The sequence below is a fragment of the Anser cygnoides genome, chromosome 1, assembly GCF_040182565.1.
Source record: "Anser cygnoides isolate HZ-2024a breed goose chromosome 1, Taihu_goose_T2T_genome, whole genome shotgun sequence".
In the NCBI taxonomy this organism is placed as follows: domain Eukaryota; kingdom Metazoa; phylum Chordata; class Aves; order Anseriformes; family Anatidae; genus Anser; species Anser cygnoides.
Genome location: NC_089873.1, coordinates 119,301,121 through 119,414,388, shown reverse-complemented (window position 1 = coordinate 119,414,388; position 113,268 = coordinate 119,301,121). Strand labels below are relative to the sequence as shown.

Genomic DNA, 113,268 nt, shown 5'->3' with positions numbered 1-113,268 from the left:
CAAGCTATAAGCCTGAAGGAGACAGCTGCATCCAGTAGATTAAAGTAGAAGAAACTGTCCAACTTCTGGGCAAAAGCAAGCTCATAACAATCCTCAGTATTGTAAGTCCCTCAACACATACAACTAGTTTTGGTTAACTGGGTCCTTGACACTCTTTTGGTTTATGCCAACAGAGGGTTCAACCCAGAAAGTGCAGGTTATTGTAAAAAGCATGGGAAGTTCTTAAAACTAGCTGTGGATAGGTTGCTTTTCTTGGACATTTCTGAGAAGGACTAAGACCCAACTCTCCTGCAACCTCTGAAAGCTACAGGACAGCTGCACCCTGCAGGCAAGCAGACTGATTTGCACATCACAGCATGGAGCTCTGAGAAAACTCCCCCAATGCTTTTTGCACAGGAGGTGTTTGACAGTGCTCGGGGCAGGTCATTGTGGGCAATGCTGAATGAAATTGTCTGCCATTGTTTCCTGTGGAAAAGGCAGGCGAGGGGACACAAAGTGCCTCAGTTTCCAGGCTGGAGCAGCAGCTACAGTTCACTACTGCCCAGACAACTTACTCATGCAAAAATAACGAGACTGTCACCTTCTGAATATTTATAAACTCCGCGTGTCATGATCCAGATGAGAGCTAAGTGTGGAGCCCTGCAAATATGCAGCTTAACAAGTGTGCAAAAGCATTTGTCGGCCCCATTACCGACCTAGCAATTTTGACAGCAGCCCAAGAAACGGTGCTTCAGGGTAAATTATTAAAAAACCTGGTCCTGAACTTTTCAGTAGCACCTGCAGCTGGGCATTTTCAAAAGGAGTTGCAGGTGCAAATAAGAAAGTTTGAAATTCTCATTATCTGCCTTGCGTGAAATTCAGTTATGGGGCAGCCCTGAGAGACAGCGGTGGCAGTCGTAGAGGATGAGCAGCCCTCAGCACAGGAGCCGAGACTTTGCTCCTGTTCCCTTCTGCCCCGTCAACCAGACCATCTTAATTTCTGGATGCTGCATGTCAAGATCAGCACAGAGGAGGGGATGAAACTCTTTCTCAGGAAAAAGTTTGCTTAATGAGCCGTAAGTAGAAGATTTGTACCTGCTAGGACTGCAAGGAAAAAAAAGAAAAAAAAAAAGGAAAAAAAAAGGAAAGAAACAGAAAAAAAAAGTGGATCTTGCAAGCTGTCACTGTACAAGCAATGAGTCACAGAGCTGTGAGAAACCTTTTCTGAGCAGTCCCAGCCGGGCTGGGCATTGCCAGGCCAGGCACACTCGCTGCTCTGCAACCGACAAGCTCGGAAAAGAAAGGATCCCAGTTTGTGACAGAGGAGCTGTGGGCAGGGCGCCAGCCCCCTGGTTCCTGGATGCTGAGATGGGTAAAGGTTGCTCCCTGGGGAAAGGCTGGGCCTGGAGAGTGAATCCAGGGTGGACAGGGATGAGGTTTAACCCCTCCAGGGTTGCTCCTGCAGGGAGCTGGGGGGACACAGAGTGCACCCAGGGAAAGAGCAAAGCTCACCCAGCTGACAAAGCCTGGCATGCAGGAGTTGATGAAGCTCACTTTTATGAGCCTATGCCAACCCAAGTCTTCATGCAGTAACTTCATAGCAGGCAGGCACCAATTTAATAATTTGCAGAGTGGTGCCAAATGAAAGACATGAGAGAAACTACACTATTCCCAGGCATTTAAACAAAGGCACCTACCAAAGCTCATATGGCAGCATTGCGGCCTCCATAACTCTTACACAACAGTATGGTCAACACTGTCCAACATTACTTATGCCAAAAGCAATGCATCGTGTCGAAAAAAATTCAAGAGCCAGCCTGTGTAGTGCTGCCAGTTTGTTTTTCCTCTGCAATCAAATGCAAGTGGTGCTGAAATTTAGATGTTAATTTTTAAGTCTGTTTTCCCCTGCTAGTTTGTTTTTTTCTGGGATGTGTATAGGCATGCTTTGATCTGCTTATTTCTTTAATCCATTCACAGACCACCCGTCTGCTGCCTTACAGACCACCACAATGTGTGTACCATGGCCTGAAAAACCCTCTCCTTTCCCTTCCAGAGCCTTACCTTTACAAAATGCCAGGCATTAAACTAATGCTTTATGTCAAGAAAGATTAACTGTCAAATACTAAGAAACTACCTAGCAGGATACCTCTAACTGGTGCAATGATGAAAACATAAAGGAAACGGTGGAAAACTGAGGGGCAGAAAATGTTGCTTACTTCAGAGAAAATGCAAAAGAAACATTTTGTCAAATTGTGCATGTTTTGTAGCAACTTTATACAAGCAGGAGGGGACTAGTGCAGTCTCAGAAGATTGTAGTTTATTAAGAGTATGGAAAGAAGTGCACAAGAAACAAAGGAACATTCTCAATGGTCAGATGGTTGGGTCCTGATAAGGAGCATGAGCCTCACGCAGTCACTGCAGCTATTAAGAAGTAACATGGATAAGAGTTGATGCCTGATCCCTTGTCACATCCTACAATTTATCTAGCCCCCTCAGGCTTGCCCAGGTTCCTGACCTTCATCTCTGCTGGTCCCTGATGTACTCACACCATCTTTCCACACTGCAAAAAGTCTGCTCAAGGGTAGTCCATCCATTATGGATGATATATTCCTTCCTGCGCTGTGCCTAAGAGCCTCAGCGTTCACTGCTCAGGAAAGCTCAGTACATGACCCTGTGCCCTTCTGTGACTACCCATTAAAGCACTTATCCTTCAAATGAAATTATAAAGTTATGTGGCTCCAAAAATAGGCAGCATGATCTAGCTTCGAGCTGTGAAGCTTAAAGCATCATCTGAGCGAGCAGCAAGCAGCTTGCTCTTCTCTATCAGTATGAAAAAGTAATGCCCAGGGTGGAAGCATATGCAGAGCAACTTGGCCCAGAGGTGCCCGTGCTGCACTTCTCTTTGAAAAGTAGATGATTCTGTTTTGAGTGTTGCTAACACAGCAAATTTGAAAAGAAGGAAGTAACAACATGTTGTTTCATCCCTTTTTTTATGTCACTGATAGAACAAATTTTCAAATTACTATAGCAACTGGCTTAAACAATGCTCTGGAACTTGAGGGTATTTATCCCATAATGTAATAGCACTGTGTTGACTATGCTACTCAGCAAGGTGAAGACATTAAGTCAGGACTTTATTCCTTTAACATATGGTCCCCAGAAAAGAGATTTTCTCTTGTGCTTTGTACTATGCTCTACAGTGAAGTGCGCCACCAGTAAGATTCATAAAGAAAGGCATTAGTTACCTGTGAGTAAACCCCAAAGCCTAGGTATGGATTTAAAGTTTATGGAAATAAAATCATAGACATAAAAACGAGGTTGCATAGATCCAGATGAGTGTTAACGAGTGTGAAGGCCTGCAAGAGTAATGTGCTATTTTACTATTATTATAACATATGTTTATCTTTAAAGAAGGCGGCTGTAAAAGGTATCTCACAGGGTTTTAAGTCAGGTGGGTAGGTGCAAGTAGCACTGGATTAGGTGTCTGGGGGACCAGGCAAAGATCAAGGAAATTACGTCATTCCCAAATTCTGAAAACTCAGCAGTGAATCTCAAGGGGGCTTGGGAGAATTCCACCAGAAGACATTTTAGGAGAGGTGAAGAGGAGGAGGCTGCATGGTGTGGTTTTCATATTTTGGAGGAGCTAGCTCCCTGTGACAAGTCTCACAAATATGGCAAGAGACAGCAGTCCTTCTGGCCAGGACAGGCATCGTTCCCTTCTGAATCAGTGTCCGGAGATCCTCCTGCTGGTGGACAAATTCAGCTCCCGTAATTTAACAGCAGATTTTGGTTTATTTGCAGCAGCCTTTCTTCCCGTGACACTATGCTTACTGTGTGCTGGAGTTCAAATAAAATTGATTAAATAAAAAACTGACCTGAAATCAAGAGGATGAGGCTCAGTGAGAGGCACGTTGAGGACAACGTTTGGGAAGGAGAACACTGATGCACGTCAGACGGACAAGCCAGCAAGACAGACAGCACTGCTGTGCAAAGCGATCCGGGGCTTGGAGCAAACCAGGGAGCGAGTATGAATCAACAATGTGATACTGTTGTAAAAAAGGCAAATGTCATTCTGGGACATATCAGCCGGCCCTGTAAACAATCACTCCGCTCTGCTCAGCATCGACGGGGCCGAAGCAGCCGCGCTGCGCCCAGGGCTTGGCACCATGCCTCGCAGGGGAGCGCGCACCGAGGAGGGGCGAGAGGAGCCGCGAGGGACTGACGCACATGATTTATGAGGAAAAGCTGAAGGAATAATTTGTTTAGGCTAGAAAAAGAGTTCCGCCATAAATGCTCGGCAGAACAATATTAAATGCTGAAATTCACGAGCTTGCTGGCACAGGGCGGCTATGCTGAGGAGCTCTGAGATGTTTCGAGCACTGAAATGAGGAGCTGGTCCAACACGCCTGGGAGCCAGCAGGCTGCCAGGGGTGACCCAGATACACTCGGGCTTACTTCAGAGCCTGGAATAACCCTGATGGCCTTCCGGGCTGCCCCCAGTGTTTAAGGCCCTGCAGTCCCACCCTCTCCTTGACTGAGATCCAAACGCATCAGAGCCACCAGCTTCCACCAAACCGCTGCTCTGAGCTCATGTCACCAGTGGAAGGAGCAAAAGGAACCACGCACTGTGCTTCCTTCCATGCGTGACACTTGCTGGCAGCACTAAGGGTGCTGTCAGAGTGGGCTTTGGTCATGCAGGGTGGGAAGGAGAGAGACCCAGCTGTCTGTCTGTCTGCTGTCCAGTACTCCGGGGGGCCAAGCAGGCGTGGAACATACTGTACCATAAAACAAAAACAAAACCCAAACGAGCAAAACAACAACAGCAACAAAGACAACAGAAAATCACTTCTGGCTGTGGGGAAGACTGCGGATGGGTTAGCACTACAAAAAGAGTGAATCCACTCAGTTGAGAAGGGTTGGGGCCAGGAGTGGGGGTGGTTGCTGCTGATGTTCAGAGCTTTCTACATACAGATGGAAACCAGTTGGCAGCAGGTGGAGAGGGGGGTTATTAACTTCCCCCACCCCAGCACTGGCTGCTTTCCATAGTGGCTGGGGTTGCCTCTGCTGAGTCCCACTTGTTTCAGGGGTTAGGAGGAGGAGGTGCCATAGCAGTTGCCAAAATCATGCTTGCTTGTCTTTGGAAAACCAAAATCCCACTTACTTTCCCTGTGCTTCACATGGTGTGCCTCTCTGCCTGGGTCTTCTTTTTTTTTCTTTCTTTCTTTTTTTTTTTTTTCCAAATAGCAAAGTGACTGTGAATTCCGTTTATTTTGTTGCTGCTAATAAAACGTGCATGGTATAGTAGCATAGCTGGGTGCTGTGCTGTACAGGCTGAAATGTCCAGTGATTTCTTACTTGCACACCGCACCTTGGCTGGTTTCATACTGTCCTTCATGCTTTCCTCACCCATACACTTCTTCGCCTTATTCTTATGGAAGAAGTATTTTGCTAAAGCACTTCAAGACTTCAGACACACTGAGAGGTGAGAGGCCATAGTCCCCAGAGATATCCAGCATACACATTACCGTGCCACAGGTCCTGCTGACAGGCACAGGGCTTCATTCTGCACAATGGTACCCACAAAATCAAAAAACAATCTTTGCACAACATGCTGTCAGCCATGGTCTCCCTCAGCCATGGTGAAGACAACATGCCAAAGCTGTGCCTTGAGCAATTTTATACCACGGTATTTTACTGCAAAACTGCAAAAGCTTACCCTAATAGAAACTGCCTCTCTGCATCTGTTTTCTGTATCCTCTGCTCGACTGCTGGCCTGGTCACAGCCACTAGTTCTACCACTAATGTGCCAACCATGTTGCCTCACTGCCCTCTGACACCAGTCCAGTCCAAGGCAGGTGTGTACCTTCCCCACCTCCGTAAAGCCACTCATACCAGAATACTCAGGCCTTTCCACGAGCCCCCCTGGACCAAGCAGTAAATCTGAAAAACCTAAGAGATTATTTTACCCAGGACAGAAATGTGCTGTCCATCAATGGTCATGATTTAATGCATGTGCCTGCTGCGTGTCTTCAGTTGTGCAAGGCAGCATATTTTACCAATAACACATCCCTCTGGGACTATGCATCCCTTCAGATCTCCTTAGAGTGTTCCCATTCCTACATGGAGAAGAAAGACGAGAGAAATAATTTCCTGAGTGTGTTCAAAGACCTTCCCCTGCCCTCTCCGCCATGACCGCTTCCTTGCAGAGAACAGGCAGTGCACGCTACCAGGGTTTCTGAGAATGGAAAAGGAGCATGTGATAGTACTTTCAATGTCTGCTGCTTTTCCATGCCCTCCTCTGTGTTTGTTTCCTGGGGCTGTACACAAGCCAAGCCAAGAAAAGACTTTGAGCAACCCTCTGAAAATCCTCCTCCGCTGTGTCCAGGGAGCTGGTCCTGCGGGACAATATGGAGAAACAAAAAGCACTATGGGCCTCCTAGTCAAAGGAATACTCTAAGCTTGAACGCACGTATCCATGGATGATAGAGATGAAAAGAAAAGGCAGACAAGCATCTCAGTTATTCTAATTAGCACAAATGCTGACATTCACAAAGACCTTATCTCCATTGATTGAGGTGCAACCTCAAACTCTGGGGGGGGGGAGAGGGAGGGGATCCTGCACAGCTCTTTTGACAGCCCTGGCACTACCATCGTGTTCGTATTCTGAGTTATGAAACATTGTCGTTGCTCCAGGCTTAGTGGGTTTGCTTTATTGTTGCATTACAACTATTGGACTTCACAGTATGCCATGCAGAGGAAACACACAGGGCCCAATCTTCAGCGAGGTGGCAATTGAGGATCTCACCCTGTGAACTGTATTAATATGCCAGAAAGAAATGTGAAGCTGACAGATACATTCATTCCCCATTATATGAGTCTTCAGTTCCTGTACTGGCTCCCAAATGCCAGACTGTCATAGATAGGAAAGCACTGTCTCTTCAACAATCATATACACTGCAAATTAAAATAATAAAAAAAGGGAATGTTACTAATGTCGACTTACATTTTTGCATATGTCTTTGCAAAGCAAATACCTTAGAATATATGCTGCACTTAAAACATTATTATGTAAAATAATATTTTATGCATTTTCAATATCTTTCTGCATAACTTCAGGATTGGATAGTGAAAGTCTGTTGAATGACATATTTCAGATAAGAGCTCATTCAGAGATGGAAGTTTTCCAACCATTAAAAACACTAGCTGATTACAGCATTCAATAACTTGTTACTTGAGCTTTACAGGCTTTTTGGTGTTGTGAAGCTGTAGTAGATCCCACAATTCACATAGGTGCATGGGAGATGAAGATGACACTTCAGAGAAAAACCTTTCTGTGCCTGCAATGCCCCAAGGAGTTAGCAGAGCCCAACATCTTTCTTAATTTAGTGCAAGATTACCCTGAAAGAATGAAAAACAAAGTTTGCTGCAAGACTGAGAGTTCTTGGTAATTTCATAACAGTTGCATGTCATTGGTGAATCTCATTTATCACACAAATTAGAAGCGGGTAGCACATTATGCCTTCTGGCCCGGCAGAAAAATGTCATTTATGGCTATAGTCCTTTTCCCAGAAAATGAGTATTGACAAAAATAAGTGCTAAATTAGTTTCTACATTGCCTGGTTGGACTGGTCAGAAAAAAACAAAAGACTTTAAAATCCCTGACAAAGTGAGAAGAGAGAAGAAAAAAAAAATCAAACAATCAATCAATCAAACAAACAAACAAAAAACACAAAAAAACCAACAGCATTTAAATGTTCATATTTTTAAGATAAAATGCCATGATTTTTTGAATGAAAGCAAGGTTCCAGCATTCATTTAAATATTCAAAACACTTGTTTTCAGACACAATAAGCCATTTTATTCAGCTACAAACGATTTTTTTTTCACTCTTCTGTTCATCCAAAACACTTCGAATATTCTCATTTGGGGACAACCTGAAACAAAGTGTGTTGTGGTTCTTTCAGGACTGCCAATGAACTGAAAAAAACCCCTTACTAGCCAAGCTCTATTTGCAGGTCCCGTGCCCTGTTTTAATCCTTCAAAGCCTCTCTGTGTTTTCTAGCAATTGTGGGTGCTTCAGGCAGAGCATACGTGTATGTCCATCTATAAAATTAATTCTGGCATGAAGTCTTAGTATGATGGGAAAAGCTTTATGATTTATGACACTGAAAAACTTAGTTTTGCTTCTTCATTACCTGAAGACTAACTTAAGAGGAATTAAGAAGGATATTTTATTTTAATCTAGGATTATTGTCTCTTTAGCTAATGGCATATAAGATCAATGTTTAAAGATGCCTTTTCTGCTTCCATTTAAAGTACAAAAACCAACCAAATAATAAAAAAAAACTCTTCTTGTTGTCCTAGAAGTGTTACTGATGTCGTGGACTTTTTTTTATTTGTCATTTCTTACACCTTCCTTTGTAGGGTCAGATGGTTTGAGTCCTTGGTAGTTACTTTTTTGTAACTTTAAGTAGTCATTGAGATATAGGGGAGATGATGGAAACCAAAACCAAAATTCTGTCACCTTAGTGGAATACACTTTTAGTTAATACTGGGATACCTCTTCATCTGGTGAGAAATTGTGGCCCAGAGAAGCACAAACCATCTGGCTAAGCATATCCTTCCTTCCCACATGTCCCTTAGTCACTCCCTGCCTTTTGTAATACCACCACTTTCCCAGCTGTCCCCACACTGTAACATCTTCCAGGAAAGTAGGACATAAGCAAATTTTTTTCTTCTTCAACCCTGGTGCTGTCAAACCACAGCTCTGTGCTGCAGCTCTTCTTGGTCTCCTACATTTGAGCTGATGCTCCAAAGAGCAGAGAAGAAACAGAAAAATGTTGGTTCAGGGCACTGTAAAACTTGGCCGCAGAGAAAAACACAATGTGTAAACCAAATCAGGGATGATGTTAAAAGAAGAGCCTTGGAGGATGGCTTCTGTAAATAGGGAATGTTAAAAGAGAAATTAGGTATGGCTATGCCTCACCTAACTCTTGACCCATCCAGGCCATGGACTTTCTGCAGGATATTTTGTATGCAGTGAAAGAAGGACCCAAAAATAGAAGGTAGAAAATAAATTTTTAAGTTTTAAGTAAAGTTTAAAGTTTTTTAAAGTTTTAAGTTTTAAATAAAGTTTTAAGGCACCGGTGCCCTGCAGCATCTGCGAGGACGTTGTCTGTATGGGACATGCATCCCACCCAGGCAGCTCTGCTGGGAGCATAGATTAATTCACTCATCTCTTTCACTAACACATAAAAAAAGAGTGCTGAAAAACGTAGTGATATTTCCTAAATGGTTATCCTGACATGGAAAATATCTGGTGTGTCTATCAGTTGTTCTCAAACACACCTCACGTTCTCTGAAATCGCCAGCTGAAGAAAAGGAGTAGATTAAAATGTGATTAAAAACCACATATATGTATGTTTTGTTCAGCCATCATATTTTAATGTGATGTGTATATACACATATAGGTGTATATATATGTTTTATGCATGTATGCATATATATATATATAAACATCTTTTTTCCTTATCTTTTTACAAAGATACTTTCATAGAATTTATTTGCACTAATTCCCTGCAGACTAATGCTCTGCGTATTCGTGCTGTGGATTAACATTTTCCTTTCTCTCCATCACGACTTCAACGATTGTAAGGGAAGCAAAAATGTATTTTCTTTTAATCCAGTTCTTCCTCCAGTTTGACTCTGAGGTTTACAGAACTAAATCTCCTGTATCTGTCTTCCAAGTACTTCTGCCTTGGCAACATCAGCTGCTGCATAAGAGCACAGGCTCTCCAGTGAAACATGGTTGTGGCTCTGAATTTACTGTCTTTCAGATCCAAGAACCCATTTCAACTACTACTGAAGTCAATGGAAAATGTATGGGACCTATTGGGTGAAAAAAATTGCTTAATTTGTGTTTAAGTTTTGTGAGTTTAATCCTGGTTTCACAAAAGTCAGCAGGAAAGCTCTTGCTGTCTTCTGAGGGGCCAAGCTTTCCTTCGCTGTGGTTTTTCTGATGAGCAGATTGGCAGCATCGCTCAAACCTTTCTGCCCTCGCTAACTCCTCCCCTAGGAAAAGTCGTCTGAGTGCCCTCAGAGTGCTACGCAGCCGGCCAAAGACAGGGAGCTTATTTGCCATTTCTTTTGATGAGGCACAAACTCAGCTATAACTCATTTCACTGCCTCCCAGTTGTGCTGGCTGCTGGGAGGTGGCTGAAGAAAGAGCCGCGTGGTCACCCAGCTCAGCAGGCATGGCTCTGAACCGACATAACCAGCACGGGGTGACTGCTGGGAGCAGAGCTGCACATTACCCTCCAGCCGGACGAGCACACAAGGCAGAAAAGTTGTTCTTGATTAAAAACAAATATCAAGCATGGCAAGAAAATGAGTAAGGATAAACAGATTAAGTGTGATATGTCTGAAGGCTTCCCACAGTATAAAAGCCATATGTGGGAGGCATGAGCCTAAAATTAAACTCCTAGCAGTGTGAGTTAAGGTTTTTAAAAGAGGCACCTGACATCAGAGGGGGAAAGTCTGAGTAATTGGCTCCTCTAGGGAGGCTCTCGCTAGCTTTTCCCATGATCTGCACCTTCTTTCTGCTGCTGTGCTCATCCAAACAGAAAAACACCAGTGGAAGTGGGACCAGACAAGCTGACCTACGGGGCCATCCCGCCCCGTTCAGCCCAGGGCGTCCCCACATGAGGTAGCAAGGCCAACACAGGCGGCCCAGGCCGAGTCATGGCCCCTCCAGCACCCTCCCAGGCCCACACAGGCTGGAGCCCGCATGAAGGCAAACCCACTAGCAGCCTCCATCTCCCATGCTCCAGGGCCCTGCGCCACAAGCTCAAGTATGAGAAAAAGGGCCTTTTTTTAGAAACGGGCAACAGATTTTTTTTTTACCAATCAATGAACCACAGACTAACTGCAGCAAACAGTAACGTGGGACCTCCCTCACATACAATGAGTGACTGGTGGCAGTAATCACGGGCCATAACCTCAACATCCGCACAAGCAGAAGCGCCAAGTGGCACATTTCTGAGGAACATAAATCTTGTACAATTTCATTCTGCTCACCAAATGGTTTTCATTTGAGGTTGCCACTTCGTGTTCACTTGGCCATGTTGCAGGCTTGGCTTCCATGGGGTGGCTGGCACCCTTGGTGTCCTCGTCACCCACCACCCTTCACCACGTAGCTGCCTGCTCTCCCGGCAAGATTTGCATGCCACTCCCACGCAGATGAGGTTGGCCAAACTTTCCATCCCTAGGTCCCCTGGTCTCCCACAGGCCTCTCCACAGGCTCTCCACTCATCTGTGGGCATGAGTGAGCCTGCAGCTAGCAGAAAGCCAGCATCTCCCAAGGCTTTACGACAAAGTGCTTGCACTGCCAGTGAAGCCACTCAAACCACAGGTTTTCCAGTAACTGTGCAATCAGGCAATCATTCCACCAGACCAGGCTCAATAGCTCTCTGTTGCTTTAGATTGCAAGCTGCTCAGCTCTGATGGTTTCCTCCTGGTTTGTCTTCTTAACAGACCATATCAACTATGTCTTCTCTTATCTTCACTGAGGAAAACATAAACCAGATCCAGTCAAGGTGTGTTTGTGACTAGAAAAAACTGAAGCAGTAGTTTGCACACACTCCACTGAGAGAAAAACAGTGGTGAGACCTCTCCCAAGGGGCAACTACAGCTCCCAGAATATGAACAGCACTTGCCAGCCTTCTGTCACCAAACCCTTTTCCAGTTGTATAACATTTTCATATTTTTGAGAGACTCTATTTACACAGGTTGCACTGTACTCAGCCCATATGCCTCTCTGCCGTTTCGGTAGTCCCAAGGACCAAGCTCTGCCCCTCTCCGGGTGCTCAGAGGCCACGGGAAATGCACACAGCACCTCAGCCCCTGCTCTGTGGCGAGTTCTTCAATCAGCTCCCACCAGCAAATGAAGAAAATTAATTTGCTATTTAAAGCTATCAGCCACTCCATGTCAGGCACAAGATTAATAAATGATTGGGAAGGGAAGCTTTTCGTCTTCTCCCTCTGTGGAGGAGCTGTTTTCATCCAACTCTGCACTGCTCCAAGAAAAAGTAATTTTGGCTCTCTGTTTCAGCTATTTGATAAAACAAACTCAAATTTCTTAGTCACCCAAACGCAAAACTATCTTTAGCTCTTTGCTGGTGTTATGGCTTCATTTTCACTGCAATCTCTGCTCTGGATGCAAGCATGTGAATCAACAAGACACAGAAGCTGCTTTTTATTAGTCAAGTTTTTTCTAAATGAGAATCCATCTAGTATGAAATGACCTGGAGCAGTGAGAAATAACCAGCTCTGAGACATTTTAGAAGTGCAAGAGGTGAAATTTGACCATTATCAGCATCATTTCTGTGCAGTGCTCACACAACTGTTCACAGAAGGATGTAATTTTTATAAAGGATAACCAAAAAAGCCTGATGAAAAGAGTGCCAGGTTTTTCATTGTTGCTCACAGGCTTCACTATAAACACCATGGGCCTGAAATAACCATGTGTACCCATGTTTCCTCCCAGGAATTACACAAGATTCAAACCTGAGGGTGCACCTGAAGGTTAGTAACACAGCCAGGAGACAGTCTTCCCAAGAGTGCCCCAAGAGTCACTCTGCAGGGTAATGTGTTTTCAAAGCACTTGTAAATACTAAAAATTGAACTCTTGGTGGCATGTTGTTCACCTCTTCAGATTTATTTATTTATTTTAAATTTCCATTGCAGGGCAAAACTTGCCTCCAGAATAAATTGTTAATCATAAGATAGAGTAGGTGGGTACTTCTGACTGGACTAAATGTTAGGGGGAAAAATCACTAGCTGAAAGCTATACCTGTGTAAAATGGCTATGCTCTGCACTGCTTGGAGCTGGAAACCAGTGGCTCATTACAAGGGATTCCTTTTAGTTTATTTATTTATTCTGAGCACAATCAAATGTTAGGGATATGCAGACAAGTCATCGTGGAGGCAAGAGTATTATTACACACACCTCCCTTAACTGTATCTGCTTATAGACAATGGCCACAGCAAGGAGACCAAGGGAAAATGTTTTCCAAGATTTATCTTTTACTAGAAACAGAGAACACCATCATGCTCCCAGAGCCAAAGGGGGCATGTTTTTCACCATCTATGTTGCACATAAAATGTTCTTATACAGGTGAATGTAACTTCCTCTATGCCACATCATAGATATAGCTGGGAAATAGATATAGTTACTAGAAACCTCATTCTTTAGGTTGCACTTCCCTAGGCACAGATAGCTGAAGCATGCTAACCAAAGCATCATAAATATCTGTTACTCACTATGACCTGCTCCAGGCCAAGAGATTAAGGAGTATTTTTCAAAAGTTATCCAGAAAGTATTGTTGATTAATGAACACGTTCAAAACAATGAGCTCTCTTGGAAACACATTAAAAAAGAAAAATAGAGATGAAATTAATCAGATTGATTTTTGCTGATGGGTTATTAGCCCAGCTTTGTCAAGTAGCAGTCTAACCAAAAAGGATTGTATCATCTGCTTTCCTTTAATTTCCAGTTATTGTCTCTTTGTTTCCCAACTATATAGCGAACCTTTTCTCTCCATGCAAACTTCCAAGACACCTTTTCCATCAAAAAAAAAAAAAAAAGGTGTGAGTTGGCTAGTGTGAGGATGACTAATTTCCATCTAACTCACTTTTCTTGATCACAGTGGTCAGCCAAAATTTGAGCTCCAAAAGACTGTGTTAAATTAAGAAGATAATAATCCCAGTCAACTCATTGATGGTATCCTGTTTATTTATCAAATTAAGGGGAAAAAAGGAAAAAAAAACAACCAAACAAAAAAACAAACAAAAAAAACATGTAAAGACCTGTTCTTTTGGAGTCAGGAATAGTCAACATCAGGAAAGGAACTCCTTGTAGGTACCCCCTCACAATCTTTCTGGCCAGCAGCTGTTCCTAAAGCTCTTGGTAAGAGCTGCACTACCTTTCCATTCTCATGACCTCCTTCCAAGATGGTCTCCTGGTAGCCTCTCTCATAAACTTCAGTTCTCCCAGAAAAGCCAAAAAAATCACATTCTAGCTAGCTGTGGTTCCACTGTGTGTTGTAACTGATATATCCATTGGATCCTAAAGAATTTATACCATACAAAACATGTCTTGCTATTTCACCAAAAAGTTGGCAGGATTGGCTTTATGGAGATCTACAAAGTCACTTATCTAAGATATCAAGAAAGACAGTGGTGTAGTTAGATGCAGGTCAGGCAAACTGAATTTGCTTAGATTTATTTTACCCATATGAATGTGCACTAAACTGTGTGTGTATACACACATGCACACCCACACCCACAAATGCACAGAACCAATATATACACATACTTAAATGAAAACATATATCGTGTTTTCCTACAGATACACCCATATACACCAAACAGATGAGTTCATCACTTTCTTCTTTACTATATTACCACCAGTTAGAAGTTTGTTGAAATCTGTTAAACCCAGACAAGAAAAAAAAATGATGGATGCTGAGCAGATGCCTATAGTCGGCAAAGAAGATGAAGGTTTGTGAGGATGCTGCTGCCACTCAGTCTGTTTGGCAGAACAGAGAGGGTGGGAGATCATACATAGATGTGACCCATCACAGGAACATCATCTGAAAGAGAAAATTATTCTTCCAACTGAACAAGATAACCACCCACCAATAATCTTTTAACCAAAACTGTCTTCTGGGGAAAGTTCTTCAATTTCCCAGTCCGAGATCTCCTGTTATGAGACAGCTACAGGGTTTTATGACCAGCAAATATAGTCCAGGATGGTAAATGCCCATGTTCCTCACTTTCCCACCATTTCATTTCTCTGTCCTAAGGAATCAGAGCATGGACAAATCCCATTGACGTAAATGCTGTGGGGTAGAAAGAATGTTTGCCACCAGGCCATGCTCTGGAATGGCAAGTATGCAAGAATTAGCATCTATAACTCTCCATAAACATTGGGGTTAATCTCTAGGGTTTACAAGACTCTTTAAATGTGTTTTAATAGGACAATATGCTTTACACAGGACCCATCCAACACTTCACATATCAGCAAAGTTTACAAGAAAGTAAACTGAGCTGGGGTAATAGTTCAGATTTGCAGCCAGGGCTCTAATGAGAATGCCAAAGTCAAAGTAATAAATGGATTTGCAAGTATAATATCTTCCCAAATGGCCGAAGAGCATTCCAGTCTGGCAGAACAGTCAGAAGGGAAGAGCTGCGAGAATTGCATTGTTCTCTCTCAAACTCTGAAGTCTAAATAAATGGATCAAATTACTGCACATTCAGTGCAAAACGACGGGCCTGCATTCTGCCAGCCTCGCTCAGCGTGGGTAGGACATCGCTCCTGGGGCAGTCTGGCTGAGGCAACCAGTGCTGCCCACAGAGCTGGATGCTGATGAGAATGAGTAAATGCTGTTAATCAAAACTGAAGATTGCAAAGAACCAAAGGAGCTCAGTGGGGTTTATGCAGTGTTTCCTTCAATTGGCTACCAGGCAGCATCTTCCAGAATTTGTTGTCAGTCTTCTTCTGGTGGCGGTATTAAGACTGTGAGAAAAATACCTCCCGACCCCATTTGCCATTCCAGGCTCTGATCTCACAGGTGCAGGTCAGGACAAATTCTATGGAGTTGCTGGAGCTCCAGTGCAGAACTGTCCACCCAGTGCCTCCTCCAGAGAGCCTTTTCTCCAACGGGGACTGGGGTTTCCACACCAGCCACCGCCCAAAACCCTTTCTGGAGCCTGTTTTATTCTCCTGGCCTTCTGTTGATCTGCTTACCAATATCCTCTTGTTTACATGAGCCCTTCATTAAGCTGATCGTGGCTAAAGATTTCTTCATGGATATGGGGATTATGTGCAAATTGTTATCCCAAATGAGAATTCAGGTACTATTTAAAAATAATAATAATAATGATAATGGTGGATACACTTTTAAGGAGATAGAGTAGCATCCTGGCCATCAGCAAGACAATCATGGATTGTCACATCGTGGGTAAACTGAATGGACACAGCCTGTTCTACTACCCTGGTACTGGAGAGGAAAACACAGACTGGCATTCATTTCATCCAGCCTCTGTGAGACGTCTCTGTCTGAGCTGGTCATCTCAACTTCCCTTATAGTCAAGAAAAGAAAGACGATGCTGGCAAGGCACAGCCCATCTGAATTATTTGGACACCTAATTATGGAAGAGAAGTCTGAGGTCTGACAAACCTGCTCTTCTCCACTGATGACAAAAGCAGCCTGCATACATCACCAGCTTGCACGTGGGTGCCTTCTAGCTACCTAAAGCCAGGTGAGATGAATACTGTCCTGGGTTTATGAGAGCCTTGAGTGACCACTTGATACAGACTCTACCTCTGGGGTCAGAGAAAGCCATCAGCCCCAAGGACAACTTGTTTTTGTTTTGGAGAATGATGTTTAAGATGGCTGGCCTCAGCCTCACAATTATCCAACACACTCATACAAAAGGCCACATCAGACTCTGTTAGCAGTTGACCAGTTTCTTTCTAGCTAACTTATTCTTTCTGTGATTTTTCACCCAAAACCAAATATCAAAGAAAATGAAGATGGAAAGCTTAAGAAGTGACACATTTCCATTAAATCAATATGAAAACCAGCCAGACTGTCCTAATAAATGTAATGAATGAATTAGGCATTCAAAGAAGAATGACCTCATTTTTCACTTCTTTATCCTCATCCTAATAATCAGGGAATATTTGCCCAACTCTATTTCCATGCCTCCATAAAGAACTGAAGGGACTTTCTAGAGGGAGTCAGCCAATATCTTAGCTTCATTTGCTATTGTCTGTGTTTATCACTTGGTGCAAGCTCATCAGAGTATGGGTAGATTGGCAGTAAAAGGATGATTGCCTCATTATAATAATTCAATCTGCGCTGAGACAGGCTGTCTCCTTTGCTACATGAGAAACAGCTAGAAACTTTATTTCATAAGCAAAATTACCACTGGCCATTTGAAATGCCAAGAGCAGCTATCATTAGATTGTGGTTCGGCTGGCTCTGCTCTCTGGTGCAGGCTGGAGAGCTTCCATCTCAGGAAGGAATCAACCTTCCTGACATGCTGGAGCAAAGGGGTGACACGCAAGAGAATATCTGGCCATTTCTTTAGCACAAAATCAGGAAGTTCAGGAAAACATGTCTATACACCAGGAGAAGAAATTCTGTAATTGCCTGTATAATGAATTTGAAACATTTTTTCACCTTTAGAAATATAAGCTTGACCTTGATCACTGAAATCTGGTGGAAAGATTCCCATATCTGGAATGTTTAAATTAATCATCATCAATAAATTGTGTATTTCAGGAGAATCAGCTGTGCAAAAACTAAGGAGGACTTGCACTGTTTGTGAAAAAGGCTTTGTCCTTCTTGCAAGTTATTAGTAACTCCAGAACGAATGTTCTTGTATTGTTAGAAATAGGGTCTGAGATGGGTACAAGCAACATCAACTCTAAAGCCAACTGGAAGACTGAATTTCATTCACTGAATTATGATATGTAGGGACAAAAAAATGCATTTCATGGATGCTGCAGCCTCTGCAGGACAAGTGAGAGACCTCCCATTGCACCTACCAATCCATCTATGGAATATCCAGACACACAAAAGACACAACATAGCTTCAATAAATGTGATGTATAACATGCAGTGTGTAAAATCTGGTGTGTAATACAATATCTACTAGTTTTTTTCTTTACAGGTTACCAGCTGGTCAGACATTTTAAAGTAGTGACTGTGTAGATAATAGCCATCATGGCTGGATAACATTTATTGGGACCATCACCATATACCCCAGCCAGCACTGGGTGTTTTGAAGAGCCTAGTTTCAGAGAGCTGAATATGTCAGAATGAAGAATTTAAAAACAGAAATGTGAAGAATTGAACACAGCTTAATGGCAGAAGATCAGTAATCAGTAGGATTAATGAACCCTTCTTTGTGAGAACTCTTTTCCACCACCAACTGACTCTTTGTGTCAAATAAGGCTTGAGTTTAGCCAGAACTTTGCTCATTGCCAGCTACTCATGTGGGCTTTTTCTGGAATGGATCCTCTGTTGTCTAGTAAGTAGCAAATCCGTACTAAAGACTTTCATCCAGAGAAGTCACTAATTGAAAAAGGGTAAATTGATAGTAATGAATAAGAATTACAGGCTGTAAATTGTAGTCGTATGGTAAGGGAAGGACACAAGTAGAAATCTATCATCAGCAGGAGCGTTAAAGATATGTTAGCTACAAATAAGATCATCACAAAGGTACCGCATTGCTACTAAATGGACATGATAATAATAAACCCAATAATAAACCAATAATAAACCCAAAGGAAGTAAAAATGTCAAGTAAATGTTTCCCACCTATGTTTAGGAAAAAAAGCCAGATAATGTATTGCAACTTATGGAAGAAAAACAACCATTTCTTTTGTAACAATAATTTCTAAAGTTAGAAATTTTTAATTGGCGGTTCCTGGATAACTTGTATCCAAGAGGCAAAGATGTTCACTGGACCCCTGCTGCTGATTTTAAATAAGTCTTGGAACACTAGAGGAGTTAGAGATGTGAAGGAAAGATAACATTGTGCCAGTACTTAAAGAGAGTAACTAGGATGACATGAATAAATATAGGCCTGTCAGTCTGACATCAATCTGAACAAAATAATAGAATTGTTATTTGGGGACTCTATTAAGAACTAGTGAAAAAAAATGAAATTATCGTGAACTTTTTAAAAATAGATCCTATCAAAAAAAAATTTATAATGTTGGAGCATGTACAAGTTCAGTTGGTAAAGGTAATAGCACTGGTCTAAACACTACTGTTGATCTAAAGTCCATGACTTTGAGTCATCCCAAATCCATTAAAAAAAAAAAAATTATTCAGACTTAAAATGGTCTATTTTACCAACAAAAATGTCCTTAAATAAGACTGTCTTTGGGGTGTCAGCCAGTCTCATGAGTTGTGTTCTTGGCCCTTCACTCTGTATCAACCATTCCCTGCAGATGGAATAACACAAATAACACAAATACTCAGGGAGGTCTGGTGAACGGTGAAGACATAACAGCTAATCTGGGAGACCATTCTCATTTGCTCCGTAACTGTGACACAACATAAGTAAGGGAGAGCAAAGGAGGCAAGATGTACCCACTGAGGAGATCAGTGATTTTGAAGAGACTTCCAAGTCCTGGTAGAAAGTCAGCCAAACATGAGCTCCTCATGCATCTCAATGGCTAAAGAGACCAAGGGTCTTTGGCTGTGCAAAGTAGGGTCCAATAAAGGGTGAGGTACCCTCTGTGTTTCACAATGGTGTGGTGCCTCCTACAGTTGTTTTGGTGTTCAGAAGAAGGATCTTAAAAAAAAATTGGACAGGATTCAGGAAAAAATACATGAACTTGATTAAAGGACAGGAAAGCATGCCATGTTCTGAGAGACTCAGAAGTTCAATTTATGTGGCATGTCCAAAGGAGGATTTGAGGATGATTTGATACTAATGCATTACAGCCAGAGAGCAGGGGAGAATGATTAGCTGCCAGAGTTACTAACCAAAAGGCTCCTTGTTATTGATCAGTTTCTCATAAAGATTGGAGGTTTCCAGAAAGAGAGAAAGAAAGAAAGATTGAAAGATAGAAAGAGAGAGAGAGAAAGAGAGAAAGAGAAGAGAGAAGAAAGAGAAAGCAAGAGAGAAAGAAAGAGAAAGAGAAAGAGAGAAAGAGAGAAAGAGAGAGAGAAAGAGAAAAAGAGAGAGAAAGAGAGGGAGAGAAAGAAAGAAAGAGAAAGAAAGAGAAAGAAAGAAAGAAAGAAAGAAAGAAAGAAAGAAAGAAAGAAAGAAAGAAAGAAAGAAAGAAAGAAAGAAGGAAAGAAGGAAAGAAGGAAAGAAGGAAAGAAGGAAAGAAGGAAAGAAAGGAAGAAAGAAAGGAAGAAAGAAAGGAAGAAAGAAAGGAAGAAAGAAAGGAAGAAAGAAAGGAAGAAAGAAAGGAAGAAAGAAAGGAAGAAAGAAAGGAAGAAAGAAAGGAAGAAAGGAAGAAAGGAAGAAAGGAAGAAAGGAAGAAAGGAAGAAAGGAAGAAAGAAAGAAAGAAAGAAAGAAAGAAAGAAAGAAAGAAAGAAAGAAAGAAAGAAAGAAAGAAAGAAAGAAAGAAAGAAAAATTTAGTTCTATAAAACATTGAAAGATGGAAATTTCAAGCAGGAGAAACCCAGGTAGTCCCATGGGCTGTGTAACCATGAAGAACTGTTTAGAAGACCCTCAGGGCTATTCTAAGCTTAAAAATATGAGAAAAGAAATTGTCAGTGATATCATATACGTTTGGTGAGCATCGTAGCACTGAGCCACCCAGGAAGACCTCCCTTTACACAATAGAGCATTCAAACATTCCCAGAGTTACTGTTTATTTTTACCAACTAGATGTTCTTACAGATATACAAAAAAAGACATTCACCAATTTTAGTCACTGTCAAGCTTTCCCGCAGTAGTTCTTTTAACAAAATCTTGAGAGTGTAGCAATTTCTCCATCCTAAAAGGACTTTCAGATCTGCAAATTACTGAACATTTAATAGCAAGAAAACTAGAGATTCAAAACCATTTATCTCTTTTCTTCATACTCCTCCATTCCTTTTGTGGCACTGTAGAACTTCTTGCAGACTGATTTTACAAAGAAGCTGAACACATCTCTTGCTGTTTCTCAGCTGAAGAGCTGATACAATGGGAAGTACCTCTCTCTGCAGTCTTGGTATATTCAGTGGGAAAGTTTTCATTTGCAGGACTTGTTCCTTTAGTCCAGCAGCCCATCAGTTTGACCACTTCCAAAGTTTTAAATTAAAACTTGAGCAAAATCACCATGGTTTTCCCCCTTTTCCCATTAAAAATTTGTGAAACTACCAAGTTTTCCATGTCTTTTGCCAAAAACCACAACCTGCTGCAAATTCATTCAAAAGCAATTCCAAACTTAACCCAGATTAATAACACTTCCAATTAATATGGCCAAGTTTTTAAGTTCAACAGATTAAAAATTGTCTAGTTTCGTGTCTTTTTGTGAACATTTTGTTCCACTCAAATCATGATCCCACAACAAATTATTACTGCCAAGTTAAAGCCATTAAAAAAATCTACCTTTGCATTTTGAAAACTCTAAATTTTGTTGGAGTTCAGATCTGCAGTTTAATTTTGTCCTGTTGTATAAAGATGGGAGGAACCTGCTTCTAGATCCAGAACAGTTTCCAAGTCATAGCCCTACCCAGATCGGGATAGTTGGACCCATACGCTTTTGTTTGGATTGATCACTATTTTTTGCTTAAAATGGAGGCTGTGCTCAGATCATCTGCAACTGTTTCAAGCTAGCATGTTTTCAAACATCACCTCCCTTTAACTGAAAATCATCGCCCCTTGACTGAAGTGCAACAAGTAACCATAGCTCCCCATCAATGTACAGTGCAACAGGTTTGCTGGCCCACCTTCATGAGGAAGGAGATGAGAAGGGTGAACACCTACAAAGATGCTAACTCAATTGTTTGTAATCACGTTAACTACCCTCTACGTCTTCCAGAGGTTGGTTTCTTCCCCTGGTTTCTGCGTTCTTTTCCATAGGTACGATATCTGGAGACAGAAACATGGGCTGATGATGACTGAAACCACACTCCCTTGAACAGGATGGCCCTTGCACTTTCTAGAGCAAAGCACTCTCCGGGACTATGCTGAAAAAAAGATTTATAGTTTTTAATCTCCTCATGAAGTATGACTGTTAAGTATGCTATAATATATAGCACAGGAATTAATCCTGAATTTATTTAGATTTTTTTCTTATTTCATCTGTCAGAGGATTGCCATTTCAATTATTTATTAAGAAAATTATGTTTTTCAAGGTAAATGCATTACTTTTGTTATCTGCTTTCAATTAGCTGGGAATTCACTATGTTCAGCCAAATGTCCATTCATCAACAAATTCCAGATTCCTGGCAGTCTGAACAAATTCCCAATTTTCTTCTTTTATGGTTAAAATAAGTGAAGATATTCATGCCTCATGCTAAATTATAGCCGGGCTTAGATTTGCCTGGAGGGAGGAGAAAACAAGTATGGAAGGTCTCAAAATATATTACTAGATGTTTTGATAGGAGTAGAGCTAAAATATTTCATGATCTTTTTTTCTCCAGGTGCTTTGATACACTATCTAGGTGCTCTCCTCCATGGGCCACTTACTGAACTGAGCCAGTCATCCTCCAAAATGCATGCAACAGGTTGATGAGGCCATGTCCAGCTGCAGGGCTCTGTCTTCCACATAGAAATGTGGGAATAAAAGGAAAGTAAAATGCAACTTGTGCCACTGAAACCCCTCATGTCATGTCCAACCCTTCCGCTTAGTGAATTCACTTGTTCAGTGTAGTACTGTGCAAAGGAGATCTAGTGGTGTCATGGGCAGCACCGGGGCCATAGCATGCCCTGGAGCATCGAGGGAGCAGTGACTACAGAGAAGTACAGTGGCCAGCCATGTGCCACGGCAGAATAGGGTCCAGGCTTCTTCCTTGGAAATACTTCAGTGCTGGTCCTCCTTTCTCCTCCTGCAAAGCAAGGCTGCCTAGCCTGCGGCCAGCCCATTGCTGACATGGCTACATGGCTTGCGAGACCCCAGCTGGTTTCTCAGCCCAGCACCATGCCATGCTGTGTAGCTGCATCCATCGCAGCTGGTTCCCTCTCCAGCCAGCCACCTGCTGGAAGGTGAAAGAGCTGGGCTTCTTGCAGAGAGGCTCTTTATCACCAAAAGGGAGTATAGGTACTTGTTAAAATGCACGATGTCAAAGGCACTTCTGCTTGCAATTGACACTTTAGATGGTGCTGGACCAAAGGCCTTTACTAGGAATCTCCTGGGCAAAGCAGAGAGAAAGGCTTGACCTCTGCTAGATGTGGGGATTGAGGGCAACCAGAAACGCTGCCCCAGCCTGTCTGGGCGCTCACTACAGCTCTGAGCTCGGTTACTCTAGGTATGGCTTTGCGTACTTCTGTGCATGGTGTGACTGGCCCCAAGCCCTGCAGACAGCAGAGGAGCCAGGATGAAGCGATCCCACTGTCCCGTATGGCTTTATCAGCCTCCTTCATCTCTGCAGGGCATCAGGCTGCACGCCCAAGGTCTGCTTCACGTCCCGGGCTCACCACGGCTCCCTGCTGGCCCCCATGGCCACGTTTCCTTCCCAGTGGGCAAGGAGACAGGGAGGAGGGTAAGTTCCCAACAGGGAGTTAGGGCCTAGCAGAGATGTTCAGTTGGTCCCAGGAAATTTAGTTTGAGACAGGCATAGGCTTTAAATACAAGCAGTATCTAAAGCTCAACTTTTTCCTTCCAAAGTAGTAGAGATTTTCAGTAATTTTAGTCATCCGTGTTATCTCCTCCTCCCTTTGTTATGAAACTGCTGTCTCCCTTGGCTGTCTCAGTTGATGTTCTCAAAATTCCTCTGTCCTGATCATCTCCTCTGGGTCATACTAAGTTATCTGGGTCTTGTGCTGCCCTTCCATTTCCCAGATTAGTCATCACTGGCTCTGATTATGTTTGCTTGGTCACCTCTTCCTTCCTCCTTTGCACTCACACTGGGTACTTGTTTGTTTTCTCTTTCCCATGATTTTTGGCCAGTAATGCTTTCATTGCACTGTGAAGCAGGACTCTTCATCCTTTTTTCATCATATTCAGGTGTTCATAGGTCTCTCCCTCTCCGTGCATGCTCTGAGATGGAGTTTTCTTGTGCACCATAGTTTTTATCATGTCAGTAAAGACACAGAGTCATCACTGTCTCTCATTCCCCAGGCTGTGCAGAAAGCTAACAACCCTTACACGTGCTGGTGCTTTCTCAACCAGACAGCAGAGGCAGGAGGATGAGATTTTTTCCTTACATCATTTGTGTGCATCTCAGCCATATACCACTCAGCATGGCAAGGTGATTAGGCTGAGGTTTTGGGGTATATCCAGTGTCACCTTCACTTCTTGGTGACATGGAGCCCTGAGAGCCACCCTGCCATCCAGCCGGTCAGCGGTGTGTGCTCGTAGTGAGGGCTCTCCCAGCAGATGAAATCATCGCGATCTCTTCAGCATCTGTCTAACGTCCTATAGTGCAGGCAACTGTGAACTCATGTGTTTATTTTTCTAGTAGAATACACCTGCAACTTAAATATTGTATGATAAGCAGATGTTCGCTCCTATAAATTGAGCAGCGCGCAAAGATTTATAGACCCCAGAGATTCGTATTTAGCGAGTGAGAGCCAAGGTCACAACTGGACCTTCAGATCCAATAAATCTTGACATTACTGGGGCACTGGGGGAGGGGAGGAAGGCGTCATCATAGATGTATCACAATTTTTGAAGGAAGCCAGTGATGATCTGCGAAGCAGATGTAAGTCAAGCTGATTTTGATACGTTACACTGACCCCGCCAGGCAAGAGATGAAATAACTCAGGGTTTGATTTGGAGTCACATACGGAACATAGGAGTGGAAATGATGATAATAAGTCCTTGTTCACATGAGAAGCGGGGTGGAAAAAGCTCCATTAAAAGAGTAAATGCTCTTTTTTTTTTTTTTTTTCTCAAGATATAATTAAGCTGTCATTTATACCATCAGTGGCAGATTTATTCTAAGGTATTTTAAATGACATATATGTGCTATATACTTTTCTTTCAGTAATGAAAACCAGTGGTTTAGCAACAGGGGAACCAAAGTCCTGTGTGAGCAGAGTAGGTACCAGTGACACCCCAGTGGTACCTGCAGCTCTGCCGGTTGGATTTGGACCGCTGGAGAAGAGAACAGGTTATTGAAAGTAATTTGGTCTCTAATGCCCCTTTAGACCTTGATCTCTTTGCTCGAAGTTTAAACACAGGCTGGCAGCAAGGATGGAGGGGAAAAGAGGTGAGGACAACTTGTATGGACAGTCAGTGCCAACGTCACCACAGAAGAAATAGAGGCTGGAAATTGAGAGGGTTGGGTAAGAGGAAAGGAGGAATGTTTTCAATGGGCACCAAAATATCCCCAAGGGCTGTGTTTAAAGGCCTTCATATGCGCAACTGAGTTGCCGTTTCCTCGTGATAGCTGCTACGAAATAGCAGAAGTGGATAAAGCCCGAAACACCAGAGGCAGCCTGGACGTGCCTCTGTCCACCCACAGCTCAGCCTGGGCTGTGAAGCCCTCCAGAGAGGTATCAGAAACCTGTGCACTCCCAACCCCACGCCATACGCACTGGCTCCAATGTTTCCAAGCTCAATGCTGCCTTCCTCCCATCCTCGCATGGCCACAACCAGGGCTCGGTGGTTTCAAGCCTGCACCAGGTGGGTGAACGTGGCCGCCCCATCCCTGCAGGCACCAGGCCCCTTCCACACCTGCAGTTTTGCAACCCTCCGCGCCGTTTTTAAACAAACAGCTCAAATGGCCCATTGAGCAATTCACGGTTGCAACAACTAAAAAAAAAAAAAAAAAAAAAAAAAAACGAAGGTTGCGAAGGTTTCCAGCGAGCAATTATAAATTACACTGGTGTTTCTGCCTTTCTGTTTAGACTAGCTCATAGCGGTTTAAGAGAATCATCTAACCAGCAATTTTTAGGGACTTCCAAAACATGTAGTTCAGCCAAGAGCAAAACAGAAGAAAAAAAACACCACCAGTAAGGAATTCCCCGGTTACTGAATTATAACAAATATATACAAATACCTGTTAGAGCAGAAAATGGAGGCAGATGAAAACACAAGAAAGCAAGCGTGAAAATTTGTGCTGATTTTTTTCTCATTGAGGTAAATACCCATGTGAATACCTCCCTCAAACTCATGTATCTGAAAGCAGAGCTGACTGCAACAGAAACAGCCAGGAAGACGGCTTCTGTGGCAACTGAAATGAAAATTTGGAGCCAAAGTGAAGTTATTACTAGCTGTCAGATGCAATCTATGCAAATGACTGTGCTCCCAAATAAGACTGTGGGTTATATTCTGGCTGCCAGCGGTGATACAGATAAATAGTCAAAAAAATCATTCAGAAAGCACAGCAGACTGAAGCACTAGTTCAAGATTTCAAAAGCGCTTGTACAAGGATGTTCTAGATGTCAATGCATAGGTACCTGCACCAGTGGCTCAGCCCTCCTGCAAGGAAATACAACGGGAAGAGCTGGAGGCAGGCAGGGGCAAGCAAGACCCAGGGCACTGTCCTCACTTGCTCTCATTCTGGCTCCAGTTTTTCACCTCTGGGGACATTTTAACTCTCACACTCATGTATGGAGGATACGGGTATGTTTTGCTTCAGAGGATGTAGTGAAGATCACCCTGCTTGGAAAAAGGTGTTGTAAATATCCAATCTGCAGCAGAATTTTTTCCTGCCAACTGGTCTTTCAGGATGTTCTGCTCCAGCTGAGTTGCCCCAGCCAGGAGTCCGCTGCCGTGACCCCGCTCACCACATCCCCACGCTTGGAGAATTTCCACTCTGGCCACAGGCTCCGGGATCATTACAAAAGGGTATTTCTCAGTGCTTTCTCCACTGCTTTATGTACAGCAAAAATCCTACACCATCAGGGCAATCAAGAGGTGTTTGCATTACCCGGCCTTTATTCCAGTATCTGTAAACACTGTCTCAAAATCATTCCTATTTCCATACCAGACAGGCACACTGTAGCTTCTTTACTGGTAAGGCACAGATCGTGAATTTTCCTGCCTTGGAAGTTGGGAAATACAGCTCTGGTATTAGCAACATCTTTTAAGGGAGCTGCTGGCGTCATTAGTGAAAAAAAAAATCATTTAAGGGAAATCAATTTTCTGCCTCCCTGTCATCCTGTGTCAGATCGGGCTACAGGTGAAAGTCAGTTTAGTGCTTACTATTTATTCCCAGCCGACTACTAATCCCATTTCCCACTGCTGAAATAAGGCGTTAAAATCAGTGTACTCTTTCGTTGAAAGGAAGACATTCCAAACAGCTGTATCCTTCAAAAGCTTCGGCCTTTTCTTTCCCCTTACCGTCTCCCTAGGTAGCCCTCCGAGACACACTGTTATGTGGGATGCCAACTGCTCACTATTCATCACAGCCCTATTCTCCAAGGACCCATTGATTCTGAATGATTTATCATCCGATGTTTTGTGCGTTGCTGCAGAAATAAATCAGAACTGGGACTGCCAGGTGCTCCTGGGTCCCATCGTACTGCGTTAATTTATTAAAGAGGGGTTTTCTCGGCACAGCCGTGGGGTGCAGGAATCTCCTCCGCAAGGAGCACCAAGGATCGGGGTTTTGCCCTGAGCTAACCGTGAAGAGCACCGAGAGAGAGAGACAGAGAAAGACTTCAGTGTGGAAGCACACGAACCTGGAAACCCTTGCAGGGTGAGCAGGCGGTCGGCTTTCCAAGTAGAGCTAGTGGTGACAGCGCTCCAAGAAAAATAGATTTAGTCCTTAAGCGTGTAGCTTTTGTTCTGGGCTCACAGTCTCTTTTTGTTTCTTGGACTAGGTCTCGCACCCGGATATGGCAAGTAAATATCAAGCCATAAATCACAGATGTGATGCTTGCTTTTCTTTCTTCAAGGTTGTATAATATAATGAAAAAGATCAAGCAAACGCAAAGCTGTTTTACACTGCACATGCACAGAGTGCAAAAGGCCTTGGGCCACTTCCAATGACCGCGCAAGAATGATAGGCCTCCTGCTAACACGAAGATCTATTTTTCTGAGGCATGGTACAAATCCTCTCATGGATTGAAGGGTTTCTCCTGTTCTTGTTTTCTTTAATGGTCTTGCAATGCAGTTAATTGAACATATAATGACCCTTCATTCAAACCTTCTGCACATGTATATTGTGGTAGTTTCATCAAATGTGCCTCTGGCAGAACAGAAAACTCAAATTTCCTATGTTCCTTCCCAGAGTCCTGAATGCATGTCAGCAGCTTTTTGGTACTTACCACCCTTAGCTGTTTCTCATCCCCATGTCAGAGCCTCTGAACCACGGCTGCTCAGACACAATTTTACCTCTGATGTTACTGCTGGAGCACCAGGCTGACCCCACCTGGAGGACAGGAAGCTTCTGGAACTTCTCCTTGAACTTCTGGGGCCTTTTCCTTGAAGTCCAGCCATGCCACGGTCGTGCACTCAGTTCCAACACTTCCTAATTCACCCGTGCCTGAAGTCGTACTGCTGGTGCTCTTCTAAAATCAGTTTCTCATCACCTGCAAGGGGAAGAAAACACCTAGATGGCATCGTTCTTCCCACCTCCCCAAACACTCTTCAGGGTAATTCCTCCTCTATGTCTGTGCCCCCTGTGCAGGAAATACATCACAGGACAGCAGGATTTCCAGCACTGCTGACACATTAGCAGCCCCTCTGCTAATCTCCCAGCATGTAAAAATGGGACTTCAGAGCATCGTGTGTCTTAGCTAACTGACAGCCCGTGGTGACAGCAATAAAATGCACTTTCCTGACACCCGTTCCTCTGCCAGGCTGCAGAGCTTTGCCACACCTCCAAGGGGATTTAGCAACCTTCAACAGAGCGAGTTGGCAGGTGGGTTCAAGTCCCCATTTCTGTCTCCACTCTCTTCTCCTGTTCATAAGTTTCCATTTGTTTTGACATTTTCCCAAATTTGTAAGCTAGGGAAAGATATCCTATGTGCATAATTCTAGCCCAAACAGCTAATGTTTGCCAATGCTATGAGAAAGCATAAGCAACAGCTTATAATGGGAAGTGTTGGGCAATCCCATCTTTGCTGAAGGCAAAATTCCCCACTGTGCTGCCACCAAGATTAGTTCCAGATTTCCCCAGGTCCTGTGACATGCAGAGAGCCCATGTGAGGGGCTGCTAAGTGCGGTCAGGTCTAATGCCCTCTTACAAATATCTCAAGAACAGATTTTATCCTAAAATCTTCAGAAGACCACTATGGGAAACCCTGATTAGTCAGTAAGACTGTTGTTTATCCTTCTGGTGGAACACAGCTTCCACTAAACCAGAGCCATTCTCTCCTTAAAGATAAGCAAATGCTAGCAAAATTACTGTAAATCATGGGATTACTGGGTAAGGTTGCAGCAAAACATAATTTGCATCTTAACCCTGTTTTCTCTCATTTACAGCCATCTTCAAATGTCTTCTTTGGCACTGATAACATTTGTCTCAACCTAAAAGTGAACTTTGGAGGAGTGGGAGTCTGAATAAAACCTCTACAGCTGTTTTTGAATTAGCCAGGAGGAAAAAAATGCACGTTTCCCAGCATAAACATTATCTTGGTTTTATTTTTGTTTCTTTTCTGTTGTTTTCTTTTTTTTTTTCTCTTTTTTTTTCTTTAGTTCAAGGAGAACATTTGGTTTATTTAGAGTTAGATTATTTTATGTTATTTAGATGTCAGCACAGCACATCTGTAGTTCTCAGTGAGACAGAGGAACATCAGAGCAGCTCTACCAGGTCAGACCAAAGGTTCATCCAACCCCGTATCCTGCCTCCAGCAGCGGCCAGTAGCAGATGCTCAGAGCAAGGAGCAGAGAGAACAGGACCAGTGCCAGGAGCCCTCCCTGCTGTGCCTCCTGTGGTCCCCAAGATCCATGGTTCGAGGACTTCCTGAGCTGAGAGCTGCAGCTGGAACAAGGCGTTTGACGGTCACCAATGGCCCTATCCTCTCTGAATTTGTCTAATCCCCTTTTCAGCCCCTCTATCCCTTTGGCCTTCACAGCTCCCTGTGGTAAGGACTTCCACGAGGCAGCTATGCTGTGCGTGAAATCAATACTTCCTTGCCCTCATTTTAAACCTGGTAATGTCCTTGGAAGGCTCATAGTTCTTGTGTTATGAGAAACACTGAATAGACTTGTCCCAGATCACTTTTGGTGTTCCTGCCTTTTCACACAGGCTATTTCATCACTCCTTTTGTACAAGCTTGCTCATAGCCCTCATCGTTCTTATTTTTCTTGTCTGTACCTCTGCCTCTCCTGGATCCATTTTAGGAGGGTTAGAGCATGGCATATCTTGGTCTTGGTATTTATGATGACTTCCTTTCCAGGTAGGATCTAGTACTTCATCTACCTTTTTTATTTATTTTTTCCTCCATTGCTGAGTACCAGGACAATGTCTTAAGAGAATTTTCCATCATTATTCCAAACCTCTTTCTAAAAGGCAATAGTTTACCAAGAGCCAACTGTTGGGTAAACACTGGTAGCTCTGTTACTTTCTCTTTGTTTGATTACCTTGCTTCATTACCAGCTCTGAATTTCTCCTGTTTTTTTGTTGTTTTTTTTTTTCTCCCCCAGTCACTCAGTTGTGTGAGATGTTCCTGTGACTGTTTCATATTGGCTCTTCTGAATAATTCTGTATCATCTGCAAACTCGATTAACCCACTGTTTATCGCCCCTTGCCAGATTTTTGATGAATGCATTGGATTATACCACTTACATCTACACTGTTTTCTAGACTAGAGGAGCTCTGAGAAAGGTCTTCGGCCTTTTTCTCTCTGCAGCTTGGCTTTCCAATGAGCTGGGTGTGAAAACCACTTTTGGGAATCTGGATCCACTTTATTGGTGACGCCTTGGTTAGTCACATACCTAATGACTTCTGCAAAGGCTGCCAACAAATTTGCAAAGCATGGCTTTCCCTTACAGAAGCAACATTTCTCCTCTTTTACTACCCCAAGCTTATGGGATCCATCCATATCTATCAGTTCTACCCTGTGAGACAATTTTCAATACTTTGCCTGGTATGGAAGGCCAGCATATTAGTTCGTAGTTCTAGGGTTCATTCTTGAATTATTTCTACCTACAGTTAATATATCTGGAATAAAAGGTTCAAACATGAGGTTTAATTAATAATTAGAAGGACAATAAATATCCCCTATAGGTACATTCAATTATCCCTATTGTTTTTCCTTCTAAAACCATTATTTTCTCCCACAAATTGGTCCAAAGTATGCCCACAACAGGGGATTTTCCAAGTTGCTCCTTTCCTTGAATTAAGTGTTGATACAGTTTTTGCATTACAAAATGCAATGGCAGGTTCTTCCCTCAGAAACTCCATTTTTTTTGCGTCCACAATTTTGCTCCTATAGTCTCATGTGAGTCAGACATAGTACAATAGCGAAGGTACATGTATCAGCAAAGGCACGTGTATGGGAATTGTGCCTTATTTCAAAAACAAACAAACAAACAAACAAACAAAATAAACAAGAACCAAAGAGGTAGAAGTTACCTATAGCAGTGAAAGCAACCCATCAAGTATTTAATCATGAACATAATTACAAGCATGAAAGCACCATCTGTGAAATCAATGCAACCTGTCAGGTGCTTTAGAAATAGGCTCACCTAAATCTTTTGCCCACCTAGAGTTTCAATGGGTATCATTGTGGTACCACCTAGGCACACAAATGCAGAATCGTGGAGGGAGTAGGGGTGCTCTCACCTCTCTCCCTCAAAATCAGCAGCACCACTGCCCCATGCAGTCCCACATGGTAATACAGCGGGGCTGTGCAGCCCTGCCTCCACCCCCGAGTCAGATCAGGGCTGTGTTTGTCTCTGGGTAATGTTAATTTTGGGCCTGCATTTCAGGACTACTCTTCTTCACTTCGCAGCCCTCTCAGCTGCAGTATATCACTCGCAGGCCAATATCCTTAACACACAGGGGGGTATCCCTCGTGGCACACACTAATTTATAAATGAGAATGATATCTGAGTGCGTCACATTTCAGTGAAGAAAAACAAACCTTATGGACTCTTTTAAGGCTGTGATAAATTATAATGTGCACGGTACAAATATTTACCTTGCACCCTTATTACAAGTATTTCCTTTCCACTGGTTAATTTAATTAAGAGGTGTCCCTTTGGACCTAAAACTTTGTAAGATGGATATATTTCTCTCCAAAACATAATTCATTTTGAATGAAGAGGGGAAAACTCATAGCTCCTGAACTTATTAATAATGATCTGAATTAAAATACATTCCTGGCTTCCTTGAACACTTACGTATGTTAAGGGATAGCTGGGAGGGGAGGCAACAGGGATTATTTTTGTTTTCATGAGAAGGCCCTGATCCCAGAAACACTGTCAAACACATATGACGAGGAGTTAGTCACAGTGATTTCTTTGGCAAGGGGGGAAAGAAGCAGAAACAAAAACAACACTAACCCAGCTTTCTGTCAGGGGTGGGGGGCTATCAAGGGAGCCAGTGTGGGATCATTCTTCTTCTCTCCCAATACCCAGCATCCCACCTCATTCAAAAAAAGGCCTCCCTATGCTTGGCAAGCTCTGCCTTTGAAGGAGACCAAGGACACAAGCAGGAGAAGTGGTGAAGCATGGCTGGGGCATCCTACAGCCCAGAGCTGGTCACCCTCCTGTGCAGCCCTGGGATCCACGGGGGCCTTCCTCGCATGACCCAAACCATCACCCAGCGCAGCATGTTGGGCCCCCAGCAAAGGCAAAGCCCACAGAAGACACCATCCCCAATTGAGCTCACAAGTTCTGGGCAAGGGCAGCCACTCTGAAGAAGTTACATGGGCTGTAGACTTAAAAATTAAAAGGAAAAGAGAAAAAGATTGAGCCTGACTGAAAGAACCCCAACCCATCTGGGGATTCGGGAGGGGAGGATTTTGACTCGAGTCTGCTGTGCTAATTTTGGATGTGTCACTTCGCTTCACTTCTTGGGACCCCTTCCCAATTTTTGTCTTATCCACATCAAGGGAGGTATCTCTGGGTCACAACCTGACTCCTGCTGTGTTTCTGCAATGAGACAATGGGGCTTCAGCCTTGCTGAAATGCAGGCATTACAGAGAGATAGCGACAGAACTGCAACTGTTTTTCCAAAATATCTGTTTTGCCTCTGCTCACAGAGTAATTCTTGGAATTGTCCATTAGAAAATCAGTCCTCAGCTCAGTCCCCAGATAGGGTGAGTGATTTTGTGCCCGATTGTTTCTTCAGGGGAGCATTTGGGCATACAGATGCCTGGGAGATACACCTATTCTGAGATGCCTCTTCTTCCACAAAGGTTGGAGTTTACCCCACTCCCATCCTTGCCTCTGTAGCACACTAATAAGAGATGATTTTAATGATGTTCAAGTTTGAAGGATACTGAAATACTTGTAATTTCATTTTCTTTTTAGAGGGTTTTTTTTTTGTCAGTTTTTTAGTTTTGTGTCAATACTCTTATTTTCTTTCATTACAGAGCCTACCAATACACTGCTAGCAGACTCACTAACAAAGCAAGGGACATCACTGCCAGCAGAAAAGGATATTGAATCATTGCTGGAGGCATAACCAAAGAGGTTTCTCGGAAGACTATTCAAATTCGTATCGATGCTGTTTTGATTTTGCAGCACCAGCACCTGCAGAAAACTCTCTGCTGGCCTTAAAAGCCTTGGTAAGATTCAAGCCAGAGCGCTTGGTCAATGCCAGCTCTTACATCAGTGACTGGCACCCCTTCATGGCTCACGCGTCCCACTTATAAAAGAACAATTGCAGCCATGCCGCGAGTTGAATGACAAAACTCAAAGGAAAATGAACCTGAAGATGTTTCCCTAGCAACTGCATGCAACAGAACAGTGCTCCCGTCAGCCCAACAATACAACATCACGCTTTGAATCAAAAGAAATGTGCAACGAAATCCTTACCACTTGAACGGGGAGCGCTGCCTGGCAGAGACACAGCAACCTGTGCCTAGCTAACAATGAGACCACTCACCTTGAGGGGAAAACCACCGCGGCCACTCGAGGTGAGGAACAGCAATGGCCAGGAGCAGAGGCTCAGGGAGAATATCAGCCTCAAGAGATGGCCCTGAAATATGAAGAAGCTTAATTGCACTATTGTTAAAAGAAAATGGGTGTTGACCGCCCTTTTGTCCCCACCTTCCTGACCCTTCTGACTACATCTCTAGTACAATTTTAGCATATGCTGTTTAATGTGTCGCCTTCAGCCATCTGACACACGTTGGCTGTCTTGAAGCAAAAGCCAGGAGCTCCCAGTGGGCAAAGAGAGGTTTATGCACCTAACTGCAATGATCTTTGTCTGGCAAGTCTTTCCCAGTCCTTCCTGCTCATCCTTCCTAAAGTGGCTGGACTCTCAGAAGTGACGTGCCCTGGTGCAGCCTGCCCTTTTTCTCCCCACAGGACTTCGAGGCAGCCTTCCTCTCCATCCACAGGAATAAATAAACAAGCAAATAAGCTATTGTGGCCTGAATATTGTGGCACACAGATGAAAGGCTGCTACAGCATCACAGTGTAAAATCTGTTTGTAATGGTATATTATCTATGAGTTGCACCAATAAATGCAGCACTATACCACATCACTCCAAGAATGATTTCCACTCACCTGTGCTGGAAACTTCCTGCTCTATAAAAGCAGGTTCCACCTTTTGAGCCTGAAAATACTCTGAAGCCATTCCCCACTGATGGCCAACCAACTGCTTTCCTTAGCTGATGTGTGCTTAGCGTCACTAACGTTGATTAAATTAGCTGTATTAAATCCCAGTAATTGTATCTCACACTGTGATTTACGGTTTACCTCCCGCACTATGAGAGGCCTTTGGCACACCGAGGCAGAGATACCTCAAATGCCACTGTTGTGGTTTAACCCGGCTGGCAGCTAAACACCACACAGCCGTTCGCTCACCCTCCCCCCTCCCTCTCTGGGATGGGGGAGAGAAACGGGAAAGTGAAGCCTGTGAGTTGAGATAAAGACAGTTTATTAAGACAGGAATATAATAATAATAATAATAATAATAATAATAATAATAATAGTGATAATGATAATAGTATTAATAATAATGTGTAAGAAAACAAGTGATGCACCATGCAATTGCTCGCCACCCGCTGACCGATGCCCAGCCTATTCCCGAGCAGCCACCCCCCCCACCCCGGCCATCCACCCCTATATATTGTTTAGCATGACGCCAGATGGTATGGAATACCCCTTTGGCCAGTTTGGGTCAGCTGTCCTGGGTCTGTCCCCTCCCAGCTCCTGCTGCACCCCTAGCCTGCCCGCTGGCAGGACAGAGCGAGAAGCTGAAAAGTCCTTGGCTTGGTGTAAGCACTGCTCTGCAACAATTAAAACATCAGCACGTTATCAGTGCTCTTCTCATCCTAATCCAAAACATAGCACCCTACCAGCTACTAGGAGGAAAATTAACTCTGTCCTAACTGGAACCAGGACAGCCACCAACAGGACATTTTTTTACAAAGAACATGAGAGGAGGGAGGCATTCAGCAGCAGCCACGTGTTGGTGGTGCAGCTCTTCCTCGTGCTGGTTGGGTGCTAATACTCACGCCATTCATTCTTTCGATAACCCTGCACTTGCGACCCGTAAGGAAAGCTTGCAAAGGGGCTTTGCAGAGCAGGGCTGAGCAACCTTGGGATACCTGAGAGCCTCTGCTGGCCAAGTAGGAGGAAGGCTGTAGGCTCCTGCCCTGAGCCAGGAGAAAGGGAACACTGCTTCTTACCAAGGGAAAGCTGAAGGTTTGTGCGACTGAGCTGAGCAATCCAGCAAGGAAAACAACTCTCCAAAAGCTGAAACCTCTCCTCAGCGAGGAAGCAGTCCTGCAGTTGCTGGGCCTGCTTAGGGAAACCAGCCTCCCCATTGTCTCCCAAACTACACCTGGGGAGTTGGGCAGCCCACAAGGCTTGCAGTCACCCACAGACTTCAAATAACATTTCTATCCTGAGAGAAGGGCCTGAAACTGTTCCCTCTAAATCCCCAGCGATCTCTCAGGAGGCTTTGGAGCATTTCCTTACTGTATACAATTGGGGTCAAAGCCTGGGAAGTCCAGTTGGCTCCTCTATAATTCAAGTAACAGCCCACCAGCATACTTGGATTAAGGCATACTTTAGGATCATGAGCAGTCACAGATCCTGTTTTTGTGAGTATCTCATACAAAGGTTTCTCTGCTACTCCATCAGTCCCCTCGCGCATCCAGGATGATATAGATGTAATAGATCAGGCAGGCAATATTACGGATACTTCTCCTTGATGCAGGATCTCAGCCCCTGTCCTGTTCATTACCGTACAAGCCATTAGGAACATTACCTCGCACCTAGGAATTGTTCAGCTCCCTCAGCTGTCTTGCTAGCAGCATTTGCAAAACCTCCCTGGAGCCAGCACTAGAACTGGGATCCGTCCTTCCTGCCTGCACGTGGCCTTGATCCAGCCTCTTTCCTTGCTGGGAGCCAGGGCACGGCTGCTCCTGGCGCTCTGTCCCAGCAGGGGCTGGGGGCCAGAAGCCGCTAGCACTGCGGCCCCAGAGGCGGTGCGAGGCCTCCACACACGTACCCGCAGTGTGCGATGTGAGGAGCTGGTCCAGTCTCAGGGCCTGGCTGCTGAAACACACGGACTTACCCTGAGGAGAGCTGAGGATTTTGTGTGCAGGAGTAGGAAAGCAGTAGAGCAATTTCTCTTTCCCCTAAAATAAAACCAAACCCTGCTCCCACAGAAATCAGTGGTAAAACTGCCGTGACTGCAGCAGTGCCGGTTCAGGCACTTTGTGATTCTTGCCTCTTAAAAGTTTTGCTTCATTAAAGTGCCGAGTCTTTCTAACTTGAATATTTCATTTGCCCCTTGTATTGGGTTGTCTTCATAATGTAGTTGCCAACAGGGAAGCAAAAGGGAACCTGCTGGGAGACCACAAAACATTACATGTCGGGAGGCAGCGAATATACAGGCACGTTCCCAGAAGGATGCCTCCTGTGTGGTGCTGTTGTTATTGAAACTCCAAACTTCAGGATGAACCAGGAAGGCTAGTGAAATGCAAATGGCCTGAAGCCCAACAGAGACTGTATTTGCTCCCTACTCTTGCTTCCTGAAGGCCAAGCCCCCTTGTGGGCGTAAAGGTCACGGATCCAACAGCAGAGAGGTGAAAGACATGGATCTCAACAGGCACTTGAGGTGCTTCCTCTGGATACAAGCTCTCACACAGAAGTGGCAGAACGGAAGATGTGATGCAATGGTGAAACAAACGCACACAACGTGCTTCATCCTCAGGATGCGTTACTGAATGCGAGAGGGAGGGTGAGAGCAGCTGCCCTGCTGCACACCTCTGGCTCTTCGTGACCACGGGAACACAGCTGGCTAGCAAGGACAAAAGCTTCAAGCATTGTGGTGCACTCAAAAAATATGATTTTAGCAACACAGGAAGAAACATCCTTCAGCAGAAAAATCAGTGAGCAGAGAGAGGTGGTTTATTGTGCAACTATCTGCTGAACAGAATGGTGCCCCACCACACTGCAAAACAAAGCTTTCAGACAAAGGAAAGGGTCGATTTTTGTTGCAAACAGCTTAATTAATCATTTTCCTCAGCTCCAGAAGGAAAGAGACTTGAGCTACAAAAGCCCTGCTTGCATTTACCTCCAGGCACACAGATGTCCTTTCCCAGAATTCATTTAGCTGTCAAGATGAGGAAAAATAATGCCAGCAGCAGAGAGGTTCAAAAATTGTAAAGTCCAGGCATTTTGACGTTTTTGATGAATTTTGCTTTTCTTTTCCTTAAAATAAAAACAAAATAATAACACTAATAGAAAACTACACTGAAACCTAACTCTAGAGAAGATTGCTCCAGAAGGGAGAGGCGGGGTGAGGATCCCACCAGCACTATTATATGCAATCCTTTCATGTAAATTATTTCAAATGGGAGCTCTTTCTCTTGCCTGCAGACAAAAGCAGAATGCATCACTGTTGCCAGACCACCTGGGACATGGGGAGGATAGGAAATTTCCAGATGGGTTTTAAGACAATTCAGTTATATTTATACAGCCAGAATAAATGTTTTTTTTTTTTTTTTTTTCCTGAGATAGCTTTTCCTTTGCTCTATCTAGACCACCAAGAAATGAGGGAGGCACAGAAATCGCATTGCATTAATAGTCTCGGTGTTTACGGTTTTGGCTTTTATTAACTTGTGGGAGCTGTTTATTGAGTCATAAACTCTACTAATGGGGATATTATCTCTAAATTATATAAGTGCTACAGTATTTTGGTTAGTTAAAAGAAAGGTTTAAAACAGTTACATACTTACAGTTTATCTCAATTACCAACATGATCCCATAATGGGAATTTAATTGCTAATTGCTAGCTTATATTGCAAAAGAACTACAGTAACAACACACAATATATAGCCTGCGTAAACACGTCCAGACAACTCCATATTACCTCCTTTCCCTGCTACCTTCTCATATGGTGGGGGGCGGGAGGTTTATTACCGTGATTTAATTCCTAACTGCCTCAAATTCGGAATCCCTCTTTGTCAGGAAGTATTCCCACCCGTGCTTTGTTTGACTGATTTCGGCAAGCCTCCTGCACGTCCTTGACTGGCTTTACACAAAAGGGGCAGACTTATGCATACACTGAAATATCTCACGAAATTAGATTCTCAGAGAGCTCTAACAAGAGAAATCCCATTTTCATTGAAATCAACCCAAGTTTTCCTGTTTACCTAACTGGAGTGAAATCTGACCGAGGCCCACTGGCCAGAGCCAAGCTCACTGAGGACAGCGGGGTCAGCCTGCGAAGTACGGCCACGAGTCTCTGCTTATCCAGAACACCCCGAGAGGGGGATCACACGCATTTTCAGCATATGGTGTTGAAGACATCTCTTCAGCATGGTCTGCCAACTCAACCTCGACTATCCTCAGCTGCCTGAGCTCAGCCCTCCCTACACGTACCACTCTCGTTGCAGTATGGCCACAGCCCGCAGCGAGGGCAGGGAGCAGCCAAGCCGTCACCACGCCTGATGGCAGCGCTCCTCGAGCAATGCTGATGTACCCCAAGGATGGGGATCACCTCACCCAGCAGCAGCAGCACAGACAGCTGCATTTAGCACTGTCAGCACGCAGGGAGGAAGACTATATGGGGAAAAGGCTTCCTGTAGACATTCATGTAGGCTAATCACTCCCACAAGTGCCTGTTGCCCTTCCACGTGCAAGTAGGGGATGCAGAGAACTAGAGGAGGTGCAGACATCTGCACTGAAGACATCGGAAGAGAAGGTAGGTAAGCCCCCTCAGCCCGCTTAAACCTCATACTAATACAGAAGAGTCTTCATCCCACCTGTTGTAGCAGCTCTGCAAAGGGTCTTCCTTGTGTCTTTCAAGGAAATGACATTCTTCCAGCAGATTTGTCTTTGAAAGTGGGAGTTTTCTGAAGCAGGGTTAAGCGATACAATTAATTTATGCTGTTACAGATCATCCTACCACGTTCCTTGTCTGAGATCTGCATCAGGTTTCAGAGAAGTTCATGAATCAGCTCCTTCACTTCTCTTAATATGAATCTAGTCTGATGGAAGAGGAGAGCAAAGAGGATAGATGGCTAGATTGAAGGGCAGATGAGGATAGCTAGTTTATTTGTGTGTGATACATACCAGAAAAAAAAAAAACTCCAGATGATTCAGAAATGCCCAACTGTGCAGAGAAAAAGTTTATATAATCAATCTATAACATATTATATCTGTATTAACTTAATCTTCTTGGTTATACTCCCTCATTGGTTTTAAACTTTACATTGGAAATGGGCAGGGACATGGACTTGCACCCACAGCCTTGGCTGGCTTGTTTGGCCATTGCCTAAAATCAAAGTACCGCTCCTGTCTGGGTTTTAGTCACCAATTAAACAACATCGAGAAGCTAATGAAGAGAAAAAAGTATTTTCGAAAAGTTTTTTTCAAGATATTCTTTCTCAAATGTTATCTATTCTGACCTCTGAAATCTAACAAAAATGATTTTAAAATCAGTTTGAGCTCAGATCATAGCATTTTCTTCCTTCTGATATTGTCACTTTTTTCTTCCCAAACATGCTACCATTTTGTCTTTCTCATTGTACTTGGGCTTGCTGTACTCTTGGCTGAGCCAGAAGAGGAGGGCAAAGCCACCTCAAGAGCTAGAAACATCCCGTAAGCATGCAGTGGATACATTGCTGAGGGAGCAGGACATTACTACTTAAAGAACTAATATGTCTCTCCACACCACTGAATAACTTATACTGGACTATGAGATATTCAAGCACCAGTAATTTTTTCTTGTCTCAAACCATGGGAACATAGAGAAGGCTCCAGAAATCAGGAGGCTAGTGAATTATTATAAGTGGTACATGGACTGCTGTTCTCTGAATGCTGCCAAGTGATTGAAAATTCCCATTATTTTGGTTATTGTGGAATTAGGATCACTGCAGTTTGCACAAGGAAAATTAGCCCTTTGGGAGGCAGCAGAAGCATTTCCTGGGCTAAGACAGAGAGAGCAGACCTAGTATTCAACAGAGTCTAATTTTTTTTTTGAGGCGGTTGGGGGGAAGAGCTTTCCTGCTGTGAAGGCGGATCAAATCTCATCAACACATGAGATACAAATGCAGAAGTAAGCTTTCAGGATCTTTTCATTCATGTAAATGAAAAAGACCTGATCTGTCTGATGCCGGTACAAATGACTCTGTCTAGGAGAATATACTGGGGGCAGGACACAGAAAAATATTGCTTGCTGAGGAACTTTATTTCTGTCTGCAGTAGGTTAGATTGTCTGTTGGCTGCTTGGATCTATCATGTCTGAGGGGACTCACCTTCTGGTGAGCAGAGCAGGCTCTCTTAACTGGACACGAACAGAAGCTGATGCAAGGCTGCGAGCTAACTACATCACCTGCACACAAGGACAGGTCCTCTTCGCTGTTCACAGCCGGTCATTTGCTTGTTGCAGCAGCTATTCCAGAGAAGTTTAAGCCTTTTATTCTCAAATGCCAAGTTGAGGAAATAAAAATTAACATCAAACACAACCCAGTAGTTAGATAGGGAGCCAGTACCGTAACGTGAATCTCTTCGCTCCTGCCATGGACAGCAAAGATACTTGCGGAAAGAAGATATCTTTGGCTCCCCTACAGAGATCGAGAGCTGAGATTAATGGCAACTGCAAGGGCTGCCTTCCCCTTTATGCGATGCATGCTTTAAAGCTGTGGCCTCCTGCCATCTTGAAACATAATCTTGTGGTATTGTCTTCATTCAGGCCCCTCATCAGCAATGCGAAAAGAGAGAAGAAGCTGGTGGCAGGATTAGAAGAGAGGTTGAAATACTCTGGGCAGCATATGCTGCAAGTCACATTATACAAAGAGTATTATTGGACTGCTCATTGGCTGGGGCGTTTCCTTCTGGAAGCACTGCTGCTTGTAAAAAAGAAACCCTGGTGAAATGTGTTTATAACACATCAAACCACAGCATATGACACATTGTAAGCACAGTGACAAGCACTGAAAAAATTTTTCAGGTCCTGCCTGCTCCGCTTGAGATCCTTTTGTGCTCATCAGGGTTATGAGAGATACATGGGAAAAGAGAAGAGAAGTAGGAAGAAGAATTCAGAAGGGTATGAATAAAACACACTGAGTATCAATAGGAAATACTGAAACAACAGAATCAGATAATTCTCTATTCTTTAAAAAAAATAAAAATCATTTGCCTCATTACATGGGCTCAGACCAGGAGGAATTTTTCGATACCAGATACAGTCCTCACTCTTACAGGCAACACACCCTATAATTAGTCTTATCAGATTATCCATCTCAATGTTAAAACTAACTGGGTACTTTGCTCCTGGAAGATTGTTTGAGACTCTCATTATTTTAAAGGTAGAAACCTTCTTTTGTTGTCCAGTTTAAAATTATTTGTGGCAAACCATAACTAGTTTTTCTTAGGCAATCCAAGCTCGTAACTGAAAGATTATTTTCCTTGCCTGGCATACGTACCCATAACGAATACACAAAGAACAGCCATATTCTTTTTGAGCTTTCATTTCATTTCCCTAAATAATCCATACTCCTTTAGCCTTCTTTCTTATTTCCATTTTAGTGGTCACCTGTCTAGTTCTTCTCTGCACTGGTTCCAGTTTGCAGTTGCCTTTCTTGTCCATGACCAGATCAGACTAGACCATGATTGACAAAACCTGTACATAGGGTTCCAAACAAAATGATATGAAATTATATTTCTTATGCTATTTTTTTTAAATCCAAAAGGGGTCCTCTTCATCCTATGCACATTAAGGAAAACAAAGTAAAGTAAATTTACTGTTTCTAAAAGCTACTTGGGAAGTTCTAAATGTTCAGGGTCATTCTTCCTTGGAAACCATCAGCTGAACAAGTTTTCTACAACTGAAAGATATCCTTCTGAAGTCTGGTGAACATTAAAAATTTTCAAGGGCAACAGCATTCATTTAAAGTGTCAAGCTCAGCTGTGGTGGCATGTTTAAAAAATCTTCAGCTTTCATTGAACTGGCTTCGAACACAAGTTGTTTTTATTTTGGCTCCTGATACTATCTCCACAGTCAGACAATTTTCTTGTCATGTAAGCAACTATTTTCCTCTTTTGGATCAAAAGCAGTACATGGTTGTCTACAAAAGCTTGTCTACAGCTTGGAACATGTTAATAAATTTCACAGTTTTCTTTTTGACCCTCTGGACACAGACCATCACTTATTCATTTCATTACAAACACCTTCCTAAGTAGCAGCAACACACATAATTAGGCCTTGTCTCAAGTCCTTTTTTGCTAACAAAAAAGGTAAGAAGCTGCCAAAAGCTTCATATGTTGCCATATGGCGTGAAAAGAATTTCTTCTCAGGAACTGAAGGGCTAGAGAGAAGACATACAATTAGAAACTTCATTTACACTGCCATACAAAAGTGCAGCAAGATGTTTCTAAAATGGAATCATAAATCTAAAAAGGATTTCAAGTTTCAAAAAAACATACAGACTTACTGAATTAAATTATTATTTGAACTAGTGTCTTGCCCTTGGTTTGGGGATTTAAATACGCTCAATTCTCATCTTCTTAAATCACTTTCTCACCAAATCGCAATTTCAGATTACAGACAGCACAGGGTTTTCAGTCTAGTGAGGATGTGAGCTTCCCAGCAGCAGGTAGAGGTATGCTAGCTCATGTCTCTTCCCCTTCACCTATGGAATCACCATGGATGAATCAGCTGCCTCCTTCACCACAGCTCTTGCATTCTTTAAACTGAGGTAATTACTTCTCTTGCAAGCACATGCAGTAAATTGAGATCTAACCACAGCTTTGAGCTGGCACAAGCTTAAAAAAGATACAAAAATGCTAACAGGAGCTCCTTTTAGTCATCACATTTTTGAGCAAAGAGAAAGCTATTGATATTCAAAGGGCAAGTTCAGTGCTACCAGAGGAAAGATGCTCACTAAAATAATACCACATTACCTTCTTTTCGCACATTTCACCTGAGTAAAATTGGATGGTTGCTAATCTGAGTCACATTTAAGACAAAAAGCGAGAGCTGATAGCTTCTTGCCTGCAAGATATTTACTTCTACATTGGTAGCTTATAATTATCTCTGATAACAGAGCAACTTTATACTGTGCTAAAACTACACAGCTATGTCCACCATAAAATAATAAACTTTGACACAAACAGCACTTAAACATCACCATAGAGATATAGGAAAATAGACTGGTGTAAGCTAAAAAGAGAGGAAATTTGATCAGAATTATATAATTGTGCTAATTTTAGGCTAATTGGCCTAATAATATATGAGGTCAGTCAACAACCTGTTTTCTTTGCAGAACAAAATAGGGTCAGTCATATTTTGCTGTGTTTGACTCATATATTCCTTGGTATTTGCATGTTCTCCATATGACCAGGCACAAAGTTTACAGGATAGTTTTAACCACGCTTCTGTAAGTACAAAAGAGTACTGTTGATTTAGGAGTTAAAAAATACATAAAGATACATATATGTTAGAATAAGAAACAAAATGTAATAAAACCTACAGCCGATCTATTTTTGTTTTACAAGAAATATCTTCAGCATCTAATAAGTTTTGGACCTGAAACACTAATCCAAAAGCTGTAACTTGTGCAGATCAGGTCATTCTTCCTTGCCAAACAGATCATCCAGAAGAGGCAAGTATTTGATTTTTTTAAAAGGAAGGGATGGTGGCTGTCCGTTCCAATCATCTTCATTCTGAAATTAGTGACACAGAGAGTATCTTAAAATATAATATTGAAAACAACAACATATAAAAGCTGGTCAAAATAAGATTGAATGTGCTGCTTACCTTGCAATTACAATCATTCTGTGAACATGTGAACCTTTATATAGTGCATCCTCCTAAAACATTACTACATGCACATTTTTATCAATCTTCCAGAATATTTTATTGAACATATTGAGCACTTTTGCAGATATTTTCAAATTAAAGAACACTGTATTTTCTTCATTAAGACATTTATACTTGAAAACCTTACAAGTCAGCTATGCCTCAACACCAAAACCATACAAAATAATGATAAAGAGAAAGAGGAAAAGTCAGCTAAGCTAGCACAACTCTGCTACTGAAATCTATTGACGAAATACAGATACTATAGCCTCAAAATATCACCATTAATTCAAAGTAAGTTAGAAACAGAATGACAATTGGGTTCTAAAGCTGAAAGATTCAACAAGATTTAAATCCTTTCCTTTCACTGATCTTTTCCATGTCTTAGTATTTCTTCATTAGCATACTCGTGTATTGTACAAAAGATAGTCTAGGTATTGCAGGTAACTAACAGAATAATAAAGTCGATAAAAATGAATAAAAAATACCGAAACCAATTTGGATGCAGTTCATTAAAAACAGCACTATATGTCACTGTGACAGTCAGAGCAAGGCTCTGGAGCCAACGAGGAACTGATTATCCCAGCATGCTGATGAATGATTATAATTCCTCTTGATGCACCTTTTTCCTTTCTGGCCTTATCTGTAACCTTCCTCCCCTAACTCCCATGTACTGCTCTCAACTGGGGCTCTTAAGCATCAGCCACTCCCTGGAAGCCCATCCACTAACTATCTTCCAAGGAAAGATAACACCTGCTTCATACCCAAAGAAAACCATGTCTCTTACACTGATCAGAACATACATTTTACCACAGATGTCCAATCAACCTCCAGCTTGTTTCACAAGCACCTTTTCCTTTGTGCCTTCAACTCGTGAAGACCACTTTTTGTGCCAACATCACTTGCACCCCACCTTCACGGCGTAGAAGCCATCTCCTTCCCTCACCAGCCAGAAAGCAGGTCATGCTCAATGGCTAGATAAGCCATGCAGCTATGAGGAGAAAAATGGCCAAACAGATTAAACAGCAAGCATATCTGTGCAGATATCTGTTTCTTTCAGCCTTGATTTTTTGGTATGGAGCTTAGCACCATCTTCAAGGCAAAAATCCTCAGGGCACAGGCTCTGACCTTTTGCTTGCACGGTACTGAGGCCCATGAGGGTCCTTATCCTGGCAGACTCTCCTGAGAGAAGGCACTGGTGAAATACCAAGTTATAGCTTAAAGATGGAATTACTCTGTAAAAACAAAGAATACCCACTGAACACAACCTACTCCACAAGAACCACAGGACTGCTGTATAAAACACGTGAAAGGGCTTTGATTTGATTTGATTTGTGCAAGGAAGAAAAATTCTTCTCAATCACAAAGTGTAAAAGAAACCACCAGAGAAAGCAGAGCAAAGCAGCAGCATAGGGCTCTGGTTAGACATCCCAGACAGTTTGAGATGCTACAGAAGAAAGAGCTCGTAAGCCAATAAGAGAGAGCAGTCAGGTTAATAGCACAGCACTTGAGGAATATTGATTTAAAATATGTCACTGTTGAACTCGAATTCAAGGGAATGCTATGTTTCTAAGTGGTCTGAACACAATCAAACACATTCTGTACAAGCATAGCAACACACGGACTAGGCCAGAATAGCGAAACTACACGTTGGCAGAAGGGCTTTGTATTTATCTGTTACAAGATTTTTAAAAATCAGCGTAATTGCCTTATGTACCATCTATTTTAAAATGTTCCGTTCAGCACAAGATGGCAAGATCAGATTAATCTCTGCAGTTTGTTGACACCACATTTTTATTTACCCTAAGTAGCAGGCTGGTGGAGATATACAAAGTTGATCCTTCAGTACTGCTCCTGATTTACGCCTACCAGTGATGTGCTGTATTATATACAAGTTTCCACAGAGTTATAAAATATATGTAGCTATTTTCTGTGGTGCCAGTGGAGTTTTAAGAATTTCCTGGCTATCCCAGCAACCAAAAAGATCATTTGACATGTGGCAGAAATATTTGTGGGTGGCGCGGTATTAACACCTATTGTTCAAGGACAAATACACCTGTTTTCCCCTCTTTTTTTTTTTTTTTTTCTTTCAGAAAAATGTCACAGAGATGTGACACCTACTAGGCACAGGTGGGTAGCAGGCCTCCTATTCCCTGTGTGACTTCTCTGGTTCATTCTTAACCTCCCAGAAAAAGATAATTACACGAAGAAAATAGTCACAAATACGCAAAGATGAAAACCGTTATTGGCTTTGTTGGAAGAAGCAGTCATGTTACACTTGGCCAAAACGCATGAGTATCTCATGTGCTTGGCTGTGCTGTTCCTTTGCTCAAATATAGTGGTTTTACCTTGAGAGGAAGCTTTATTGTCTGGAATGCAGGTATTTGATTCTCTCTCCAGTTCAGCCCATCCAGAAATTTTTTATACTCTACTTGCTTATTGTCATCTTCAAACCTAAGCAGAACATCCACAAGATGACTAGTGGTTAAATGAAAATTTTAACACAGTTATATCATGTTATCTCCAACATACTAATACATTACTTTTTGGATAATCATTTTTCATTCCTTTAGAACCAAAGCCTGGTAAGAGTACGGAGAAACACTGCCAAACTGCCAAGCCTTGATATTGTACATTACATTCCATAAACTTACTGCTCAGTAGCGTCTCTCATACTCGTATTCAATTTCTTTAAGGTTTAATTTTTAACCATTGCCCAGCCTTTTCCAGAACTAGGATCCCACAGTTGGTGACAACCATAGAGCTGGGATGGTTGGTGTATAATTCCTTTGTGTAGAAAAGAAACTGGTAGTACAATACAAGAGAGATGTGCTTTAACACAATTGATCTGCTTTATACAGTTTCTACAATCATTTCCTGAAAATAAGCAATCTCTCAAATATGCTGTTTGTACACACCTTGGGATCAACTTACAATTGACAAACATGCAGCTCTCTAACCTATAATTTAATAGCCAGATTTAACAATCTCAATCCTTGTTATTTGGTAGTTGTTTTATGGTATTATTCTTCATTTCCATGGAATAAATATATATATTTGTGTCTGTTACAAAGGTTCCCTAACTGAATGAAGAGATATATCCTGCCAGCTAGGTTCTACAGCTACTATTACACGTGGAACATACTACCTTCCTCCCTCAGATTTCTAAAATCATTACCCTGCGCTAATAAACCCACTGGGAGCAGCTCTGTAAGCCACGCCATCCTTCTGCTATTTTTTTGAATGAAGGAGCTTCAGAAAAAAGTCCTCGGTTCAGCAAAACACTTACTTGATTAAAGCATACAGAAATCTGCTGTTATTTGAGCGGGTCTTGTCAAATGCTTCAAAGATACTTCAATTCTGCAAGCTGAAACACCTTGCAGAATTGACACTACCACGCACATTGTTCTTGAAATGAACATCTTAACTGCTCTGCTATACATACATACTGCATTAGCAGCTTCTGTGAATGACATCTGTCTCACTTAGCACTACCCACATGGAAAAAGGATCTGGTTTAGGCATCTAAGCACACACTGGAAGCATCTGTGCTTCACTGCTGTCCATGGAGAGACATATATGACTAGCTAGATTTAGTAAGTATTTTTTGGTGGCAAACATCATGTTAAATAATTCTACCATGTAACCCGGTGAGACAAATACTATTGTACATGTAGGAGCCAGATCAATTACACACTGTCATCTCTGGAGAAACATGTTTTTTAGAAAATCATTTTATTCTGTTCTTGGAGAAATAGAACTGCACAAAACACAGGCCTCAAATAACTTCAGTTCTCCAAATTACTGGAGAGGGTTCTGGTGAAAATTAAGCATGAAGGTACTTGAAGGAAGACTTTATAACACAAACTGGGAAAACAACACTGGGGAAGAGGAGAAATAAATCTAGTGACAAAAATAAACTGCAATAAACTGCAGCTCATCCTCTCCCGCTCCTCCCCCCACACCTTTCATTTAACAGTCAGCAGGAGAGATAATAATAAAATACACTGAAAGCCATAAACAGAGATGCTAGCGATAAACTGAAATGTTAAGTACAGTGAGTTATGCTGAAGATGAAAGCACAGTCAGAGAAGAATGCTACTGTTACTAGAACTAAAGAGGAGCCTGAAACATTGCCATGAGAAAACCTATTATGGCTTTCTTCTTTTTAATACCTCACGTGCAAGTTAACATTTTCATAAAGCCTCACTTTTGTGGAATATATCCAACATACAAGAAAATTTTCATTCCCACTTCTAGGGCGTTCTTGTTCTTTTTTTCTTTTTTCTTTTTTTTTTTTTTTTCAGGTGACATTTGGGGAAACAGGAGTTTTGCATTGGAAGTAAGAAGACAAAAAAAAGCTCTTAAAAAAACAACTGGTGCACAGATTTTGAATTTCAGTACAATCATGATAATTTATCATTATTATTATATGCACTAGTGTATATGTATTTAGTTTTTGCTGGTTGTGAAAAGTCAAAAGATAAGGTCTACTATCAAGATGCAGAGCTGCATAAGTAGGAGTTTTAAATAAAGAACAAGTGAAGGCATGTAATTACTTTAGCATCAATTTTATGTTGAGGCAATGAAGTTGGGGAAAAACATTGCTTCTGCATTTGACAAGCATTAACAGGGAGAAAAGTCCTTTGAACTGACAGCACTAGCAAACCAAGGCAACAACATGGACATGAAGTTAACTATAACCAAAGATTTTAAGGTGGGCATGGGAAATGGGACTCCTAAATCCCATATTTAAATAGCTACAGAAAGCAGCTTAATGTATTACACCAAAATAATCCAGAGGAGAAAAATCCACTCTTTAGATCTTTTCCCTACTGTGTCTTATTGTGCTAATCTTCTAAATGCACATACTTATAATTCGGTACAGAGTATCCAGATGGAATGAAGAGATGTTATCAAGTTCTGCATTATTAGGACAGAGATGTCATACATTTCAGAGGCTGGAATTAATATGACTGGAACTGACAGTGCTCTTCAGCAAAGGAAATTAGATTTGCCTTATCAAGAAGATGCAACAAAGATCTCTTGAAACTATGTTTCTCTTCAGTTTTGCCCTATGACTTCACCATTGCATGTGATTTTAGACTGTGGAAATCACTCCCTCATTCTTACCATTGTTTGCAGAGCTTCTTTTCCTTTTTGATATTACAGAAATAATCACACGGTTTTGCTTGTAAAAATGTATTCATAATGGAGTATTTACTCCAGACACATGAAAAATCTATTTAATTCACATTAAGATTGTTCCTGAGGATGCTTCGCTGAGTAAAGGTTACGTATAAATATATTTTCTTTCCCATCAAGAACTCTGCAACCCAAACATTCATATAAAAATATAATGTACATATGCAGATTTTGAATTCCTTAGTTTTTAATAGCATTTGCTAAGTAGTTAATCTGATAACAGTAAAGGAGAGGCACTATGCTGCTTTAAGCATAGAGAAAATGCCGGGGTTCTTCAGCTGTTTGACAGTCCCTGTGTAACACTGGTATACACCTAAATTTTCATAAACTGTTCTTATGAAAAGATTTAAAATAGCAAACACAGACCAGTTTATGCGGCTGATCACTATCAGTTAAGTAATGGCTACCATCTTGTGCATACATTTATTCTTGTCTTGAACAACTATAAATTGAACCATCACTTCCTCAAGATACTGAAAAACAGAAATAATTTCTTTTAAGAGATCCGTATATTCATGCTGGAGTCTTTTAATCATAAACGGCAAAGTGAGTCTCAGGCATCAAAGGCAACAAGCAGAATAGAGAGTGTAGAAGAACGATCTCATGACCATTTCCAATTGCTGCTGCTACAAGGGCACTTGCCGGAGCAGGAAAAGAGGGTTACCTTCCTGAAAGAAACAGGTCAACCCTAAAAAAAATGTTACAGGTTGGCAAGTAGGTAAAAAAATACATATATTACAGTGCCACAAATCAAGGAAAAGCTGGGCAGGCAGAAGAGGCTACCTGAGGCACTAGGAATTACCTTTTTTTAATAAATAAATAAATAAATAAAAAATACTTCTTCCCCACTGGCTATGCTTCTACAGCTTAAAAACCATAAGTGCCAGACTCCAAGACTCCACGGTCTAATAGACTGACCCTCCTCCTGTCAAGAGGAGAACTACAGAGCCAGTTTCAATAGAAATGACTTTTTTCAATAGAAAAGACTTTTTTAAAAATAGGGACGTGCTTAACAACTAAACTAATGCAGGATCATCAACATGTAATACTTGTAAACTTGTCATCCATCCCTTCTTCACACCATTTTTTCTTTTGTTATCTGCCAGCTGTTTATATACCCTCTGGGGAAAAACTGTATCTTTTTAAGTTCTTGTTAGCATACATTTAGCATTGTAGTAAATAAAAATATCAGGAAGGGAAATCTAAATTCATTACTTCAGCATTTTCACAACATTTATTTATTAAACAAACCATAATTGTTCATTATGCTTGCACAAATTTAAAGAAATGCTTATAATAAGCTACCCCGGTTTACTGGCAGAAGAAAGTGTATACCATATGTATTGCTTAATACATTGTGATTAAAAATCTGTATTGTCCTGTAATTGAAAAACTAAGTGAAATAATGCTGATGGAGAGAGGAAATATCTTTTAATAAGACAGCTCGATGAATTGCAATAGTGGACACCTTGTTAGGTACCCAAATCCTACTATTTCACCATCCCACAACTGAAAATATAAATTTACTCTAGACAGACAATTGAAAAGGGTTTTGCAAAATCTCACAGTCTTTGTGCTAATTCTCCCTGCTCTTTGTGGAATCTGAATGCTCTTCCGGTACAGTAAACAAAGTCCTGGATCATCTGGAGGTGACCACAAAATTAGACAGTAACTTCTAGTTCCATCCTGTGCTTTTAATAAGTGACAGATCATTGCGGTGTAATTTGCAAATGTAAATAGTAAATATTTTAAGGGCATTACCTTTTAAAATGGAAAAATAGAACCATTAACTCCTACAAAAAGTCTTCGCTACGTAATCTCAGATAGCAAAGCTGAATAAACATATAGGTCCAGTCTTCAACCATTATCTGATCCACATCGTCTACGATCATTTTATAGCTGAATAGGGTCCAGCTAGTGCATTAACTATATATACTGATTCTGTGGGAATCAGTCCAACAACTTTTATTGTACTGCTTTCTTCCATCATAAATTTGGATACATACATTAGGAATGCTACCACTGCTTCCTTCGGAAAGCATCAATGGACACAAAGGGCACAGAATTACAAACTCTGTCATCAAAAAAAAAAAACCACACAAAAAAAAAAGCAGAAAAAGAATACTGTTGTCAAACTTTGCCCACACTGACTTGCATAATCCCCAGGAGCCAGACTATTCTGCATTAACAATAAACCTGCCTGCTTCTTGATTCTTCAGTCTCAATGAGAACCAGAAAAGCAGGATGAAAGGAAAAGTCTAAATCTCATTCAGCCAAATCTATTTTTCCATTTCCAGATTACTGTAAATTAACACTTATAAAATACACTTCACAAAATCCTTGACTCTGCACCCTCGTGCAACAATACTCTTCCAAGGCAGTGCCAACTGCACACATCATTAAGAAAGTAACGTTCTTTCTTATCTGCAGCACAGTGAATCACCACAAAAAACACCATCTTTCAAAGCAGCTGCTATTGTAACTTTGAACCAGCATTATGCATAATGTTCTGTCATACACAGTACTTCTCCCACTGATTTCTGAGGCACAGCTTCACGCCATTTAACTTTCTCATACAGAAATCTGGAATACAAGTTGGCCATGAGCCCTTTTACAGGAAAATGGATGGTAATTCTGAAATCCAGTTCTTTCATGGGTTGAGATGACTGCCTCTCCTTCTCCATCGCCTACAGAAAGAACCTACAGTGGCTGAATCCTGATCTGGCTGTCATGGGTAGCTGCTGGGTGAAATCCAGGCCTTAGCTTCTTCTTTGTCTTCTAAGCTCATATCTAATTCTTTATTGTAGTGTACTGGGCTTTTTCTTTTTAACTGCTCACACTAAGCCCCTTTAAGAGAAGACTTTCATCTCGCAAAAGCTTTCCCTAGGATAAATTCACAAACAATAAACATGTTTCTGGAGCCTACGATTTGTCAGGCCTGTCTGTTTTTCATCAGCATTGAGTTAGTACATACAGGAAAACGTTCAGTCCGTTGTCTGTGCATCTATTCAATTTCAGCCTTCATGAAATGGAAACTATGAGCACTCCTTGTTTAGTCCAGGATGCCAACTGTCCTCCGACACTTTTTGAGTTGGGCAGCTTAGTGGGAGTTCTAAAAATGAGTTTTCGATTAATGCTAAAATTCAGACATGTTTCTGATGACTAACACTTGTAACCCAATTGTCAGAAGTGGTTAATGGCCAACCAATTACCAAAGACATCTATCTGGCTACTACAGGGAACTAATCTGAAAGATTTTGGTTTAGGGGGGCAACAGGGCTTTGTAGAAAATAGCCCTTTAGGCTTCTAAAAGCAGTCTTGTTGATACTGGTTGAAGTAGGAAGCCTTGCTTGTTGTATATAAATGTTTTCATAAAATGGATTCCACCTTTCTGCTTGACAAGAGTCTTTTCATTATTTGATAAATCCAAATGTTTAGTTTGAATTTCCTCCTGAAATCAAGAAGCACATCTACATGAAAACACCTAAGCATGACAAGACCTGCTTCTGCATTTTACACAGTGTGAAGGCACAGACGAAATATTTAATGATTTCCCTCAAGAGAAAGAAAAGACCAATGAGCATGTACTTTACCTGTTACCAGGGAAGCTGGCCATGAAAACCAAACTCATGATGACACGAGCATTCAAAACACCTTGGGTTACTCTGAACTTAAGCCTTTTTTACAAGTGCATTGAATACTAGTTCTTTTTCACTCCTGTTCCCTTGAATACGACTAGCCAAACAATTTGTCTCAAAAAAGTTAAATGTGCTATGGGAAAATACCAAAATCATGCAATACTCCTTCTTCTTTTTAATAATTACAATAGAATAGATGTTGCAGATGAGGTTAATAAGAGTAGGAAACCACTTTTTGTAGAAGAGTACTAATGCTGTCGACTTGATTCAAAGATACTTCATTGTATTCATCTTGGTATTGTATTCATCATGTGCTTCTATGATATTAGTGTTTTTACCTTATATAACTTATATAAACTGGAACAACTAATGCAAATAAAGTGAATCTCATTGATAATGGTAGGTATCATCAGCTGATTACCATGAGTCTAAATCCACTGAATTCCTGCAAACCCCAGATGATCTATCGTGCCAAACAAAAAAGAAGATACGTTGCTAAGATGGATGCACCACGGTTGATTATAAATATTCTATAAATAGGAAAATCTGCACCTGTACATGGACAAAATAAACACAATGTAATGACTGAAATTACAAAGATGACAAATTCTTAAGAAATGTGTCTGCAGTAAATATTTAACACTGATTTTCAGCCATTCATGCAGGTCATACTATCTGCCTTTAACTTACATGGTCAGTACAGCTTCCAGAAGGTCATCAGCCAGTGGCAACTTAAAAGACTTGCAAATAGTCCTGCACATCTGATAGGGCAGCACCCCACATCTACACAAACAGAAAGAGAGAGGGAGAAGTGTACATTAGGTATTAGCCAGGTTTATTTCAAGTTAATGTTAATGTGTACAGGAAAATGTGTCAGAGGCAATGAAAATATATTTTATGAAATTTCACTGTTATACAGCTTAGAAACCTGAAGTGCACGTAGTAGCCTGTCTCCACCATTCTGAGATCCTTAGTGATTCTGTTATTCTGTGACATCACAGAACAAAAAGGGCAAATGATCAACATAAAGGATCAACAATAAATCCTTTTTTTGTTAAATAACTATTTTTAGTCTTTCATTTAATATACTGTTTTGTCTGTGAAGAGACATCTGATTATGTCAGTGAATACTCAGTATGGCAGCTATTAACAAAAAGTACATGAACAAAATGAAAAGGACACAAAAAGACTATCCTTTTCTTGTCCACTGTCAAGTGCTGAGAGAGGCTTAAGATTCGAAAAAGCATTCTTTGACTGCAATATATCATTTGCTCAGCAACAAACAGAAACTAGGTAGGTTTGCAAGTAGAGTTTACCAGAAAGCAGCCTAGGATAAACAGAAGAAACTTACTTTTCACGATCATTGTATGCAAGTACTGCAGACAGTTGTCCAAAATTCTCAAAGCTATTTTTCTTCAGTTGTTCTTGAGCCACTGCAAGGAGGAGGTGGAGGTCTGTTTCATATTCTTCTTTCACACCATAATAGCGCCCAAGAGTCATAATTTCATGTTCTGAAAATGCTCCATCCGTGAAACTGACTATCAAATTTCTGTTTACAAAAACAACAAACTACATTAGTTTAAGTAAAATAGTTAAAAAGTTAATAATTGCTAAATTTCTGTGAAAACAACTATTAAAATGCTGTATTTATTTAAAATCTTTAAAGAAAGTATTCAGTTACATTTGAAATCCAGGTCTGTTCAAGGAGGTTTAACGGGAAGTACCTGAACTCTTAACTTTTGGAAGATGTCCATGTTTCCTCTGTAGCTGACTACACATAACAAAACACATAATCATTATAGAAACCTTTTACCTGGAAATGCTGTACTAGCATGGAACATTAGTAGAGATTAGCTTTGTTCAACAATACAGTGAATTATACAGGCTATTATCCTGTTTTGTTCCTAACTGTATTTTGCATTCTGCAATGTATGATTAATTATCTATAAACACAAAGCACATGCAACAGTTGCATAAAACATCATCGGAAGAGAAGTGGGGCAGAAGATACCAACAGAGAATGGTGGTATTAATCAAGTGTCAAGCCACACTCCACAAATCACTCTGAAAACTGGCCCTGTTGGGCAGCTTTCATGGGAAAGCTGGGGGAAGGGAAACACAAATCAGCCACACAGAAAGGGCAGAAAATTACACCCAACTTGTAATCACAAGCCCTCCTGACAAGAAAGAAACAAAGGACAGCAGCAAGACCAGATGATGCTTGGGTACTGTCAGTAGGGAATCAGATCCCACAGGGAAAAGCCTGAGATGTGCTCTCCCATGGTTGCTTGTGCTGCTCAGAAGAACCAGCCCAACCCAAGGAAGAAGAAATGTTCCTAAGATCCATCTGATGGGCCAATACTGGCCTTGAATGACTAATCATTCCTGTTAATATCAAGGATTTGTTGCTGATAATAGTACTGGAGTAATTTTAGGGTAAGCTCCTGAAGACACTTATTGTATATCAGCAAATGGAAACAAGCACTGAGACTAAATTATAGTTTTGTTATACATAAAACTTTGGTTTGTATTGTTGGGAGAGGGAGGAGAAAGACTGCATTAGAAGATGGTACAAGCTTTGCAGTAGGGATTGTGCCACCTTCAGTGATTATGGAGTTCCTCCTATGTCCTGCGTGTTGACACCACAGGAAGGAAGAAAAACGCCAGTAGCAAGGAAATGTAGGAGGCTTCCAGTTTTCCTGAGAAAACTGAACTGTAGTTTACCTCAATAGCTGCAAGACCTTTTGTCAAACAAACCTGGGTTAGTGTAACTATACCTTGGCATTATGATTCCAAATCTGTCTCAGGTGAATACATAATCAGTAGGATTTTTTAACAGCAAGCATCAATATCGGCCTGTGCGTCTCAGTCAAAATTAGATTACCTATTTATGATGCAACTGGATAAACTGCACTAGGAATAAACATCACCATAATGGCTTCTGCAGCTAGAGCTGTACCTTATGGCACACTTGAGGGTACTGCATCACTGTGATGCAATTTCAAGGATCACCAATCCTTGAAAACAAATGGAAGAAATTGTTAGTGATAGACAAAGATCGGACACGAGACTCAAACAGCTGGCTGAAGAGCAGTTAAATTCCTGAACAATTCTGATAGTGGATCTTTTAACATCCACATCTGAACTGAAAGCACAGAAATTTAGTACCCCTTCAAATCAGAAAATTTTATTAACAAATGTAATTTTTCACTCACTTTGTCTCAGATGCTTGTGTGGTCCTGTTCAAATGACGATACCGCTACAGAGAACAGGATTGCACTCACACAGCTATTCAAAAAGGGATATTAAACACCACATAATGTCTACAATGACTCAACTGCTGTTTTTTTATTTTAATAAAAAAATCAGTAAAATCTCTTATTTGCAAAGACAGGAGATAAATATAAGGAAAAGACAAGCTGATGACAGTACCAAACCTTATTCTGAGTTTATGCAAGCTCAATGACCAAAACACGGTCCATTTAGTAATATTATTATCTTAACACACACTGAATATTATTATTCATGTTGTAGCAGCATTCAGAGACGCAGTCAAAACCGGAGCCTCTTTTTTTGGTATTACTGCATACATGAAGTAGAGGACAACATTGTCTCGTAAGACTGGCACTAAACGCTTGGGTTGGCAAAGCTGAAAGCATGTAGGTAGCTTTACCCATGAGAACATGAAATCCACAGGCTGGATTTCCACACACAGCACAGACTTTTCCATTGTCGGGATTTTTTAAGTCTTATCTTTTCTCAAGCCAGTTGGTGACAATTAAGTCACCAAAACCCCAGAGAAAATTATTGTCTCATTTGGGAATTAAGGATTTTTTTTGTGATTCCTAGGGAATAACAAGTGAGAACCAAGATTCACACAGTGAATACATCTAAACTCTTCCTGACAAAAAGAAACAAGCTGCAACAATTGTTCCCACAAGTTAGTTATCTTTGTTGTTGTTGCTGTTCTAGAAGAATAATACAGATTGCAATCTGAATTTGGTAGAGAAAGAACAAATAATAATTAACTGCTTAAGAGAGCCATTTCTCAAGCTAAATTAAAGATAGGCATCTTTGCTAAACTCACATGGTTCTTTGTTTCTAACAGCAAATGGTCTTGCCAGTAGCTTCTGAGAAAAAGCAGTCTGGATAGGACCATGTGATATACAGACTTCTAAGTTATAGTTATTTTCTCTTCCTCTCTCTTTAACAAAGCTTTCAATAGTTCTAACAATAGCATTGGGGATTGCTTCTGTACGCACCATATATTTACTTCCTGAATGATGTCCCGTTGATGTGGGGTTTGAGAATACTTCAAGTAAATTGTATAATTATAATTCTGCTTCACTACGTCATACTTATAGGTGTATTTTTAAATTTAACTTGTATAAAATTATACAGGTGGAAAGGAAGAAGCCTGAACTGCAAAATTTAGAGCACAGCAAAGCTTTAGCTGTATTTAAGATAAGAGGATTATTACGCTGGTTGAAGCTGTCACACAGATAATTGCCTGTATTAAAAATAATCATTTGTAGTTAGTTTTAGTCATGAAATGCCATGACAGATTTAAAATAAGCAGTGATGTAAACAAGAAAATATAAAATTGAAGGAGAAATACATATTCTTTTCGTAGAAAAATATCTGTGATTTCTCATAGATGCAAAGAAGGGCTCTCTTGCCTTTGTCATTGAAAATATTTCTTTCCTATAATATGTGGATTTTAAAACAAGAAAAGAAAAAAAGAAAAAAAAGAAACCTGTTAAATATGAACAGAAACAAAATCTACTATTCACTATAAAGCATGGAAGTCAAATGTGCCTTAGAGGCAAATCCTTCCTGTGGCAGTGTGTGAATGATTCCTGTTAAAACCCCTTAGGTCCCACCAGAGGAGGGATGTGAACCATTAGTAGTTGCTCAGACTGGCCTATGTGAGCACTGAGGCTAAAAAACATCATTATGTGAATTCCCGTTTTCTCTCTTGCTCACGGAGAGGGCTACTGTATTTTTATTGCTTAAACCAAGTGCCTCCATACATGCCAGAGGAACAGCACCAACCTAAATTAAACAGCTGGGCTGTAATTAAATTTACGTGCAACTGAACCTCTGCTTGATAAAATAAATTAAAAAAAATCCCTGCTGTAAACAGGGAAAGCACAATCAACCCTTCTAAAAGTGTGCTCCACCAATTTTGTCATGCAAATGTTCTGAAGCCTTGATCTGCTCTTAGTACATGTAAGAAGATAGTTTTGCGAATAATTATTTCATAATTTTAATTAAAACCATAATTGTTTGATTTTAAACAGTTACTGGACATGTAAATTAAAACCCTTTTACAAGTGCCATAAAGTTTCTTCACATACACATGAACTTTCAATTTTCTACTCTTCTTACTCTAGAAATAACATTTTCCCTCTTAATGCAGTTAACAATTCAAAATCTTGCTTTTGTTGAGTAAAACATCAAGGTGTCTAGGAATATTTTGACCAAAATCTTCCACAAGCTCTGACTTCTCTTAGTTTGAATTCTACTTTTTAAACACTCTTTTTTGATTTCTGAATACCAGCTTGTTTTCATCTGTCAGTACTTTCACTTTGAATCACTGGAAAAACCTTCTTCAGATCTATATTTTCTCTGAGATATTTCACAAGGATTTTTCTGCATTGGTTAACATTTCTATAGGGATGACATTCCATGCAATATACATCTACTTATATGCTTCAGTTATTATGATAGTTCCTAAATATATAGTTTACTACCACTGTGAAGAACAAAATGTTTCTAGGTAAAATCTCCTCCTCTGTTCCACATCATTAATAAGCATTGCTCTCACTACTGCTTTCCAGTATGTTTTAAAGATGCTTATCACTGTATCCTGTAATTTCAGTACACCTTGGTTCATTTATCAATGATTCATTCATTTACCAATCATTCATTTATCAATGATTCAAAACCCAAATAACACCATTTTCAGAAGGCAACTCAAACCTTCTTTCTCGAATTTCAAAACTACAATTAATTTGTTTCACTCTCTGAGGATGGGCTTTTCTTTATCCTTCAGTGAATATATTACTACTTACTTGCCCTTCTTCATAATACCCTGTGCCAGCTCCATGAAAAGTAGACAGATTTTAGTTGTGCTTTCCAGATTACTTGAAAAGCTCTCTCTCATTTCTGTTTTTCCAGGGCATGGGTTCACCTTCTTTTCCCACAAAGTCTCCAAGTAAATGTAAAGAAACATACACCATTTGTCAGCTAACTTGTGCAAAAGGTGTCAATAGTAATTCATGCCCTATACTTTCTGGGGGAATGTGCCTCCATTAAATATTAAAAACCAAAACCCACTGTCTTACCTGAAAGGCTCATACTCAATCACCTTGGTATGCTCCGGGTCTGTGGCTGCAAACACCTGTCTGATTTCTCGTGAACGAGGTTCAGCTATGTCTTTCAGTTTCTTGAGGATGAAACCAGTATCAGCCACAGAGAACTTAACAGAGGAAAACAAGACACAGAGATAAGAGAGAAAAGCACTATGCAACTTATGTAACAGCAAGAGTTACCAGGATGCAGGGCAAAGCTGAACGGTTAGTTTCTTCATTGTTTCATTTCAAATGCATAAATCTGCAAAGTGTTAAGTCTGGAGGGAAGCTTGCTACTGAAAAAAACTTGCTTTCTACTGAGAATTAAATAACAAAACAAAAATTATCAGATCATGCATTCTCAGAGAGCTTATTGCAGACACATGAAAGGACATTCACTTTTGCTTCAAGCATTGTATTGTTAAAACTGAAGCAGTAACATTTGAAGTATAGATCTAATAACTTTGTCCTCATTTTGTGTTGGTGCATGTCACTGAATTCTCAATTAATAAATTCTACCAGGTTAAAACTAATCTTTTCACCATTGGCTCGGATCAACTGTTCCAACAGACACGCTCATTCATATTATGTAAAACATACTCAGAATTAGCAGATTGGAAATCAGTTAGCAAACAATTTTCCCTGTCATGTAACAAGAATGCTTATTTCTTCCTAAATAGACCATTAAAATAAAATTGAATTCAGATAAATAGAACTGGAGCACTTAGGCTTTCACCCTATATTCAGATTCTTGTGTAAGAGCTCTACCAAAGATTTATTTGCTATGTTCATCTTTACCATAAACATCTATGTATTTAGTCATTAAACTGGAGCTGAGTCCAGATATTAATATCAGATATGCCCTTACATCTATCATGCCCTACCTCCTTTATAAAGCACAATGAATGGTCTGAAAATAGTTTTCTCTCATTTCTTGCAGTAAGAAATGTTCTTTTAACAAACAAGCACTTAAAATTTGGTATGACTGGTATTGAGGACTTCATCACAGAAGGGATGAGGCCTCACTCCCCACCGTGCTGAAGTCTGTCCACAGAATTGTATCTGTTCAAGGAGATCTAGAAAAGTCCTGGAAGTATTGGAAGTCCTTATGACACTGCCAGAGCATTATAAATTGATCCACATTTAATTAATAAATCAGTGGTTGTAGGTAACATGCTCAAATTTAGAGAAGACTGCTGCTGCATATGCAAAAACTGCTCCAAGTACAACACTGGCATGCAATGCCACGCAAGCCAGTGGTGTGGAGCAGCTTGACCAGCAATCAAAAAGACTTAGAGACAGCAACTTTTTCAGTCCTCTTGCCAAGACTTTATTGTCTGGGCCACAAGCACACAGCATTTTACTGAAAAAGAAAGGAACAGAGATTGAGAAAAGGCTGGGCAGAAGGAATCAATCTGCAGTGTATTTAAAGATGGGCAAAGTGTTGTCTACTTAAAAAACTGCCCTTTACATTGTCAAAGCAGTTGCTTTTACACCTTCTTTCTAAACTATATATTGCAAACACCTATGTAAACATCTAGTATCCGAGCAGCCTGGTGACAACTCCTCACTCACTTTCCCAACTTCTGTTGTAGCTGTTGACATTCCAGTAGTCACAATCTAGTTTTGTTTGGTTGTCTTGCTTATGCCTGAGTCAGACTTTATTATGTTGGATTCAATGCAAGTAAAATCAACCTTCGTGCCTGTGCTGCAGAAGACTACAAAGTTTAAGCAATTGAAACTGCTTCAGAGTTGATGAATCCATTTCCAAGGAGGCAGAGCAATGCCTGGTTTGAAAGAATCCTCTTCAAACCTTGATAATACCATTAGAGCTGTGCACAATGCAAATGTTCTGTTCAGAAGCAAATTCGCGGTTTCCAAATACATCTTTTTTCATCAAACTGGAAAAGATACTAAGTGTTGAAATGTTTTGAAAATTAGATTCTTCAAGTTACTTTCATTACAGGCTGTGATCAAAACAAAAAGATTCATTGATTTCTTTTCGCCCCTTAATTTAAGTGCAATACAATAAATACATCTTTGAAACAGAAAATTTATCTCATTTTCCAAAAGCAAAATATTCCATCTAGATTTCTTTCACCAGTGTTCAGAAAAGGTACTGATGTGTTGTGCCAAATGGAAACCTCTGTCGATTCAGAAGGAAAAAGATTTCTAATTTTAGAAATAACTGAAAAATAATATTTTTTTCCCTTCTTCTAACCATCTTCTGTCTCTGCTCTTCTCTGATAATTGCTGAAGTTCTTGTGGTTTGAGTATGCAGCCCCGATGAACTGAGGTAAACAAGGTGTATCCTTACTTCTGGAACTGTTGCCAAAGGATCTGAATAAAGCATCTGTCCTTGGGAGAATAAAATGTTTTTTTCTACCAGCTGTTTTGAACTCTTCACTGTGCAAAGAACATTTCAAAATTCACTTCAGATAAATGTTTCCAGTGTTGTTTCTTCCCATTTTGCAGATTTTATTTTGGTAATATACAGTCATTCAGTCTGGAAAACTACAATTGCATTTATTTTCTTCAAGACAATCAATGCAAACAGCAGTTCCAAAGACCATTTACAACCTAATGATGCAGACTGCATTTTGGAGAATAGCTTTGATTTTTATTCTACTAGGAGTAAAAACAGTCCAGCAGTAAGAAAACATAATGTATATAGCTTTGTATTTTACTGCTTAAAGCATTTAGCAGTCGTAACATTTTACATCAGCAAGCATTTGCAGACCTTCCTCATTACTTCAGGGAAGGCGGGGTGGTGCTAACTCCACGTTGCAAAGAAACCGCGCTGTGTTCTGCTATTTTCAGCAGAGTAAGCACAGCATGCGTGGCCAAAAGGTAATAATACAGAGTCAGACTGCATTTACCTCTACCCCGGCAGCACAGTGATGGCAAGATGATGCTCTCAGTCCCCAAGACTATGCCAGGCCTACTGGCATGTGGGGAATCCTGCAGGTTCACTCACTGTGGTGCGCCAGCGGGCAGGGAACAACTAAAACCTGCACTAAACCTTCTCCCTTCCCCACTCACAAAGGGTCTGGATTAAAAGGCAGAGAGTATTATCTCATAGCTCAATAAACCTTCCTGGATATTCTAACAAGCCTGAGTAATGGGCAGCTCTGCAGAAGTTCTGCTGAAGGCACAATTCAGGCTGTGACCCCACCACGAGCTATGAAGCATATGCAGTGCTCCAAAGGCTTCAAAACACTGTCTAGTCCGAATGGCGATGTTCAAGATCACACGGTGCTGAAACAACTATCAGAAGAGGGACTGGGATGCTGAAATGCCTTGGCTCCTGGGCTGCTGCATTGTTAAGATGTTTGAGATCAAACCGACTGGTTTGGGACTGCACACAATAGGAATTCCCAAGTACACTGGGGTAATTTTTTTCAAACATTTCAGCACGAAGTTCATCATTTAAAAAAAAAAAATTTACATTTTTACCAAATGAACATAAAATCCCACAAAACGCTCCGGCACTCTTCTTTCTTTTGATTTTCCATCCCTGTACCATCCATTCTTTTTTTGACCTTTGTGGCAATTGCTGGAGGACAATCCATTTCTTCCTATTGGATATATTTCAGGTTTTTGTGAATGAGGGCTTTTTAGCAGACATCTGTGTAATGACTGGTAGCAAAATGTACACATAAACAGAAGCAGTCCAGCTCTTTCTTTATTACTGCTGTCCCCTCTGCAGGCAACTCTAGAAGACAGTGAAACTCGGTACAAACTGTAAGCCCGAATTCCTGACTGTGATTTGAATTTCTAATATTAAAATGGAAATGTTCAGTAAAATAAATATGTATGAACACAAATAAATCAAATCAGGGAATTCTCATCGGTAAGATTCTAAAGCTCTCCCTAGCTAGCATCTCCTGCATCCACTGCTAGAGACAGAGCACTGGGCCATGAACTTTGGGTGAAGAAATTAGGTATAACCAATTCTGAAAAATATAATATAGACAAGACATAGTTCTTAAAGCCAACAGAAAATAACAAGAGCCTGCTTCACCTCATTTGCATGCTTCTCCATATAGTTGATAGTGTACTCATCAGCATCCACCAAAAGAAAGTTGTGGCCATGGAAACAAACTCTGGCTCCAACAAACAGATCCTGAGCCTTGAAGTATTCAGATGGCTCACTCTTAAAGAGCTCCTGCCCAGGCTTCTTAATGCGACCTCTTTCCAAAAACTTCCCACCGAGTATCCCTATGGGAATAGAATTGTAAATAATTAATAGTGGCTTTGCTCAGGAAAAAAATAATAATAAAATAAAGGAAACCAAAAAAACTACTCCAAACCAGTCTGCTTATATTTATATATTAGTTTTCATCCTTGAGCTTCTTGTCTCAAAATGTGTCCCCCCCTCCTTCTCACTGCTAAAAGAACAGCCTCTACCAGTGTCCACAGCAACAGTTACACTGTGTATATTCTGTGACATCTCATCTGAATGCCTGCCAAACACCTTCCCTTTTTTCTTTTCTCTAAAATGTGAGAGAAATTTGCCTCTTCAAATGGTTCCCATAACCCTGCTGCCAGCCTTGGGACTGACCCGTGAGAAATGTAAGATGCGAAATGCAAGATCCAGGCAATTATCCTTGAACTGTTAAAGTAAAAAAGAAAAAAGAAGAAAGAAAAAAAAAAAAAAAAGAAAATCCAGAACTTAGTATAATACAGTCCTACTAAGATCACGAATTCTGGTGCACTGTAATTCTAACTTGCTTTTAAGGGCTTTTGAATATGAAAAAGGCAAGAGTGACATGACACTATCTTCTACATACTCTTCTGCCAATGCGACTTACCTGTGATCTGTTATTTCCTTTCTGAGCACAGTATGTCACATTATTTCTTCTCACGTTATAATGATTTTATTCATGCCACTGGAAACTGTACATTGTGCTCAAGGGTATGTAAGATACTAAAAGGAACATTTTTCTTTCCATTAATATCTTCTGGTGCACCACAAGATTACATCACATTTACCAAGCTTTCTAGAAAACAGTCTGTCACATGTTTAGTTTCATCAGGGTATGTGTACTACAACAACTCTGGAGTGCCTGGGGTTTGTTTCCTGTTTATATTTGAGCTTCCAAGCCGAAAGCCAAAAAGCATGCTTCAGTAACGTTTAATGATGTTTTACATATTAGGTAGTGATGCGAGTCCAATAAAAGGCTGATGAACAGTGTAATAAAATGCCATTTATAGTCAAAATTATAAATGAATGTGAAACCCAAACTACTTATTAAACCAGAGTTTGGATCAGATGTCTTACTTAATTGCTTTACTTGTACCATAAAAGCAAAAGACAAAAAAATACACTAGGGTAATGGTCAGGTCTAGCTTAAATCAAAAAACGATTCCAATCACTAATGTAACTCTAATCTTAACACATTCCTTTTTACCTAGCTATTAAAACAAATATGAAATTTTACATTATAGAATCCTGGCAAGTGTTTGCAATATTTAAACAAGATCGATCACTGTAAGACTGAAATTTCACTCCTGTCTCTGTTTTTCCCTTCAACTGCGCATTTGGATTGTAAACTTACCTTAATACCCCTGTCTGATAATTGGTTTTTAAATATTATGGGTGAGTACAGTTTGAGTGGTATAAAGAAAAACAAAAAAAAAAAACTCATTAGGTTAGAGATTTTACACTGAAACCTGATGAGAAATTTTGATGGAAATCTACAAGAGTCGGGCTCAAAGCACAAAATAAACACCACAACCAAAGACCCTCTTCCATTAAGATCAGATCAGACTTTGCAGGTGTTTGTACAGCTGCTAGTTTGGTCTAGGGTAAAAAAAAAAGGGGTTGTGATCTCCTGCATGGGGAGCCAAAGTTCTCTTGCTTTCACCCCCATCTCAACAAGTGCTTCAAGATGTCCAACCCTGTGTATTTCAATTACAGATTCACACTATTACTAATAGCATGAAGTACTTCTCAGCAACTTTCAGGTCCCTGGACTTAGAAAAGTAGGAGCAACTGAGGTCTGAAACATTTTATTTGTCAATGTGTATCAATTCATGCAAATAAACCAGGAAAAGACAGCCCTTTGAACCTGTGCACGAGAGAGGGGGTCAAATTGTTATTCTGGGAGCCATTTACTACTTTAACTCATTCACTAAGAAGTGTCCAGCCTTATTCTTCTCACACCCTGTTCACTTCAACAACACTTCTGCTCCTCGCAAGAATGTTCCTCTCATTCCCATTTTGCATGCCTTACCCTTTTTCCTAGCCTCTCATACCTGACCTCTGCAAAGCCTTCTCTTAACCTCAAAGAAACTTGGTCTCTCCTCCTTCAGATGTGACTAAAATGAGGGAAGAGGAAAGCAGAAGGAATAAAGGAAGGAAATGGGAACAAAGAAACTTCTGCAGTCCCAGACCTCTTTCTGACTTCTGCTCTATCCCTTCATCTCTACTTCTTATCCTGCCCCTTCAAGGCTGCTATCACTAAATGCTCCAGAGGGCAGTTCTTAGTCATATCCTTCCACGTAGTTCATCTTTTTGCCCTCTCTGAAACAGTCAGCTTCTCCATCCCCTTTAACAACCCAGGAAAGTTGAAAACCAATTTGCTGATACTTGCCTTTTGTACGTGTCTGAAAGCATTTCTTACTGTTGGTATGCAAACTTGCTCATTTACAGTTTCATGTTTTGTTCAACTAGCAATAATTAATGGGGCCCCAGCTGCAAACCTAGCATATATTCTTACTCCAAAATAAAAGGAAGCCAGGGAATAATCTGTGACCTTGCAACCATGCTGCTGCCAACCCGAGTGACTCACCACATCTGCACTGCACAGTGCGTGGGTCTGCTCCGGGTGCTATGCGATAAACTTGGGGTCTTAAGACACAGATAGCACTTTTGTGTGTTCAAACTGCTTGGAGGTATGCGAGGGCTGTGCTGTGGTCTAAATGAGCAGTGTTTTACAGCAGAAAATCAAGGGCATGTATTGCAGCACCTGGGTGTGGCAGAAGAGCCTGGGAAGGGTTTTTGAGTGTGCAAAACCTCCTGGGATAGTGTTAGATAACTGATAAGGGTGGAGCGAGCCAAACCTGATGCAGCCTTGTCCTCACTGCCTTGCAGGCGGGTTTTCTGGAGCTAAGCATCCTCCAGGAGGGGCCCTGGGCTCTGTGGGGCCCTGTTGTCTAGTTGGAATGGTGCAAAGGAGTGAACCAGGAGTCACTGACAGGCAATACAGATGATAGGGATCCAAGATTCAAACTCTTCCCTGGACTTCAATTTAACAGTGCAGCTGTACCCGTAGCATCCTTTGTGTCTCCAGACATAAAGCAAGCCAGTCAAACATGTCATGCTCTAGTGCAGAACTGAGCTGCTCTTGAGCCTCTCGGCAGCATCACTTAACAAACACACATACATGTGTGTATATAAATGTGTGTATAAAATAATAATGACAGGACACTGCTGCCATAAAGCAATGTTAGATCTTTAAGCTACACTTGAGCAGGGCTACCCAGGAATGGTCAGTGAAGCCTACTCAACGGCTCTGCACATTTTCAAAACATTCCTCAGAGAACTGCTTGTATTCAGACGGTGGGTGGGGTCTCTGTTTATGCATTCATAATATAGTTTGATACAAGCACAGATGCCATTAGAAGTTCCTTGCACTGAAAAGGCTCAGGTCTTCCCTGAGAGAGGGCACTCTAAATGACTCAGTAGCACCACTGGCATAGAAAAAGTTGTCTAGGAATACAGAAGGATCTACATATTCACCCCACCTTCACTTTTCACTAATGCGATGTTTATCACAGGTCTGACATGGACTAATACAAAAAAAACATTTTCAGTAAAGGCTTTGAAGTAAGGATACAAGGACATTCAGCCCTTAACTATAAGCTGAATAACTGAACCTCAGCAAGTCAACTGCTGCCACCAGAGCCTAAAAGCTAAGGAGAATGAACAATCCTCCCTGAGACAGTCTTTGCTGTAGACAGTGAGCTGTACCTGCTCTCAGGGTACCGAGCAGGTCAGTACTAAGCACAGTGAGCTGGTCACCATTGCAGAGTGTACCTGAAATAACAAACTAAGGCTCTCTGTGCCAAGAAGGTGGTAGAGAACAATTCAAACAGTATCAAAAGAGCTAGTCAAGGAGGTTCCACAGAAGCCTTATAATGTAACTAAGGAAACCTTCCATTCATGTTTTTCTCTCGTCTTTTAGAGAATATGAATTCCTGAATTTTTTCTCGCAAGGATTTTATCAGAGGCTGACAGCAATCAGCCCTTCAGCTGCACATCTTTAGAGGGGTCAGAGCACTTCTGGATGTTAACTAATGTGAAACTGTTGCTACAGATGTTTTGTGGTCTTCACAGAAATAGGCTAATCTCTCCAACAGAAATCCACTTAGCCAAGGCTCCCCCACCTCTCTGAGTTACAGCATGACTTCCTGCCATCCTTCCCAGTGTTGTGCCAAACACATACACGCAAACACACATGCAGTTTTGTACCACAGGGCAACATTCACTCTTTAGATGCTCAACACTGCATGATTAATGATAACGTATATTAAAAGTTGTCACAGCTGTTTTGCCTTCGTGAGCTGATTCTATACAAAGGACGTTATATAGGTGTCATAACACCATAACACTGCCTTGCAAAACAAACGATTTACTCTTTCATTCTTAATGTCTTAAATTTCCTGTTCCTTTTTCACACCAATTACAATACAATTCCTGTATGTTATCTACAACAAAAGCAAATGCTTAAAGGTCAAATTTGCAAATTAAAATGTAATAAAAGTTCTAATACATTAAAGTTCCAGTTCCCAAAGGACATTGTGAAATGCTGTCATACAATGAACAGCATTATTCTGAGCGATGAAGATTATAAATTATTATGACATACAGCTATGTAAGATAATGCAGAAGAGCTGCTTATGTAATTCCCACTGCATTTAAAAAGCCACATCCCTGCTTCTGCTAGTGCTGACTCCAGCCACAACATTTACTGTAAACTGTAATCAAATGAGCAGGGCAACTGAGACTGATTGCAAGACATTACTACGTCTTACCTGAGTTTCGCTGTGTATGTTCATAAACTGAAATGGTGTCATCACTCAGGAAGTAGCAAATAATGAATTTCCGATCCTTGTCGATGGGACTATCAGTAACAAATTTTGCAAGAAAGCGCAGTATGTTACTTTCCAGACCGCTTCTAAAAAAGATGTAAGAAATTAAAAACAGAGTGTGAGAAAAGTTTTCTTCACTTACAGATGCATTCCCCCGAGATTTTAAAAATATATTAATTGTGTTATTCCTGGACCAAGGAGGGGAATGGCATAAGGTTCCCTATTTTTCTAAAAAATCATTTTCAGCTTAAATTAACTGAACCAACAAGACTCAGCCAGATAGAAAGGAATTATTTTCAGGGAAAATTGCTTCTCTGCCAAAGCTCTGAAATGAATTTGTATTCAAATTCAGTTGCAAATGAAGCTTCAAGTTTCTTTCCAGAGCATTTATAGAGGAAAAATGTATTTAATGTGTATATTTTCAAATCAAATTCTGAATGGCAATACATACAAGGATCTATCTCCATGAAATCAGGCCTATCAGATGATCTTACTAGTTGGGTATTTGTTATGTTTTACATGATGTACAGTACCACTATATGCACTACCAAGTCTTTTCCTAATAGCTTTCTTCTTTTATGGAGGATTTACATGTGGTTACTGTTTCTCTAGCACGTCAATTTGCTGCTTTGTGGTCTTCACAGAAATATGCTAACCTCCCCCACAGGAATCCACTTAGCCAAGGCTCCCCTACCTCTCTGAGTTACAGAATGACTTCCTGCCATCCTTCCCAGTGCTGTGCCACATACATAGCCACATTTCCACTTTGGCCTTAACAACCATTGCCTGACGAGGCATTATGGAAAGTAAAGGGTTAATGCTTTAAAACATTGTTGTGGCAGAGTGCATGAAAATTGGCAGAGAAAAGAGTAAATGCCAGAAAGTCAAACATAAAGAACAAATCAGTGTTGGACTGCTGTAGCATTCAAAATTCCTGACTAATTCCTGGACTACTACTTCCATGAAACTGCCACTGAAGACAGCAGGAGAGAATGAGGGATGGGAGGGACAGAAGATTTGCCTTCTCAAAAAGAAATTTTGCTGAGGTCTGAGAAAATTGGGGTTCCATGTTAGTAAACTAGTCCTCATGCACCTGTCCCTTAAACCTCTGACGAACTCCATATTTTGCCAAAAAATGACATCTGTACTTAATATCCATTGCCTTCGCAAAAAGAAATAATAACCAAAAAAAAAGTTAGAATTATTTTTCATCAAAATACCTGTCTTTCTCCATGAATTTCTTGAAATCTTTTTGGGGAGGCTTGGGAAGAAGACCCATACAGGAGCATAACGAATCCTCTTCAGAACCAAATCCAGTATATGGTGGAAATGTTTTTTCTGGTTTTGGTGGTGGTGAAGTTTTATATGGAACAGGGGTGAAATCCTCTGCAACAAAGACATCAAGAGCTATTTATTATTGTTCTTATGAAGTCATTCTACTAAGGATTTAAACTTCCAGTATGAATACTTACTTATCTGTATTTATTTCTGCCTATTTCTGTAACAGAGAACTAATCAAAGTCAAACCAGGATCCCTCCTACTGCTACAGAGCAGAAAAAGACCACAGAAGCCAACAGCGAAATTATTGTTTCTTCACGGGTTGCAGAATTTTACCTATAATCTTAAAATGTTTTACAAAAATCATTAACATACACAGGCAAAAGAAATGACAAATGTAGTTTCAAAATGGGATAGAACAATAAATTAGCAATTCTAAATTTATTTTTTAGTTTTATCCTTTGAGACTCTTTGCCCTCTGCTTATCCCAGGAGGAAAATAAATACATAAATAAATAAAATTTTATTCATTGTTCATATCATGCATATATGAGAAGAAATTTTAAAGTTTATGTACATCTTGGTACACTGATGCCAATAGCTTCAGTCCACATCTCAACTTCATCCAGAGTTGTGGAAGGTTCATTTTCACTCATTTTCCCCACTCTCAAAACTTTTTTCACAGTGATGAATGGTCCTGACCTACCCTGGATACATAGCCTGCGTTCACTTCCAATATGCGTTGCCCCCAAAAGCCCTGCTGCACTAAGGTCTCTCCTTAATCCTGTATTGGTGAGAACCTTGCTGCTCCATCTGGCCCCTTATTCCTTCCCTGAGCTGCTTCACAACACAACTTCCAGCTTCCAATGAGGTCTGCATAAAAATTCAACAGAGTAAATACAGAGTCTTCCGGTCAAATACAGTGAATGGAAAATGGAAAAGGTGAAAAGAGAAAAGCAACTTATAGATGGGGGGAATAGATGGGCAGACTTGAAGCAAATTAAGCCATAAATCAAAGGACCTTAGTACAAAGCAGGCTGGATGAGACCTCAGGAGTGTGGTCTCCTATTCAGGACAGGGTCAGCCCCAGGCTGGACCAGGCTGCTCAGGGCTGTGTCCAGGTGGGGCAGGAAACATCCCTGGATGGAGCCCTGGGCCCAGCTGACCTTAGGAAGGATTTTTTTTAATACCCATTCTGACCGTCTCTGGTTTCCATTTATGCCCATTGTCTCACGCCCTCCTGCCACCAATGTCTCCATGGTTGGGTACAGGTGGCTGTTTGTGCCCTCTGTCTGTTCCCCAGGCTGAGAAACCATGATCCCTTGGCTGCTCCTCCACCCTGACCATCCTAGGGCTTCCCCCAAACTCACCTTGGCTGGTCCATGCCTTTCCTGTACTGGCCAACACAAAAGAGAACACATTATCTTGATGAGGTGCAATGAGCACGGAGCAGAGGGGGACAGCCACCTCCCTTGCTTTTCACACAGCTGCTGTCCGCGCTACCCAGGCTGCAGTTGGCCACCACAGCTCCGGTGCCCACCACAGCCTGCAGGGCCTTGCCTGCCCCAGCACGGGTGCAATGAGAAGGCTGGAGAGCTTGCTGTGGTCCAGCCAGCACAGCACTGCCCAGGTGGAGCAGTGCCACCTCCACACCTGGGCTGGCCAGAGGCGCTGCCCCAAGGAACCGAGAGCTACCCGGGCTGCCAGGTGTAGGATAAACATGTGGGGTAAACTGGAGGGACAGGAAGCTGGATCACAGTCTGCAGCCCAGGAGGCAAAGAGTGATGTTAACTGACCTGTGTATTAAACTTCACCCCACAAAATAAAGTTGTTGTTTTTTCTCTAAAACTTAAATTTGCTACAGAGAACTCAAGAGAGATGAATAACTTACACTTGTAGCTTGGGTTTCAGTACAATCGAGGGGAATGATAAAACTGGTGTTGCTTTAAATGTTTTCTGAAGTGGTTTGTTATTAAAATGTTTTAAACAGAAATATATCAGAAGATCAAAGCAACCTACTCTTTTAAACTCTGACTTGCCTAGCAGCAGTATGAAGCTGAAAAATACAAAAAGAATTCAAATGCCAGAGTTTTTCTTTAACTTGAAACACAATGTGATTTTCTTTGGCCTTTACTTGTTACAATATGGTCTAATGGAAATGCTAATACCTTTCCCTGAATCAGGAGCCGGGGGGGTTGCAAAAACATGCCAACATTTTTTTTTTTTCCATAAAAACTATGTGTGCCCTTTCTGTAACTCAGAAGTACAAAGGCCAAGCCCATAAGCAAAATTCCACTCAGAAATTTTCTAAGCTTCAGAGGCAAACAATAAATGTACGTGTAAACATGCAGCAATATATGATTTTCTCAATACTGGTTGTGACAAAACTGCTTCTCAAGGCATTTTCATTGTGCCATGTTATGTAACCTATACACGCAGTTCTTGGTACAATAAATGCTATGTATGTAAATCAACATATTGAGACAGAAAATAAAAACAATACCCGCTGGTATTGATTCTGCATGCCGAGTTGGTGCATGTTGAGTTACTCCAAAATTACCCCTGTAGTTGCCAACAGAAATATACATGTATATTGGTTTCATAATATAGCTTTTTCTTCTGCGACGTGGAACACAACACAAACCCGAAACCTCGGTTAAGATCACTCCTGCACTCCAACAGTGCCACCTAGTGCGTGTGCGGCAGATGGGACAGGGAGAGCCACGCAGTCACTCGCTTCTCTTGCTCGGGTGGCACGAAGGCAGCAGTAAAAGCTGTAATCCGTAGGCAATACAGCCGTACTAATAAGGCATGATGCAAAGAAATGCAATGGCTTTCAGCTGTGTCAGACTGCAGCTGGCTCCTTTATCACCTCCCAAGTCTCTTCAGGCAGTTGCAGGACGTTGGTAAGCCAGCTCTCCTGAATGGCTTCATAACCTATGCTCTTTGTGTTATTTAGAAATATAAACAGCATTTTTTATTACGCACTATGTTAAGCTGCATTAATATTTCCCCCTCGACGGCTGGATGCTTGGAACACCGTATTTTTAGCAGAACCAGAAACTCCACTTTGTACAGCTTTAAATAACACGCTTCCAGCCAATACCGTTTGGAAAGGCAGGACGTCCAGTTGAAATTGTAAACTCAAAAGACAAGCGAATGCATTTACATGCAGGTCACAGTATATGCACATTAACACTCATGCATAAGGCATTCATTAAGAAATGCTAAAGCATTTTCCTTTACATGTATTTTAGCATATACTGATGAAAATTAGACGGATAAACTGAAAGGAAACTACAAATTAAGAAGAATATTGCGTTAGTCCCAGAGAGTATGTTAAACAATCACAACCCAAGCATGGGGTAAACTAAATCCAGAGAGAAATTCAGGGCATTATTTCTCATCCTTTCCCCAGCATAAAACGATCTTGCTTCATTCAGATTCACTAGAGAATAATGCAAACATCTAGTCTTGTGCCACCTACAGCTTCCATGATTTTAAAGGATTATGTATGCAGATTCTATCCTGTGAACGAGGAAATTCATAAAGAATTTTACATAGAGAAACAGGGTTTAGCAGACTAGTTAAAAACTTGTTTCTGCAACTTTTGAACAGCCAGGTAGGTGCATTAGACTAAGAGCTATGAACACGTTCCAAACTGTTTTCATCTTTGCTCTGCCATGCACCATGAGGGTACTATCAGACAGACAACTTGCACTTACACATAAAATGCACCCCTCTCAAGGTTATCACTGTTTCTTAAGAAAATTACTTACGTCCATTCTGGAAAAGAAATCAATGCTCTTTTCTTCTAGGCTGTAACGTTTTCAATGTGAATTTACAGCGGGTAGCAGATAAATTGAAAGTCTTGGGTTACAAATTTCTAGTTCCAGAAAGAATAGTAGAGATATTTTCCCCATGGACTGTTTCACCCCTTATTACTGCATCAATTGATACCCAGCAGGAGATGTGCTGCCACTGTGGTGTTTATTTCACCTAGTATATCAAACATTTATCACACACTAGTAAAATCATGAGAAAATCATGGCATCAAAACCTGAGTGAGAGTTAAACAAGCACTGGAAACACCAAGAACCAAAAACAAATCCAGTCTCTTCTTTAGCATACAATTTGAAGATGACACAGCCTTCTCGGTGAGAAAAACTGAATTCCTCAAAAATGATTTGTTGCCACAGAGGCAGCATTAAGCTAGCTTGAATGAGATTTTGTCTGCTTTCAGTTTCAATAGACATTGTGAGATCATAATATACACTGTAAGATTACCTTCTGCCCTCAGCTGATGAACCGTAGGAAAACCCTCACATGTTAGATAAAAACACATTTCAAGGAAGAGTAAAGTTGTATATATTCTGGATCAGAGTGATAACCATATTGAATATCAGCATATAACAGAGCATATAACAGGCAGGCAAGAAATTCTACCTTCAGAGGAAAAGAACAGTCATATCTAAGCGTTACAGCCAGGAACAGGAGAGAGAAATCCCACTAGCCTTGGACAACAGAGGAAGTGGAGTTAACCTGGGGGGCTGACATTGCTAACATGATGTTCCTTATATATAAGAGGTATAAGAAACAGCCAATACTTGGTTCTCATGAGTGTTTCACGACTTAGGTAAGAGGTAAAATAAGAAAGCAGAACCAACATCTTCACGACTTTTACATGCAGCAATTAAAGCAAATCCAGTCTTCACAAAATCATGTGTGCAGCTAAAACATGAGAGTGTTCGTTTTGATTCAAAGAAAATCTCCTCTTAGAGAGTCCTACTTCAAGATTATTCCGGTTACCTGAGGGAAAAAAAGGCATCTGCAAATGCCTGTAGCACTCCCTGTGTATATTTAGATCCCGCAGCTCAGCCTCAACCACACTTAATGGAGAGGTTAGACGCCAGAGAGATTCTGATCTCCAACGAGTTCAGTGAAAATTGGCAGCAGGCTTTAATGCCCCCACTGAGGGAAAAGCAAGAAGTCAGCTGTTATCCAGCAGCAGCTGCCTGGCCAAAAGCACACATGTACTGGCCAGCCGCTCACGCTGCACGCTGCTCTGCCCAGGCAGCAGGTCAGACAGGGAGCCTGAGAAATGAGGGGGTGGGAGGGCGAGGAGAACCGCGACATGAGAGGGATCACAGGGTGCTGCGAAAAGGCGTAACAGACAGGCCTGGGAGGTGCCGGGACGTTGAATAAAAATCAGCAGGAAACCAGATTTTACTGGTTTTGTTCCTGAAGGAACAATCTGTTGTTTAAGAAAGGACGATTTATACTCAACTCAGTGCTGAGATACTGTATTTAGTTAGAAGAACAAGTATCAGCTTCCCACCATTGCACATCAGTGTATTTCACGTTTCAGCTGAGTGACCACAACATCTATGTGTTGGCCACAACACATGGCTACAGAATATTTTTCTCCTTCTCTGCAGCTTCAGTAACAGATCTAGACAGATAACACCATGCATTAAGCTATTTTTTCCTTGAATTCACAGCACTGTTACATGACAGTAATGGCATTAGCTTCCTACTGAAGGGCATTAGCTTCCTACTGAAGGGCATTAGCCATGTTTACCCATGGAAAAGCTCTCCTTCGCTTTTCACAAACACTATGAAGAGCAAAACAGGCAGAAACAACATTGGAAATACATCAGATACCATAATCATGCACTTCAAGGGAAATCCAAACTGCCCTTAATTCTCCTAAAGGGCAAATTCCATTGGCAAGCAACCGATGCTGAAACTGCAGAGTCAAAAATAAGTGTCGGCTTCTTTAATGGCTTTGGCAGAAGAGTATAAATTGAAGGGGAGTAACGTGAAAACACAATAACAAACAGCTGGACTGATGCTGTGAGGTGCTGAGAACTGTGCCTTGATGTAAGAACTCATTTATCCACTTGCTTACTCTTACCCAAGTAAATGGTCTCTCCGGATTCAAACTGCAATTAAGTACGTCTCAGTGTTTAATTGGATTGGGGCAGAATGCTGGGCACTTTGTGGGATCAAGCCCACTGAGAGTACCTTGTATGTCCACCAGAAGCAAACAAAATCGGTAACACACTAAGAATAAAAGGCCATCCCCTTTTCCCTTGAAACCTAACTGCTTCTAAGACAAAAAAACTACCCCGATTCCACTCCCAGATCCTACTAACTAAAAAATCATGCCAACATTTTCTTTAACCTTGATGGGGAAAACAGGAAATAATTTCACAGCAAATCATGAGAATCTTAGCTCTTAGAAAGAGTGTATTTTCTGTGAACATGACAGGCATCATCAAGACTGATTTTTTTGTGTGTGTTAGCCACACTCTCTGCCACCATATATCTTTAAAGTTATGTGCAAAACACTACCCAGTTTTGTGAAAGTCTCAGCTAGTGCATGTCTTTTAATGTCACATGTTGAGGAGACAGAAAATCTGGAGGGAGCACTGAGAAAAAAATGATCACAGAAAAAAATGAAAGGACTATGGAGACACTGAAAGAATTGGGTTTCCCCAAGCAGCCTGGGATGGTGTATTGGAATAGATAAAATATGTACAAGGTTTTTATAAAAGAGGATATTGATCAGTTGTTCTCCATGTCCAGCAAAGGTAAGGCAAAAAAAGTTACTCTCTCGGTTTACACAAACTTCAGAGTAGCTATTAAGCAACTTTTCTAACTATGAATTTAAGACAAGATACCTCAGGAGGCAGATAAATCTCCCCCACTGGAGGATGTTGATAAAAGGATATACAAGTATCAGTCAGTGACTGTCTAATATACACTGTCCTGCCTCAAAACAAAGGGAAAGGCCTAGATCACCTACAGTCCCTATTTTCTATAACTCTTCACATCAGCAACTTCTGGCTTCTCCTGACTTGCAAAGCACCTAACTTTAATATCCAGAGCCATAACCAGTAACTCATGAGCCAGCATTATAGCAGAAGAAGGGCCTTTGGGTTTGTGTAACACTTGGTAGCACTGCTTGGTTGATACAGAATGGTCAGCTGCATTTCATTTATCACTCTGCTGTGAATAAGAAATCCCCATTCACTGTTCCAGGATATTTCACTCAGACAGAGGATACTGCTGCCAAACAGAGGCAGCGGTCTTGGCTGAAAAAATTACGAGGCAAGAAGCCCCTGTTTTGCATCTCCAGAGTTAGACTCATTGTTATTATAGATAATACTATGGTTATTGAACGTAGCTTCTTCACACACTGGCTAGTGTATGAAGAGATTTATTTTGGCACAGACATTCCAAGCTATTATTTAAAAAGTTATGAAACATGTTTTGCCAATTATGAAATTTAGCATTGCAATGGCAGCACTACATTATTTAATTCCCTCAATGCAGCAAAGAGGCTCTGATCTAAACACTGCATTCTATCAGATCATATGTCAAGCTAAAAGAAATAGTCTACCCAAGTATTTTGTTTCTCCATGTCAGAGAAAGACCACAGTAGGATTCTTTCAATCATCTCTGAACAGTCAGACACTTAGCTGTATTTATTGAATGAATAAACTGCCAGAAATTAACTAAGTTATTTTTGCAGGAAGATGTCTATAATAGAACCATTAGCAAGTCCGACTGAGGGAATTCAGATATAGATAAGCGAAAGACCCTATTGTTATACATTTCCAAAATGATTTTCCATTATGGACATAGTTGCTAAATGCTTCCAGAATTCAGCACTGAAACCTCACAGAATAAATACTCTAATGGTTCAGAATACATAAAACGACACTGTAAAAAACAATAATGTGATAGACTACTACTGTTGTGTCAGGAAATCTTATTATGTGACGATTCCGACATCCATATAAAATGAAACATAGTGTAATGGGGAATAATTGAGCCTACTCACCCACTCACCGCATGCTCTTTATTACTTTCTGACTGCAAACATGGCTATTGGAATGGGAGGGGGAAGTAGAGGAGAAGAAATGGCAGTCTATTCATATGACTACTTTTTCATTCTAGTTTTAAAATAGAGGCAGTTAGGAACAGAACATGTACATTATGCGTTGTTTTTCAGCAGAGTAACATACAAGAAAGCCCTTCTGGATCACCTGTAAAATTACCGCTTTGCTGTTCACAGCCTACAACAGATTGTTATTGCTAAAGGTTTTAATGAACAAGTTTTGTCAGTAATAAAATTCAAAGACAGTTCTGTCAAACTCAGAGGTATAAAAATGTTCGTAAGGAAAGGATAAGTGTCACTACTTACCGATTCCATACTTTGTTCTGTAATAATCTTTAGTGAATTCATCACAATCACAGAGTAATATCTTCCTTCCCCAAACATTAATTACTTCCCCTATTTTCAGGTCACTGTCTCTGTAAAATTCCTGATGCACTGCTCCTGTCTAATAAAATTGGGAACATTTATACAGCAACTCTATAAACCCAGAATTGTACAACTTTTCTTAAAATCCAGGTCATTTAGTGATTTAAAATATAATCTTCATACTTCATTTGCACTCCATGCTAAGTCACCTTCACAAGCAAGGCACATTAAACCTTAGTAGTTTTGACTCGAGCTACTCTCCAGTGTCGACACTATTTTATAAACAACTCTCCTTGTTGTAGAGGATAACAACAACAGAAGTTACAAAAACTACTACAAGGACATTCAGCTGCTTGAGGCATTCAATAATATCTGACCTTACGATTGTCCAGAATGTAACGGCCTCTGTTTCCCACTAAATTTCCAAACACGTTGAGAACAGTGCGAGCGGTGATTGTGCCTGGCTGATACAACCCCGTTGGAGCATACTGCAAGAAAGGAGACCAGCTGTTAAGAAATGCAGCTAACAGTGAAGAAAGAGAACACAGTAACTTTGGAACTAACAGTGTTTTTACAGACTGACTGTTATTACAGTGTTTTCTTGGAAGAATTTTTAGTAAATTCTGAGGTAACTTTATGCCACTGAACCTAAAACCCAGTGTGTAGGTCAAAAGAAGCATTCAGGATCTCACTGCACATCCAAGAGTAAAGTCTCCTTTTTCTTGGAAGCAAACAGAAAGCAAAGATTATCACACCCAAAGTAGCACATCCTTGTCAACATCTGCTCTAAAGGCTACTATTTTGACTGGTAATAATAACAAAAGCTTGCCAAGAAAACACTCAGGGCCAGTCCTCCTGGGCTGAACACTGTGAAAATACAGGGGATTCAAGTCAGCATGATTCTATTGGGAGAAAAGTTATTTTTTGTTTGTTTCTATTGTAAGCTTCAAAATTACAATAGCAATTTCTACCAATAATATCAAACTTATTAAAGAAATAAACTACACACTTTTTAAATGATGAGCAAGCTGCTAAGGCAAGGTAACCAAAGTGGATTATTTAGTCATAGCACCTTCCATGACACCCCAACTTTTGGCTGCTGTTCTTCTCAAAATTGTCACTGAATTCAGAGGAAGAAGCCAGCACTTAAAATTGAAACGTGCACTTCCCTAGTAGAAGGGGTCTGTCAGCACAGAGTCATTGCTAAATCAGCATCTCAGAATGCAGGAGGCACTAAGTAAGAACGGTGCGTGTTTTGTTGTTAGTTTTTTACTGTAAAGTCTCTCATACACCCAAGGCTTCATAGATAAATTACAAATATTAGGACAGGAAGGAAAAGATTCCTCAGTGTTTTACTCCATCTGTAGGTTGACTTTACTCTGTCATCAGAATCTGTCTCGAGTGACACAGAAGTGTATCCAGCTTGTTAATTTTATAATCATAATAAGTTACACAGGACTCAAACCCCTTGAAGATTTCCCTGAGATGAGCCTTCGCTGATAAGCACTTGATTAATGCCTGACAAAGCCTCTTGAATTCTTATTGACTTTAACTAGCCTTCCATAAGGTCCCAAATTTAGGAATTCAAATTTAAGAAATCACTCTAGATTTGCTACAAAGAAGTAATATTACTGAATACTTAAACTGGACTTTTCCAAAAGTTCCAAATATAAGTCCTATGAATCATATCTGAATTCATCTCAGTTTTATTTTAGTTTATCTACCAATATTAATTAATTTTCTGAACTTTACCGCATAGCTTTATTTGTGCATTTACATTAAGACATTAATGTGGGAGAAAGGAAATTGTAGGATATCTTTCTACCTAAATTCTATCTCCTTTTAATTTAAGCATGACAAGCCTAAACTTAATTTTTTTCATTACTTAAAGTTATATGAATATTGCATAAAAACTAAATCATGCAATTACGATTTATGTTCTGATAATACTTTCTAAATATAATTACAATCCTAGTGCAGGATTTTCAAGAAAAAGACATTTAATATCTCTTTATTAGGAAAAAAAATTGAAATAAGATGAATTTTTCATTTCTTACCTTTGGAAGTTTATCTCTTCTGAGAAAAAGTGGAACTGCATCCCGACCTGAATTTACTGGTGTAATTTCTTTTATATCAATTGTATCATCAGACAAGTAATAGTGCAGAACCAGTTCCCGCGGGTCATGAAACATGGATTCTGGGTCATCCCACACACAGAAAAAACGTAAAACATGTCCATCATGCTCCAGGAATTGTTTCAAAGTGTCAATGCGCTCATAAGGGCGCAAAGGATTCATACTATCAAGAATCTGCAGATGAAGGAGAAATCAAGAAAAACACCTTTCTAATGACTTGCTCTTAAAGAGAAGATACCAAACTGCATGGTACTATCTGATCTTAGAACATCCTTTTTGGATTTTCAAATAAAACCACACATTTACAATATATGAAATTATTTATGCCATTAGCAAAGAACTATTCACAGGGTTGTCGTGCCCTCAGAAAATAAATGAGAACAATTTTGGATTGGTTTTGACCCTTATTTTTCTTGCAGTAAGGTCCCTTAGATCAGGGAATTGTTAAATTATTTTTGGTATAGAGTATTTGTTGCTTTCAGTGTACTAGGCTAGATCTACCCCAACTGGATACATTCACCAACAGTCCCAAAAAGTCAGGAGAAAAATTCAGTGCCATCTGCCCTCAGATTAATCAAGAAAAACAGAACCAAAAGGCACCGTCATTATCGCGTAAATAAAATAATACTCCCCCTAACATTCCCAGAGAAAAGACCCCGAACCCTGCAAAGATGAATCCACATAGCATCTAGCAGGTGAATGATATGGATTTTTGGAGGAGGTATACAATTTGTATTATGTATACTCATAAAAGAGAGAAGTACATTCAAATAAAAGCTTGCATGTATAGAATAAAATAAAAGCTGCAGAGTACTGGGTTCTGTGTGGCAGAAGAATTTGCTTTACATATGCAAAAAGCTGTTGATGACATGGGGTAGAGATGCAAGATGACATACGAAGACCAAGTAAACGAGTCTGCAGGAAGCCAGAGATGTGCTTGAACCACAATTCCAATCGTATCTCCCTTAAACACTTGTTTGTTGTCATTCATTCAGCTCAAGCAAAATTGTAAACAGAACATGTAAGAGTTTAATTTTTTCTTTTGAGTTTAATACTGTTTGTATCCCCAGCAGCTGGCACTGACAAATTCAGCCAAAAAGGAGAGCAGCTCAAGTGCTCATTTAAGTTAGTTTAGCATCCTAATCAAACTAGTTCAGGAATATCCTTAAACCTCCCTGTTTTCAAGTGACTAGAGAGTGCCACTTCCACCCTATTTCATTTTTTTTAATTATGTTATGAGTGTTGACTCTTGGGAAGTTTTGTCCAAAAGAGATCACAGAGTCTGACATGCTTAAGGAAATAATATAATTGTATGCACAGAACCTGCAGCAATACAATTTTTATTTTCAGCAGATATCCTCTGAGAATAAAGATTGCCATTCCAGCTCAAAGATCATTTATTTGATGCATTTTCTTTATTATGTAGCATTTATTTTCACTGATCCGCCAACCAATGTTTACAGATGAAAGTCATTTATCTACAGTAGACATCAAGTAATACATAAAAATCCATGACAGTGCTATGCCTAGTCAATACTGCTGGTTAAAGTCTGAGGCTACATGAGAAAACACAGATCAACATTGATTATAACTAACCCAATTCATATATTTAACGCTGAAAATAACTCATCTTATGTAGATGGTAAATTTAACATTGTTCAGCTATACTATACACACAACTTAAGGACAATTTTAATTCTATTTTGTTTTTTGTTTTTTTTTGTGTGCGTTTTCTTTTGCTATGAGAGGTAAGAAGCTACATCAGTTTTATCAAATTGAGGTACAGACACACACAAGGCAAAGATAATTTTATTTTTACCTTTTTTTTTTTTCCTATTTCAAAAGGTGTGTGAACACATCAGGTGAAAATCAGTTATATTTGAGTCTTCACTATGTTTGTACAATGAACCATATAATGGAATTTAAAAAGCAAGTATTTCCTTGTGATTCATTACGTTGAAATAGCTACCTCTACATTCTTTCTACTTGCCATTAGAGAAATATTTTATATTACTAATAGCAACGGCACTCTTATTAAAATCACGTATTCACCATTACTACCATTATAGCCTCATCTGACCTTTTGCCGCTCTTTGGTATATGGGTCATCTGGACGACTTGCTGGAGGATTCAATCTAACTCCCATCTTCCTCAGGAAATTTTTTGTGAACTGGTCACAATCGGTAATCTTATATCTTTGGGCATAAAAGATTACTTCTGTGTTGATATTGAAATGATCTATAGTATAGTACTCATCTTCGTTAGGAGGTGGAAGTGGAATCCGGTGACGTCGAACAATAGTTCCTGTACAACAATTACAATACATTCACAGAGTGAATACCCTTTGCTCTGATGATTGTTTCACACACTTGATAATTTCCTGTGCTGGTATGACCAAAGCAGATGAAGCCATATGGGACAAGCAAAATTATCCTTCATTCAGCAAAGGAAATACGAGGTAGGACGATCCTATCTTAATAACTACACTACATCGCATTGATCGCTTTCTAGAACCTCAAGTTCTATCACTCAAGTTAATACAGGAAGCTACCACCTTCTGAAACAAACATAAAGGCTACAGGAAAAAAAAACTATTTGTTGGAACAAATGTAACCGGTCAGTACTTTTTCCAACAAGAACAGCAAAACCTTTGCTTTCATTAAAAAAGAGATGTTTTTCACTTTTACTGAAAAGCAGTCTCCAGTACTCATTAGTATAATTATTTTTCTTAAAAAAAAAAAAAAAAGAACACAAAAGGTTGTGCAAAACAAATGTGGCAGGAGCATATGGGACAGACAAGATTTGTCTGTACACCCTGCAGGGTGAGAAGAGTCATACATAATTAAGGGTAGAGAAAAAACTTGCCCTACTAAGAGAAAAGGTCTGAACTATCAAGCTTGGAGACAGGGGCATTCAACCAAGCTTCCTTAAAAAGTGGAGAAAAAAAAAAGTAGAATAAAAAAGAGAGAGAGAGAGATTTTAACTTCATTAAAGTTAGCATACATTTAAGTTTTCTTCTTTAGAATATTTAAATGAAAGGAAGCACTGTTATTCTGTGCACATTGCATTTGTTTATATTCACCATATTAAAAGAGAAGGAAACTGCTATGTGTCTATGAGCTGAAAACTCACATCGATGAATTGGTTAATGCTTCAAAAGTACTCATTGCTGATAATGAAGGGACTGGAGCATCTTTCCTCTGAGGAAAGGCTGAGAGAGCTGGGACTGTTTACCCTGGAGCAGTGAAAGCTCAGGGGGAATCTCAGCAACACCTGTAAATACATGATGGGGGGGAACGAAGAAGACAGTGCCAAGCTCTTCTCAGTGGTGCCTGGAGACAGGACAAGAAGCAGTATGCACAAATTAAAAGATCTGACATTTCATCCAAGCACAAAGAAACACTTTTTTATTGTGAGGGTGGACAAATACTGCAATAGGCTTCCCGAAGAGGTTGTGGAGTCTCCATCCTTGGACATATTGAAAACCAACTGGACATGGCTCTGGACAACCTGCTCTAGCTGACCCTGCTTTGAGCAGGGAGGTTGGACCAGATAATCTTAAGAGGTCCCTTCCAACCTCAACCATTCTGTGATTCTGAGACACCACAAGTATTTCAATAATAACCTGTAAGCTACAGCCTCAGTAGCTCAAACAAATACGTAACATGCACATTAAAGGAAAGCTATGCAGCTGCACATATGACAAGCTATGATTTATTCTGCACAAAGTTAAAGTTCACGAAGAACTGCAGACTGTCAAAGCTGGGGCTACTGTTATTTTCACTATGAGAGAATGAAGAGGACAACAGTGAAAGCTTTGCCACATCAATACATTAGTACAGTTGTGTGAAAATAACCCACAGAGAATAAAGAGATGGTCCGGTCTTCAAACTCAGCATCTTTGCTGTGCTTACTAACTTAGATGTCCCTGTAACAACAGCTTTATCATGCAGATACCCACTAGCCAAAACCCGGCAGAAACCACCAGCCCATACTATTATAATAATCCCTTGTCACCATAGGTTCCTAACAACTTTAAAATTACAGTAATTATAAAAGGTGCAACTTTAAAACAACTGCAGTAAACACATAAAAATTCCAAAACTAAAAATAGTTCCCGTACTAACCTACTACAACAATAATAGTTTATTAGACACAATTATCTGAAAGGTCTATCTCATTAGCTCTCATTACAGGACTGGATCTCTTTCCAGTGCCCTTCAGCTGTGCATCTGGTAGTGTTTCCCACTGAGGCCCTTTTGATGATTCTCCAGCATTGCTTTTTTTGTTTTGGGGGTAAGTGGGAGTGGAGGGGGGATGAAGAGAGGCAGAGGAGGAGGGAGAAATATATTGCTGTGTATTTTTGTTTGGTGTTTGAGTGGCCTCATTTCTGAGTTAGCCCATGGAAATTCTTTATTGTTCACTTTATTTCCTTAGGGACTAATCTGTATGAAGTATTATCAGAGGTGTTTGTTACATTCTAACTCCTATAATGAGTAGACTCCTACAATATAACTCTTATCATTAGTCTAACTCCCTTTTTTTTTTTGTGAGTGTTGGGAAAAGGAGGGGGCAACAAAGAAAATTTACTTTATATCCCTGTTAAAATACTTATTTAAGAGCTGTTCAATATCCTGATGTTTCACATGTACCAAATCCAACATTCTTGTTACTGACCTTTGACTATAAAATAAATGTGAGCTTCTATCTGCTTATACATACATTTAAGATGCATCTTCACGGAAATATTAGTTAGAAAACATGGCAGTTAGCACATTTTAACGTGATGCAACACTGCATAACACTACCATTAACAAAACCATGTATTTTGAAAATATGTTACCTAATTTTGTCTAATCCTTGGGTTGCTCCCACAAAACTCAACAGATAATGTGGTGAATTGGAACAGCCCTCCACATTAATACAAGTGCTGTTGAATCATCCTTTTAATGACAATATAATGGTTAACAACTTCCTGATAGGAGGTGCTTTCTGAGGGTATATCCACCTCAGAAGTGGTAAATAAGCCTTCAGCTAGCTTTTCATGTCACTTTTGAAAGTACAATACACGTGCCCATTTTGTTCTGAGGGGATAAGAATTTCTTTCCTAATGTAAAATGTCTTGTACAGATAATATCAAGCCTAGCACTCCTTCATTTTTACTAGGTATCACTGTGCCTGATCTATACACGTGGATAAGGTATTTTATATTGTTGAACTTGAAATTTAATAAAATGTGATCGGCTCAGGTTAGGCCTCAGCATTTTTTAAGCTGCCCCTTCTTCTGGAAAATAATTACTTTTCTACTTATAGAACTGTGCTAGAAATCATCAGAGGAGGATCTGTGCACCTGCAACAATCCTGTTGCTGAGAAGGGATGGATATTCTTGATGTTTCATTTGTCTTCTGTCAGTTTCTTGAGCAGGCTATCCTACTGCACTACCAACCAGGATTTTAAATATTTGCATCTGGTAAGGGCAAAGCTTTTCTATGCTGTGTTCTTGTAAAGGGAGTTAGTATATTGCTTCTCTCTGACAATGGCGGTGCCATCAAGTTTCCACGTCACAATTTTTATCTTCTCTTTTCTCAGGGTTTCTGATTATTTGGCAACTACTGTAGCAGCTTAAGGAGACCTTAATAGTAATGAAGGACTTCTGACTGTGGGGTAGCTCGTGCAGCTGGGCACCAAATGGTTTGGTTTCTGCTGCTACACTGCTCTGCGGAAGAAATAAAGCGGTATCAAGAATTTCCTCAGCACAGTTTACTGACTCCCTCTGCACTACTTAGGAGTGCATCAGAGAGGAGAGGAATGGGTAACACCTGGATTTTGCGCACTCTCTGCTTGCACAGAAAGGAGAAGCAGCCACCACCATTCCTGCAAAACAAAGAGTGCACCCCAAGAAACAAGGGGACTTCTTAATTCACTTATTCACCCGCCTCAGAACGTAGCAAGGTCAAGCTTTGGCCACCCTCAAATATGGCAAAATCACAATTATTTCAAGGTCTCAGGGGAGGTCTCAAACTCTTAGATAATCAGTTATATTGGAGACGCTGACTGCAACTTCGCTTTCCTGATTGTGCTTTCCTCTTCGGCCAGCCAGCCTTGGGAGCCTCGCCAGCAGGCAGCCCCACTCTCTTTTTCAGCTGGCTGACCTTGGGGAAACCAGCCAGCTGCTCCGCTGGGCTCCAGCTCTCAAGGCCTGCGTTGCACTGGAAGCTTCAGTTCACCCCATGGGACGAAAATGACCTTTTGATAAGACAGTATCAGCCAGCTACAGTTCTTTTAACTGGGAATTAGAGCTACAAACCTCTTGCACCGCCCTATCTAGCCTGGCTTTCTATGGGGAGAATTTCTTTTTATACTGGGAGAATAATTATCATCCTGGCTCTGGAAAAACATTGTGCAGTTTGTTATGTGGTCGAGTTTACTGTCCTTCCCTCACTCTATACTCCCTTATCTTTACTTAGTTCTCATGCACTGTGACTGTCCTGGTATTTTTTGCTTTGATTCTAGTTTCTCAAGTTCAGGTTGGCCTCTGCATTCCTTTGTGTTTTGCATTTTGAAATTTCTATAGTTTTCTTCTAATGCTTCTAATAATTTCCACAATATTTGTCAAACTATAGCAAGGCAGTTTCCAAATCTAAGTGTACTTTAAATTTTGGTTATTTAGTAGCAACCTTAACTGTCCAAAACTGTGTCCAAGTGCAGCAGCCAATTCCATAAAGCATTTTTCTTTTTTAAAGTCACTGAAATATGTTTCCCACACATCATTTACTTTGTCACTCTGAGATTTTGATCCCTGGTAAAAGTACATTTTCTGGCTTTTTTTTTAAAAGCCAATTTTTTTCAGCTTTGTAAAATCCTAATTGAATTTAGAAATTCTAACTTCTTTGCCAGGCGTTTCTTCACCAAATCTTCCTGCAGTCTGTAAGCCTCCCCAAGTTTTCCCTGCAAAGCAACAAGTACTACCCACAGGGGAGATTACAGTAGGAAACTGCTATATTTCCCTAATCCAACCATGCCCACAGAGACCCATACAGACCATCAAGCTCTCACATGTGGGATAAAGCACAAGAGCTGGTAAACCAATGGCCTCAAGGCATTAAGCAGCCAAGTGAAGACCTACCTTTGATCTATCCCACCATCTGCCTTTGATCTACCCCACCACTGCTGTATCTGCTCTTCAAGATGACTCCTGAGAACAGCTGTCTCTTTTACAGCTTTTCCACCTGGGTATACGTCCAAGTCAGGGTCCCCACCACCTTCTGCAGATTAATTCCAAAACTTCAGCACTTTTTCCATCACTGTTTTTTGCTTTTCCTCCTTTATGCAACCCCTTTCCTGCCATTGCAACTCTCCAACTGTCCACACAGACCGAGCCTGTCCTGCTCTTGAAATTCCCACACGTTTTTCGTCATCCACATCCCCACATCTGTGCTCTTTTGTTCAGCACAGTTTGCACTTTCTTCAGCAAGCCAAGTTCTGCTACAGTTGAACTCTCCTCTACAAAACTCGGGCATTTTAATTAACTGAAATGTTTGATTTCAGCAGAGGTGCAGAGAACAGCACTATGGTTAAGACCCTGAACTTCAGCTCAGTTCAGTTCCTCTTCCTGTTACAACCTTTTTTTTTTTTTTTTTTTAATATGATCATGGGCAAGACTCATTCCTTTGTGATTCACCCTAACAGCCTCACAATGCAGACAGTTGGGCTTCTGTTCCTTTCAGGCTTAAAATATTCCTAGTCAGGACAGGGAATTTGAATAATACAAGAGATAGAAGAGGCAATGGGACAATTTTTAATCAAAAACTGAGTTAAACTAGCAGTTAAGGGTTTAAGCATTTTCTACATATATATATAGACATATAAAGCACTTTATACATTAAGCATTATATATATATATATGCACTTTAAGTCTGCTTTTATATATATTCAAGAACAATTATTTATTACCCTTAAGATAACAATTTTGTGGCTGTTCTTCAGTTATGGAGCATAAAGTCACTACCCAAGTGCATAGGAGTAAAGAATTTGCTGACAGGCATCACATCTTTTTTTCTCCCCTACATCACATTTATCTCCAGCGTAAGAAGAATATTTATGTGGATGCTTATGACAAAGCATAGACCCAAGATCTTCTCATTGGCTGTGAAGCTTAAACACATGCCGAACAGTTTTGGGGCCTTTCAATCAACAGTATCTCTTCCTTCCTAAATACATTCAATATACTGAGCTTCCTTAACAGCCCAGCTACAAGCAACAAATAAATTAAGTGCTCTTTTAAGATCCCAGAATATTTCTTTTTAATCCATCCAATTCAAGTTGTCCCCACACTCATTTATCCCACAAAAAGTGCTCATACAAAGCTGTAGAGGCCTTCAAAACATCCATGCATGGAACACAGAAAATTCCTATTTCTCTCTAATACAATCCAGTTCATTTTAGATCCAGTACCAAAGATGACTTCAACAGCCATTAACACAAGACACAACCAAGGAAATAGGGGGAAATTGTAGCCTTCCTGTCACCACAGGAACATGACTAGACTGCCAGGAACATCAAGCCGAAGAAGCAGCCTGCACAACCCATACTGCAATGACAATGAGTCATTCCCGTAGCCAGTTTCAAAGCAATCAGCTTTGAATTTGCTTTCCTGCTTTAATGAACCTCGCTTCCACCTTCCCTCTCAAAGACGTCACCTCTGCCTCTTAGGTTAACTGTGCTTCCTTTGCTGATGATCATTTGTTCTAAGCCACATAATCCAGAAACAGACACTCCCACGACACAAATCAAGGAAAACCTACATCTGAGGATGCCTCCAGCCTCACACAGATGGCTGCAGGGGGGGGTAAGTAAATTCCCAGGTGAAGAGATCCAATGTGCTTTTCTTTGGGTCATGAAAAAGCACTCGCCCAGGTAGGGGTAAGAGTAGGAGACAAGGTTCCTCTGAACTCACAGTCAGTTTCTACTGAACAGCCAGCAAGATTTCTGGCAAGAAGAACTAATCAACAGAGGAAAAGCTAGGTTTGAAGTACTAGTTTAAGATGATAAGATTCCCAGGCAATTTTATCCCAGATGTACCTGTGATGATGAGCATAACACTTGCAAATATTGTCCTACACTGTAGATACGTGTATTTATTGATCATACCTGATCACCTTGGAAAAGAATATGGCAGTTAAAAGGTTAATTTTTTTTTAATTGCTTTGCAACGATCCACCAGAATGTACAAAATATCTTTTGGGATTGGGAGGCACAGTCATCCCAAGATACTCATCCCAAAGACATCCTGCTTATCTGGACTACATCCCTTGCAAAACTTTTTAGTTCTGGCAGTGACCCATAAACACCAAGAAGCAGCAGCTGTGCTCCTCTTCTGCAACAGGATGTTGACCGCCAGCTCACATTTTCTTAATGTAAACCAACTTCATTAATACTCCAGTAAATCAGCTTATTAAACCTTTCTCCAAAAGTCCTCAGGCTGGCTCAAGTGCAGTGATATGACTCTGAAGCAAGGCAGAGTCTTAACTTAGAGGTGTCAAGGAAAAATTACTGAGCCAAGGGCGTTTTAATCATAACCAACAGCCAGAGACACAAAAGGTGCTCTCTTTCAGTAAATGCAGAGAAACCTGCAGCATCTAATGACCAATTACAAAGATACAGCTAGAGAACTTATTATCAGTGCCAGGATGGGAGGATCCAGGCTCAGGAATGGAAATCTAGAACAAAAATCACTTTTGCAGAAGTGACACTACATCAACAAAAGACCAACTATCATTTGACTTCTAACTGCTGCATTAGAGAAAAAAACGTATGCGTGTGTAGGAGGGGATTCTGCCTTATAAAACCAACTTCTTCAAAATCTAAGGCAATAAAAAAGTTCACATTGTGATCCGTAACAAGAAAAGATAATTATAGCCATTCATGTTACTGCCCATTTCAAGTATAAGAACTCATGTTATATATCCTTAAAAGGGACCGAGACTGTGCTTAAGATATAAAGGGGAAAAAAAAAGGGTGATATTAAAAATAAATACCTTGCATTATGCCACTATTTTTCACTTGGGGTTCAATCACTTGAATTGTATCATCTTCAAGGTAGAAGTATATTTTACAGTGTCTTATTCTATATAGCTCTTGATTTTTGTCAGGCACTTCTTCTTCTACATAGGCATCAAAAGACAATACCTATTAAAAACAATAAATACATATAAAGCAGCAAAATCTTCAATGCTTTTGCAAAATGCATCAATAAAATAAACTTGTGTAGATTATAAGCTAACTAAATGTATGGATTTCGGGAGGTAGATTTATTTTTCAGAAATGTAAGAATGGAAATCGACATAAAATCACATAAATTTAAAATTCTTTGCTTGGCATTTTTATTATCACAACATCTAAGCAGAGATAAAACTCTACAGTAAAGAAATAAATCAAATATAAAACTATCAGCAGGCTGCTTGGAAAATCTTCTGAACAAAGCACTTTCGATAGTACAATGAGCTACCTAGGTCATGAAGAAAATTTTAGACTTCTATTCAATGAATTGCTGGAAAATAAAGCACATCTGACAGTAATGGCTTTACCATTGAGGTAAGTGGAAAGAAGAGTTCTTTTTAAGCAGATCCTGCAAGCTGTCTAATAAATGGTATGGAAGACTACGAGAAAGAAATGATATTTTTTCAGGAGTCACTTAGAGCTGTGCAATACTGGCATTTCAAAATTTACCTGGTTCTGCAATTCAGCCTTCATGGTCTCTAGCAATGACAATAATGCAAGAAAAAAACCTCCATAGATGAGGTGCTCAGTGGTTTATTCGAGTGGCCTTAATATCTGCAGAGCCTAGATCAAACTGCACAAACCATTACACAAGTTTTGTACTTCTTGGTATCATTTATGGTCTTCAATCACCAAGACCAAGCTTAAGGGAAGGTGTAAGAAGTATATATTTGTGCATTATCTACCAAGATGCTTGCTGTGGTAAGGATACACGACACAGTATTAATAAAAACTAGGTTTCCACCAGCAGCACCCCCATCAGAACATTTGGGTCAAGTCTGTGCTAATTCATACTTCACTTTTGTAATGATTAATAAATTCAACAACCTTTATTCTTGATTCATTAGACAAAATGAAGCATTTGAAAAAAAGACAACTTAGCTGCTCCCTGTTTCAATGAGCATCTGGCAGACCTGGGCTTGAAAACACTAGAAACCTAGTGAGCCATCCAAGATCCCTACATGACACAGAAAAGATCAGTCTGTATTTCTTTAGCACATGTTTTTGAGAATCTCAAAGTACTTCCATAAATACTAATGGTAGACATTTCAGAATGCCCGAATAGAGAAACACAACCTCTTTTTCTAGGGAGACAGAGCTCGTGACTTGCTCAAGAGCACACAAGAACAGCAGCCACCCTGTGTTCCAGCCAGACCTCTCAATGGGGCACTCTCCCTGTCCACCATTAGGGAAATAAAATATAAATTAAAATCAAATTACATAATCCTTAATTTTTACATCTGATTGATTGTGATCATACAAAAGAACCTAGACGCTACTGATTATTGTTCGTATAAGTAGTAAAACATGCATGTTTCTGAACAACCTACAGACAAAATGGTTTAAAATAAAATTCATTCTGGCCACAAGTAATTTTTAACTGTGGATTTCACCATTTCATGTATCAAAGATGAAAATTTTGGATAAAACAATGTATGTCAAATCAAAAAACTGACATACAACGAAGGCAACGCAAACAACTCCATCATCCTTTAACATCTCTTCTTCCTTCTGCTTGTCTAAACATAAGTGTATAATGCCATCGGTGGTGACCAAGCTGTCTTACCTGGCGCCCAGCTGATACCCCAGAAGGACCAGAGGCCTGTGTAAATCTCTTGAATACTCCAGGGGACTTAGAAGTTATGAAATATGTCTGGTGGAACCACTGTATCCTAGTCTGAGCAACCTGGGGCTCAACTAACAGTGAAGCTGAATTTCACCCCTTGCCCAGCTGCTGCTAAGCCATGCAACCACAGGACACACGTACCCTCTTCTCCCCATTCTGACAGTCCCACTACAAATGTTTGACAAACATTGTTCAACTATTTGATTATTAATTCTTTTTAGTTCTGCTACTGGTCTTTCCTGTCTCATGACACTAGCCAGGTGAAAGGGTCTGTTTGCACACCTCTCCCAACACAGTCAGGTCCTAAATACACAATATTTATTCCTTTCACTGACCATATACTTGTATCGTGGTTTACTTCATTGGATGAGTCTGTACAAACTATTTTGCATTTAAACTTTATTCTCTTTATACCCTTCATTATGAACATGCTAGTGTACAACTGAAATACATTCAGCAGCCAACTGCGATTTTGTAGATCGAAACAGACAATTCAGGAAGGGTAAAGGGGTGAAGGAAGGAGCATAAAAGATGACAACTTATTTTTCTTTTTAAAGCAAAGTTAATTTTAGAAAGAGTCAAAGTTCAACACTTCCTAACTCGTGTGTCATCTGTAGTATATTGCTGTGTACGAAGTGCCCACTTTTTAAAAAACTTGAAGTTGGGCATGAAAATAAAAAGTAACAAATATTGAATAAACTCTGTGGCATATTGTAAAGTTGGCAAAAGGTTTCCCTAGCACCTGTGGTAGTCAAATTATAAACATCTTTTCAAACCCAGGAGGCCTTGTGTGTGTACTTAATCACAGAAGAAATTAAATTTACACCTGCTTCCTATTAGGCATATGAAGTTGCAAAAACTATTTCATAACCCACTTAATAAGAAGCATTACGCCTGTCCTTCCTCCAACAAACTGGCATTGCTGAAAGCTCGAAACCAAAGAAAAGTGGGTAAGAAAGCAGACTATATTTAAAAAGATAAACATCTGTTCAAACTATGTTTCATGGGGCCCACTTTGCTGAGTCACAAACTGCAGCACTGGCAGGCATAGCTGTATTCAAGGCTCTTACCAGGGGAGGCTAAATTAGTTGGGTAGTACCCTTTAACTGTCTGCAATTAATACAAAGGCATGAGCCCTCCAGGAGCCAATTCCAAACCTGTGAACTCCTGCCCTGTATCGATTGCCCTGTGGATGAAGGAATACAGTGACTAGACGAGGAGAGCAGGAAGGCCAGCTAGCTCATCTCACCGGCCAAGTTCAGTGCCTGATGTTCAGAGGCAGGTCCCCTCCTTCATGTCATAAACTTGGGTCTAAACCCTGCAAACCCTTACTGCGTATGTCCCCAGGAAGCCAGTGCGCACCTCCCCATTGAAAGAAGGGTGCAAATAAAGCATGTGCAGGACTGGCTGAGGCCTTAACACTTTGGCACATTATACAAATTTATATTTCAGCACATTGGTGAAAAATTGGTGAGCACTACTAGGCCCTTCAGAGACAATGCTAACCAAAATCATGTGCATCTGTATCAAGTCTTACATTCTCTTGTAGTAGTTCTGGTCTGCCAAGGAGGCAAATGCATAACTGTACTGAAATTACCTGCGTAACTTTCATTTTAAAACAAAAATTATGATTAGTCATTCTTCACAATATTTAAATACCTTAATCATTTTGTCATACAACATTTCTGCAACCTGCTGAATGATTTCTTTTTCTGTATCTTTTTCCTTCTCTGATTGTAGGCTTTTTGCTTTAGAAATAAACCATCACCAAGTAGCATTTAATGTAAATTTAAAAATGGAAAGTAATGACAGCATGCTATGAAATTCATATCATCCTAGATCACAGTTATTTGATAACTCTCTAACTTCAAAGGTGTCACTACACACCTACAAAATAAAAACACATATATATTAATTTTAAATTCCTGTGCCTATAACAGACACAATCTATCTATATCCCTACATGTGAACAGTTCACACAAAAGTCAACAGGACTTTGAGCAAGCAAACATGACTGGATAAGTGAGTTCTGAGCCTACAGCACTGCACTGTGGTTAGTGGTTCCCGTGTGCCCATGCAAATTTCCTCCTGGATTGGGGCCCACCTTACACTCTTGTAGCTACACATTTCCTTGTTTGGCCATTTGAAAAGCAAAGAAAAGAACTGGCAAAGGAGCATATTCGTTCTTAACAAGGTTGCCAATTAATTACTTGCTGTCACCATTTACACACGCACAAAAAAAAATAAAAAAAATAACCACCCCCTTACTTTTACTATCTCCTGTAGGAGATGTGCACCAATACAGAAATGTTTTGTGTTTGTTGCTATTAGGCATGATGCATGTCTACATTAATTGCTCAATATACCATTATTACAGAAAAATAGTAATTACCACTCTTTATCTAGGAGCTTTTTTGGACACACAAAGTAATCTTCTCAAGTAACCTTCTCAAGATTGACTGAATTTCACTTTTCTAAATGCAGATACAGATTTGTACGTACATACCTGCTTGTCAAATGCTACCCAAGCAGGAGCATCACTTCCCATCCCTGCAGGAAACACGCTGTATTTAGGTTTCAGCTTCTGTCCCGGTAACGGTTCTCCTCCTATTCCAGGTTTATCTTCTCCGACCAGCATAGCAACATTATTGCAGAAACCCCAGTGCTGTGACTTGTGGAACCTTTCCTTCCCTAACTGTCAAAAGTTTGGAAGAAAAGAGAGAAAACAACATATGGGGGTTTGTTTTTAAATCCGTAAGAGTTAAAGAGTTATCTAGCTACACAAAGGGGGATTAATCACGTAAAAGTTTCTCTACAATTACTTTCAATAGAGTCTAAAAACCTGTACCAACTGGAATGCTGCAAGCGAAGTGATACATTTCAGTGGTCAATTTGCTGGCTCATCTTATAGATCAAACCAGAAAGATTCCAGTAATGCATCCAAGCTGAGAAACAGGATGATATTGGCTGTTTTACCCTACCTGTTCCCAGTAATAAGGACTGAGGCACGTCGTGGAAGGAAGCAAGTCACCCACAAGATCTTCTGCAAAAGGCAGAGGGGAAAAGCCTCTTCTACAGACCTCCGGAGGAAAAACTGAAAGGTTCAGGAGTACCCCGAGAGCAGCCTGCTCTCATTACCTACATCAAATATCTTACTTACATTCGCAAAGCAGAGGGCAAAATAAATGCTAGTGAATACTAGAACTGATGCCACGGGCGAGCATGGAGCAGGCCCTGGGGAGCTGCAAAGGCTGGACAGCAGGATTTTCAGAGCAGCACCACAGCAGGTGTGTTGGTAACGCTGCAGAGGGACACAACTGCCTCTCCTGCTGTATTTGGAAGACTGTGCAATGATAATTATAGCACACACATTTAAACTGGTACTCCCAAAAAAGACGTAGACAGCACCAAGTTGAATCAAAACTTCAACGATGCTATTCACTTAGAAAATACTAAGTGAATCAAAAATTGGCCAAGAGAAACAACAAAGGGTTCAATCACCATTTTTCATTGTGGCAACATTGAAGTCCTCCAAGATAACATGACACACACTCAGTACAGCAATGCTGTGGGAAAGGTGCAAGCAGTGAAGCAGCAAAATCTGAAAGGGACCAAAGTATTTATTTTATTCTGCCGATACGAAAAAGAGTGAGGAAATCGAAAGGCAGCTACCCAACCTCATGGCTCATAACACTCGCTGCTCGTATATACAAACTGCTGCACACTGCAGGTTAAAACCTCAGCTGTTTGCCCACCCTGCAGAGCTCTAAATCCAATGGCACGGGCAGGAGAGCTGCACTTTGCACCAACAGCTCAACCCCTACCTTAGTTTAATTTCTGCTTAAAATGCAAGGAGAATGGCATGCAAAAGAACACATAACATTATTTTTAAAACTGCTTATTTTTAATGCCATAATAATCAATGGTCATACCTTGCTTAGGTTGACGAAGGCTGGGCTAGCCAGCACCCTTCAAAACAAGAACTCCTGAACCACATCATTTTTATAACTCAAGAATAAGGGTAACCAAATCAAAGAGAAAATCGATGCAAGGAAATACTTGTTTGTGTAACAAACAGTCAGCTCGTGGGCTCCCCCGCCACGCAGAATCCCTCAATCCAAGAATTTAACAAGATTAAAAGAGGAGCTGCGTATTTGCAGGAATAATGCCCAAAACCAAAATATGTAACGTCAGCACATTTTTTGAGCTGTGATATAAAATTTCATGCTTCCATGCACAGCGTAAGCACTGACCTTTAGGCATTAGGAGGTGATCGTCCCACCCATCCCTGAAGACCCCAACACAGGTGCCCACTTGTCCAGACAGGCACCGGCTGGGTCTGGCACCGGCTCTGCAAAACATTTGCAATTGGGATGGGTTTCTCCTTCTCTTCTGGACACTCCTACACTGCTCTCATTGTGTTCCTTTTTTTTTTATTTTATTAATTTTGATCCTCAGTAATTTGATAAAGAGCTGGGGAAAAGTCAGAATGGGAGGGAGCTTTCTGCATGTATTAGGCCAAATGTGGAATAGCTAGAGTCAGGCTGGGTTTTAGAAGGGAAATCTGTAGGCAGAAACATCTGGTTTACACTGAAGGCTCTATACAGCAGATCCACGTTTTGGCACAGCAAGTATTTAATTATTTTCCCCCTACAACCTAAGCATGAGTTAGGGAGAAAGGCACAGTTATCAAAGTACAGTGAGCGAGGGTGACAGAGCTTTCCGCAGGATAACTTCATGTCCTCAAAGCATCTTCTAGAGGCATTTTCTGTTCATCCATTACTGAGTTTTGGTGAGTTACAGTGTGGTAAAGTGTTTGTCAAAGAAATCCAGATTTGCTCCTACTGGAAATTTTCCAGAACTTAGCGATGAAATCACAACACAGTTCACAATTTCATGTGAAAAATAAGTGGCCCAACAGCTGCAATCCTATTAAGAATCTTTTGTGGAATTCTTCTAACTTTTTAGGGTTTGACAGAAAGATCATTTTCGATCATTAATCCCAGAACTATTTATAAAAACCCCTTCTCTGGGAACATCACCTAAATCTATATGCAAAACAATCTTTTCCAAAAATCTGAACGAGTTATTTCTTTTATGCAAAAACGTAATTATAATTGAAGATCACAAAAGAGAAAAATGACATTTTGGAAACTTCAGCTAATGAGCTCAGACCTCATCCGGCCTTAATCAGTGACAGACCATCACATTACATCCACAGCAATACTAAACGACTTCTAAAAGAAATCTGTGACAGTGCAGGGAAAGAGCTTTACTGCGTCTGCTGTGCGAACGCGGGCTGTAGACCTGCTGAACAAAGCTGGCCGTCTTCTGCGCGGTGAGCCTGAAATAAATATTGGGGATACACCAAACAGTGACGAATGCAAAGGTCAGGATTCTCTGACTGCAGCTTTTGGCTTTGCGAGCTCAGCCACTGCAGTCCCCGGGGAGCACTGCCTCGTGCTCTCTGCATCTTGCTCCAGTACAGAGTCACAGCGATCTCATCAGGGAGCTGCACGTCTCAGCTGAACCAAACACAACTGGAAATTTCTCACCACAGCCACTGTCTCGGGGACCACGGCTTGTTAACCAAGTCCCACAGGGAGTTAGGGCTGAAGCCACTGCCAGCGCTCTGCTGCTCTTCCCCATACCCATTTTTCACGACCACCTTGATAACAACAGCCACACCGTGGAGGTCCAGCTCAAATCCTGTGTCGGGATGAACCGTGACACTTCTGAACTACCCAGGACTGCTGACAGTGTCCTGGTTGCTTCAGCTGCACTATGGAAATGTGTGCAAACGCTGCAAACTGTGCCGGTGAAATTCATGCGGCCTCCTTCCCTGTGGAAAGCACAGGTCGCCAGCAGACAGAGCCGAGACAGGTAGCAGAAGTTCCCACAATATTTACGAGTAGCATCTCTCACAAAGCTAGCACTCAGTTCCTAGAGGAAAGCCATATTCAGTCACTGATTTTCCAGTCGTGTTTCACCCCCAGCTGGCTGCAGAGGTTTCAGTATGCTTAGAGGTAAGCAGTATCACTAGAGGGGGACTGCCTTAAGACACTGTCCCCAGCAGCTGTGGTGCCCCTCTAACACACCCCAGGACAAGATGCACCAACATCAGCGGCCTGGAGCAGAACAAGGAGCTTGCTCTTACTGCCGGAGCTGGTACAGCCCAGAGACGACAGGTAGATATAAAGGACAGAAGCGAAAACACAGCCCTGATGGGAAGCTGCAGGAAGGTTTGGGACGGGGGCTGTGAAGAGACAGAGATTGGAAAGCTGTCTGTCAAGAAAAACTAATGCCCCGTTTTGGCACCGATGATTACAGAGCAGCAGCAGAAAGTAGTTAAGGCAGGAAACCCAGAGACAGCAACAGTAGCACAGCTGAGGGTGATTCCAAGCTGCTGCAATAAACGAGAGGAGGAATTTGTGCTGCGCCACTAGAGTTTGCAGCAGAAACTGATACTCTCAAGTACAGACTTTCCCCCCCAAGATCTATAAACTCATTGTCTGAGTCTCCAAGAAATACCACGCAGAACTGTCGGAAAGAATCCTCTCTCCGAGGGGGATCTCCAACCTCAGGCACAAAAACACGCCGGGCAGTGAGAACCCGGCTAACCCGACCCCTAGGAATATATAGCCCTCTCCGTTAGCTGCTGATGCAAGGCACGAACAGCAGCCTGACACCAGAAGGGACAGCTGCCTTTCACAACCGGAGGCACATCGTTAACACTAACAAAAGAAGCAGCAGCACTATTGCATCGTGGTGCTGTTCCTACCACAGCCCAGGCTCTGAACGCACTGGCTCCTTTTCTTATCACGTATCAAGATGTGTGATTTTCTCTCCTGACAAACGGGCGACATATATGTGACTTCTACGGACAAAGCTGGAAATCTCGCCATCGCATCACTTCAGAATCAGTTTGGCTCTGCAGGTGGAAGGGAAGGTACAGTCCCTAGGTCTGCCTTCGGCTCTTAAATGCTCACCGCAGCTTATCCGGGGGCTTCTGTTCAACGAACAGGAATTTAAAGAGGTGAAGGTGGTTAACTGATGGGTGGCCATGCCTGTATCCAACTATGGTGGTTTTGATTCCAAAGAGATCTGAAAAAATGGGCACAGTTCCTTTTCCTCTTTTTGTGGACTGTAAGTATTTTATGCTTCTGATGCCTTCTGCTAGCAATCGCTCTTCTCCCCCCCCATCAAACCAACCATCAAACATGGCATTGCTGTGCTAGGCCTGTCACTTTCATCCCTGCTCTTCCTTTAGCACAGAGGAAACATCGTGTTACGTTACCGTAGGAACCACTCCAGCTATTTTGAAAGTGTCTGTCACCTTGCTGTACTACCCTCGACTCCAATTAGCTGATGCCCGAGCAGTTAGACTTTGTCACACTTAAACAGAACCGCAGCAGCAGCGGTCTTGGGGAAGCTGCTGAATTGGAAAGAGGCACCACTCACATTTACAGGGAAAAACAAAAAGTGGAAACCAGACGGGGGCTGCTGCCCTTCACAGCACCAGCACCAGGGGCAGCTGCGAGCTGCCTGGCCTCATAGCTCGTTGCCTTCAGCAGCAAGGGCAAGATGCGCTCAGCTTGAGGTGAAGCTTTTCCATTTGTAGGCTGGAGAGGAAGCAAACACTCTTGGTAGAGCTGTCAATATGTAATAATAAACATAACGGAGCGTAATGCAAGGGCCACTGACTCTTAGATAGGAGGCTCTAAGCGCTGTGAAAGGATGTCTTATTCCCACTTGCCAAGGGCAATCAATCCAGGGAGTTTGGCTCCGTGTTCCTAACCACCTCAAAGCCCTGATTTGCTGCAGTCAGCTCAGCCTCCTTGTTAGACACATACAAGCCAGATGAAATGGATAAGCACACCTTTGCCATTGCCTTCCATGGCCTCTGTACGCAGCAGGTAGCATTAGGGGTCGAGAAGAGAGGATTGCAGCAGTAGCTTGAGCAGTGCTTAGAGCAGGAGCAGGATTAATACCCGTAACTATAACTGAAGGACTGACAGGAACAGCAGTCCCCCATCCCCTGCTCGTCCTTCTTTAGGAAACGCTTTGCTACTGTTGTTTCTGTGAGATAAGATACACTGATGGCAATGCTCAGAGCCCTAGCATGAAAATACTTGCTTTCTTTTCCATGTACAATAGTCAAACCTTTTTTTTTCCCCTTTAAAATATTCCTCTTAGCCTCTCATTTGTACGAAAATTAAATTACACCTAATTACACACTGTATGTACTTCAGCAGGGGGTGTTCAATGCTGTCTATATGTAGCTCTTCTCCAGCTTGTGTAAACTTGTGTACCCAAGCACTGTGCCTTATCTCTGAGACAGGAGACATCATGTCTCTATCACAAAGCCTCTTCACTGCTGCTGTGGGGCTCTGCAGACAGCTCCATCATACTCCAAAAAACAATAATCTCCCTCAATTAAGTTAAATGAAATCTGGAGAACAATAAAGTCCTGCATAACCCTGAGCTGAGTTACTCTATTTCCACCTCGCAGACAGGAATGGTGCACACCTATTTCAATGCTGCTGATGTGCTCGCTCGGCAGCTACGTGGAGTGTTATATACACAACCAACTCCTTACAGGACAAATTTGAATTTAGCAAGACAGACTGAGCATTCAGCACCACACTTTTCTTTTTGCCCTTCTAAAACATCAGCACCCAGCCTGCTGTTCACAGGGAAGAAGTTGCCTGAAACATCTTCAGTGCCGTATGCCGGGCTCCTCCTGCAAGAGGTCCTGCGTTGGCATGAGCCCACACAATGCCGACGCACCAAACAAGGCTGGGGAGTCCAGGTATTTCTGCACAATTTCACCCTCCCTGTACGACCACCTGGGCAGCTACACTTGCCTGCACCAGTCCTTGTTCTTTGGAGGGAGCTCCCAGAGGCTTTCCACCGGACTGCACTTCACGCAGGCTGACTTACTGCTCGGAGCGGGCTCCCAGGAGACAGCAGGGAGAAGCCTCACCTTGCAGGGGTACCGATGGTTGTGGTATCACTGGCACCGGTGCAGGCAGCCTGATAAATGATGTGGAAGCCCTGCCCGAACTACGTTATCACCTGAGGTTATCACCTCACCGGCTAGACCAGACTCGGGAGCAGTCAGGCTGCAGAAACCAGGGCTCTGACGGCCACGGCTTGTCCCCAGCACGAATACAAGATTCCCCTCCAGACGCTTTAGGGTTATTAACGAAGTCCCCACAGTTTTACCTGCCTCCTCAGGGTTCCCCAAACCCTTCCTTACCTCCCGCACCATGTCACGACACGGTATTTTGTTCGTATGCAGAAAATTATCACTGCTGAACGAGCTTGAAGAGGCTTGGCTTTTGTTAGCTACGGTAGCTGACGATAAAAATGCTTTTTTTGTATATTCTCACTCTTCCCCGAGTACTTAACAGCCCTCGCCCTGCCTCTCCCCCCTGTAAAACCGTCGCGGTTCACCCGGAGCGCACTCGCCCCTCCCCATTTCGCCCTGCGAGAGACCCAACCCGCCCTGGGGCGGCTGCCAGGTCCCTCCTCCCGGCCTGCTGGCGAGGCATCCCCGCTTTTAATTTAATAGTTACAGCGGGGCCCCCTCACTCACGGTGCGGCCGAGGGACAGCCCCGGCGGCAGCGGCTGCGGCGGCGGCGCCATGGCCCGGCCCGCCCGGCCCCTCCGCGGCGGGCGCCGTTGCCTGGAGACCGGCCGGGGGCGTCACGTGGGGCCGAGCGGCGCCGGGAAGGGCCGAGCGGCTCCGGAAAGAGCCGAGCGGCGCTGACAGGGGTTCCGGAAAGAGCCGAGCGGCGCTGACAGGGGTTCCGGAAAGAGCCGAGCGGCGCTGCCAAGGGCCGAGCTGTGCCGGAAAGAGCCGAGCGATGACGGAAAGAGCCGAGTGCAGCAGGGCCTCAGGGGAGTGTGGGGGGGGGGGGGGCAACTTCTTCCACATCATGTCTGAATTGGGGGCCCTGGTGGGCTTGGGGGAAGCGTGTTTGGGGAGGTTTTACGTCTTTTTGTGTGGTTTTTTTTTTCATGCTAACCCAGCGGGAGCGTGAAACTAGTGACCTAGTGTTGGGTTACACACCTCGCTGCCGCGAGGTAAACGTTTAAAAGGTATTTTAATTGGAAAATAAAAGGAGCCCTCGTTTCACTCGCACTCATTTCATGTAGTGGGTGGCGGTAACGCCACGATTTAAATTTCAAACAGCAAATGCAGTGAGAGTTTCTCATGGAGAGCTTACTAGGAAGGGTTGTTCCTTTCATTAATGCAGCTAACATTTTCCTGGTTAACAAGGCAGGATGCCTCCCAGGTCGTCTCCGGAGCCCAGCATCCTACGTGGTGCTCCTCCATTTTGTACAGAGCTCTTCACGAGCGTATTTTTTTTTAATTGGAGCTGTTTCTAATAAAATAAATAAATGGATAAAGTAGTTAGCCGAAACCCAAATATTTAAATTCTGTCAAATTCTGTCGCGGCTCTTGTACTGTCTCAGAGGAGCTGTACTTCAGCTGCTTAACGTCCTTATTCTCGTGGATGGAGTGGATCTCCCCTGCCATATTTCATACTCCGTGATGCATCAGACCATGAAATTCCCACAGCACATTGTTTCTCCTCCCTGAAACAGGCTCGTGGAGCAGCATGGGCGATGTTTTCGGTCTAAATGAAACCAGGAGGCATTCCCCGCACAGCTCCCGTAGAACGCTCTTGTGGCATTTGCTGTCAGTTTTATTTTGTCAAAACGTTCTGGTTTCAAAAACTCTTAATTTCAACACAAATCCTTCATTTTTAATTGTTTCCAGAAGTTTGAAATGGGGAAGGGAAGGAGGGAAAGAAAGCTGTGCAAATTCTGGAAGTTTATTGCCAGGCATGCAAGACTTTGCTGTACTTCAGCTCTTCAGCATCGCCTGTTGTTCCCTCTATATTGGTGTATCTGACAAACATTGCACAGGAGACAGCAGTGTACTCGTAAAACGTACCTTTAGGTTTTCACAGCTTTCATTAGTGAGGATCTTCAGAAAGTGGATCCAAAGCATTTCTACATGCCAATATGCCTTTCCACAATTACTGAGCCAGCGTAGCTGCTGGTGCTTTGTACCGACTGCCCGTGAGCCCCATGCAACTGGTGGCACAACTTCTTATTTGGAATAGCAGCCGTTGTGAAAGCACAATAGTGAAGAATTAGGGTCTCTTTTCACTGCGTTTATCCTCTGGTATCTCCTCTTCGGTTTTTGTGGCTCATTGCAGAACGGGGCAGTTGGTATGTTTTAGTACTCTCTCAGTGGCGATAATGAACTGGTGCTTCAAGGTTTCAGGCAGCACAGGCAGAGGCTACATGTGAAAAACGTGCGAGGGAAACAGCAACAGCACTTACTTAGGAAGGTTAGTGAAGTGGATGGAGACTACAATCCATTTCCAACAGAAAATCCGATGAATCCTCCCTGACCTTTGGGTCAAATCTTCCTGCTTAGGATTATTACCTTCTGCCTCATCCCATAAAGAAGCCACAGGGAGCTGTGGAGAAGGAAAGGAAGCATCTGCCCAGTACACCAGAAGCATGGTTACAATATGATGTGTTCTGCCAGTCTTAAATCACTTTTTTTTTCTTTCAAATGTGGAAATATAAAAAGAGTATGTTCTACTTAGAATGGAGTTCCTTCTTTCTACATTACCTTCTCTTTGGGGTTTCTCTCACGTGTTTATCTTTTTTTGTTCCTTGCTGTATTCACTCAAGAATACAGATCAAGAGAAAACAAATTAATTTTAATGCCTTTTCTGGGAAAAATAAAAGTACTACAGGAAAACCATTTTTGATAAAAGCTTTTTATTAAATGAAGATTGCTAATGACAAGAAAGGCAAGCAGTAGGCAGTAGTAAATTAACTATATTCTGACAGTACTCTAAGGATGATCGTGGTGAATGTACATAAGACTGCATTAGTTGTACAGTTCAAAGGAGGAAGAAAACGAGGGAAGCTAAAGCTGGGGAAAGCACAGAAAATATTTTGGAGTTAAAAAGACATAGATGCTAATCTCTTTTTATTGGGATTGAGTTTTACTAGCAAACTTGAAATCAGTAAGGGTATTCAAACTGTAATCTCAGCAAACTTTCCAGAAATGGCCTTGTTTTTTTTATATTGCTTTGAATCTGACCAAATGGCGTTGGCTCCAGGGTCCATTTGTCTGAGTGGAGGACCACGTCCAGCCTATGCACTTCATCCCTCTCTCTGTCTCTCTTTTGCAAAATCTTTGGAGAACTGAAATTTCTCTTCCAGTCATGTATTGAGCACTTTGTTTTCCAGCTGGGATCACATCATAGTTCAGAACCTGACTCCTGGTTTGTTCTGTCTTCAGATCAGAACAAAAAGCCATCTGTGCTCACAAGAGGAAGCAGATAGACATCATTCGGCGGTGTGAGGGGGAAGCCTTGCCTTAGTTGAAGTTGTGTCAGTTCAAAATTCACCAGGAAAGTGTGACTGAAATTGGCATAACTTAATGCCACTTCACTGTAAAGACAAGTCTGTGCTTCAGTCATACATATTTCTTCATCCTGTTTCTGGGAGTGGTTTTACAGGCCATGTTAGGATTGGGTTGTCCAAAATTAGATTGTTCCCAGATTGCCTAGTTTAAAGTGAATTATGGCACTATGTGGATCATCATGCAAGCACGCTAAGACCTGTACATGACTAAAACTCTAACACGCACAGAAATTCACCATGGAGAATTATTGCCTGTTAGTACCTACTTCTTTAGGTCTGTCTAAGAAAAATATAAAATGCTGTTACAGTCACCACAGAAATCACATAGAAGATACAAACAGATGAATTAAGCACACATACTCACAAAGAACTGCAGCCTTACCTGTAGCTGGTTAACTTTGGGGAAAAAAAGGGCAAATTCTGAAGTGGCTGTGCATTGTAGTGCAATATGTGTCAACTGATACCATCCTTCCTTCAACAGCACTATCACAATCAGTGACAGATCCTTAGAAATATTGATTCCTTATGTTTTCTCATGTCTTTTATGCCCTCGTTCATTCTGTTTTCACCAGTCAATGAACATGTAGCGCTTGAAAATACCTCTTCAGTGGCTAGGAAACAATGTTCTGATTATAATCTTTGGCTGCAGCTGTGGAGTGCTCCAGACAACCCAGAAAGGAAAAAATCTGTCATTTCTGTGGCCACTGGTCTGTGCTGACCATGTACCACCTTGTCAGTTAGCACAGTATTGCTGCAGCTACCTACAGCCCCAACAAGACAAGGTATTAAGCATGAATTTCCACAGCTCATGGCCCATAACCTCTTTCTCCTGGCCATGCTGTGGGGAATAGGAGAACAGAAAAGGTTACATCCAGTGGTCTCACTGGAAGGTCTCATTATCTGGCATGACCTTTCCGTGGCTAATTGCTCCAATTCAGCATTCCCTAATAAGGCACATTTGCACGAGTGACTTTGTTCAGATCTGCAATGCCCTTTGGGGGAGCAAAGCATAGGGCAGAGAAGAAGAGTGGGAACTGCAGGACTCCCTTGGTACTCCCTGCACAGTCTAGCCCCCTGCTAGAGGCTGTGCATCCGGCTGGCTTTCCTCCCCATCACATCATCTTGCAAATTCTTCCACCCCTGAAAACTTGATGGAAATAGTTTACCGCCTCACAGAGTAAGCTTGATTGGCGTGTTTCTCTTTGTCATGCCGCTGAAAGCATTTTGAAGTTCCTAGTCATCTGATACCCAGCTCTTTTACATAAGGTGTGAACTTTTCTGGGATGTTTGCTATCGGCCTGACTTCCCTCTCATTGAAGTCAGGGAGACCTTCCTCAGTACCCCACACTTCTGAAAGCAGCAGTAGAAGAAACACTCCGAGCCTTTGCATTAAAAGTCTGAGTTGCCCCTGCTGCATATATTCAGTGAGACCTGCCATGGAGAGCGGCTCTTCTGCACCCTCATTATGTGGGCTGATTTGAGATGCAGCCACGCTAGTAAAACGAACCTGACAGAAAAGCCTCTAATTAAATTCAGGAGTGGAATGCAGATTTTGGCAATTAAACCGCGGGCACACGTTTAGTGCGGCACGCAGCCGTCGCTGGGACGCGTAGGAAAGCGCGATGTTATGTGAGAGACCGACCAAACCAGCGGGAGGAAAGTATGAATGCAGCACTCAGCAGCAACACAGCCCCTCATCAAAATGCAGCCAAGGCCTCCAAGTTACGTTGTCACCTGCACAAAGAGCAAAGCACACGTTCCTCCGTCTAGATAACAGCTATCTCAGAGCGAGGACAAATCCCCTGGAAATGCAAAGTCCCTGTGGCAGCATGGCTCTAACACAAGCAGCCTGAAGTGGCAGACATCCCTAGACAGTCCCGCAAGAGTCAGGGAAATGTTCACACGTGGCATCCAGAAACCTAATGACGGTATCAGACACTGCAGAATGGAGGGCCACACTCGTGGCCACAATAAGGAAGAGATGCATCTATTTCCCTTCTGACTTTCTGTGGGTTTCCTTCCTTTAATTCCTGACCAGCTTGTGATGTGAGTGGGACTGGAGCTGTTTGCAGCACAAACGTTTCCTGGCTTTCCTCTTTTTGCATTCACACTGTCTTGCTGACAAAAACGAGGGGTTTGGCTCAGTAGGAGCGTCAATACATGTTTCGTACTTGTACCCGTGGCCTAACTTGCCTGTGGCCTGAATATCGGTATCTACTGTAAAAGCTCTCACATCTAGCTAAGGAGGCACTGCAAGACACTCACAAGCGGCAGCACTGGCTCTGTTCAGCAAGACTTGCCAGTCTGCTTCCTTCTGCCTAGGAAAATTGTGTCGGCATTTCTCCAAGTCTTGCAAGTTGCCTTGAGGATACGCCATCAGTTGAGGCTGCATGACTGATCAATTCCTCCCTCTCCTCCCGTTCTCCATTTTCCAGCTTAACCTTTTCAGATGATGGATAAAACAAAAAATAAACAACAACAAAAAAAACTTTATTTTTTTAATTCTCATCGCAATAAATAGATATTTTACAGTCAACTACAAGAAACTGCTATTGATCCAGGTTGTTTCAGAAGTATATTTGCTTTCTGCAATCAAGCTTACGATACAATTTGCCCTACATACAGCATGTATTTCAATTAAAAAGAGAGGGAGGAAATGCCACTTATTTTAAATAAAAAGCTTTCAAGCCATCCTTGCAGGCTGCTTTGAGGATCTAGTACAGATCAAAGCTGCTTTGAGGACTGATCCATTCTGTTTCTAATATAATAGCACATTGTCCGTAGAAATATTAAGGCAGCGCAAGATACCAAAGGAAGAAGTACATTTTGGGTTTCCAAGCAGTGGTCTCAAAGCTGGTGAAGTCTGCCAGAATAACAGCGGAACAGGGGTGATAGTAATCCCCTCCGTCCCAGAGCCCAATACATTGGCAATTACTGGAATCATACCAGAAACTGTTTCTTAAACTAATCAAGCTCTGTCTTAATGATACTGAGGTCATCCGTATGGATCAGAAGTCTTGGTCAATACCAGCTTCTCAAAACTGACTGAAATTTGTCAATTATGAATAAGTTAGTAATTGAGCTTTGCCCCAAATTTAATTCCTTCACTGATCAAGACTCTATTCTAACTTCCAGCTTAAATGTATTCCTGGGAAACATCCTTTTCATCCTTGTTTTGACATTGTCCTTTAAATACCGTGTCTCTTTTTTTTGCCATTTGATGTCTGATCCTTATGTAATTATAGATAGCAATCACATTTCCTTTCAGCTTTTTGCTAAGTTTAGCAAACCAGACTTTTTGGCACGCTGTTTGCATGATAGTTCAGCTTTCTTCTGCACAACCTGGTATGCTTTTCTCTCTGCCTGTTCCAGTCTGAGTGCATCTGTCTTGAATAAAGGTGACTATTCACAGCGATATAAAAGAAGTCTCACTGAGGTGCAGTACAGCTCTATTCACTCTTACCTCTTCTGTATCTTCTCTATATTTCCTTCTTCTCTCTTTCTGTTTTCTTGGTTTTGCACTTCCTCCTACAACTTCTCATTTCCACTTTTACTGCTTTTGGTTCTGCTTCTTTTCTTCACTGCTGCTTTTCTCATCGAAGGCCAAAATAAGCGAGAAAAGTGTCAGGGCCCCCTTTCCGCACTTGTTGATCAAACGTGCTGAAGAACAAGCGGTCTGCAGGGAATAGGATTTATTGTGTTGTTAGCTTGAATGGAGCTGTCTGGTTCAGCCTATCGAGTCCCTGAGCACAATTTCTTACTGCCCAGCTCCATTGCTGCTGTTCGGACTTCTGTATCAGTGTGTGTGGAGTATGGGGAAGGCCTAATTTAGGGCATGGGAGAAGCAGACTTCACTGTCTGTCAGAAGTGGTTTCATGGCCTTCAAATGTATTTTTCAAGGCAACTGGTGCTGATGCTGCATGGCTAACTTGTCTTCCATGTGTTGAAATTAAAGCTGCTGTCCTGGAGGGGCTTCATTTTTTTGTTTGATTGGAGGTAACCTGTATTTGCAGAGAAATAAATTTAAGTTCGGTTGAATTTCTGATTCAACTCAGTTCTTTTTGCGAAGAAGGAACCTATCATTTTTTGCTATAGTTCTACCTTGAAGCTGGGTCAAACTCCAGATCTTGTTGATAGAAAGGATGAAGAATGTCCAAATAAAGATGAAACCTTTCTGTCATCCTCAGGCAGGAAATTATCTGGTCACTAGCACATTCCACACCACAGTAAGACTGTAGTTATTTTTGTAGTGTTAAATATTTTAACAAGGATACTTGCAAGTAAACAAATGGGTTGAGGTTGGATCCTTGAAGGAATTGCAAGTGGAACAAAAATTAATGTGAAATTTGAGGCTAACAGCCTTGACAGTGTCCCCTTAAATTACACTTATTAAATATGATGGAGCTGAAGTGTTCTGTGGTTATGCATATATTTGTAACAAATGGTTGCACAAATATTTGGCTCGTAACGATGAACTAAATGGTATGACATTTGCCTGGGAAAATTAATTACTTTAACATGTGTTGTATAAAATATGAGATAATCATGTAATATATGTGTATACTGTAGAGCCTTGCCGACTGACTAAGTTGTTACCAAAGGAAATTTATGAGAAATAAACAAGAAATACTCATAGATGCTGTAAATGTCATGTTACGCTCAAGGGCCTTTTGCGGCTGAATAATTTTTATTTCGATGAGGAGGACGGGATCATGCAGTGAAAAGTCAAGTTGGAATGAGTTAATCTTTGTATTGCATGTAATTTTATTGATATTTGATGTAGCTATAATGTTTCTGCTTCAGATTATTGAGTCAGTTCGTGACGAAGATGACAAGATCAAACCATCAGACTAATCATAGTGATCCAGTACGGTCTCAGTACCAAATTTTAAGTTGTCTAGATCAAGAAGAAGAGTTGCCTATTAAAGACATCGGGAATAAAGCAGTCTTGGTAGTTTAAATGATGGCTGCTGGCCTGTGCAAAATCTTACTGCCTAATTTATATATCTTGACTTTTTGGAAGGCTGAAGGAGTCTCCCTTAGAGGTCTTGCCTGCGAAGAGGTGCTTCTCTCTCCCTCCCCTCCCATTAGGACGCTCTGCATTGCCTACACGAGACTACGCACAGGAGGAAGAAGTGGGAAGAAATGAGCTGGAGAAATATGAACTACCAAGGGAAAAACAGATACGTGCATTTCTTTCAGACACAGAACGTAGAACAAGATAGACCTGATCGCTAAATAGCACCAGGAAATAATACAGTAAAAAATTACATCCATTACACTCATCTCCTTTCCCCTAACTAAGAAACTCAGACAGATGATGCTCTTTTGTGAGCAGCTAGCAGAATGCTTTTAAAAAAACAGGGCTGATTGGTTTGGGGGGTCTTTAGCTACTCCAGCAGTTTTGAAGAAAGTGAATAACCAGGGCACAGCATGCTCGGCGAGTGTGGCACCAGCATTTTCTCATGTAGCAGTAGAGAAAGCAGCTTCCCGGTGGCATTTCTACTGTCAGCTTCAGCCAAGAGAGAGGAACTGCTGGGGAGTGTGGAGGTGGAGGACAGCGCTGGGGAAAGAGTTACAGGGTTTGTAAGCCTCAGGGGGTAAAGGAAGGAAAACATACACCTGAAGGCGAAGGACTTGAAGACAGCAGGCTTTCATGAACAGAGGATACTAGCAGGTAAACTCTCTGGGAATCTATTCTGTGGAAGAAAAGAGCTCCAGAAAGAGTTGATGGTTGGTTAAAAAATAAAAATAAAAAATAAAGTCACTAGGAGCAAAATTACAAAACATCCCAGCGTATAGAAGGGGTAGAAAACGCAATAAGAAATTTCTGTGAAATCACAAGATCTTCAATGATCTCAAGTGCAAGAAGGGAGTGTGCAGAACACAGAAACTAGGTCAAATATCTGAAAATGAATGTTAAAAAATAAAAAAAACTCAGCACAAGCATACAGGGACAAAATCAGGAAGTCTAAGGCACAAAATAAAATACTTTGCCTATTTTTATACTAATATGACATTTTAAGAGTATTTGTGATAGTAATGAAAAGGGAAACTGAGGGAAGAATTAACCCATGGATAAGGAATTTGGCAGATGATGCTGAGAAGCTCAGAGAGCCTGGTGCCTTTTCTGAAGAAGACTAGAACAAACACACTGTTAAAAGTAGGGGCAGGGAACTGTGGAGGCAGGAAATTAGAAATAATCGCCATTTCCTTAATTCCTGAGAAAGGACTAAAACAAATAGTCGGGTGATTTATAACTCCATAAAGTGAGATATGGCTTGGTGTGATTTGCCATTTAGCAAATCCACCAAATTTCCTTTTATGACAAGTAAATCAGTGTTGTAGGTATAAGAGAAACAATATGGGCTATACACGGGGCAGTGGGGTGTGTGTATGTGCTAGGCGTGAGTGGGGGGCTGGAAAGACCTACCACAAATGCACTTGGAGGCAAAATGTGAGATCCCCTCTGGTTCCTGCTACCTGTGCTTATGCAGCCGCCTAGCCACAAGATTGCATGGTCAGTAAGAGCTGTAAAAAGTGAGCAGCAGATCTGAAAGGAGACAGGAGAGAGAGATGTGAGTGGTGGGTGCACTCTTGCAGTGCTTTTGCATCTGAGGGGAGTTGTGGTGCATTTTAAAAAGAGGATGCTTGGCAAGGATGGGAGGACGCAGGGAGCTCTTGCTGGCTGGTGCAGCCATTTGCTGTGTAGCTTTGAGCATCCCTGGCTTCTGAGCTGAAAGGCAGGAAAAGATGTGGCCAAGGAGAAGACTCCGAAAACCTTGCTTTTGGAAGAAGAAGCCAAACCTTCCCAGGGCTGACAGCATGCCTCTGAGTTTGTGCATCTCGGATGCTTGAGGCATTGCCTGAAGGAGATCACCAAATGTGGGGAAAAGACTACACATAAAAAAGCCCAAGGCTCATAGTACCTCTCTGGAGCTATGTTTGTTTTTTTTTGTTTGTTTTGTTTTATGGCCATAGTGGATAAGACAATGCAAGAAGCAATCCAGTTACAGTAGAAAAATGTTCTAGTGGCAAGAATGGTGAAGGAGAAGGATGGCACACCCCTGCTGAGCAGAGCATCCTCATATTCCAGAGCTTGTAACAACATGTTAGACAGATTTCTGCTAGGTACGGCTTGGGTCTAGCTTATCCACCCCTGGGTTGCTGGGATGTTGTAAATGCATTTGAGCAGTCTCATTTCACCACCGTTTTTCAGGATATTCTGATGCTTATCTGCAATCTGCCTGGCAGGAGCCCCACTGGAAAGGTGAGGGAATGGGTGGGCTTTCACTCACAGCAATCTGGCTCCTGGCTCCTTGCCACGGTGCGCTCACTCGGAATGGCTTGGGAGATCACGAGGCTGAACCGGCTGGTGGGACGCTTCGTCTCCAGGAGAGCTGTGCCAGACACCTCACGGAGAAAAGCAAAACTATTATGAGCGGGCAAACGGTGAACAAACTGCTCATCGCTGGACAAAGTGCAAATATGAGAATCCAGCTTTTCATGAAGTTGTAATCTGAAGCACAGCTACACAAGTGCTGAGGATGCTTGCATTTTAACCCTTTCTAGCATAGTTGTTCATGTTCTCATCCCTTGCAGGGTGCGTGACATTTTTTTAATCCTGCAAAGCTCTCAGGCAATGAAGTTTCATCCCCACGCTGGGTGGAGCAGACTTCCTCAACTTTTCTCTCAATGTCACGGATGGGTTTTGCTGTCATGTTATAAAAGAAGTCAGAAGTGCCAGATCTACCTGCTCTTGACTTCCTTAACTTGTACTCTTCTGATCCCTATGTAAATCAAACAACTTCCTCAAACTTATTTTTTTTCTCAGCTTCCCTAATGATTTTCATTAACTGCGCTTTGCATTTCTGTGTGTCTTGATAGAGAACGGGCTAACATTGGCCTCAGATTTAATGGAGAAAACGAGATTATTCTGAAGTATGGAGAACACTAGCCACCTGCTAGATGCTTGAAATGCCTCTGAGGAGAGCCCCAGGCCCGCTCATTTCTGCAGAGGGATCTTAGGAAGGGTAAGCTCCTTAAACTAAATCAGCCTTTCTGAATACATCTTTGCAGTGTTATGCTGACCCCAAACAAATGCAATATTCCAGGTCTATCACTGCATTGCAATGGCACAGTAATATCATAATTCTGTGTATATTTTCCATCCCATTCCTTATGTCCCCAGCATCTTGTTGGTGATGTGACTTGGTTTACACTCAGCTTCCAAGTGAACATCCCAGTCTTGCCTTGACTTTGGTGGTGGCAGTTCGGGACCAAACACTGTGCCGAGTGCTTCAGGCTTTTTCATCTGCTGAACATAATTTGCTTTTGTGAGCACCAGCATAGCTTTATCACCCCACTGCCTACACACTTGGGCAGGAGAGAGTGCTTGGGCATTTTCTCTTCACTGGTTCTACCTAACCTAAATAACTTTGTGTCACCTTCAAATCTCACTACCCCTACCTCTTTTCTAGGTCACAAAAAAGCGACGCAAATCCACTCATCATGTTATACAATTCATTGGCATATTAACGTGAATAAGGGATTTAAATATGTATATATATATATCAGAATTAAGATATGGAAAGCCAGAATTAAGACTTCCTCTGTAGTTGTGATCCAACTCCCTCTGCTCAGCAAAGCAGGCCTTAGCCATGGGTATACAGACTATTATTTAGAGGGCCCCTTCTTATTCAAGAGGCAATATAGATTCTGGACTAGGTGGAGTATTTTTTTCTGGCCAAGGATGCGGTCTCTGGGTAAATGTACTATCACTACATGGGCACAGGGAAAATACAGCACCATTTCTGACTGATGCTAGCAGGACAGACAACATGAAAAGGACTTTTGAGATGTAGTAGAAGATTGTCTCAACCTTACTTTTATTTCTGTTTG

The 113,268-nt window shown here is 41.3% G+C and overlaps 1 protein-coding gene and 1 long non-coding RNA gene across 5 annotated transcripts; one reads left to right on the top strand and one right to left on the bottom strand.

Annotated features, from left to right (window-relative positions):
• Positions 1-34,605: 34,605 nt before the first annotated feature.
• EFHC2 (EF-hand domain containing 2) lies at positions 34,606-101,637 on the bottom strand. 4 transcript variants are annotated; one of them, XM_013181340.3, is made up of 16 exons: positions 101,500-101,522; positions 96,152-96,249; positions 94,405-94,593; positions 90,031-90,181; positions 82,073-82,296; positions 79,915-80,166; positions 78,235-78,345; positions 77,798-77,936; positions 69,525-69,690; positions 68,248-68,390; positions 63,230-63,426; positions 59,200-59,333; positions 54,201-54,398; positions 53,540-53,632; positions 46,355-46,460; positions 34,606-43,870 (listed from the first exon to the last, which is right to left on the bottom strand). In XM_013181340.3, the coding sequence occupies exons 3-16, from the start codon at positions 94,534-94,536 to the stop codon at positions 43,775-43,777; spliced, it is 2,142 nt and encodes a 713-aa protein (XP_013036794.2). In that variant the 5' UTR covers positions 94,537-94,593; positions 96,152-96,249; positions 101,500-101,522; the 3' UTR covers positions 34,606-43,774. The 4 variants fall into 4 exon arrangements, with proteins under 4 accessions (XP_013036794.2, XP_013036790.2, XP_013036791.2 ...); XM_013181336.3 differs by lacking the exon at positions 96,152-96,249 and having other exon boundaries at positions 101,500-101,637; XM_013181337.3 differs by lacking the exons at positions 96,152-96,249; positions 101,500-101,522 and adding an exon at positions 101,161-101,414.
• Positions 82,292-85,701, top strand: LOC106036111 (uncharacterized). The gene is made up of 4 exons (XR_001207099.3): positions 82,292-82,450; positions 84,177-84,288; positions 85,306-85,463; positions 85,583-85,701. It is a non-coding gene; the product is annotated as an uncharacterized lncRNA (long non-coding RNA).
• Positions 101,638-113,268: the final 11,631 nt, after the last annotated feature.

Excerpts from the sequence above, each read along its gene's own strand:
- EFHC2 (XM_013181336.3), bottom strand. The coding sequence starts at position 101,550 with ATGGCGCCGCCGCCGCAGCCGCTGCCGCCGGGGCTGTCCCTCGGCCGC. Across the intron at positions 94,594-101,499 it reads GGCTGTCCCTCGGCCGCACC|TTAGGGAAGGAAAGGTTCCA; the intron begins GTGAGTGAGGGG and ends AACTTTTGACAG. Across the intron at positions 78,346-79,914 it reads GAAGAGATAAACTTCCAAAG|TATGCTCCAACGGGGTTGTA; the intron begins GTAAGAAATGAA and ends CCTTTCTTGCAG.